Genomic DNA, 144,179 nt, shown 5'->3' with positions numbered 1-144,179 from the left:
GGAAAAGCACTTTGAATATACCCAGCTACAGACTAAGATTTACAAAACAGAATAGTCCTTAATACCAAATTAACCAGAATTCTAAAGAATTGTGAAGCAATCTGTTCCACCATTATAAGCTAAATGGACACATTAGCAATACATTCACAAAAAATGTTACCTTTAGCTAAGCAATTAGTTAAGTTATAATTTAACATACTAAGTGAAGCTAAAAACACAATCCCACTCAGTTTTCCCAGCATCAGCAAAAAAAGGTATGTTTTGTAATCACAAAATGTAAATCAATTACCTATTTCAAACCAAGATGAACCTCTTATTGAGGACTGCTACAACACTTAATATCAATACATAATTTGTACAGATGTAGAAAGTATAAAAACCCTGTAAGGGTAGGGCTTTCTTTTCTCTGCAAGTTCCATGTACTATTAATACATTTTAAACATTTTTTAAATGCAAAATGCACACAAAAGTGTAGCAATCCTCAAGGCAATCCTAAAATCCTTTGAAATCCATACAGTTTATCAGTCAAAACATTTAAAAAATTCAATTCAAACTCAATTCAAGATGCTGTCATTTTCCACTCTATAAATCAATATCAAGCTCCTTCATGGATCTTTCTGGGTCTCATTTAAACTGACTACACATCTAATTGAGAGAATGCAGGTTTAGGCTTTACTAACCTACATTTTTGAATCAAAGAATTTTAGTTGTCCAGATCTAAAACTACAAAATCGGTAGAATGCAAAGATTATAGAATTACGTTTTCAGAAGTAAACCTGAATTTGAGAAGTGTTTTTAACCCAGTATTGCATAATCTCCCCTTCATGTGTATTGAGGACATGAGACTAATTCAATCTACAAGATTTAGTAAAATATTTCTTAAAGGATTAAGTAAATAGATACATAAAATGTTGCTGTTGTACCATTTTATATAAGGTTTAAATCCTTACACTTGCATAGCAACCCTGAAACCTGATCAAGATGAGAAATAACCAGAGCAAAGGTACAGCTCTTCAGCCAAGACCGTTACTGTCAAGTGGTGGTGAGAGTGGGATACACAACTAAAGGATGGGAGTTTCCTTCAAAGGCTCAATCTCAAAATAATTTAATAAGTCTGAATAAGTCCAACTAATGCAAGAACTCAATCATAAAGCAGATGGGGGGGGCAGCTTTCTGACTATTAGAAAGCCCTCAAAATACTCAGGTATGACTTAATAGTATGAGGTGTTCATGTTCGTGGCCAAGTTATAATAATAAAATAAGCTATTTTATATAGCACCTTTAAAAGGTGGCTTCTCAAAACGCTTTAGTCAAGTTCAAAAATAGCTAAATATATATTGCCCACTTATGCATTACAGTTCATATCAAATTGTGCCGTATGCCATTTATGCGTGGACAACTTACTAAATGTGTTCAATGAACTGCTTCTCATAAAAACCTCTCAACTTTTTAAGTGTATAGACAAATGTCCGTTGTCACACTGATATTGCCAGTACTGAGGATATAAATATGATCTTTAGGGTGCCAAATGCACGGGGAATCAGGCATAACCTTAGTACTGGCATAGCAGCCTTCCGACAATGCAGCACCTAAGAGGATCAGGGACCCTAAGTATTTGTGTATCTGCCATCCCAACCCATCCTGGAATGCCAGAGATAAACAATGGGTCAACTTGGGAAGAAACGTCAATGGTGGAACATCACTTCCCAACTGATGAATCCACCAGGTTCTGTACAATAAGTCATCTGGTGAATGAATCAATGTACAACTCCATAGATATTGCTCAGGATCTATCATTACATGGCTTATGACAGACATCCATGTAACGTAGAGCAGTTGCTGTAAAGTAATTCTATTCTCAATGCTGTTAAGAATGAAGGAGAGATCTTCTGTACACCAGCAAGAACATAAGATGATCCCAAACCAATCTTCATAGTATGTGATTGCAATGTTGTCCGACTTAAAGCATTCAAGGATCATCACTACTTATTTTATGTACCAGGTGTCACAAACACGATCCTCATATCACAGAGGATGACAAAAGTCCAATAATGGCAACTAATGACAATGCAGGAGATCCAGGTCACTCTCCCTCTAAAACGGGCAACACACAAGGCATTTGCTTCGTGCAATGAAGAACTCCTGTTGAAACTGTCACCGTGTCTCCTGGCACACATGCCAGGCTTATCCACCATGTGCTATCACAAAATTACTCCATAAAATCATGCTCACGAAAAGTCACAAAACCATTAATTTCTGCTGCTATGAATCTAACGTATATGTAGACATTCCAAGTTACTATGCATAACTTTCCATGTTAAGCTTTATACTGATTAACCCTTTTAAAAAACTCTTTTGTTGAAAATTCAAAGGTCTTTCAAGCTTGAGTGATACATTTAAATATGGTTTACACTGCAAGTGTGTTGGTGGATAGAGAATAGTCTTCCAAGTATCCCATCATTTAAAAGTACATTTCATCTGAAGGGAAATGACAAGCATCTGAATTGAGATTCTATCTTCAATAATAATCTTTAACGCAAATTTCAGGAAAAAAAAAACTTACCAGGGTGTCTTGAGGATCTCATTTTCAAGTTTTCCCCAATAGAAATTACTTCATAGATGTACTGCTGAACTCTGTAAATAGAGATTTAATTAATATGTAATTTTAAACAATGTTTAAGGCTAATATAGGAAAAATGTATGTTTAAGGCTCATATAGGAAAACTTTACTCAGTCCCATAGATGAATAGGCAAGGACCAGTTCAACAAGTTTAACCATACATGTTGTAAACTTTAATTTTTTTAAAACAATTTCATTTTCAGGCAATTCTAAATAGAGAACAAAGCAGTACATTCATACTGCAGTTCATTTCCCGTATACACAAAGTAACCACATTTGGAACACTAGATGTTTTATTCCACATATTTTACAGAAAGGTCTCCAGATAATTTGTTCACCTTAGCCCCACCCAAATCTGGTCACATGACTTATATTTCCATATTCAGACTGCTGTTTCATTAAATATTCAACTCAGAACAGCTCCCCTAACCTCTGAGTCAGTGATAGCAGCAGTCAGATCTACTGGGTCTTATCACAGCTAATAAAAAAGGGAACAGGTCACTTATGTTTGTCATATTTGTTAAGTTCAAACGTATACCTGTACAATATTTAGACAAAGCGGAAGCTCTTTCAGAGTGAATGATTAATACAGTTCACATTTACAGAAAAACACAACCAACGTCTTTAAATTTCCAAGACTAGAAATGTGGAAAGATCACCCTAAATTCTATTTTATGTTCTGTCTGAGATATGCATTTTACATTTACAAACAGAAATGCACAGTATGGCCTTATTATGTTCAGCTATATTGAAAACATATGTCCTTGATTAAGTGCACTGAAGCAAGATATCTTTGGCATACAGAGGGGACAAAATAGAAACCCCAGAGTAAATGAAGGACACCAAGTAGACTGAAAGCAGGGACCTCCACATAGGTGTGATTTACATGATAAACAAATAACCCAGTATGCTTAGTCATGTAGAAAAATGCTGGTCAGTTCTGGCTAACTATAATTATGGTTAGCACCGTTCTCTACAAGTGAACAGGAGCATGTGGCTCCAACCTTAAAGAACTCCATAGTCATGAGTGCTTGGTTCCAATAGTAAAGGGTACTAGTGGTTCCATAATGTTGTAAGGTGCATTTTCCTGTCATGATTTGGTACACTTATTCTCTTAGAAGACAAGGTCAATGATAATTGCTACCAAGAAATCATCTTCACTCCACATTGTAGCATTTACTTCCTGCTGGAAGGGATATCATCCAGGACAACATGTGGCCACCCAATGGTTTGATGCGCATGGCATTGATATTACCAATGTTATGGCCTTCTCAGTCATGAGATATGAACCCAATCAAGCATTTGTGGGAAACTCCAGAATTACACTTGAGAGAGTATTTTTCACTTTCATCTACCAGGCATGAGCTGATTTCTCATATAAGAATGGTGCCACATCCCTTCTGCTTTATTCCTGAAGCTAACAAGTCTCCACACCATGGCACACAAAGGTCTTCCTGGCCTCACACAGTGGCCCAAGACTATGTTTTTGTCCACTGCTTCTATGTTGTCATGAAGAAAATGAGATCATAGCAGAACAGATCATCAGAAATGTACTGATACTGATGGTAAGACCTAGGTTAAACAAAAAGATAAACCAGTTTCCCCCCATAGGAAATCTCACACCCAGCAACAGACGGTAGCTTTTTGTTCCTTAAAGAGCTTCTGCTTCCACCCAACTATGGTAAATCAGCCATAGTATTCTGGGTTTATAGTTTCCAATTAGAAGATCAACTGTAATTTGTTTTACCTTGACTTCAGACTTAATTCTGGGGTCTTCAAAGTAACTTTTCAATGTTTTGTACCAAATTCAAGGCACCATATTATTAAGTCTTACCAAGATGTGGTTATTAGAATGCTCCTAAAGCAGTGGTAAAGATCTTGACACTGAATTAACAATTCTGTATTCAGAAGTTGAAATAATTCTGGGATTTTATATCAAGAAGAATTTCAAGCTAAAAGTTCACTTGCATAATGGAATAAAATGTAACAGTATATGCATACATATTAAACCAAAGCTTAAATTACTTTTACAGCAGTGATCTTTTTAAAGAGTCATCCTTTCTCATTTTTAAATTATTTCTAAAAAGAGTTAGTGTTGTACCCTCAATAAAACTTAAAATCTCAGCTGGCTCACTTCTATTTTGCCAGTACATGCCTTTTTTTAATCAGTTCACAAAACATGTCTTTTTGTTACTGTTAGAAATGCATCTCAACCAATTAAGTAAATTCCTTGCTAGATATCATATAAGAAACAATCCGTGTTCTGAAAATGTGAATTACTTTAAGAAAAAGTACAAACTAAAATCTACACCCCCTTCAAATATTTTAATTTTTCTCCTCCTACAGAATCAGAGCCGCTTAAAATAGAAATTAAGGCTTACGTAGGAAAAGATCAGTGTCTCCAGAACACCTTATTGTGATTTTTCTGTCATAGTGAAAATTTAGAGTTGCAGTACTGGCTAAAGTAACTGATCCCCTTAAATGACTTGCATTCACTCTTATAATGACAAATAAAAATTACTTCCGGTGATGTAAAGCATAAGCTTGTTTATGTATACATGTGTACTTCTAAGTGATGTTATGGACTCAGTAAGAATGAATTTGTATCATCCTATATATTCCTTAGAGACAGAATACTTACATTATGTACATTATTTTTATGTTCCTTCATAACATGAGATCTGGTGCAACTCAGCTGATGGTCCTGAAAAAGTAAAGAAACATTCAGATGCAATCCCATCAAAATTCTAAAATTGTGAAGGACATTTCAATCATCTGTAGGAAACCATTAAAAACCAGATTAAAAATGCTTTACAGCACATCCTACTGGTAACTCCATGTTAAAACAAATGTAGTCCTTTCAAGGTATGAGCAGATCTAATTTACTAAAGATGGAAAACGAATACCAAAATGTCTCTTGCCATTAGCAAGACTGAAAACAATGTAGTTTCAGACGTATAAGCTTACCTACATCACTACCATCATCTTCATCTGGTTCAGTCTCCTCCATGAAGATCAGCTTCAACCTAGGAAAAAAAAAATGATTGTATTACACGTCACGCTTGTAACACATGACGATGCACACCCAGCAAAATACTGAAGAATCTGCTTCTGTATCTGTCCCAACACAAATTTCACAAATTGACCTGGTGTCTTACCTACTACAGCACATTTAAAAAGGGGGATATTAAATGATCTCCAAAGGTTGAATTTCCCCCACTGACAAATAATCACAAGCAAGGTTATAAAAAAAGAGGAGCCCTTCAATTCATTTGGAGAAACCTCCACCAACAAATAAGAAACGTCTAGCAACATCCCCCTTTGTGGTTCAGATACATTTTATATTAGCAAGCAGCTCCAGTAGGCAGAACAAGATTCCCCAAACAGGTTGGTTTCCACTTTGGGATTAATCTCTGAGACCAACACCCCCAAAATTACATTGCAGATACCCCCCACAGCTCTGGAAATAAAATTTGGCGAAAACAAAAGGGAAAATGGGAACAAAGTGATACCCTTGACGCTTCGAGACAAGATTCAGTAACAAAATATTAAAACTGTCTACAGAAAAACAATTGTGTATTTTACATTAGCAGTAGGGGGGCCAAATTATCAATATTAAAATGGAAAATCCATTGAAAAAAACGCTGGGTCATCCATAGAGCACATGGGTCCTTAAAAGGTGTAAACTATGGGAAACCAAGGCTATAACTATTCTGTTTATATTAAGGCACTGCTGCTTTAAATATAATTGGGCATATTTTCACAAACATTAACTGGAGAGAAACTGGAGGAGCACAAGACTGCTTTAGAACCTAACCTGCCCAGAGGCTAAAACTGTACCTTGGGTTTTAAATCCAAACAAGTTTTAACTCCTTATAGTTGGCTGAAACTACACATAGTCAAAATAGTGTCTGCCTATGAAACACGACGATCCTTTCAAAACATCTTTTTAGTCTTAATAGTGCTTATTGAAGGAATTCCCCATGCACTAAGCAAAGAGTTTTTTTGAAATTCCAAATACTAAACTGCAGAAAAAATAGCAAATTCCATCAAGTAGCTTAAATTCATATTTCAAAGCACTTTGACTTCTACTTTACAGTTTAACAATGGCAGCCCAAATTGGCTATTCGATAACAAAACCATTTAATTTTGTCATGATAAGATTTTAAAGTACGCAGCAAACTTCGTGATAATCTAATTTAAGTTTATTACCATGTGTACCCTTCTCTATCACCTTTTTTGTAAAACCAAATTTGACATCGGACGAACTTAAGTTTTTTTCTATATACAGTAAATATACCACACTGTGCCATCAAGAGTTAAAAGCCAACACCCACAATTTCTCACTTAAATAAGAAATAAATGTACTTTAAACATACATGACTTGACAGAAAACGTGTCATCCAAATCTCATAACTAAAACGAGAATACTAAAACATAACTCCTCAGTAAGAGATTTTACAGATATTTATTACAGAAAAATCCAAATTTGCAACTTCCAATATTTAATAAAATAAAAACTGGAGACCCTTTTAAAAGCAATGTTTTCTGGACACATTTCATAGAACGACTACTCCTGTATGTAAATCGAACTGCGTTTTTTTAAAAAAAGAAAGGACAGTTTAAACAGATAATATATGGAGAAAATGTTAACAAGAAAAAAAATCCCTACAAACCACAATGATTATAACTCTAACTCAAAGATCACTAAAAGTTCGTGCAAACCAAGCTTTTTGGCTTCGATTCGGAACGTTTTATGCTTTGTTTTTCGAAATTCACGCCTGACAAGGACATTTTGTTGTCTCAAGGACAAAGCACATTAAAAATGCGTAGGTCCTAAAAACTGCACAATTTCCATTCTCAACGACAGACTAGAGGTCTTCCAGGTTTCGGAGCTTCGAAAAAAAACTCACTGCCTTTTCTTCCCCGTCATTCGGCACTCAAAAAAGTGCCGTTACACCCCGTAAAAGACGCCTTAAATTCCTGCTTTCCTGGTCTTGGCTGGAGCCCCACCATAGCCATTTTTACCCTAGACCGTGGCACCATCTCTGTTTTCCACCATATTGTCACATCTCTGAACGCTCGCCTGGTTGCGCCCAAACCGCCGGTTATTTTTTTAAAATCCTTACCCTAACTCGGCTGAAACATTTTCTCCCGGCTCCCTCTGTGCTCTGCGGTGATTTTCGCCCCGCTGGGTCTACCGGTTTGGGGGGTCATGTCTGCTCCTGTCCCTGCCAGATCTTCGCCTCCCTGCCATTTTGTGCTATGGGTGTGTGTATGTGAGCCTGCCTGTTACGTCCGTCCTTCTCCCTGCCTCTGCTCGCTCTGTTATTCTCCCCAACATGGGCTGCCCTCCTCTTTAATGTAACCGAGCACAACTTCCTCTACAGCAGACGAGCCTGCTGGGTAGGAGAAACGAACACCCCCCTCGCCATCGCCCTGTGGATTGGCTGACACACGCAGGGAGCGTCATCGGGCTTTGCGTTTTTATTTTTCGGGGGATTAAAAAAAAAAAAACCCCGACAACTGCCGAAGAAGATTACAGTAACTTGTGTTGTTGTCGGGGTTTTTTTTGTGTTTATTTTTCGTTTTATTTTTTGTTCCTGTAAAAACGTTCACTCGCAACGATCTGTTCGCCGAGTGAACCAGCGAGGCTGTGACGGTTGAAAAACGCGGCCTCCTCCCCCCCCCACCTTTCTTCTCTGTTCTTGCGCCTCTTAAAATGATTCCTTACAGCAAAGTGATTTTATTAGTTGTGTAAGCCTGATATGTATAAAAAAGGGGCTACGCTCTTGAAATGGGATATTCAGAGTTTAGCACTGTATCCTTCACCGGGGAAAATCATACAGACGTTAAAACGCTAACAGCCTCTCAGGTCACTACAGGAGTATTGGAGTATTTTTAAAAATTACACCATTCGTAGCGAAAAGTACCTACTGTTTACTCACTACACACAGCCGCCCCCCCTCCCTCCCGGTCTTTGTAATGTAGGTTTTCAGTGAAGTCTTTATGGCTCTGACAGCGATTGATAGTTGCACGCTCTTCAATTATTGGCTAATGATATTTTTTCCTTGACCAAGCACCTATTTAAAGACCGTAAACGCTGCAGAATGTAACTCTGGCTTAGACAGCTTGTTGTCTAAAACATGAAATAACAGTATTCCGGGGAAGCTCTATAGAAAAGGCCTTTTAGCATTTGTCAATTTACAGTACAAATTAAGAAAAAACATCCGCAGAAACTACAAAGTAGCTAAGGTTCGGTGGTTGTTACAGAAAGATCACTTATCCTAAAGAGCAATTGCAATTGTCTAGTTTCTGTAAAGGGCAAAATGTGTTAAGTGTTTATAATAATGTGTTTATTTTTATGCACACAAAATTGTGCCTAGCTCCAAGGAAGTGTCTGATTCTTTTACATAAAGAAGTGGTATAACAACCTATACATTTTCTTTTAAAAAAATAATTCAGCCGAAATTGGCACTTGTGTTTCTTTCTTCGCCTGAACAAAGAATATCCAGTCCTGCTGGAATTTCAGTAAGACTCAATTACTCATAGAAGTGTTAAACCTACAGGTAAAAAAACACAAAGAGACACAAAGATTGTCTCCTCAAAACTTAAAAAGGAAAACGTTTTATCTTCTTGGTATGCTTTCAGGTTGATATCCAGGTAACAAGATATAGGACTGTATAGCTCATAATGCTGCAAACAACTGGAATAAAACAGCAAGTAAATTAAACCCAGAATGTTTAAAAATATTTTTTTTTCCTTTCTTTACTAAAGATCTTGACCGTTTACGAATGTCATATTTCTTTTATGCACACACATTGCCTGCCCTCCCTGTAGACTTTGTGTTACTTTGTCTTTGCACATTTTCAGAGCACAGTGTGCCATTTGACTGTGACGGCACATTTACTGTAGGTCCTGGCTTCTACAGTATGTCTTTTGTATAGTCAGGAAACTAAAGTCAGCACGTGGTACCAAGCTGTAACCAAACTGGTTTAAAAGAACTTGTTAAAAAAACATGACGAAAATATGAACCATCTTAAACAAACACAAGAAATTCCTTTCAGCTGAATCTCAAATAGTGATGGGAAAAATTCCTCCTCCTAGTAAGCTTCAATACTCAGTTTAATTTAATGGAGGATCTTTCTAAGCAGACATCTGATCGTCTGATGTCTGCCTCTCAAAGGTAACTGAAATATTTCTGCTGAAAAAACAACTGTCCCTCTAGTAACCTACAAATGATATGTTTTAATCAACAATTTGTATTCATTAGTCCCTGACTATAGTCTATACCGGGTCCCTTTATGTAAGTTTCCTATAATATTACATCAGTAACAGTACATCACATGTAGTGCAAACTGTTAGGGATCGCAATGTTTCCTGTGAATGTTGTATTTTATCCTCACCACTGCTAATGGTGGTATTCAGCTTCTGCTTCCCTAAACCCTCACACCCTTGTTTGGAGAGCAGATTTCTTTTCAAGCACATCCCCCACCATGGGTAAATGTAACACTGCAGAGTTTTTTTTTTCTGCTTCTCCTCCCCTGCAAGTGACCAATAAGCTTCAAGCAAACATCTTTCTTCCTGTTCTCCTGAAACAGAGAGCTGCAGAGACCAGCCACAGCCTAGCAACAACGAGTAGCCAGTGAGAGCCTAGCCGACTATCTTAGGTGCATGTTCTCACACTGAATAGCACCAGGAAGTACCAAACTTGATCTTTTAGAGTATTGAAACAATTTATTATTGACATGATTCAATAAATGATATATTACAGCATGTGTAAATTAAAAAAAAAATATTCAACTGCTATGGAAGTTGTCGCTTTTACTTAGGATGTTGACAGTTTTAAAAATTAATACTTTTCATCCAGAACAGTAAAAAGTACCCTTGGTTCCATGCAATCGGCTGTTCCAACACCAGGGGAAACATTTCTGTGAGTCGGTTCTCCTTTCACTGTTCCCAAGGTCACTCTGTAATTGGCAATGGCTCAATATTCACTGCAATAAAATCCAATTAAGATTCACCTTTTAGTGATATTCAATTGAATATATTAGTTATACATATTTAGAAGCTGGACAAAGCTTTCACCACATACCATGTTCTTCTGATGAGCAAAGAAATGGTGTTAAATGGAGGCTGCTCTAATTCTGCAAGACTACTCTCATGCTTTTCTTGAGATTTTTTAATCCTTGTGAAATGTTTTCCACATTTTCACAGACTACAAGCTTGGCTATGAGTCTACATCCTTTGATGTTTGTCAACAACTTGCATTTATTGTGTTTGTATATCTACTGAACAAAAAACACAAGGCTGCAAGCATTTGAGCTGGAAATGTTTAGTCTTTTACGTAATGACGTCAGAATGTCAAGAGCCGCATGCAAACACGCAAACGCTCCTAACATTGTCACGAACACTCTTCACCATAAACGTCCACGCACCAATTAACAGCACACACTTTCCTATTTAAACGCTCACTCTACACTAGGCCCTTGCTCACTATTGAGGTCTCCTCGCCGAGCTATACTTGCCTTCCAATTCCTAACGACTTGGATATTCTCTTCTGTTCCTACTGGTGTTCGCCTTCAAGAAACCGTTCTTGACCACGATTCTGTCTCTTGTTTTGGATTTGTATTGCAGGCTGAATCTTAACAACATCCTGACCAGACGTGTCTGGAGACAGCTATGCATAGGGTCCAGCCAGCCCCTGCCTGCATCGCCTGACACAGTACTACCTCACCCGTCCACTATGAGAAAGTCTTTGAACCCTGGTAAGACTTGTGGCATCACAGGTCCTGTCCTGGAACACAGGGTACAAAGCAGAACTACACACTCGACAGGATGCCCACTTGTTGCTGTATGCTTCCTTTAAAGGTTGGAGGAAATCAGAGCTCCTGGAGAAATCCCCCACAAACATGGTGAGAACATACAGACTCCAGGAAGAAGGACCCTCACCCTGGAATCATATCCAAGATAGCTATGAGGCAGCAGCCTCATTACCACAAAGCCACCTTGCTACCAGTCATTTCTTCTCAGGTCCTTGCAGAGAGGCACATCTCAGCATGTGTACAACATTTTAGGGATATTATGTTGAAAACAGATTTCAGAGAGCAAGGTCTACAAATTCTACACTTCAATTAGTAAGAACATCTTGTAGGTCGTTCTCTAGTGTTGACCTTCAAGCAAAGCCTTTTGTCTTAGGACAGTTAATGCCCTTGCATAGGCCATGGAAAACCAAGCAAGATGAGTATTTCCTGCACTAACAGGGAATTTTCCTTGGCTGCACAAGTCATGGTTTCACTCGGTGTCCAGGATGTCATTCTAATACTGTACCTCTGAGCCCCACTTAAAACAAAGAGATCTGTGTGACCCTTGAGACAAACTCCTGCCCAAGCTGTGACCAAGTCTCCACCTTAATAATCCTATTACCCAACAATGTGGTCAGCTTAATTGGGTCTTTTCTATATACTCAGAGCACGTATCAGCAGCATTTGCTGTTACTGTATATATCTCATTGCAAGTCTTTGTTCCACCTGATTTTTATACATTCAGGCTATTTTCGGTAGTTGGGTCAATCAGGTAGTTAAGGGTCAATTATCTAATTAAGGTTTTGTTTAGATCAATGTTTTGCAAAGGCACAGGCCTGGAGGTGTCTGGACACCTGAAGAAGGCTCCACAGCCGAAACGTTGCGTTTTCTTTCTTCTTTTTTTCAGCATGGAATAAACCTATTGCTTGTTCCTATAAAGTGATATGTTTCTTTTGATGGTCAGCATATTCAAACTTACAGTCATTTAAATGTGACATTTCTAGTATTGTCTCCATTAGTTAAAGTTGCAAGAAAAAGTTTGTGAACCCTTTGGAATTACCTGGATTACTGCATTATTTACTCATAAAAATGTGGTCTGATCTTCACCTAAATCACCATAATAGACAAACACAATCTCCTTAAACTAATAACACATCGTTTAAATATTCACAGTCCAGGCTGGAAAAAGTATGTAAACTCTTGTATTTAGTAACTGGTAGAACCTCTTTTATCAGCAATAACCTCCACCAAATGTTTCCTGACGAGACTTTCACAACAGTTAGGAGGAAGTTTAGACCATTCCTCCTTACAAAACTGTTTCAGTTAATTGATATTTCTGGGATTCCTTGCGTGAACAGCTCTCTTCAGGTCATGCCACAGCATCTCAATTGGGTTGAGGTCTGGACTCTGACTTGGCCATTCCAGAACATGACATTTCTTCTGTTTAAGCCATTCTGTTGTTGATTTACTCCTGTGTTTCGGGCCATTGTCTTGTTGCATCACCCAACTTCTATTAGGCTTCAGGTGACGGACCGCTACCCTGACATTCTCCTGTCAAATTACTTGATACAATTTTAAATTTATTGTTCCCTCTATGATAGTAAGCTGTCCAGGCCTTGAGGCAGCAAAGCAGCCCCAAACCATGATGCTCCCTCCACCATGTTTCTTGGTTGGGATGAGGTTTTGGTGTTGGAGTGCAGTGCTTTTTTTCCTCCAAACATAGCTTTGCTCATTTCTGCCAAAGAGTTCAACTTTTGTCTCATCTGTCCACAGAACATTGTTCTAGCAGTGTTGTGGAACATCCAGGTGGCCTTTTGCAACTTGAGAGGTGCAGCAATGTTTTTTATGGAGAGCAGTGGTTTCCTCTGTGGTGTACTTCCATTAATACCATTCTTGTTCAGTGTTTTTCTTCTAGTGGACACATGAACCGAGACTTTGGCAAGTTCAAGAGATTCCTACAGGTCCTTTGCTGTTACCCTAGGGTTCTTTTTCACCTCCTTCAGCATTGCAGGCTGCGCTCTTGCCCTGATCTTTGCAGGAAGCCCACTCCTAGGGAGAGTGGCAACAGTACTGAATTTCCTCCATTTGTAGACAATTTCTCTTACTGTGGATTGATGAACACCCAGGCCTTTTCCAGCTTTATGCATCTCTACAATTCTTTTTCTTAGTTCCTCTGATATTTATTTTGATCAGGGCATGCTTCACATGAACATCTCTTTCATGAGAAGAGCAGACTCTGTCAGTAACCAACCTTTGTGTGCCATTTTTATAGGGCAGGGCACCTCCAACCCACACCTCCAATCTCATCTCATTGATTGGTACACCTGACTCCAATTTGCTTTTGTAGAAGTCATTAGCCTAGAGGTTCACATACGTTTTTCAACCTAGACTGTGAATGTTCAAATAATGAGTTCAGTACTGACAAGACGAAGTACAATTGTTTGTGTGTTATTAGTTTAAGCAGATTGTGTTTGTCTATTATTGTGACTTAGTTGAAGATCAGACCACATTTTTCTGAGTAATTAATGCAGAAATCCAGGTAATTGCAAAGGGCTCACAAACTTTTTCTTGCAACTGTATATTGTTTCTGTCACTGTATTACCAGATCAAACACATACATATAAGATAAGATAAGATACCTCTGAGGCATGAGTTTTAAGCTTTTTTTCTTCTTGCCTTTCCACTCTCTGTAATGCTGCCTGCATACCAGCTTTGGTATCTAAGCAACTGTAACAGGATCAGGTCTGAGCTCTGTCCCATGGTGCCTCACTGTCACAATAACTATTCCTGCCACGTAGGCAGGAGAGCTTGATGGAAAATTACTGCACACTTTACTTTTAAAGGGAAAGAACACCTTATGATAATTGTTGTTTTTTTTATCTGTAAAACACTACTTTAAAAATAAAAGAAAAGCAAAAGATAAGATAAGATCACTTTATTGGCCATATACAATTTCTTGTATTAAGAATTTGTCTTTTCGCATACCCCAACTTGCTCTCCATGAGATACACATGGAGACAGGGAGAGAAGCTTGGGGTCAGAGCGCCCATGTGCCCAAATGACTGCTAAGGAATCACATACACATTGTCAGAGTTTAGTGTTTACAGTAAGATGTTTTACCTTAATACCTGGAAGCTCATTTGAAAGCATTATTTTATTACTTTTTAATATTACTCTCCATTAAAAAAACTGCTGCCAAACTGCAGTCTCTAATAATAATAATAATAATAATAATAATAATAATAATAATAATAATAATTTAATTATACAATCTAAAATATTTTTGTGGATATTTTCAGGATATTTTCTTCAACTTAATCATTTTATGTTATATCATGTGATTTTATAGGCAATAATTAATCTATCTCAACAGGAGTAAAATTGAATGAAGGATTCAATAACAGGACTGCATGAGTTTTGTTGCCTGTTACATAGAAAGTATATATTTGTGAAATATCTAAATTATTTATGTATAATACAGATAATTAATTTAAAAGGATCTTGCTTTTCCTTGGACTGTGGGCATTCTTTTGAAAACAAAAACAGCAATAACATCACTTCACGCAGCATATCTGCAGACAGGCAAAAATCATCTCAAATACATTCTTTCTTCATAACATTGGAACGCTGAAAAAAGCAATTCATTGTGTCTTTCACCTCACACAAAAATCCAAACGATCTGCTTTAGTTGTCTGTGAGCTTTCATGAAACCAGCAGATGCAATTTTTTTAAATATCTGACTGATAACAAATCAACAGTTGCCAAGGTAACAGGTCTTGCATTGATAAGAGGATTTTATTATCTGTATTATAGGATATGGTACACTGGCCACAAAAAGAAAATAACTACATTTTTTGGCAGATAAACAGGTAAATAAATGTTGTATCTTTAAAGTAAACACATACTGTATATGTATAATAAGTCTTGTATCATACAGTAACTGTCAGAAATGTGTTTCGTTGTACAGCAATACAATTTAGCACAATACAGGTAGTTGAGATAAAGCTATTCATGTACAATTCATCGAATTAGTTTTTTTTAGTTTGCAACAAATAAATAAGAAGTTTGCTAAGTGGTAAAGTCAGTATCAAGGACTATTTCAGGCACAGGTACAAAATAAGCTAAGAAATACAGCATTATTCTGATTCCACTGTATCATTCAAATAGTGTGTGGAGTAGTCATTTGTCTTGAAAAAAGAAATATAATGGCATTTTCTGTTTTGCAAAACAATTTCCATTAGTAATTACAAAGATAGTGTGTATTTTTCTCGCCTGTGGCTTAAAACGTATTGTGGCTTTATGTTTACATGTGGTTATGTCTGGTACAGCACACCCTCAACTTATTTCCTGGAACAAGTTCTGTGAGATTTATTCTGCTTTCTGAGCTGTGTTTTCAAATGACTATTTTTAGAAAGCAGGATAAAAAAGGAGATAAACCCAGCATTCAGATCTTTATCAGCTTTACAGATAATGCCCTGTAAAATTAGAACAAATTGTCCATGAAAAAGAATAGAAACTAGTAACAGAATAGAAAGTGTAACAGTTATGTAAGTTACTTTTACGTAAGTACAGTACATAACATCATGAACAATCTCAGTTGCTTATGCTATCCCTGCTTAAAATGACTAGGTGTTGTGTGTGTAGCATTTATATGTTGATATCTACATTTCAATCAAAAAGGATAATGTCACATCTTAAATTGTTCTTTTAGGTTATGAGAGAAATGAACACAGAAGGCACAAACTGGAGGTAAAACACGCTGTAATAAAAAAAAACTTTGAGATAAAATGAAAAACAAAATCTAAAAAGTCTAAAATTCCTTATTCTGTTTACAGTTGTACCTTCCTGTTTATCTTGGCAAAGTTTTTACATATTTAGTTCATGAATAATCCCATAAATCAGAGAAGGTTTAGAATTAGGTTTATAACTGGAATAACACCAAAAAGAAGTTTACTCTTTATTAAGTTCTGCTTCATTTTCTGAGCGAGGTTAAGGCAAGTGTATGTATGCATTGCAGGTGTCTGCTCTGAAAATGCCACTTACTGAGATTACATCAACATTCTTTTCAAATTGTATACATCATACTGTGCAAACTGAGGTTTACAGTTACTGCAGAGGTAAAGTTAGGTTAACTGCTCCATCTAGTGGTGTTATCGGAATACAAACATTTTTTGCATTGAGATCCATCCCTGAAAATGTCTGTTAGAGGCTTAAAATCAATTATAAAGGCTGTGACAATTGATGATTTGATGGAAAAGAAGAATAGAAAATGTGAATTATCGAATGAAACAACATAAGAAATCCTTCAGAAATACAACTGTTTCAGAAAAACGTATTTTCTTGATAATGAACTAAGAAGTCATAGATATATACTGTATTACACCAAAACAATAGGCCTGTTGTGGTCTATCCAAATATAATGGTCATTAATACTTAACTAAAGAAAACATAATAATGTTTTTGATTTATGCATGCTCAGGAAAGTATTATGGTAACTGTATACAGTAACATACAGTTTACAGTAACATCCACAGTTCTATCTAGTTTATTATTACTTAGTTGTAGCCAGCAGTATTATCACCCTGCAACTCCTTGATGCTCAGCAGGTGTGAGCCTGGGCAGTATCTGGATGGGAGACTCCTGGGAAAACTAAGGTTGGTGCTGGAAGAGGTGTTAGTGGGACCAGTAGGGGGTGCTCACCCTATGGTCTGTGAGTCCTAAAGCCCTAGTATAGTAATGGGGACACTATACTGTTGGATGAGATGTTAAACTGAGGTCCTGACTAATTTGCTATCCAAATTTGCTCCTGGCCTTTACCAATCATGGCCTCCTAATAATCCCCATCTATAAACTGGCTTCTGTTCTGTTCTTCTTTCCCACTGAGAGCTGGTATGTGGGGAGAGTACTGGAGCACTATGGCTGCTGTCAAATCATCCAGGTGGAGCTATATACTGTGGAGGTGGAGGGGATCCCCATTACCTATAAAGTGCTTTGAGTGGAGTGTCTGAAAAAGCGCTATATAAGTATAATGAATTATTATCTATTATTAGTTAAATATAGATAACAACTACTTAAAACTACTGATTTTCCTTACCTGAAAAAGGACAGATTATACATAAAACATTTATCCACATTTGTTTTCATATGTTTTTAAAATGTTTTTAAAAATTAACCAGCTTTTTAGGTCAAATGAAAATGATAGGTTCTACGGAATTACGTCTTATATAACGCTGTGACCTGGCTTTTGTCCTTTAATTGGGGAATCCATGTTTTAAAGAACAGAAGAAGAAATAAGCTATTAAAATAAACTATATAACTATTGACTGCACAGTTATCACTGGGTCATGCTTCCTCTTGATATTCTAAACTTATAATAAACAGATTTATTATATGGGGTTTTGGTGTTTCATCTTTCTTTTTAGAGTTAAAACTGGTCAAATGAATTTTTCTGCTTTTCTGCTAGCAGTTTATGTTACAAACGCTTATCTAGTTTCTGAAGGGAGTAGTGATATAACCTTTCTTGTTCTTTAATCACCTACTTATCACTTACCCTGTTATATGCTTTATGCACTTATCTTTGCTGTTCCTCTGTTTTACTGTATTATTTTGATGGCTGCCTTTGAAAGTGAAGATAGTTCCGGTTTTTAAGTTTATACCAATACATTTTAAAATGACACAAACAAATCCTACTGTCCCATGAAACACCACAAATTTGTTAATAAAAACTCCTCAGTGGAAGAGAATTATTTTTTTCACTAGAGGAACATCTCAGTTTTGTCACAATAAACATTTAAGAGTCGAGACACATAATGTAGAACAGCAATTAACAAAAAAAGCAAGAAAGAAATTCAGAAACACAATTAGGAATATTTACAACATCCTTGGGCCTATATGAAATGAGATGGATTTTAAAAGATGGGTTCCATTTATATTCATATGTATGCATCAAAATATAGATATATCCTTTATATGACAACTTACAGCAAGGTATACATTCAAAGGACAAAATATTAAAAGGTCCCCAGTCAAAAGGGACATCTGTCTCATATACTGTACTATGAACAATAAGCAGCTGGATTGAGACAGAAACCCATCAGATTTCAGTCCTGTTACAAACGTGTTAGTATGTCTGATACATACAATTTCAATCTTGTGTTATTGAAATGTTTCTGTTAGTATGGAACAATCTACTGATCAAAATTGTTGAAGCTGATAACTAGCCATTTATGGAAAGAAGAGATGGTATATAAGATCCTTGGATCAATGAGCTGCTCACTCTGCTTGATAGACTAAATGGCCTCCTTTCAGACCCACAGTAAAACCTTGGAGGCTGGGTTGCAAACATTTCGATTTATAAGAACAGTTGAAACTGAGAGGAGGTCATTCAGTGCTTCCTTGTCTGTTTAGTAGCTCATACCTTTGGTAATACCTTTCAGAACAAGATGGATGAGGCCACATGAAAACAAGATTCTGAGACTCCTGTGGCGATGTTCATTCCAGCAATGCTGCTGCTACTAATGATGATGATGGAGCAGGTGAATTATATTTTAGAATGCAAATCAAATTTACTTTGAAACGAATTCCAGTGCGTTCAGGATGACACATTTACGGATTACCAGTAGAAAGGACATTTGACATTATCAGTAAATTACAAACAGAAATTGATTAATTCTGATGAAATAGAGGAAGACGTCCCTTTAATCTTGAGAAATAAGCAGCAACACTCCGTGTTTTTCAAAAAACGTTCCGCGCTGGTTGAGCGTTAGACTACAATAAAGCGGCTGATTTAATTAACAAAACAATCAAGAAAACTGTCGACTAGATCGCCGTGCAGCACTGAAGCTCATTCTTCAACGTGCCCCCGAGTCCACTCTCAACCTTCTGTAGTCTTCCCCTTGGTTATTCACATTTCTTTCTGAAAGGCCAGGGGGGGTCTTTATCAGGCGCAGTTAAGAATGTTAAATTTGACATTCCCAACACTAGAAGCCGTGCTTCACACTAAACACCGCACATATCCCTATGCCAACAGTGAAGAGATTAGTTAAAGTGACCTAGGCGGGGGCGGAGGAGCTTCCTCAAGCTGTCACAGGCTGGGAGTCCAATATAAAAGAGACGCCTTTTGTGGTGGCCGCCAAATAGCTGATTGCAACGTCGGTGACAAACTCTTCCGGGTTTGGGTAATCCACGTTTCCTCCTATTAACACCCATTCCCAATAAAACAACTAGGAAGGACTTGCCTGCGGAATCGTGTCATGCGAGCCAGCAAAAATCGCTGCAGCGAGATTTCAGGGACAACAATTATCAGATGAGCTGCGGAGCCCGAGGATGAAAACGAAATGACGGTCCTCTCTCGATATAAGCCTGCATCTTTCGAGGGGTATACTGAGCTGCAGCTTGCAAGGGAATTTCATGAATGACAACTGCGTGTGAGAGGGGAGCGGGCATTTTATTTGAACTAGTAAGTCGGCGGAGGCGCATTTCCATCCTATAACTGAAGACGCCAAGCAAGGACACAAATAGAAAGTTCAGGGATCTGAGGATTGGGAGACAGAGCCTCGGTTCCTCTAGTCCCTAAAAAGAGGGGTGTGCTGTGTAAGGCAGCATGTCTCGGTTGCATGTGGTGTGCACCTTTCTGCTTGCGGTTGCGTGTGGGGTGTCAGCGGTGCTGCCCGCCCTGTCGTCGCCCACAGCGCCGCAGAATTCATCCACAGCCCCCATCCAGAATGTCATCAACAGCACGGACTCGGGGTTGACCATACAGTCCCGCGTCTCGTCTATCCTGAAGGATCTTCCCAAGCTGAAAAATATTGTCATTTTCGTTTGTGGTTTCACGGTGTTCCTCATCGCTTGCTTGGTTATCAAAGTGTTCAGGTAAGTCGCAGTAGGGATCAAACTTGATTTTTTTGATGAAGTCTGCAGGTATTTTTTCCATATGTACCCCCATCTTCATTTGCATGACTTAAACTGTTTTGAAGGAGCTAAAATAACAGCTGTGCCTGCAACATGCATTGGTGCCTTTTAATAACGCAAACGTCTGACAATTTCTCAAAGTGCTTCTGTTTCCATGACTTCGCTTTTAAAACAGTAGTGCCGCAGGAGTCTACACCACCACTATACACAGGGGAAAGGCACAGAAACCCGATTGCTTGAGGTTAATGCTCTTTGGACAGCTGTGACGGCACCAGAAATGCATTAATCTTTGCTTTTAACCTCTGTTGAACGCTGCCTCTTTTCAGCAGCGCCAGCTATTTTAAATGTACATGACGAAAACGTGTTGCTACCTCATTGAAAGGCAAGTCATGGTCCATGGTTTTTAACTCCAGTAGGATTCATTTACATTCTTGCCTCCAAAACGCAGCATCACCATTATACCACTCCTCTGTGTATTTCAAGCCTGCGTTGCTTCCTTCAGTAATGTCGTAGCACACGTCTCCTTGTGTTGTGAAGTTTTTTAAAAAAATGTTTTTATTATCTTTACCATACCAAAAGAGCGGGGCGGAAGATCAGGAAGACGAGAAAGTACGACATCATCACCACTCCGGCTGAGCGGGTGGAAATGGCTCCGCTAAACGAGGAGAACGACGAGGATGAAGATTCTACGCTCTTTGATGTGAAATACAGGTATGTTAATTGCCGGGGCAGCTCCAAACATTGTTCTGTTTGTGTGTGTGTGTAGGAAACTTTTAATCAATAGCTCCCTCCCAGCAAAGCAAAATCTTAACTTTATACAATTCTTTTTTTTAATTGGTGAGTATGGCGGAAAAAAGCCATTGTTTTCTGCAAGAGCAAAGTTCTATGAAGTTGCAGCCAACGCAGATAACACCCCTGCAGGAAATGAAGGAACAGACTCATACCATCTGATGTGGTTATTATGCAAATCTTGCGTGCTGATCAAGAATTTCAGAACCAGAACTGAAGCTATAGTACTTTCCTAAGTAGTTAATATGAAACCTTTATTTTGGTTACCTTTTAATTTGAAGTGACTTTTTTTTTTTCTTCAGTGGAAAATGAAAGCACAACTGAAATGTTATCGTTTGACTTGCAGAGACTGCTAAGTTATACATTTCCATCCAGATGTTGTTAAATTGCACTCTATGATGGTAAATGTGTAAAAAAAAAAAATCCTGGCCTTATGTGCTGTAATAATTACAGAGAAAAAAGAAACCACAGTGAAAATATCTTTATGAAGTGGTTAGAACTGTGGATGGATATCATAGTTTGTTTCACAACTTTAGACCATATTTAGAACCTTCCAAATCCAATGTTGGTCATATATTTTAGAAGTAAATGATTGTGCTGAAAAGATTTTGGGGGAAAAAAAGTGCGTTATCTGGCGGTTTTAATATTGATAGTGAAGAGGTGGTCATAAGCACATAATCAGTATAAGAACCGATGATCCTCTAAACACATATGACGCTGTGTGCATACTTCTTGAAAGTCTGTTCTGTAAAGCCAAATGGATATCTGCCTTAGTCTGTCTTTTTATATATACAGTAGGCTTTTATAATATTGATCTAAGTAATGCGGATCAGTATTTCCCCTACTTGTATTCAAGGTCCAGGTGTAGTAAAGAGTTATAAAGTTCCCCTAGTATTCCCTGGGTATATTACTCTTTAGAAAGGGAAAAAATGAAGTTAAACCAAGGATGTCACTGGGGAAGCAGGAATGCGCTGCTCCAGGCTTCTGTGATTAAGGCCTTATTGTGGGGTACAACCACACACGTTGTTCTTGCTGTAAATATGAAACAGAAGAAGTCCAGTGTTGTAGTAAAACTTGTTTTGAGGCTGGATGCCATGTGCGGTTCTGATATAATAAGTGAAAAACACAGTAAGCTTAATTTAGAACACGATGCCTAAACATACATCTTTAACTGGTCAGAACGACGAGTGGCAGAATGTGGGTGGTCTTGTTAGGCTGCTGAACTATGTAAAATTGTTAACGACTTAATTCTGTTTCAGTCATTAACCCTTGGCAATGCCTTTGACGCTACTGTTCATCTGCAGTGGTTATATCAGCGATGTTGAATATGGTGCAGGTCACCACCATTCCAGTTTGTTCACTTCTCTGTTCAGAATACATTACAAGAACTCGTTATCCGAGTCATAGAGTAAATATTCCACCCTGAGCAAATTGTGCTGAAGGGGAAACAAAATGCTAAGTTTTGCCAAGTCTGTGCCTTTTGCCTTTCACACTCTATAGAAACCTGTCAATTTAGTGCCTCAGTTGGAAATAGTGCTTGCCACAGCAATCAAGTGAATCTTTTACTTGCTCCAGAATGGTGAGCCTTTTTCAAGGCAGTGATAACTTGCTATATCTCCAGAAACCAATTTGATAAGCTCTGTGACCTGATTCTACTTGTAACCCCTGAAACACCACTCTCTGATCTCTGATTCGGTCCCCTTTTTTTATAGAAGCGGGACCTCATTCCACCAGAAATTATTAGAGAATTCAGCCATTTAATCTTGTTTGCTGGAGTTCTGCTGCTTTTGTGAAATAGTTTGATGAGCAAACTGGTATCCGTGTACTCCGTTATTGCATGTAATGTTAACTTCTGAAGAGTTCTAATGGGACTAGTTTGTTTTTGTAAGTAATCCTCATTCCTGAAGCAGTTAAAGTAGTGTTTCAGTAAGTGTTAGGAGCAGGCAACTCCCTTCCTCCCCTCCAATTGTTCATCGAGTCTGACACAGGCTGGCTTCCTGTTTACCTGACATTTCTTCCATTCCTTCCTATGTCAGAAGCCAGGCTCCATTCCTTTTCCTGTTTAATGAGCTAAGCAAGACTTTATCTAAGAAAAGCTTTGAAAGTTTTCAGTTCTTCTCTTAACTGGAATGAAAGAAATGTGCGAGGGAACTTCAAACTTTTGGAAATAAGATGGAATGAATGATTTTTTCCTCAGATTTCCAGTTGCCCAATTTGAGGTTAATATTTATCAGTTTTAAATCCTAGCAGAAACTTAAATCGCCAGGTTTGGATGGGGGAAATTAGGGGAGTTTTATTCAAGTGCCTAGGCTCTTGTATGAATAGAAACTTTTGCTTATTTCCTGTTGTCTGTCCCAAAAAAACAGTGAGTGTGCCAGTTTAATTGAATCTCATTGCTTTCTTCTTCAGGTGAAGACTGTTCCCCCTTCAGACTGAAGCTTCAGCACTGAGGCACTCTGCTGTGGCTGCAGGTCCCAGAAGGAGCGTGTGCGTGTGCGTGTGCGTGTGCGTGTGCGTGTGCGTGTGCGTGTGCGTGTGCGTGTGCGTGTGCGTGTGCGTGTGCGTGTGCGTGTGCGTGTGCGTGTGCGTGTGCGGCTTTGACTTCCGTAACCTCAAATCTCAGAAGAGTGAAGTGACCCAGCATGAAAGATGGTTTGCTCTGCAACGTCAAACCAGTCCTCCATTCATCAGAATGCTTTAATAGGTTATGGGATAACCTTTTTCTGACAGATGCTGTTAATGAAAACTGATGTTACAAGCCGGAGTGTATTTAAATGCTGTATTTGGTTCTCGGGAAGAACAAGGATGGGAAAGAATTGCATAACTGAAATGGCCATTAGTCTTTATTACATGTTAATGGTCTTTTTAGTGCACCAGTTCTTTCCTTGAGAAAAATAGCTCTCCCATGGTTAGGGCTTCTGTAATGACAGCAAAAGCAAAACCATGTTCAATAACACTAAAATAAAGTGGTGAGCAGCTTTATCCAATCTGTAACATGATAGTCGCTTTGGTGATTTGATTATCTTGTACCACAGAACTAAAAGAAAGCTGCACTTTACAAGATGAATTCCATCATATCCTCAAACGAGGGTGATCTGTTTTCCAAATGGTTTGCCCAAGCGAACCCTCAGATGTGGTATTGTATTAACACTCAGATTGCTAACAGCAGAGCAAAATGTTGAGTTTGAACAGGTTTGCCTGCTGCTTGTGCAATTTAAGGCTGTCAGAATTTGGCTCTGAACGTCAATAATGATAAAGAAGACTTACAGATAAACTTAGGCTGCAGTACAGAGTTTGACTTTGCTGAGCCCTTCACGCAAGTTGACTTAGATAAACATGTTAGTAATAATTCCCAGAGCACATTCCTGGAATATTCTTGAACTAACTGAAAATTATTTGAAATGCTGTCCAAAAGTGGCCCATAAACTACACAGCAGGAATTTCAGTTTTGCTTTTCTTAAATTCCCTTAGGCACGTACTTAAGTGGTGCCAATTAATATGCCCTCTTTTTCTGTGCTGGAAGCATCACAAGCACCACTGTCTGCATGCAGACCCCTTGAAGACCTAGAGTTTAGTGTAGTAATCAAAAGCTACAAATCGGTAAGATTTCAGCCATTTCATGTTTTTCATTCCAGGGTTATTGATACTGTGTGGTCCAACAGAACTGGATTTGTACTGATCTGACTTTCACCCACAACAGCATTCAGAGATTTTTCAGATATTTCACAAAACTATTAGTCACACTAGTTTAGTACGGGCGAGTGCCGCTTGTCTTGTATGGTTTTGGGTAGTCAGTGGAGGTTCGCTAAGGTGTTGAAGACGCCGAAGACCCTGCGTTTCGGGTTTTCTTTTGTAGTCAGGTTAGATTTCCCTTGCCTTCCTAGCCAGCTCCATTTTATTTATTTTTTTTCTTTGGCACCACTCTAGTTCCCTACCCCTGTGTGTTATTGTGTCTTATTACATACCAGACACTTATTCACCTTAATATCATCACTTTTGCAGCGACCCTTGTTATCACACTTCCTAGTCCTTCACCAGAACCCACGTGCATCCAGAAGTTATCCTAAATCTGTCCTAGGGGGGTATGATTCTCGCTTTGGGGTGCAAGAGGTCCTGGGTTCAAATCCCAGACGAGCCCCCAATAATGTTATGGCCCCAAGTGTCTAGGGGTAAAGGGGTGTAACATTTAGGATAATTTTTGGAAGCAGGTGGGTTCTGGTGAGGGACTAGGAAGTGTGATAACAAGGGTGGGTTGAATAAGTGACTGGTAAGACACGATAACACCCAGGAGTAGGGAACTAGAGTGGTGCCAAAGAAAATAAAACAACAAATAAAATGGACCTGTCTAGGAAAGTAAGGGAAAGCTAATCTGACTACGAAAGAAAACCCGAAACACACAGTCTTCGGCGTCTTCAACACCTTAGCTAACCTCCACTGACTACCTAAAACCATACAAGACCAATGCCACTCACCCGTACTAAACTAGTGTGACTAATACAAAGTCAACTAAGTGTGTAGGATGTACCCAATAACCTAAACTAACCTTATACACAGAAGTTCACACAAAAATAAGTGAACTAGGAATACAAATAAGGGAAAACTAGAGTAATCAACAGGAACAGGGTACAAAAGAACACAAAAATTGAACATGTAACACGTTAGTACTACATGTACTAAAAGAACACAAAAATTGAACATGTAACACGTTAGGGCAAGGTTATGGCAAAAAAAAAGGATAAACACACAAACAAAAGTATAAAGAAACTAACAGAAACCAACAAAACAACAAAGCCGAAGCTATACGAAAACACACACGCAAAGCAAAACAACAAACCAAAGCTAAAGCAAAAGCAAAGTCAAACAAAAGGCCTCTTCCTTCTGAGGGCTTCTATGATATATAGTAAATAAGATAAGTTCTGATTGGCTGAGAAGCTGATTGAAGATGATGTCATACTGAACAGTGGTGTAATGGTGGGCCAATGGGGGAGGGAGAACAATCAAAGGTCAGCAGTGTGGAACATAACAACAAACACACATAGACCACACACTGGGATGTAACAGTTACACCCCTTTACCCCTAGACACTTGGGGTTTTAACAATAGTATAGATGGATAGCATATGTCCCTTCAATTGACAGCTATAGGACTGGAAGACGTGCAATGTAAAAAAATATCAGGAACTAGCTTAAGTATTAAGAACCTACTTTTAGCCTGACCCCTGTCTCATGGTTTTTGTGTTCCAATTAAACTCTAAATAGAGAAAAAAATAATAATTAGTTCAATCAAGCCCTCTGACAATGATCCTGCCAAAGACAATCAAAAAGGTCTGATTAAAGCCATTCATGAAGTGTTAGTCTGGAATTCAAGACCTCTGCTGGAATGAAAACCAGAAGGCAAGTCGAAACTAAATCAGTCTTGTAGAGTTAGTCGTTTCCAGATATTTTATGTCTACTGTACATTAAGAATGATAAAAATATTTAAAGTAGAGGTATAGTTTTTTTAATAGACATATATACAAGTGTGGTCAATGTTACGGATGACAATGTTAAATGTTGTGATTTAAATGTGATTTATGATCTCCAGCTATTCTGTTGTATAGAATATGATTTGCTTACTAACCACTAATACTGCATATAAAGTGTTTGGCAATGCAGTTGCTCCTTTGTGCTGGGCACTGTTGAGTGTCACTGTTCTATTTGTGGGATTCTCCCATTGTGCTGCTACGGGGGTTGGTGTTTAAAAAGAGTTTTGCATAATAACTGACATTTTGGTGTGTAAGTAAAGTAGGGAAATGACACTTCATGTTGTATGTAAAGTCTTGGACAAAAATGCACTCCATTGCATAATTTGTGTGATACAAATGGATGGAAACTCTCTGTTCTTGCATTAATATTGATTGCCATGCCTTTTCCGATATGGAATTTCCCACAAATGTGCTTTATTGGATTATTTAAAATCCAATAAAACATTGTGTTAGAGACGATCTCCTGAGGTCCACATGTTTCAGGAAACTTCAGCACATACAGGAACAGATTTAAGTGAAACTTTGACCACTCCGTCAGTAAATTCTGGACCCTGTTCTATGTGTTGCGTTGCTGTTGGGCAGAAGGATGGTCTCTCTTACGGAGAGAAAAAAAATGTAACTGAATACCAGTGTTAGTAACCTAAAAATCAGCAGCTGAGGAAAAGTTGTCATTTAATCTTGGCCATCATGGCCAGAGACAGAAAACCATACCAAATGTATTCATGAACTGAGACGAGATTTTCAAATGTACTAATGCTCACAAATGCAGTTCTACAGAAGTATGTCTGGGATAATCTTCCTTCACAGCACAGAAGAAATAACGGGAATGCATGAAGGGGGTCATAGAATGAAGTTCTTCAATCACCAAGTAAATTGTGAAGGAAGTCTAGCTTTCTTTATTGAGACTAGTGTGCTACCTTTTTTTTTTGTCGCTGTGTTCAAGGTGAATGTGAAGGTGCACCTGTCGCACTCCCACAGGCCCGAGGTAAAGAATTGCTGTATCTGTACACAAGCCTATGTGGTTCTTTTCAATAATTAGCTAATGTGCTCGGTTACTAAAACACATCTGCTCGTCAGTGACGCAACGCAGCACCTCTGTTTATCTCCAGACTCGTGGCTGTATTATACTGATGTATTATGACTGTCGATGACCTTGTGTACTGAGGTTTAATACAGCGCGCTTACTTTTGTCAGGACCATAACACCTGTCTTTGGATTTAGATGCAGAGATCTTCCTAATTCAGATGCAGAGATCTAGTCCTTTGCACTTTTTCCATTGCTCTGTGGAAGCGTTTTTTGTATTGCTATAAAAAATAGAGGCTCTGGTGAGTGAGTCGGCAGTCGGCTAACTAGACTAGAAGGATATATTGTAAGAAAATATTTACTATAGTAGATTGGCAAGCTTTGAAGAAATTAATGTCGTTATATTGTACCGATGTTCCAGTGTGACACGTAGTCAAAAAGTGTTTTGCAGATTCCGGTATTTTTTTGTCTTGCCAACGAAATATGGACAGTGTCATGTTTTGCTGTTTGATCTGAAATGTGTACATGAAAACAGTTCCAAACTTTTGTAAAAATTAAGGTAAAGACTTTGTGTTGGGGAAGGGGGTGTTGACCTGTGGCTTTAATTATTTGTAGTCCTGAAACTACATGTCTAAACATCATTCTACTGTCTTACATGTGAGAATTAAAGATGTACATTTCAAGCACTGTAACCATTGCTGTTCCAAGTTGTTTTTTTAAAACATTTCTTCAGAGTGCAAAAGTAATTTTAACTATCAATAAAAATGTTGTTTTTTATTGTTAGTTAAAACTTTAGAAAAGCTGCTCAAACAAAATTGAAAAAGATTAGTTTTGAATTAAATAGTTCACTTATAATCCTTGTCTGTAAATTTGTTTTTTTTTCCTGGGCTGTAAATATCCTCCTTCAGGTACAGGAGTTTAATGTCACAGATGTTGCTTTTTATCAGTGTTCACCTCTGGCTATTATTTGTCATGTGTTTTTTTTACTTATCCGTTCTTGTCTTTGGAACTTTTCCATTAGCCGTGAGGCTGATTTAATTTCTAACTAGGTGAGCATGGCCTTACAGCCAGGTGAACGTTCTATGCCTTAATGGCCTTTCAGGTTGGATGGATTAAATTGCTTGGTACAGTGTGGGGGGGTTATAGTTTTGAACTCCTTGCGAGAGAGTCAGTTAGGAGTTAGAGGCAACATCTAGCTGTTTTAATATGAAGATAGTCTCTGTCACCGGCATGGCCTTGGGGATTAAGACAATATCCTGAGTGTTTTAGGGCAATAGGGCTTAGTGTGCTAGTTAGGCACCTTCATGGATCGTTTCTAGGGTAACTCACAGGTGCTCTTAAACTGGGGACATTGAAAATGTTTTCAAAACTGATTTCCTTTCACATGCTGAGAACGAAGGTTGCAACATGACCTTACCTTATGTATATAGATGGATATCTTGTTACCTATATTATGTTTTAGTGCCACAGTTAGGTGACAATCCAAATCAGATATGCAGTTGTTTACTTCATTTTGTTCTGCGAAATTTGTTGCTCAGAAATACCTCACTGTGGATTGCCTTGTGTTTCGCAGACTCAGGGTTTAACTAAAGCATGTCTACTGGAACTCTGCCAATAACAAAGGCACTTACTGTATATCTTCATAAAATTGTTGGAGGTGTTTTATGGAATATCTGACTATGCTAAATTAATTTATAAATACCTAGAGATGGAAATGCCTGTCTTTTTAAATAGTTATATCAGGGAGCATGTTCTGAGTGTTGTTGCATTCATCTGATTTCTGATGCAGTCTGAAGGATGTAGAAAATTGATGATGATGCAGTTCATCATCGATTTTTTTTCTTTTTTTTTCCCTTCAGATGTTTCCATTTAAAAAATGCCATGGAAAATTAGGAGTTAGAGCAGCACAGGTGAAGGAAATCTTGGTAGCTGACGTCCCTCCTGAAGTAGCAGTACAGTAGAAACTCCATTAAACACAAGACATGTATTGTTAGCATACAGTATGCTTTTGTAAGATTAGTGCTGAAAGAAATCTTCTAATACAGTACCTGTATATGGATGTTGCTGTTTGCATACGTCTTTGTCTAAGAATATATCAAATTGGAGGACTTCATTTTTCACCTTGAATGTTAGAATACGTTTCGAACAAGATTTTGAAATAATTTAATACCTAAGATTTATTCCTGGTATTGTTTTCTCCATACTACTCTGGTTTCAGTTTTGTTTTGTTTTCTTTTGTTAAAACCTAGGATAGCATCTGGATTACAAGACCTAAATTATATTTGGTTGTTAAAAATAAAACTACTGTATTAATTCCATCAGCTCCAAACACATTATGGAGATAAATGTCATTATGGAAAGTATTTCCATCAACTTTTTATTACTTATTACAGTTTTATCTTCTGTTGCACTTTCTGGAAAAATCGGTATTCTGTTTCTTTGAAATACTCATGGCTGATAAGATTTTTTTTATTGGAGGTGCTCAAAAGTCCATTGATAACATAAAACAATTTTTAAAGAAATGCAGACTATCATAAGTGTAAAATTGCAAAGCGATGAAAATACAATTTCTTTATTTTCTGAAAACAGTGTGAAAATATTAATAAAAGATGGCACCAAACAAACATAAAACTAACAAACTGGAATGCACATTAAAATTTATGTTTAAAATAACTGAAGTATTTTAAGTTTGGTTTAAGAAATTTATACAATACAGTTAATATATTTGTGAAGCTATTTTTCTTTCAAAGGTTTCTGTACTAAATGTATTGTTTTATGCAGTGTTAATTTATTGTTCAGCCAAGTTCTGTCATTTGGGAAAAAAATGTGATTTTGTTTAGCTTCTAGTGTGCACTTCTGTCATTAGTTTGAAATACCAGTGCTTCAGTATAATGCTTAACTGAAAGCAGAACAGAATATAAAGTCTGTTGTACAGTAAATGAACAGTGCAGACAGGTCAGCTAATGGCCTTGTGATAGTTAATTTTAATATGAACATAGTTGATTTGTTTCCTTAGTTGACTAATATTTTATTTTAAACTAAATCTATGTCAGACATGGCAATCGATATTAATGTAGTATGTGTTGGTTTAGACTTTCACTGTTTGAGCAACACCCCAAATGGGATACCTGCTGTCAAACCACTGCCTTTTTTGATCATCTTAAAATGACTCTTTCCTTCTTTGAACGCCTCATTGCTTTTATCTCTTGCCTTACCCTGTGATCTTGTCTTTATTTGTACTGTCTTTTGACTATTTTTGAATGGCGCGTTCTAGTTCCTATGATTAAACTTCCCTCTCTGTGAGGTATCAATAAATTATTTTGACCAAATGATCAAAATCTTTTTCTATTTCATGTCTCTGTTTTACTTTCAGCATGGCCACGTAATTTATTCCCAAGAGCTGATTCATCTTCTTTTCCCTTTGCTTTCTCAATGAAATTCCAAGTAGATGTTCAAAATCTCTCCTTTAAGTACTTCAGGATACAGTAATTTAAGTACCTCTTATACAAGTAACAAAGAACATGAAAGTCCCCTCTAATTTTCTCATTTCTGGTGTAATTTGTGAGGAAAATGTTATTGTGAGCGAAGTTAATTCAAGGAGCCCTTATCCATCACTGAGTTTACAGACACTATTTAAAGTTTTCTAGCTCTTTAAAACATCAGCACCTGAAGAGCTGGAACCGGTTTTCCAATTGAGCCAATAATGCTGATACAGGTTAAGCTGATACAGGTTGTTATAAGCTGTGTTGGTATGCTCCATTACAAGGACTGGGGATCCCTGGTTTAACTATAGTAAAGCTTCAGAACTGGATGGATGTGCAATCGAAACTTTAGTTAACTTTCTTCTCCTTAAACTGCCTGTACTCAATATGTTTAAATACATTTACAGAATAGTACTACTATTCCTAACAAATAGTCAAGAACAAAATAAAAACATTGCTGTATATAGTTATTTTTAACTATATTCAGTTAATATAGTGGTGGTCATAGAGGTGTAAAGTCCGAATTTCTGTACAATAATTTGGTGATGAAGAAAGGGTTGTGCTCTGAATGGTTAATAGTGGTTGGAGTGCAAGTCAGCCAGCGATGCCTGCTCTCTCTCGTTTTCTGTAGTAATTGTGCCATCATCTAAGGTCTCATTGCTGGATTGTTGCATGGTTTGTTCCAATCAGTGGATCACAAATCTCTTATTTTTCTATGCAGGAGACTGTGTGACTGAAACCCAGAATCCCCAGACTAGTGGGGGCGATTGACATTTTGGGCACTTTCCAACAATACAAGATCCATTTCGCTAAATAAGTCTGTTAGGCCAACAGATTTTTCCCAGGTTAACCCTCTTTTTATCCTGAAGGTATAACATATTTCAGGATGTGGTGCCTGGGGAATCTTTGCAGGGATAAGTTGTTGCCCAATAATTAATAGTGCCAAAAAAGCTTTAGAAAGATGACCTGCCTACATCCATCCCTTACGGCAAGGGCAGGAGTAAATTGCAATGAAAATACTGCCCTGAATTCTATATGCCTTTCTTATGATATTAATGTCACTTTTGAGCAAAGATCTAAAAAAAGATATTTTAGTTGTGATTTATTTTAATGAGGCTAAAAAAACTGTCATAACATCTTCCCAAATACGGCACAGAGATATAACAGCATGCATAACCTTTGACATTTATTTCTGCAAATGACATTACAGTCACACAGTAATTTGTAACAGTTCATAACGAGACACCGTTTCAGCTGAAAGCTAAGAGCAGGCGGAGAAGTCATGTGAAAATGATGGAAGACACCATTAAGGACTTGGGAGCTGAGGAGAATTTTCTGCAGGTGCAGCTCGGTAACTGTGGTCCTGTGATGTTTGTGTGAAACGTTGTTATATGGTTTTTGTTGCTATATATTTCATGCTGTTTATTTTATTCTTAGTGTGTAGATTGGTTATATTGTGTGGTGGGGCAGTGGTTAGCTGAGCTGTTTTACAGTGGTCCTGGGTTCAATTCCAGATATGGGGTGCTAGAATGCTTTTATATAGTATAGCTATATATATATAAGCTATATAAGGACACACATAGCTTATAGTCCTATATATAAAAGGCATGGTATATAGCTGTGTGGAGTTTGCATGTTCTTCCCCTGTTCGCATGGGTTTTCTCTATTTGCTCTGGTTTCCAAAGACAAACAGACAGGCGGGTTAAACGCCTTCTGGGAAAATTGGCCCTCGGTGAGAAAATTTCCCTTTAAGAGTTGCAAGATCACAGCACTGACTGCCGTGCCACCGCATAATCATATTTTTTTTACAAAACTCTTAGCATATTAAAACATTCTGACAGCAGGAATATCTTGCTTCCTAAGTAGGGCTCGTCTCTGAGCTGTAACCTCAATGGGTTTTTTTGGGGGCTTAATGTGGTTTAGCAATCTTGGTCACAATGAGTTTCTATTTTTAACTAACACACAGACTCACATTTAAAGATAACCCACTAATTATTCAGGACAGCTTCTTGACGCCAGCAGTCAGTCCATTCGCTATTTTTAACCAAAACTGAGAGCATTAGAACAACACACAAAGGTATAAAAGCCACTGTGAAAATAACATCACATGGTTTGGTGCTCCACATGTTGATATTTAATACAGTCTCCTGGTGTGTTTAGTGAAGGTCTGACATTTTTGCTCTAATGCATGTTAATCACATATTTTTTCAATGCACAAATATGGTATCTTTAGGGTAAGTATTCATAACTACCCCATTATTAATATACTAAGGACTAAGAGTCAATGTTTAGGAGCAGGCCTATGTATTGGTTAAAACATAATCATAATTTTAAAACAGCGTAAAGCAACTGAATAACAGTTTTTGATTGTGCTTTAATAAGATAAAGAATGAGATTCAACATATTCTTTTAAGAAACAAAATGATTCTTTTAAAATGAACAAGACAAAGAATGTTCTTTAATGACCAGAAAACCAGAGGATTCTATTTATGAAGAACCATTCTTTTCCTTTCTGAAAACATTTCACTGGGCAACATCAGGACGTCGTCCACGGCAATCACCAGGTTAGCTTAATATTGAATCAATTCTTAGGTCATTAGAACACAAATCAAAATTAAGTTCTATACAATACTAAAAATAAATACAAAGACATAATGACAGGTACAGTATGGCTGCATTGCAATGTGCTTTATGTGTGTATTTGTGAGCATTTAAAAACAAGAACAGATGGCAGTTCCTTACACAAATCTTCCCAGCAATGTAGTTGAAGCCAATACCTTGGCTTGTTTCAAGAAAAGACTGAATGAGATACTTAGATCAATTAGCTAGTAACTAGCAAAAAGCCTAGTTGGGCTGAACGGCCTACTCTTGTTTGTTGTTTTTATGTGCAGTACGCACTCCACATACATACTGTATTTACTGTGCATACAGTACACGTGTACATCCATCTATTTTCTAACCACTCCATCCAATTCAGGGTCGCAGGGGAGCCAAAGCCTATCGGTACAACACTGACCATATATTTGAATAATTTCTTAACAGCATTAACAAGCCATATAACACATACAAATACAAGCCTTTTGCATGTCTCTTCTAGTTTTGTATCCAAGGCTTAATAAAAGACCGTGGACAGGATCTGTTAACAACGGAGATGTTTTTGGCTATTTCTTTGCATATGGCTTTCTATGTCTGGGTGTTTCCAGTATTTGTCTTTATCACCCCATGACAAACACGTTATTGTTCTTGAATTGACAGAGCCACTCCTAGCTATATGCAAATTATAATGCTTTGCAAGCAAGCGAAGAGCACATCTTTCCATGAGTCTCACCTTAAACTTATCTTGCCTTTATAAGACTAAAACTGTGAAATGAATTTGCCATTTTACATAAGTAGGGCAAATGCCTGTAGGCACCGTGAAAGATTACTCATATAACAGAAGGTTGTCAGCAAAGCCTGTGTTATATTTTCAGAAAAGAAAACAACACTGAGCTTTTTGGGCTCCTTATTTTATTGCAGTGAAAGCTCTCATACACTTTTGAGCTGGAGTCCTGTAATGAGGAAAAACTGACTGTCTCTTGTGACCCCGCTATCTCACTGTATGAATAACCAAACACTGGTAATTCGGGAGCCAAGAAGAGACAATTATTAAAATATCACCAGATGTTAATTAAACTGCAAACCAATTAAAACAAATAAAAAGTTGTCAATTAGCCAAGAAAAGTCTGTACACACACTGTGTAGTGAGGTGTGGTGGGGTGAAATAGCTCAGCCAAGTCCACTGAGACCTCTTAGGCAGGACTGAAACAACAGATTAAGAGGGATATCCTCTCTACAATGCACATTCACCAGCTTCAGGAAACACGGCATATCTGGGCAGCAGCTGAGAAAATCAGATTGGTAAGAATGGAAAGTAGGAAAGAAATGAAGCAGACACAAACACAGCAGCAACTTCTAGCTGAGCATATGTATCATGCAGGGTCTGAAGCAGATGGTCATGAAGAAGACTAGTACGCATGCTTTTGGGGAAAATGGGACTGTTTCTGCTGTGTTTAAGGTGTTTTGTTTAATATGGCAGGGTGTGTAAACTGTTCTTAATCAACAGCTGGAGGATTGCAGCAGTACTTTCTAAAGGGACCAATTATGCTGGAAATATTCTCTTAAAAAAGTAATAAAATCAATGCAGTTTTGACCACAATATGAGCAAAATGTATGGAACAAGTAGTTAGCTGAGCTCAAGACTGCTCTGTTTTGTTCGAGCACTGCCATCTTCTGGATAATAGTGTGTTCTGCAAGTGAGAAAAGGACAATAGAAATTGCCTGAAAAAGGAGGTAGAATATGGGATATTTAACAAAATAGAATAATTATTTTTGTTATACCCACCTGATTTAGAATCATCAATAGTTTTTCATGTCTCAGCTTGCTACTGCCAAGCCCACAAGCACACATGGGCGAGAATCGGACTCCTCTCACCAACAGCACCACAAGACTGCAAGTCAAGGATGGGCACAGGGGTTGCTGTGATCCAGAAAGCTCTGGCCCACAAATCACACCCTACACTCTGCAGTGCATGAACAATTGTGCTAAAATTGCAGGAATCCTGGTTACAATCAGCTAGTGATATGTCCTAGGCTCAAACCCGGGCTCAGCCAAGCTCTGGTTGGGAGGCTGAATACTGCACGTTTTCATGTTAGAAACTGAAGACATGAAAGATAACTTGATAGACAGGAATACCAGGCTACTGTGTGATACATTTTATGTGGTACATTTTATTTCCAAAGGGAATGAACATAGATGCTCCAGTACATTTTACTACATTTATATTAGTAAGAAGAAACAGACTGGAAAAAAACAAAACATCTTTTTGTGCCATATGACTGCATATATGCTCCAGAAAACATTACCTTGCTACATATTACATAACCTTAATAATCTGCCAAGCTCAATTCCAAAGTACATTAAAGGGGAACTGCAGTCCCAGTGTCTCCGACCAGTTATTAAATCTTGGTAACAAATTCTTTGATGATACAGAAAAAGTTGACAAATTCTGAACTAAGCACAACTTAGTTTGTAAAAGTACTGTAAGTCATCATGTTGTCGCAAACCCCTGGTCTTGCCATGGGTGAGAGCAAGAGTTCCCACTAATTGCGACATTAAGCAGCCCTTCCTACTCACTAGTCACTACAAATGACACATGTACTACAATGTACGAGCGAATAAGCACAGGTTGTGCAGGTTGTGACATTTCACCACAGAAATGTTCAAACATGATCTGCATGCAGAGTTAATAAGCAAGTAGTATTTGTCGACAAAAACAGCTCAAAGTCGAGAGCAATATTTCTATTAGATTAAAAGCAGTGGATTCACAAGCCTGCTTGTTTACAGTGTAATAGGGCCGCTTCATCTCACCTGAAGTCTTGTTGCCGCATTCTGAATCACAGAATATGTCGCTGCACACACCTGGAAATTTGATCTATTTTGTGATGTAAATTGGAGCTTTTACATGTCACTGTGTATGTTTTACCTTCACTCATCACTTTGCACTCATCAATGCCGATTCTTTCGAACCCTCCGAGATATAAAAATGGCATTGCAGTTCCTCTTTAATTATCAATACATTTCAGTTCTCTCCCTGGCTTATCAAATCAAACCTCTTATTTTTGTCATTGATGTAAATGCGAAATGCCGGAGCTGCTCACCTGATTTTATGATTCCCTGACACTCAAGATCGTTTGTTCTTTTCTTTAGCACTTTCCTTAGAACACAGGTGCTCCAAATTATTTCCCAGAATAAAATGATGCCCTGTCAGTAGGTTGCTCGAGTGCATTTATTAAGTTGAGTAGCAGTGCAAGAACAGAGACAAACAATGCGTGGGTAGTCTGCCCATGGTCAATTAGGGAAATGGGAACAGGTGTGCAGAACCCTTCTACGTGCTCCCACTCAAGCTGCCTGTCCTGCTTTTCAAGTCCAAAAGATTCATTTTCAGCTCTAGCTCGTTGGGCAAACAGAAGAGGAGACACTGGTTCGGTTTGTTTCTTTTAAACAATACCGCCTGAATAAATAATTATAAGAGAAAAAATCCTTAAAACAAATCTATAGAGAATCAAATCTGCCTTCCTTCCAATGACTGCAGCCTGCTCCCTGTTGCAAGTCATGCCAGGCAAACGCTGCAGGAAATAGTCCTTGACCTAAGGTGGGGCCACACTTGTCCAGTCCATTCTTGCCCAGGTGGTGGGAATTAGTTATAAAGTTGGACTGAAAAGGGCCTGAGCCTTATTCCTTAATTCATATTCCTTATACTCATGCAAAACCTCTCCCAACATTCAGGCAGCTCTGCTGGTTGAGAAAAATAACACAACTACAGCGCCTGGGTTTGTACTAAGTATGAATGCTCCTTTCTGAATGATCTTGCAAAATGCTTGTGCTGTTCGCACATAGTGGTTCCGTTCTTTATTGTATTTCTTCCTCCGTTGGTGGTACACGCCAGGTATACGTTTATGTACACACCCCTGGCAAGGTGCCCTTTCCCAGCTTAGTTTCAGGTGTTATTTATGGAATTCTCATCCCGCTTCGTGCTGACGCTATGATCTTGCGTTACATTCCCCAGTGTGCAGCTTCAGCGCGCCCTGGCTGTGCAGTCTCTTCAAGGCTCTGAATTCCACAGGCATGGAGTGGGGGCTGGACTGGGCCCTGTATTCGTAAGTCAGGCTGTCGTAGTAGTGATACTTCACTGGGAGCCCATTGGGGCCCAGAGAGAAGGGCCAGAATCCGTACAGATGGATCTCCTCGCAGAAGCGCGTGGCCAGTGTGTACATCAGAAGACCGGTTGTGGGCCTTTTAATGGGAACTTTATTTGTTAGCCAGTACCTGTAAAGAAAATGTAAATAATATAACATGAGGACTCAAAAGCAAAATGACCTTTTAGCTGTCCTTATTTTGATTATTCTTATTTTTGCAATGTATTTTTAAGATGCCAGCAGAATATAACTTCCTTTGCAGCATACAAACGAGGTCTTTAAATAAACGGCAAAAAAACCTCAAGTTTATGAAGATGTATCACAGGACATTCTGTTTTGGAAATTATGAAACCTCTTAGTTTGCTTGTTTTCTTAATCATTTGTTGACCTTTTGCTTGGTATCATTGCTGGGACAAATATGTCATTAATCTCTGAATTTCCCAAACAGAATGACTTCCCTAGTAAAATAAAAGAATAATACAATCATTAACTATTCACCAAAGGGCTTTCGGTGAACACACTGAGGATGTGGCAGAGCCACCTGTGAGTTGAACCACAACCTTACAGTCCTTCGTCCAGAGCCCTAACCATGCTGCTGCCTGCTAATGTCCACCAATATCACATTCTTCTAAGCTCCAGTCCACCTAATCCTCATCATATTTGCTGTTCAAAATAAAAAAAGGCTCATCTTCAACTGTCTCATTCCTGGTCTAAACTGCACAACCTCCTTGCCTGCCAGCGAAAGCAGCCCTGCAGTGACGACAGCACTCCAGTATCCCAATCGCTTGGCGCATTCTCGCTATGTAACATCCCCAAGGGAAACTGGCAGAAATGAGGTGCCCTAAATAACAAAGTGTAGTCGGATGTAACGGGATCTCAGCACATGCTCTATCACAAAGGTTCCCATTCTCAACCACAGCACAATCACAGGCAAGAAGAGTTGCTCAAATCCACTTGCCCTCCCTTGCCCCCTGAACCGTCTGTACAAACACTGCAATCAGAAGACCGAAATGTGGAAACAGAAATGTGTTTAATTACTGAACTCCTGCTCTACCTACAAGCCCTGTAGGTGCCATTTCAAATTAGGCAACAGATTATGCAGACATTAATAGAACCTTAGCCAGCAGCCATATCACTCTGCAACTCACAACTGGCAGCCCACTGGAGCTCAGCAGGTGTGAGCCTGGCCAGTACCTGGATGGGAGACCTCCTGGGAAAAACTAAGGTTGCTGCTGGAAAAGGTGTTAGTGGGGCCAGCAGGGGGTGCTCACCCTGCAGTCAGTGTGGGTCCTAATGCCCCAGTATAGTGACAGGGACACTATACTGTAAACAGGCGCCGTCTTTCGGATGAAACGTAAAACCTAGGTCCTGACTCTCTGTGGTCATTAAAAATCCCAGGGTGTTTCTCAAAAAGAATAGGGGTGTAACCCCGGTGTCTTGGCCAAATTTCCCATTGGCCCTTACCAATCAGGGCCTCCTAATAATCCCCATCTATGAATTGGATTCATAACTCTGCTCTCCTCCCCACTAATAGCTGGTGTGTGGTGAGCGTTCTGGCGCACTATGGGTACTGTCGCATCATCCAGGTGGATGCTGCACATTGGTGGTGGTGGAGGGGAGTCCCCATTAGTGGAGTGTCCAGAAAAGCGCTATATAAGTGTAAGCAATTAATTAATTCATTCATTCATAGTTCCATGACCAAAAGCCACAAAAATTCCCATTACTAGCAGAGAGCGGACAGTGTACTGCATTGTTATTCACTCCTGTTCCTGGAGAACCATCATGTCTTCTGGCTTTTATCATATCCTGAACTTGACTTATGTGAATCAGTCGATCACTTAATTGTATTGTATTCACTGCTTCCACTTTGTTTGACTCTTTTAGGATTGTACATTACCTATAAATTTACTACAGACACTGGTGTACCGATCTAGTGGGACACCTCACAGCCTCAGTAATACTGAAAGTCCCTTGAAATTACTGTAATTTTTAGTTCTGGAGTCTTTTCATGTAAGATGAGCATGACAGACCTTGCTTTATCCTTATTTTGTAAGACCTACAGTATAGGACTTCCATGACTGCTACCAAACCCTGCCAATCTGCAAGCCGTTTTTATAACACACCAATAATTAAACCCCATCTGGGAATGGGGACACCAATCCTTCAGCATTCGCATCATTAACAAGCTAACACCCTATGAGCCTATTTACAATAGAGGCCTTTTGGAAGCATGTAGTGGCTGATTATCTGTTACACTGCAGTCACTTTATCTACTGGTCTGCCACAGTTTTAAACATATCATTTCCATGGTGAATGATGTCAAGCAAAACCATGGCAGACAAGAACTCATTTTCAATTTACCTAATGCAAATCAAGAACTTTTTTACAGCATATTCAGTGTACATCTGAGTTCAGCTTAAAAAATTAAAATAGTGTTTTTTCCCAATTCCTTTAAGGCAGTGGTGTCCAATCCTGGGGGTTTTCATTTCTTTCTACTTTCATTAGATACTTGAAGCCTTAATTGATCCAAGAAGTTGCTTCGTTGGAATATTTGTATTTTGTTTCTAATCCCAAATCAGGGATTTTATTTCACTTACAAAATGCAATGGTTAAAACTCCGACATATTCAGGATCTGGGAACAAACAGTTCACATTAATCCTGTTATTCAGTCAATGAAGGTTTTGATGGTGTAACTGAGGGCTCGACTGGAAAAACCTGCAGCTGTGGGGGTCACCGGGACCAGGACTGGGACCCACTGCCTTAAGACAATAACATCCAGGGAGCAGGGAGTCTTGTCGCAGATCTGGGTTCATCCCAACCAGTCGTCTTTTTAGATTTTGTCTCAATGCACACCAAGTGGAAGGGCATTAAAAACCGAGGAAAGAGGCACTTTTCACACAAAGGGTCATGGGGTTAGGGAACAAGCTACTCAGTCATGCTGCCGAAGCTGAACCCCGACTGATTCGAAGAAACAGCTGGAATGGATCCAGTGTTTGCGGCCTATCTTACTGCCCAGGAGGGCCTCCTTACCCTCTGACAGCGTGCAGTAGCCTCAGCGAGGGGAAGGCCGTGCGCACGTTGATGCCGTGCCTGAGAATGAGCTCGCTGGCCCATTGCACGCGCTCCTCGCCCCCTTTGGCCATGAAGGCGGGGATCCAGAGCACGCTGCCGTTGAGCGAGCTCAGGCGCTCCAGGAAGCGCTCCCTCCAGTGCGAGCTGGCCAGGTCCTGGAAGGCGCGCTGCACAACCGAGGGGTTCATGGTGACCAGGCTGGTCCGCCGGCCCACGTCGGCACGGTACTCCTCCACTGGAGCCAGGTTACACCTGAGACGGCAGCAGCCAGAGGCCCTGTATCAGCACTGACCATTAACATCAAGGCCTAGAAAAAATCCTATACAGACAGCCATTCACCCCCTTTTTGCTATAGTCTGCTTACTCTCTAGAACAGGGAAAGCAATGCTTGAGGCTTCTATTTCATTGCAGGAGTTTGATCAAACCAGCACTTTATCTGCAATTGCAGGCTTGAGTACACAAAGTAGCTAATTCACTTGGGTAACTTAGCTACTTAACAAACAGTAATTACTACGCTTAATACATTAGAGCATAACCTCATTTCAAGGGGTACAGTAAGTGTAGTCAATATGTATATCTCTAGCTGGAACTGACTCTGCTTAGAAAAAACAACAGACACCTAAGTACAATTCTGCCACACTCTTCGGACAAGGGAAACCTTAAAACACAAAAGTAACGGCATTCATTGCACAGATTGGGCTTGCTGTATCCATCTCGTTATGACTGAAGCTCTAAAATCAGAGGACCAGCCACAGAGGATCTGTGCAGTTAAGTTTCTTTTTCTTTCCCGCTGGTAACCCATCAAAAGCTGAATCTATGCTGCGATTCCACTCTACAGATCTACAGCCATCAGTGCAGCGGAGGGGTGGAGGCTCCAGCAGTGAATGTAAATACCGTCTAAGAGAGAGAAGAGAAAGCTTTTGCCCTAATGTATTTCCAAATCCCTTGGCGCTCCGTATCGCACTTCCATTCTCAGCGCCCACCCTCCTTCTCCCAGCAGAACGCACACCCTAAGCTGCTACTTTGTGCACTAAGTGCATCTGGCAGAGGTTTCCCAGCCTGCTCAGTGTGAACGTGCCAACAGCACGGATGTGTGACAGGCAGGTTAACACATTGATCTGAAGGGATAGGTCTACCAGAGAGAGACAGACAGTGGAGCAATGATACAAAACATAGAAGTATCAGCAGAACTGCAACATAAGTCCCTCCAGGACAGAGGGGAGCATTACAGCCCATGTGGAAAGGCACAGTCCCAGTAGGAAAGATTTACTGTCTTCAATAGCGAGTGCCTTATTTACAGTGCCTTTCTTCGCTCTTATTCAAGGGAACAAATTATTTTTCTATATTATTATTTCATAATATTCTACAAATTATTTTATAAACTATGATCATTTTATGTTTCAGAAGAGCATTTTAAAAAGACAGACATTGTTCATTTCAAGTCATTTAAGGCAAAAGATCAGACTGAATACCAGGGATACCCAGAGGTGAGTGCTTTTATGCTCTAGGAGAACTGTAGTCTGATTAATCAAAAAAAAGATTTCCAACATGCCACACAAAACAGGTCGAGTTTACCTGATGACAAAGTCATGGGAGTCAATCTCAGCTCCACAGCGGCTCTTCAGCAAGATTCCAGAATTGCCCACAATAGCGCACTGCCTGTAGTGCTGCTTCTTCATTGGGGACACTTTTGGGATGAGCTGGTACAGGGTCTCAGAGACATTCATAGTGCTCTCTCGGTCAAATATATAATGGATCGTATCTCCAGGCTTCAGATTGCCTTTCAGCACTGAAATATCCTTTTCTGCATCCAGAAATTTCAAGATGCTCTTTCTTTAAAGAAAAGCAAAAGCAAACCAAGCACACAAATCAACATAATTGCCAAAATCTGCTTCTAGTTTTTTGGAATTACAAGTTAACAGAGACCTGGTAATGGAGCAAGAAAAACTATCCTATTCTAAAGCTTTTCAGTGTTAGATTGAAATTACTTTTATAAAAGAAATAAGAGAACTTTGCTTTGGTTCAAAGAAAGCTGAAAAATTACTCTAATCAATTGCTTTGGTGCTTGTTTCAATCGTTTGCTGAAACAAGCAATATAGAGGGTAAAAATACAAAGTTCTGTAATCTTGGGTGTTTGAAGGATAAATTCAGTTTCATCCATTGGCTTTCCTGAGTATGTATTTCAGATTACACACATTCAAAGAATTTAGCACAGCAGAAGAAGAATGCATGAAACAAAACCTTTCTCCAATGATTGTTATATTCCAGCCATAGACATGTTCTGTAATTAATCAGTCTCTGTACCTGATAATGTTTGAAAGGCTTCTGTTGAATCTCCAATCAGAAGATGGAGACTCAATGCTGTTGTTGATGCCTCTTCCGAGATCCCCAACCACAGCTGGAAGAGTAGGCCCTGGTTCTGTAGCTCCATTTCTACATTCATGGAGAAATAACAGGAAAAGGCATCAGTGCCCATTCTCCACGAGAACAAAGTGATCTACAGCCATTTTCACAGGACATGAGCTTCACACACCAAGGAGCTTGATCTACAAATGCCTGGGGAAACATCTCAGTAGGATTCTCTCTTGGATATCGCCAGTCCTGGATATGAGTCGAGGCTATCTGATCGGTTTGGGCAGATGTTATACCTCTGACTTAAGTACATAATTGAGCTTTTATTTGAATGGTAATGGAATGAATGAGTAGGGTCAAAGGAACTGACACAACGACACAGCCAAAACTCATGTGGGCTTCTCGAGTAAATGGAAAGCATAATGGAAACTCTCTGAACAAAGCAGTCGCTCTGGAATGCCAAGCTTGACTTCACTGAAGTCAATGCTAACCAGCAGAATCTTAACCTCTTGTCTGCCTGCTCCACTGGGCCCTTCAGACATCAGGTGTCACTTTCTTACGCAGGAAAATCTGAAATCCTTACTGTCTCAATGTTTACTTGGTGAAGTCTCAGATGAAGTCTGCCGTTATTTTTTTCCCTCATTCCTAACTCTATGAGTGAGCATGAAAGGATTAAGGAGGAGGCTGATGCGCAGGCAAACTCTTCTTCAGAAAATCTATTGAATCCTTAACATTCTCAGAAATTAGATCAAATTAATACTCACTTATCAGTTACGTGACCGATAAGGTATGACAAGGAAACAGTGTCCTATTTGATAAAAAACATGACTTTCTTTTCTCATACATTACCAAAAATGTTTTTTTTTCCTCTGTGGGTTCCACAGGCAGAGCTGATGTACTGAAATCTCCACGGAATACAGTGATGTTTTTATATATAAGCGTTTAATGATTTATTTTAATTAGATAGGCATCATTTGATAAATCAGACATCATTTCAGACCTTAGAGGTTTCTAATGTTTCTATGGAAACCGACAGACTAATTAGTTTCTATTAGAGACTTTTTTGCCTAGGGTCAAATCCAGAATAGCACTTAATAAGAATTCCATGACATTCTGCTAAAAATGCACAATACCCAGTGTAATTTCAAACATCACTAAATGTGAGCTCACAGGGGGTCCTGAAAGATTAAATGAAATAATTGTTTGACGCAGCCGAAGGGAAAAAAAGTCTGCAGAAAATATGACTGTGAAAGTAATGAGATACTGTTAATACACAAACAAGCTTGAAATAGCCAACTAACCTGCTGGATTGACTCTCAGAACTGTGGAAGGATAATTTCCAAGCACCCTCATGATTCCTGTAACAAAACATAAATAATGAGCGCAATATATTTATACACAGTAAGGAAGCAGGTATGCCATTAAGAAAAAACATACTAAGGGAATCTTAATTGACAAAACAGAATTTTAATTTGGTTGTGGGCTTGGAAAAAAAGCTCTGGGAAAATCAAAAAGTATGAGAACAAATATGCTCCTACTGGTAGTGCAGATCAACCTGCTGTGTGCCTTGTGTTAACTTTGCTGCTTGTTTGGCTCATTACAAAGCCTGAGGAACACTTGTAAAGGGAGTCCCATCTCAAAGAAAGCAAATAAGTTTCACAATAGGCAAAATTAAGAACTACTGTAGGTTGCAAATTGATGTTTAAAGCCTGATTTATGTAACGGAATGTATTCGATTGATTTATGCTACGACAAACTGATAGTGGCACATTGTTATAAGCCCTCAGAAGATTATGCAGTTAATGACTGAAAACACATTTTTAGAAGGTGCTTTGTGACCAAGTTCTTTCGCCGTGTCTTCTGAAAATCATACCATAAGTGCTTATTTCTCATTACTCAGAAATATCATTATGTAAGTGACACTCTTCCCTCTGTACCAGATTTTCCAATTTTCTGTTCCCTAACATGGAGACTGTGGACAATGTGCTAGAGGGTTTTGCTGTTAGTTGGATCCTAAGATTCTGAGAACTTAGTCATTAATGCTCCTAAGGTGTTGTTAAACCTACTGTCCAGGCTATATTCCACTTTGGGACTGTGCATTCTGGATTCCCTATAATTCCACCTTACTATAACTGGTGAAGCAACTTTGTACTCCTCCACCTTAAGTTCTGTGTGGTGGTGCTGCTGGCACATAATGGCTATTTTGCATCAGCCAGGTGTGTGCTTGACTTCAGTCGTGGATGAGGGGGTCTTCTCCTTTAGGTGAAGCTCTTAAGGTTCCTTAAGGACGAAAAGTGCCATGTAAGTGCAGGAAATTGCTATTTATCCTTATTATATTTCTACTGTGTTTGTGATGTTGTTTGAAAAGTATTACGATTGATGATGTGATTTCAAACACATGTAGTTTAAGTAGATAGCATATATAATATTCTTTGCATATGTGATATATATTTAACGCACACCAGCAAACAACATATGCAGATGTTTTTAGATGAACATTTATCTTGTCACAGTGAACAGTAAAAGATCTAAAAATATCACAACTCCAGGGACAGTGGAGGTCTGTGTAGAACTACGTAACTATAATACGCATCTGTTCCTTTCCCCCAGGTTCCTTAAATGTGCTACCATATAAAAAGAAAAACTGAACAACACCCATCTCCTCCTAGAAATGATCAGTTGAAGTAGGATCTATATCTATATTGCATCTATCCAGCACTACAATGTTAGCACTGAACCATATTGTAGAAGTCATTAGAATGATTGCTTAGATCTGGTAACTTAGGCCAAAATCTCAAAATACAGCAAACAAAGGTGACCTGTACCAACAGCTGCAACAATAAATTCCCTGCTGCAAGTTTTAAAGGAGGAAAATAAACAGAGGAAGCCATAAACAAGGAAAACGTTAAAAGTGTCACGTCAACTGTCAGGTTAAAGTGTGAAGTACTGTAGTAACTTTTGTTTCTCAGTCCGTACTATATATAAGAGCTGGGAAACCCTTGCAGTTTGTCTGTTCTGCAGGGCAGACCCAGCGCACATTGCTGTTCTTATTGAGCTCAATAAAACTGAATCTGCACAAGACTGTGTCCTGCTCCTCTGATGAAGAATGTCCCACAACAAAGTGGTGTTTGGATGCCAAGTGAAGTTAAATTGGCTACAGCATTATATAAAAGGCATTACAAGTTTAGAAAAAATCACATAAGAAAACTGAAATCACAGTGAGGCTTAATCATAGCTGCTCAGGCTAAGGTCACTGAAACAGTTCAAACAATGTGGTAGTAAACCTGAATTACGATCGGGGACTTTCAGCCAATCCTCTAATTAGGTTTATTTCACTCTAATCCCCAAAATTTCGGCACTGTGAAAAAAACAACTGTATTTATTCAGGAGGTGTATCTAGAGATCCAAATTAAAAAGATTTGGATTTCAAAAGTCACATGTTCTCAAAAACATTTCTTCAAATCTACCAGTGATTTATGGCTAATCTTGCCTTCATCACGGTGTAATGTCATTTTCACAATGTACCTGTGGCAATGCCATTAAATTAACTATTAGGATTTTATGTAATAATATCAACTAAGACTAAAATAAATATTCAGTTCCACTAAAGTATAGATTGTATTCCCTATATCATTTTATCACATATAAAGATACATGAAATACAACCTCACGAAGCCTGACAATTGAAATGTTAAATATTCATAGAGTCCTTCAGCTGTTAAGACACGATTCAATTTGCCAAGTGGTTTTTTTAGCTTTTCATGGTGATATAAAGATCTATGTGCCTTTTCTATATTGTTTTTTTCACCCATTCTAATCCCTATTCTTTCTTCAAAGTAATGTTCTTTTGTCAGCTCTGAGATGTCAGTAGATTTTTTCTCATTTTTTTAAGGCATTTTTTTCATTTTTGCTGTTTGATTTTGTCAGAGAAGGTCTTTGTACAGCTGCTGCTGCTACTGTCTATTTTTTTGTGGGGAAGAGGAAGAATTTTAACTACAGAGCTGGAAGGTGTCTTCAGTAACCCATGGCTACCTACTGCCTCTGAGCTACGCTTTATTTAAAGCCACAGATCAAAGATGCCCCCCCTCCTCCCCTCACAGACACCTTCGGAGAGAAGAGCTGAGCTGATGAACAAACACAACACCCCAGAGTGAAGAATAAACACCACCTTACACTTGCTGTTCAACAGCAGGCTGTGGAGTGCCTGTCCTCTGTTTTAGCAAGCTTTCAGATGTAAAGGATTGCACTGATTTATCCCTCTCTACCTAAGTAGCTCTTGCTCTTAAAGGAAAGGATAGATGTGAGACACGCTCCTTTGTTGGACATGTAATACTTACAACAGTTAGCCACTGAATGGCGTTGTGTGGACTGCAGAAAGCTTGCTCAAATCTTTGCATATTCAGCGTCCTGAACAAGTGGTCCAGTGGCTAAGGTGTAAAAAACTTTTTATCAAGCTTGCTGAACCTCTCTGGCTCAAGTCCCTATGGCATCTGAGTGACATTTATAATTATGATGACGTCACCAACTGTTTCCTACTGTGGTAATTATACTAGTATAAGGGATCTCGACTGTCTTCTGGACTGCCTCCGGTTAGTAAAGTTCGGTAACAGATTATCAAACACTGGGAACTCTGGTGCTTCAAAACGAAGTGCCTTCGCTCTGCCGCTATATTGCCTTGTAAAAAGGGCTGTGTTTCTACCACAGTAGTGCAGGTTTCCCGTAGTATACGAATGAGTGAACGCCGCCAAAATGTACGCAAGATCATTTTCCATGAAGCAGTTATGCAATTGCATAGCTCTCAAGTCTCAAGTCGCATTGGGAACAGATCAGACCTTGGCCTGAACATCTCACGCATTTGCATCTAGTCAAGGCTGATTTAAAAAAATGAAGTAATGAACGACAAATCGTGAAATTGTTGAAGACTCGCGATTGCGTTAATTAACCAATGTGTTTTTGTAGATTAAAAGAATAAACCACCTGTACAAATAGCACATCATCACAATTTTCGAAGGAAAATCTCGTGCATTCATCTCTGTAGGGTTTCGGACTCTTCAGAGCTATGCGCGTATTCGATGTAGAAACAAACGAAGGATTTGCTTACATCAGAGTCATAAGGTGACAAATACCGCGTCTCTTCCTCGCTTGCTTTTGCGAAAGTTGCTGAAAAATATTATTTCAAAATAATAAAAAGAGAATGGAAGCCACTTAATTTCCAAAGCTAAAAAATACGGATTGCCTCAATGAGTGCAAGATAATAAACAACACCTGAACAGCAAAAAGAACAAAAGATGACTTGATTCAAAAGACAATAGTAAAGCGTTTGCATCACAAAGCTCTTCCTCGGACAGCATCGTGGATAGAAATGCAAGTAGGGAGCTGCGTCAGCATGACAGGCTGCAAAGACACAAGTAAAGGTTTATTCCACGCTGAAAGGTAGAGGAAAGAGACACAACACCGGTAGAAGGCTCCACAGCCGAAACTTTGCGTGTTTTATTTTCCTTTCAGCATGGAATAAACCGGAAAAAAGAAGAAAAGAAACACAGCGTTTCGGCCGTGGAGCCTTCTTCGGGTGTGAACAACCCTACTTGAACGAATACTGTTTAGTTCCAACAACAAACATAGTGCAAGCTAGAACAGTGATCTAGCTTTCAGATAGCTTGGGGGTGGGAGGCTACCACCCAGCCTAAGAGTTTTCCTGCAGTAAACTCTGCAAAGGCTCAGTAAAGACCTTAGACTGTGTTAATGATACCATCTTGAGTACCAAGTAGAATCTGACTTTACTGTACAACTGGCATTCGTAATACCACATGGAGCTCACAGCGCATGTACCACCTTACAGAGGGCTCTTCATGAGAATCATCCCATCACATTTCTTGTAATGTCTGCAGTATACATGCACCCAGTTTCCTACCATGTTTTGGGGGCTGTTCGGTCATTGCCGCATTTCGGAAACACGTACAGTAGCTAATGTGCTGTCTGATTTATTAGAGTGCAAGCTGAGCAGAGACATGATCCCTGTCTTTCCACTTAATGATGATTCACAGAGAGGTTTTTAATGCGATGCGAAGGAAACCTTAACTGCCAAAAAAATTGTTCTCATACTCTGAGCTAAACCTGTTATGGGCACATTATGTTGCTAATTCTGTTTATGGGCGTAGTTACCCTTAAGTTTTCAGCTCTGAAAGGGGTGCTCTGGTCAACAGTATTAGACACAGATGGCGCCGGATTGAATGGTACAGGTTCACCTACATTAGAGACCTGAGATCTGCTGTCTGCTTTCCTCGCCTAGAGCATTGATTCATCCGTTAACAGCAAATGTACTTTTACTTTGTGTGCATGAGCTCCCTATCATTCCTAGTGTGTCGTTGTTTTCATGTTATCTGTTACTTCTTCTATAAATATTCAACTGTTGATCACAAAGAAAAATTAAATAGGCTGAGTGTACACGTTGAAAAACAAAATAATTGTTTGCTGACAACAAAAGGTGTATGCTCTTTTTCAGACGGCTAAATCATTTTGGTGTGCACCAGTGCATTAAGAGTAAGTTTTAACAGGCCAGTATTGAGAGAATACCCCTGTTCTCCATTACAACATGCTATAGTTATACATTACTAAATGATGGATATCACTTACAGAAAATTTCAAGTCCCTCTCTAATGGTCCCATCTCCTGTCACATCGCATTGTGAACTGCTATACTTCAGATCAAGCAAGTCACCTGTTTCAGCATTTACCATCTGGCAAGTGTTAGGCATCAATCAAAGTAAACACTGGTCATTTCAAACACGTTTTTATTTTTCCGCCATGCACAGTTATTGCTTAGCAAAGGTTTGAAATGTGCAGTGTGCAAGGCAAACCCTGAGTATGAGCTCCAAGGTATATTCCCAGCAAATTCCTGGAGCTCCGATGAAGCTAAAATCCTCCATGTGCATCAAGTCAGCAATCTCCTCCTTCCAAGCACCATTTCTCACATCAGTTGAGGTGCTACTGTATGAACTGAGGCTATTGCCACAACTACTGTAGCATGATCAATTTTTTTGACCTGACATAACAGAAGCACTTGAGGATAGAGTAGTAGCCCCAGATGCATTGTGCTGGTTTTCTAGAGCTAGGACAGCTAGAAACGAACTAGGAGGTGAGGAAACTTTTATCTTTCACATTGAATGAGGCTGCTCTGTGACTCGTGTTTTAGGCTCTCAGTGATGGAGACAGGAGCTCATCTTACATCACCATCCCAAGGGCAGGGGTGTGAAAGCATTGTGCCAACAGCTAAGTTTAGTATGACAAACAATAAAAATCGACTACTGAGAAAGACTGGTCTATTTCAGCAATGACGACAGACCCTCCAACCCAGACGGTAAGATCCTGGAACAATTAATTCCTGCCCCATTAGATTTTGGAGTGGAATAGATCCAGGTTTAACACCGGCAAACTGGTGAACCTCGAAACAAAACGGGAAAGAAACAGCATCTGCCAAAGCACCGGTAATTTCAAAACTGCTGACAAAACTGACGCGTTTAATGCAGTGATGATGATCGCTCTGGTATATTTACTATGTCAATCACAAAACACCCAATGCACTAAATCGCCCAGAAAGCGAGGTACAGTCCATTACAGAACTGAGACCGGAACAGTTGGATCTAAAAAGCTCTGAAAGCAAGCGCATGCAACTGAAGGTAATAACTGAGATGAGCTAGGGGTGGTATCCAGAGATCGCTGAAGCTGCATCGAAACCACCTGCTTCACACGCCCAAATCCCTTTCGAAGCGATGTACAGCGCTTTCACGGGGATAACGGCGCTCCCCAGATGCGTCTCCTTTCCGTAACTGCGGGACTTCCTGCTGCCAACTCACTCCACACTGCCGGGGAGCTGGGCTGTTCGAGCATCTTTAGGGCTGGAGCCCTTTTCAATAAGAGCTCTTAACATTCTCATATGAAAGGGGAAAACGTCGACAGAACAACCCGAGCGAAATAACTCATGCTCATAATGGATGAATGCTGTTCTGGGAAAAAGGTTATAGTTACACCAACAGTAATACCGCCTTCTAAAATAAAATGAGTACCAATTGATACAAACATCTCTGTTGAAAATGGTAAAGCTTAAATATTTTCCAATGTTTCAGATCAAAGTATGAAGTATTTTGAATAAAGTTCTCCTTCTTAAAGGGCTTAGACCTGTTTCAGTAAATGAACGGCCACCCAATGAAGTCAGACAACTACTTTAGGTTTGGCTTGGTGGAGGTCTCACGCAAGGGTTTGCAAATCTGAAGGCGTCTCCTTAACACCCAGTGAGGCGTTACATGAAAAAAATACAGTATTAAACATACTTACCCGATTTCCTCTTCGACTTCAGAGATGTCTGCTAGGATAAGGAAGAAGGCAAGAAGCGTTACAATCCCAAATATCAGTGACCGAAATTCAAAAGTCATGACGGAATGAGGCACATTGCTTAAAATAAAAACTATATGAATGCGAGAGGTAATGTCATTCTGGGAAGCCAAGAGAAAAAAAAAATCAATCTACTTCTTCGTGGGGTAGGTCATTGGTCCAGGTTTGTGCCTGTACAGATTCTGCTATAGTCTCGACACAAAAGCGATCCGTTTCAGGGCTAACTCCCATCAGTCTGACAGCGCAACCCTCCGTCTCCCTCCCTCTCTGTCTCTCTTTCCCTCCCTCCCTCGGAGCTGTGTAACACCGCTTCACTGACACCCCAGCTCCACAAACTTTCACTGCAACTGCTAGGAAAAAAACACATCGGGGCATCGAGCAATAAAGACAGAAAAGCAGCTGCACATATCTAAATATTAAAGAGACAGGACCTTTTAGAGGAAGACCGTCGCAGTACCACATTCATTCAACGGACAGGTAATTTGCTGAACAGATCTTTTTTTTCCCCAAATCATTTTATGCCTAATTAAAATAATCTCATAAGAAAGCGTGTTAAAATTCACGCCTCGGCTCTGTTCCTTGCCCCCTTCGTCGGGAATTAAATTCTGCTTTAAATTATTCAATGCCAGCAGCGACCATGTGTTGTCAAGTTACTGCTTGTTAAATTGACACTTAGCACGGATCCGCTCAAAGCGCTGCTTGTGTGCACTGGAGAGCCGTATGGGAATATCAAAAGTGTTTTTTTTTATGAAAACAATTAAGACGTGTCACTCATAGGCACAGCACCGGCCAGCACTAACAGACTGAAATAAACAGACCATTTGTTCCGTTGTGTCACACTTTGCTTATGCAATGTTGGGATTCATTAAGAAGGAATGAGCATTCAATTAGACCGACATCCAGTAAATAATTGACTGCTGCACTGATTGTTTATAGTTACACCATTTCTTTGAGGCAGATATTACATTCCTAGTACCCTAAGATATTGTCAGTCTTTGAACACAAAGCCCTCAGTGCAGTAACAGTCCGGCGGAACTCGAAATAGGAAGGTTAAAGAAAAGGATTTCTTTTTAAGGTCGCCTTTATTGATTCAAAACATCACACCTAATCCTGGCCTTTTGCTGTCCAGCGTGCTGATCATTAGAACAACAGAAAGTTGAATTGAAATGTGTCACTGATACATCCACCCATCTGCTTTATCACACACGCAGCACCAGGCAGGACCACGATATGACACAGTCAATTAGAACAGCTTAACCACACAGATTAACCTATGTGGCACGTTCGTGGAGATGGGGAGAAGCCTGAACTCAGAGGAGACCCATGCTGGCTCAGAAAGAACATGCAGCCTCCACACAGAAGGTGCACCAGACCAGACTCAGGATGCTAGAGGTGCATGGAAGCAGTGTCAGGTCACCGTTCCACCCAGTTTAATATGATCTCACTTCGCTACGTGAATGCAGCAACCCCACAGCACACTTTAGAAGTAAACTTACAAGGGCTGAATAGAACTGGAACTGGTTGCACATAAATTGTCATTCCCCCCCTTTGATGAGAAAGTTCTCCGTTGATGTGATGGCGAACTGCCAGTTCAGCTTCCTTCCAGCTCCGTCCACAGACGGCTGAGGTTTGCTTGCCAGGATTCTTGGGTTATTGTCTGGAAACAGAGCGTGTCTGTGTGTCTGAGGAAAGACGATTCTGTCAGAGGTTTAGCTTAGGTGGGTAGGTCATCGGAATGTAGATGTTTAAATGGCCAGTTTTCTCCGCATGTTGATTCCGCTTGCTGGTGGCATGTTTGATTTTTTTTAGCTTGTCAGCTTACTGAACAAAGTGTGGGCAAGTGAGAATTTAGAAAGAAACGGCTCGGTGAAGTGTGTCAGCGAGAATCAAAATACTCCTGTAAGTTATGAAATAATATCTGGAAAACTGGTGTTGACGAAGACGTTCAACCTTCTGGGAATATGTACACACATTTATGAAAACGTTACTTACATAATAATGTATAATAAGTTATATAAATGAGAAAAAAAAACAAACTTTAGTCTACTTAGGAGAAAGAGAAGAAATAAAAAGGAGAACAGAATATAACTGTAGTTCAAAGAGTATAATTTGAGTCAGGGGATGTAACGTCAGAACACACTAGAAAGAACTCATTTCGAGTACTGTGCACAATTTTTGTTAGTGCTGCTCTGGGCAGAAAAGTGAGACCAGATGCATTCTGGGGCTTATGGGAATGGAATGCTTTTAGCCTTGAACACAGAGGACTACAAGTGGGCCTGACTCAAGTATTATAATCCTTTAAGGCATGGACCAAGTCAACCCAATGGGCTCCTTGAACACCAAGACGTCAGTTCGGGTTTAGGGCTATATTTGTTGTGCTGCAGGGCTGCAGAAGGAAGACATTTAGTGTTGGCCCAGGCGAAAAAGCCGAAGGAACAAGACTTACCAGTATTCTAGTTTCATATATACCCTGATTTTGACTGATTCAGAAAATAGCTTGTAGAAATGGAAATAAGCGAGCAAATTTCTATAATATATTCCGTAATTCTTGCCCAAGAGACCTTTTATCCAGGGCTGACAAGGACTCTTTCTGTCTCTTATTAACGGTAGAGACATACATGTACTGTACCTTCAGACAAATTACAATATGAACTCAATATTGTCATATTTAAGAAATTTTAGAATTAGTTTAGAATAAGAAACTCTAGAATTAGTTAAAAAAATGAAATTGTGTTCTCAATGCTTAATGCCTCCCCTCCTTCTCTTTAGTCTCCCGATTTTGCAGTTCAGTCCCAATGACCTAGAAACTTGCAGGGGGAAAGGGACCTTCAGCTGCAATCGCTGCAATCTCTCAGGCTGAGCAAGGCAGATGTCACAGCTGTACCTCCTGTGGCAGGTTTTCAGTTCGAGATTGAAACAAAATCTGTCAGGCTGATGGCAGTTTACTTAAGTAAAGGAAACTTTAATGGCTGCAAAACTACTTTTAAAATAATGGACAAAAGGGTCTATGCTTTTTTGTTTATTTTTTTAACGTTAGCTTTTGTAAACACACCATATGCACCTTCATGCTGAACTACATTAGAGATCATTAATAAACTGTACAGATTATCTTCTCTTGATTTCTCCTATAATGTTCCTTGAACTAAGCAGTTTAACTGGTTTAAAGACACATGCATGACAATATTTAAAATAAAAAGGCTTCATATTCTACCAGCTACAGAGATGAAATATTCAGTTTTTGCTTCTGCATTGATTCAAACTGCCATGAAACTGAAAACCCATATAAGCACCATTCAACACAGAAGAAATGTGCATGATAATATTCACTGCCATTTCTCCTTTTGTTTCATACAAAAGGGGAAATTTCAGTGTACAGACCTACACTTTCTTGTTTAAGAAATTCACAACAAACGTGTCCTTTACATAACTAACAATAACCATCTGAAATGTGAAGAAAACAGCAGGCGATTTTAGAGCAGTTTAGCGTGTAGGTCAAGGCACATACTGTCTGTAGGAAATAAAAGCATTAATTCACAGAGCAATTTAGAGAAAGAAAGAGAGAAATACATAGAATCTAGACAAAATTCCAAACCAACAACCACATTTCCACACTGACCCGCAAATCCCAGAAGCCCCGGGAAGCCCTCCTGGTAAAGAGGGCTGTGGGCTCCTCCCCTCTTTCTTAATCTTCTTTCACAATTAAGCTGTGTCTTCTGGGAGCTCCCTCAACTCGTGAGCGCTGCGTGTATCTTGAGTTTGAAGTACCAGCCCTTCATCTCTGAGTTAAAAGAAGCCACAGCCTAAGCCTTAGGTTTCTCTGGGATTAAAGGCATGGATTAGCATGCACATTAAATATTTCTTTTCTTATGTGAACTATCAGATGCTAAGACATCCATGGAGAGGCGATTAAAAATGAGAATATTTTATAGGGAAAAACTCTGTTTTTTTTAATTGGTTAAACTGCTCCTTTGCTTTGAATATACTGGGGCTCTACTTTAACAAATAGCAACTAAATGAGCTATATGGAACACTTGACTAATTAATTAACTAATTTGGTGTTATAACTCCTAACTGGAGTCCAATACTTTGTTCATTGCTCATCTGTCTGTCTGTTATTAATTGAATCTGGTGTTATGAGGGATACATGAAATATCTTTATCATCATAGACATTTGACAGCCTTCCTGAGCTTCCTAGTCTTTCATTGTGCTTGTTGCTAGATGTCAAACAGTGTACAAATCATATGTAAAAATCTGACACAAGCAGCTCTTGGGGAAGTTGTGAGGTTATTGGGTGCAGAGCTGCTGTCTTCTTTTTCTTTGATAATCAGTGAATTCCTTTCATTCCAGTGTAGTAGAAACATCACTGATTCCACATTAAGGCTTTTGTTTTCAAACCCCACAAAAACTGGGATTGCTTCTTCTACTTTTGTTCTAAATTTATCCAGGACTATAACATAAGCTGCTGGTATTTTTACAGAAAGACCACTTCCACTGCTATTTCCATTCACTTGCCAACCTCTTTCAGCGGACTCGGTGGAGTACTTGCTCCATATAGTGTAATTTTGACAGATATCCAGCAGATGGCAGTGCATCGTGTTTAGAATTCCAGTCCTCAGCAGCAGGCATGGATTCTTAATTGACAGCTTAGTGGGCTCAGCCACAAGATGTAGAAACAGCAGATGGCCCTTAGGATGCCCTGCCATGAAATATTCAACTAGGTAGGTAGCGAAATAGATCATTCCTGTCCCTGTGAAATTAAATGCATATGCTTGTGCTGTGTGAAGCAAGACACCATTGAATGTCAAGTGCATGTTTTGAATGTTGTTGTTTTTCTTTTTTTAATTTCTCAAAAAGTAAAGTGAACGTATCCATTCCTTCACACACACTATAGATTTCTTTCTACAGTGAGCAAGAAAGTATGTATTTGACATTTTCAGATTCAGGGTTTCTGCGCACAGCACATTGTGGGGCTGCTGAACAGGTCTGGCTTTGTAGGCTATTCACACTAATGGTGTTGTCCCATCCGCAGACTGTACGCACGGTGGCACAGCAGGGGTATACTGAAGCATGGAATAGTATTCAGGTACATTACTGAAGAAAAATTCCTACTTCACTTCATACCATAATTCAACCCACACCTATCAACTTCTGAACAAGCATGAACAAAATGCAATTTTCCAGGGATATATAAAAAGTTTCTATATTTGGAGTGTCACATATGACACCAGCTGTATAAAAGAAGCAGTTGGCACCAGTTGTATAAAAGAAGGATATTTGCTGATTTAGGAACTGTAATAAATACTGTTTGTTGAGCTATATTTATTAGTCAGTACACTCTCTTCCATGTTTTTTGTGCAGTTATTTTGCTGAATAAAAAACCTTGAGATACAAATCTGCAAGTTTATAAACGTTTGGTTAACTGGTTGTGTCCTTTTCCTGAGAAAACATTATACGTAATTCCAGAGTGAAAGAGTGAGATTTAATTCAATCCCGGTGTTGGGTTGAGAGGAGAATAATAGTATCTCCACTTCTCTTGTTCTCTCCTTGAAAAGGACCAGGGTAGACGTACTGTAGTAGGATGCTAAAGTGAATTTCTCATGCTTTTCCTCTTCACTGCAAATCCTTGATTAAAAGTGTGTGAGTTTGCTACAATCAGATAGAGATTAGTAGTGTCAAATACTATCTTCCCTTGAAAACGCACAAGGCTTTTGTACTCCATATCTCTGACACGGTCTAGTAATACTTTGGGCAATCTGTCTGATTTCCCAGTGTGAGAAAAAAAAAGTATCCCGAGAGAAAAACAGAAACTGAAAGTGTAGAACTAATATGTGTATTTTATCTGCACTCTTGATTATCAACATACAGTTAACCAAAATTATGGATATGACAAGTACTGTGTTAAAAAGCAGAACAGCTTTTGATATCATGCGCTTCATGACAACAACACACATCATTGACACTATAAAGGAAAAAGTAATAGGTTTATTCCATGCTGAAAAAAAGAAGAAAGAGAACACAACGTTTCGGCCGTGGAGCCTTCTTCAGACGTTTTCTATTGACACTTTGTTTGTTGCGAACAGGAGTCGAGAAACACCATCATAAACAAAAGGCAATTGTTTGGATAACAGTCTCATAACTCAAACTCTTTCAATGCTAATTAATGTACTCCAAAGCTGCAGAGTACTCTTTGTCTAGAATTTTAATTTGCATGGGCAAGCCTGTGTTTAATTGGTACACTTAACAGAGGGCTATTGGCATGCAAGAACAGATGTCTCTCGTATAGGTGTTAATAAATCAAGTGGCAAACATCTGTTTTGAACCTCTTTATTGTGTTTTTTTCCAATGGCAAATGGCCAAAGCTTGGGTTTTATTCCCTTCTTTATGGGCATTTTTTGTGGAAGTAAAATGCCATCATTTTTGATATGTTGGCAATGAGTGCAGAATATTCTTATTATTTGTTTTGGCTTTTAGTCCCACAGAGAAACCACAAGAGAAAACTTTTCTCGCCAGATATTTTTCAGTGGCTGCTTTGGGAGTTGTGGTTGTTGACTGCCATGATTAAGCCCTTCCTCTCTTCCCTCCTTTTTTAATTAAACCCATAAAAATTTAACGACCTCTCAAAATTATTTATCTGCTGTCCAAGGACAAAGAAGTAATCCTGAAATCAGTTAATTCTTGTAGAGGCATTTATTTATTTAAAGACTTGACAGGACCTCCTGTACACCTAGAGACCTCAGGCACTTATTTGACAAATTCACAGATCAAGAGCTCCAAAGAGTTCATCCGTTATAGAAATAACTATCTGAAGTTAGTTAACTCAAAAAAGAATACATGGTACAGTCTGTTTGGTTGAACTTCGGAATAATACTGAAAGTGCTAATATAGGAAGTACTAAACATTTTTATTTAATTTAATTCATAAAGTAATTGGTAAAGATTACAGCTGAACTACTATGAACATCAACTGTTATAATGTTTACTTCATAAAGCAAATTTCCTAAAAAACTATAATAAAAGCTTGGGAAAAGAAAAGGACAAATCATTATATGATAGAAAATGATATAAAATATAGAGTTCTATACCATATAGAATTATAGAACTATACAATTGCTATTTTAAAAACAGTACATTTTAAGGCAAATTTTGAAAACACAGAATACCTGATTTCATAGAGAAAAATGTTCCACAGCCTAATCACTTAGCAGAAAAAGACTCTGTCAGCACAGCTTGTAATACATGTTCACATGCAATCTGACGTTAATCAAGCACTGATACTTTTTTTATGGATGCAACTTTTTTTTTCCAAATCTGAACTCTCACAAAACGGAGGTTATGTTGAGTGGGTCTCCTTATGAACTCCACAGAGAACATACATTTATCTTTCCCAGCCTTGATGATGGTAAAACAGCACTTTCTGGTGTAACCACAGCTTCTTTACATGTCACAATACGTTTAGAACTGAGCAGATCAGATCTGATCTAAGACATTAACTAAAACTAAAACACATTGCTCCTGCTTTAGGTTCCTTGTACAGTACCATCTCCCTGTGGATTTCAGAATGCAGCCCAAAATATTCACCTGCTCACCTTCAGTGACTCAGATTGTTATCTCTATATACACCAGCATGTTGTGTGTGTTCTTTGGACTTTTTTAAGTTACCAAACCAAGGCTCTGAACCTCAGGAAACTGTTCTTTCTGTTCTGATGCTGTTTCTCCCGAGCTGTGAAATATTCTCTCAGCCCATTTAAGATCTTGCAAGTCAGCCAGCACTTCTTGTTTTAAAAAAGGGCCTGTATATGCCCCAGTTTGCAAGGAGCATAGTTGTCTAACCTGTTTTTTTGCTCTTGTTTGACTTGAGAGAACTACAGACCTCCCTCACACACAGAGCCTCTGTGATATAGGTGTCACCCAGCTGGTCGTTGTGGGTGTATGCAGCCACTATCGTGGTACAGTACATCAGTATCCTTAACTCTTTTTTGAAGACAGCAAAAAAGATCAATTCTTGTTCATTTCTTAAACAGCTTGGCATGCTGTTTATACAGTAGGTGTAAAAGAAGCTGGGCTTTTGTCAGTCAAACAACCAATATGCTCATTTTTTCAATCCAGATGTCTCAACAAGTACCACACTTATTACTGTACTTAGCTGGGATCTGCTGTCAGGCAAAGGATGAATTTAGTGTCTAGTGACCAAGCCAAGTCATGCAGATGTCCAGCTGCCCAGAGCTGGACAGCAACAAGCTCAAGACCACCCATAGTGATCCAGCCAGAGCCTGAATCAGCTCCACATGGAGCATCAGGACCTAGACAGGACTGAGCCTGGCGATCCCCAGGGTGAAGACTAAACCATACGATTTCCCTACAGATACATCAACAGGAAAGCCCAACATGCAACACTTTGTCAATCAGAGAATCGCCTTGCCTCCTGGTATAACTGATAATGAGCATGTTACCGCCTTTCTACAGACAATGGTTTTACGAACTATAGGGCATTCCCATACTGGGAGGATGCATAGTTAAGGGGTTTCATTTAACAAGTTCCCTGCAACATGTACGGCATCTGTCAGTTTCCATCAGGTTATGTTAGCAAGCAGCTCATGACACATCATGGAGATGTGTGTGCTGTCTCTCCACACTTGACAGGAAGTCATTTTTGCGTCAACCAAGATCTAACAGACATATCACAACAAGAACTACCTTTTGCTTGTTTTTTAATGTTATGCCGGGGAAAGAAAGATTTGTACTTTGCAACTGTTTTTTTTCTTTTAGAATAGAATTATTAACCTCTTCCTCACCTGCCGAGCAAAACTGCATGTCTGAGAGAGGCACAGAAATAAATGTAACACTCACTCCAATAAAAGGAATGAAAATAGTTTTTAATTTATTTTACAGCAAACATACAACATCACATATTTTTTTCCTAAAATGATATATTCTGAAAAAAGATGAAATAAAAAATAAAGAATGCAAGAAGAAGCATATACAACATATAAAATATCTCTATTTGTACGTTGTGAAAAAATGTATATATTTCCTTAACATTTTTTTAAAATTAAGTGCCATTTAAGCCCCAGGTGCTTTAATTGTCACCACATGCATTGGATTCTGTAAACTCTAGATCATCAACATTCAGTGGGAAGTTTACGTCTGTTGCTGCAGTGTTTACAGCTTCACTTAATTCAAACAGAGCTACCTATTGATTTCAAAGGGAGTACACCTTCAGTTTGGAGACAGAGGAGTTTCCAATGAAGTCTACTGGAATTCCAATACTACTCCAGCAGTCCTGTGTATGAAGCTTCAATGTCTCCCTAAACCATACATCTTCGTCATCCTCACACCTTACTCAATGAACTTGTGATGAGCAACAGGGAATATCAAAGCAATTTCCATCACAAGCCTGATCTGCTTTGTAACTAGGTGAGATTAAAGCACTGCACAGTTCTCTCTCTTCTTAGATAGTTTGAAACCTGGAAGTACAGAATACCTACATCTTTCGAGCAAAGTAAAAACAAAAACATTTGAGGTTGTATTTTTTCTTTGTAATGCATTAGGACTGTTGCATGAAGGCTGAATGTGCTTGCCGGCACCCTAATACCGTATGAAAATAGCCCTTGTAAGTTAAAAGAAAATGAAGTCACTGTGATGATATGAAATACCTTGACTAGAAAATGGAATAGCAGCAGTGACTGTAATTCAGAAAGCAACACTGAACCAGACAGATATCTGCTTTTGGTACCAGCCTCATTTGCAAGAAACTAGGAGTCTGTTCTAGGAGTTTTTGGCAATTATAATAAAAGTGACTTGAAAACCGAATTAAAGTTTTCAGGTACACCTTAAAATGCAGGTACACAAACGACCACAGTTTATGCTGTAGTTACCTATATAAAAAATGTATATACACATATCTGTAATCTTCAGTGATTTCAGTCATCTCTAGAAAGTGTAGAATTTGTACTTAGATTTTAAAACACGAGCACCAGTGCAATTTTTCTCTGAAATAACTTGCAAATGAGGCAACCAGATTTTCTATCCTTGTAACAGTATCGCAAACTGGAAAAGAGAATCCTAAGGTCATTCAGCCTGTGATAAAAAACCTACATGTTGACTTCTCCTAACCTGTACTGTTATAAAATATTCATAGGTACACCATTCACTGATAAAACCTCAGAAATGTTCAGTTAGTAAAGCTTTGTGGAATTCTTATGATAATCTGTGCACATTAAAAATTGTTGAGTGGAATATTTCTGCTTAACTAATGGAGAATACAATCCCTTTTATCTTCCTCAGACCCAGATCGAAATAAAAATAAAATACAAAATCATCAGCTATGTGAAAAACAAAATATTTGTATAATTTTGGCACTTCTATGGCAGAGAAAAATATACAAGCAGAAATTCTGAGAAGACAAGGGATATAATTTGTATATATACAGGAAGTAGCAAAAACATAAAGTTTTCCCCAAAAAAACAGATAAAGGGGTTTTACTGGGTCTTTGGAGAAAAAAACAACAACTTTTATCTGTGTTCACACATGGAATGGAATTATGGAACTTCAATAGATCAGTAGACCTAAGACACAATGTTGCAGTACAGTAATGGAAAGAGGCTGCCATATTAAAAGCCTCTTATCATACAATGTTACTCATGAGATGAGGACAGGCGTCTTGGCCTGGACTGCATGCTACATTTTTGCTCAATTGCTAGGCAGGGAAAGGAGAATGGGGCATGTGGTGATATATAGTTTAAGGTTTCTTTGAACCTCATCTTATCTTATTTGTTCTAAACTAAACCCGTTTATAATAACCCACAAAATCATTCCAGTGGGAGAAAGTTAATGGGGCACAGAATTATGCATGCAGGTCATGTCCGAATATTTTTGAGCTCCCCCCCCCCAGTGCAAAGCTCTGGCAGGAACAGAAGAGACACACAGCCACTGCCAGTTTTTATTTTTAAATCATTTTTTTGTTCATTTTTTTGTGAGTTTATTTTTTCTTCCCTTTTCGTTCCCAAATCTCCAAAGATACCAGATCTGCTGGCGCAAAAAGGACATTTATTTTAATTGTAATAGCACAGGGTTTGCTGTAAAATGTCACTGTACTAGAAATTATGAAATTATATGGATTTTTAAGTCCATAATACCCAGAACAAGCAGGGGCTTTACCAAAGTAAAATGTGCTAACTCTAGATAAAGCTTCCTACAGTACACAGGGCTATGCAACGCTCATTTCATCAAATTTAATGCAAAACCAAATATGTTACTGGAAATATGTCTGGAAATTAATAGTCATATTATAATCAGTCTTTAAGCCCTGTCAGCAATGGCTCTTTTTATTGTTTTTACAATTTTAACAATTTTAAAAATCATAGGTCCTTCCCTATAAAACATAGAACTGTAAGTAAAAAAGTACATCTGCAATAAATTTTTCTACTTTTACTGACCTTAGAATCTTCAAGGTTGGTGCCGGAATGAATAATTTGCATTTAACTTTGAAACTGCATTTTAAGAGAACAGTAAAAGCACTTTCCTCTGATAAGCAACATTAATTTGAGGTCGCAAAATGTAAAATAAAAGATTCTGAGCTGATTGACATTTCATACACCTTTCACAGAAAATGGCAGGTTTTTGTATTTATTCATTCTCTCTGTTGCTATAATGTCTGAAACAGATCGGGTGCTGTTAGTTGTGACCACATTCTTTTGCATGTGGCTATCAACAATTATCAAGAATTACTGTGTATGAAAAAATAATATGTAGATTTGTACTTGGGGAATGTATTGTTAAGTCTGAAATGATCTCAGATTTAAGATTTTTTGGCAAGGCAGCACTTGTTAACAAACCTGACTTATTAGATGCACAAATGGGTAACATCCAAAAACAGGTGAAGGACAGAAATGTCCACAAACCACAAGAGTATGTTATGTGTTTAATATCACAGCAATGGGGCCTTTGAAAATAGGTGACTCTATGCTGCATCATCAAATATGTCAATGAAATGCAATAGGCCTCAGCGCACTGAGCGAGTTTCAGACATGACCCGACCTCCATCTGAAATCCAGGCAGAGTAAAACGCCCCTGCTGTGGAGAACCTATATTTTTGGCGGAGTTATCTGTTGTCTAAAGAGCAACACTGTGCACGTTCAGAGCCCACAAGCACCAGGAATGGAAACTGACAGGTGTAGGGAGAGCTGCATTTGTCACAGTAACAGGAGCATGATCCCTGATCTCTCTTCAGGGCCTCAGGTAAAACTGGAGCCCATTTGATCTGACAAGAGATTGGGAAGATTCATATAGGATTTTGGCAAATATCTCTTTCCCCATGAAGCTGGTCACTTGCAATGTTGGGCCTGCAGTTTCCTGTTTCCTGGCAATTAAGCAATTCATCTTCCAACATGCTGAGAGGTCACTGTTAAAATGTGGCAGTAAAACAATTATTTCCCACCGATTTTGTCACTGAAACATCTACTGTATGTTGTGAAAATAAAGCAATCCCAGTTACTGTTCTCCGCATTATTGTAACTGGCATCTTTTTAGTATTTATAGACAGAGAAAACTGTTAATTTGACATAAAGGTGGCACCTCATCTCCTCACTGGCTACATTAAAGTACCTCCATCTTATATCATAGTAAAAGAAGCACAGTTCCTCAGCATCTTTGTATTTTAAAGGGGATTTTTTACAGAAAGTGCCACATTATTCCTTTTAGATATGTCCTTCCCTTTTTGGTTAGGTGAATTTATTTTAGATCCATTTAAATAGAAAATGGCGAGTACAGTATTGATTTAGACATCATTAAGTACTGCTATATTATTATTATTATTATTATTATTATTATTATTATTATTATTATTATTAGAAGCCATCTGTGTCACAGGGTACAGACACATTGGTTGTTAAATGCAGGTGAGCCGGTCAGCCCTAAGATAAGTGATAGACACCACAGATAAATTATATGTTCCAGAAGAGAAGCTCACTGAAGTACAATTTCCAGAAGAATAAATAAAGAAATACCAGCTGAAGCTTAAGAAAGCAGTGGGGTCAGATAATAGACCATAGTTGATAACAAAATTTGGTACAGACACATACACTAGGTTTGCTGTAACAATCTGAGCTATGGACTCGTTCCTGGCCTGAACTGAAATCTGTAACCCAAGCAACCATATCTAACTGGGATACGCTTTGTTAAGATGCCCTTTGGTACTTTCTGATTACAAATGACATGATTTGGATAGTTCTGAAAACATCAAAAACAGAAGCTGTGCAACTGCACAAACAGATCTTCTTCTGATGGAGTGGGAATATTAGGTAGGGGCTGGGGCACTGGAGCTCAGGCCAGGAACGAGTCCATAGCTCAGATTGTTCCAGCAAACCTAGTGTATGTGTCTGTACCAAATCTGAATCAGAAAATAGGTAACTGAAATCTCTGTAAATGTGGCAGCCGAATAAAACTATAGTAAATATTTGCGTAAATTCTAATCATGTTAGATAAAATAATCTGATGTAAAATAAATGCAAATAGAAAAACTTCACAGTGTAAGCCTTCAGAAAAGCATAACAGAAAGACTGTCGCTTTCTGTATGGTTAAAGAACAGCCGTGGCATGGAACCATAAATTCAATCTGTGGAAATGCAGACATTTGAGCAATTCTACAACAGAACTTACTTCGGAATCTATATAGTTAAAGTGGCACCTTTGAAGTTCTTCAGAACGGTGAATTAGAAAGAAGAAAGAACAGGTTCCACAGGGAACCACACGTTTGCAGAATGAGATGTATAAAAAAATCAAAACCTGCTAAAGGCAGAAACCATTAATCCCAAGGTCCTTGATGACACACTGAGGGGCTGGAGAGAATAATCACAGTTTTCATCTTGTTAAACTGATGGATAAAACATTGTAAAATCCTACAAAATGTGCAAAACATGTTAGGAAGGATCATCATCAAAAGGTGCCTGCCTCAATATCTCAATATGATGGGGGTAAGCACAGTGGTAACTTGTGTTTTGTACGAGGGGGGTTTCTGTATTAACTGGAATGTGCATGAAAGGCTATCTTTCGTCTGAGTTGAAGATTTGACCTGCCTCACAGACCCTCCTGCAATGGAGAAGTAACATACTGAAGAACGTGAAGTCACTGCTGATCGTAATTTGACACCCTGCCATTACAAAAATGCAAGTTCAAGCAATTAAATGAAACCTAGCTAAAATATTTGTTTTTTATTTTGGTCTCCTTCCTTTTAAGTGGACACAGGAGAAGCTGACTGTACAAAAATGAGTCTGAAATGAACGAAAAAGACAAAAATCAACTAAAAGTAGAATTGGGTCTTATATGTTCCATAATAATTGCCTTATAAACATTAAGAAATGTGGCTTCAGCAAAAAATAAAATTGAAAACTGTAACCCAAACAGATTTATTTTACAGCAGTAATTAAAAAATATTTTATTTGCTGGATAAAATAATTTAAATATTTCTGTAGCACAAACTTGAAAGTATACTGTTTGTAATAGGATGAACAATAATCTCTCTTTACTTAAAAAGGTAAAATCTTTCACAAATAAAAAAAACATTGGTGTATGTGATATCAAGCTTAAAACCCATATTTAAATACAATATAATTAAGGTTCATAGCCTGCTATTACATTAGTTGTGTAACAGCAATTTATTAACCTCATGTAAACCATTGACCTCTTAACTGGTTGTCTAAGGTTGTGATGTACAGTTTTTCTCTTCTTCATTAACTACAATCCCCACTTGCTTGAGAATACCATGGCTGCAGCTCTTTAAAACTGCTACTTCCTTTCTCGATACATTTGCTGGTTTTATTTTTCCAGCAGAAATACTATAGTTTCTTTGATATTTCTGATATTTCTTACAGTTTGAGCAATGTGTAAATATCTCATTAAAAGAGACCTGAGCAACAACAAAGTGAATAAAGCAGCCGGTAAATTAGAAAATAGATAAATGTGTTCTGTATTATATAAAATGTGTTTTAAAGGAAATAAAGAAGTTTAAATCACCTAGTTAGTGAATTTCATTTGGAACATTTTTGGCATTTATGTCCCCAGTTCTTCCTAGGTTCTTCAGAATGTGAAATTTGCTAAGTGATTAATCTATGTGGCTTTGTTTTATTTGAATTTTAACATCTTAAAATTAAAATAAAACAAACCTCCCAGATCTCGTTTGCTCTCCGGAACCCTTTTAGAAACGTGTTTCAAAAGTGTTTTCAATGAAAAATAAAAAATACCTGTTACTGCATAGGCTGAAGCATAACATATAGCAAAATAAACATTGTGCTCCATGAAGTAAAAGCAACAATTCTGGGCAGAAATGTAGCTAAAGCTGGAGTAGTTTTTCTCCTATGAGCTGCAGATGTTCAGTTTCAACAGCAGCAGATACCACTGACCTCTCAGAATACACATTTTTGTGAGTGGATTAATGCTGATCCTTTTTACTGTGTTTCCTGCACGATCAACATTAGACTTGAAGTTTACAAAGCAAGATTCCATGACTCTTAGCTTTAACTTCTGAGTAGTAAACAACTACCCATGTGCAAGTACAAAAACAAAAACCAGTAGAGTATGTAATAAGAACAAAACCAAAAAAAATTTGACATTTTTTTTAGTGAAAAGTTTGGATAATGAAGAAAACTGTTCTTTTTTTTTCTGTGAGCAACACAGAGCCATCAGGGTAGATGGTTCAACACCAACAAGACTGAGGACGCAGCCTGTCAGTGCTCAGTAAGAGGTGACAACTGGAACATCTGGTTCCTGAAAACCATCTGCACTGATGTCATCCTTGTGGAGATCAAATCGAACATGGAATGGACCCTTAACCTGTGACCTTGGATTTGTGGCAAAGAATAGCAACTGTTTTCTAGGGCCTGAATAGGACTTAAAATAGACTTTTTTTCTTTTTTTTAAAAAAAAAGAAAGGTGATCTGTCCAAAGACTGGTGTATTGGATTTTGTTCCGTTTTCCTCGTTGTTATGGTGTCTGTTTAGAGCCCAAGCTATAACACAGACTCCATATTTTCACACCACTCGTGGTCTTCCAGGTTGTATATAAACTTTGTCCTGCTGGCTGGGTTCTGACTGATTTCTCTGCCCAGGTTGTCCAAGGTGAGGGTGGAGGCAAACAGTTCGCCGGTGGTGAGGCCACCCTCGTTGTTCTTAATGTATCTTTTGTAGTTTTTCCGCAAGCACTGCCAGGTGGTGGTGTAAAGAATGAACGCCACAGACTTGAGAGCAATGGCGATGCTGACGTACAAGTAGCGGTAGGCCACGTTGTCGTACAGTAGGCAGGCACCTCGCTCCCCACACACAGTGCTCCAGAACAGACAGGTGGAGTCAATTCCAGCACCGAAGATCAGAGGGGGAGGGATGAATCCTGCGAATGAAGCAGAACACAGAAATATTCTGAGCTGTAAGCCCTAAGAGCTGACTGGACATAAACCCTGGTTCCAGATGTAGACAATGTTGTCTATCCTTGAACTTGGTACTTTGCCCAGATGATTACAGTTGAGTACCTGAAGTGCTCCACTCAACCCGGCATGGGCTGGGAGGGTCAACCTGCGATTAACTCATTAGCGCTGCAAACATTGGGACCACAAAAGTAGGCAGATTTCTGTTCAAATAGGACTGTTCTGTTTTTTTCAATGCGAGAGAAGGCATTTTTGACATGATTTTTGGAAATGCCGAATGTCAGCATCACTCAAACCACAGCCTATGTCCCAGGTGAGGGAGAGATGAAGATGAACAGTTGCCCACCTGTGTGCAAGCCCATAGCACAGACAGGTGGGCTAAGGTCTTGGATGAAGAACTGATGCTGCCCTCATTGATTAATTTACAAACTGACCTAGCTGGTCACAGATAAGGTTCACTGTTGTGCTGGAAATCCTATTTGACTCAGCCAGACTAAACTGCTCAGAACCTGGGACACTAGACTCTAAGATGGCAGCCTTGAAAAAGGCAAGACAACAGGATCCCAACACTTAGCTTTACAGATACTGTTCATGAACTATTATAATTAATGTAACATCTTCATTGCCTGGAAGGGGGGCATCTATAGGGTTGGGACCCCTGGAGGTTAATATTCCCCCACTGGGAGGTTTTGTTTTAACTTCCTCTATGTCCATACAGTTAACTGCTACTATGCAATACTGTGGCAAGCTGTTGCACAGTGAAGAAAAATCCATTAACTGATTGATTGATACTGTCTCTGCCACTTCCTGAAAGCTTCCAACCAGTGGCAACTAGGTGTTATTATTGACAATTGGTGACTTGGGAGCCCCTTTTAACTGATTTCACTCATCTGTCACACACAAAAAGCCAGAGAGTGTTGGCTGCCATCTCTGCTGCAAGGCAATTATTTAAAAAAAGATGTGTATTTCGCCCTACAGAGGAAGACAAGCAGGTGGATAGGCCCAGGTGTAAATACTGGACACAAAAGGAAGACAGAACCCTTTAGATCGGATGCAGGAAACTCGATTTTCTTGTTTTCCATTGACTGTGGATGGGTGCAGTCAGACAATGGCAATGCAGCGTTTGACCGCTGGAAATTCTTTCTTACCCAGAAGCCTCAGCAGGAGGAAAAGAACTCCCAGAGCGTATGACTTCAGCTCTGGACTCACCGCCCTGTGTGTGAAAAAAAAGAAGAAAGCGCAAAAAAATAATAATTTTCGGATTGGAATGTAATTAACGTGCTTTTATACTCTCAGAAAATATAGTCATTGCTTGCAGAAATGCTCCAGTCTGCCTAGGGTCCAAAATCTAATTACAACAGCCTGATATAATTTTGGAGAGAATGGCCTTTTTAGGTAAATACAAAGTGGCAGTGGAATAGTGATAGTGCTAATTCCTCAGGTACTGTTTGCAGGGGAGATGTTTAAATGTATTAAAGGTTAAAGGATCTGAGCTAACCATGAGCTCATTTGGGCTCATTTTGAAACATTTGCATAGAAGTGTTTAAACCCAGAGCAAGAGAGTCTGAGGCAGAAAAAGGAATTGCTGAGTTTGCAAACCATTCTAATCTTTAAACAATGTGTTCAGGAATGCACTAACCTGATCATGTTTTTTTTATTATAATACAAATTTTATCAATATTAGCAGATGGAAAAAACTAATAAATTTACTGAGAGGCATTAAAACCGACTCAGTCAGTGTTGGAACCAATAAATCTGTGGCATTTTTATGTAAACCAATGATATACACAGTGGCCAATATTTTGTGAAACCTACAAGCCTCCTGTTTTATGATCTGTAAAAGTATATACATACAAACACATGGTGTGAGATATTTTAAGCAATGTTATTTTTGAGCAAGTCAGCACAGAGGTAAATGGAGTCAAAGGTTCATTAGTTATATTGCTACTCTCCTTCTGCACCCCAGTCTGTGTAAGACTCAGAAACACATCATATCCAAAATGAGCCAAACAATAGGACCTTTATCAATTTTCCTCTGAAAAAATTATCTTACAATTGCCAGTGAATTAGTACATTGAGGAACCATAAAGTTATTTAATAAACTGTACTGACTATAAGTCCCAAAGAACAAATAAATTAGCAGTCATATACACATACAGTATACTTAAAATTTTTTTAACATCCTGTGCTATCACCTATGCCAAGTGACATTGCCTCTGCATTTGTTCATCTGCACAGCTGTCAGATGAGGTCCTTTGCCCACTGAGACACATTTTTTACAAACATAAACAATCCGTGAAGACTCTCTGTAAGCATGAATGAACTGGTGCCCCTCAGTGGCAAAATAAGGTATTTTACCAGAAACTGCCTTTTCAGGACCCACTATGCTATACAATTCAACTGCCCAAGCATGTTCACAGCTTTCAAAGGAATACACACAGTACTTGTTTTACTGTAAAACAGGACTGTCCTTAAGCAAATGCAGTGAGTTCAGAAACAAATTGTATTCTTAGGAACAGGCAAGGCCCTGTGCTTAATAAAATACATGGTGGAAGCTGTCATCATTAGATTTCAGGAGAATTCAAAGACTCTTTAGTCCCTAGAGAACCTCTAAAGTGAGTCTAAGACTTGATAAAAACCATAGTGTGAAGTCATGCCTTGGGATGCACTACTTGATGAAAATGGGAAAAGACTGAGGTCTAGTGGAGGTTACATGGCAATCAATAAAAACACTTGCCGGAGAGGGTTCAAAGGAACACAGCTCCCGATGAGCGTGATAAAGGACACCGGCGAGCACACACCGTGGAAAAGACAGCGCTCACAGACAAGCAGCAGCAGGCCACTGGATGGTGCCCGGTGAGTGTGACAATGTGAAACGGAGCGAAAAAGCACCTGTAATCAGCGAGTGTGTGTGCGCAGTCAGGATGGTGAGAGTATAGCAGTGAGGCACTGATGGGTTTCAAGCGGAGTGCGTTACCTGATGAGGATGATGACCGAGGGGGTTTGGGCCATGGCGCCAATCATACTGCAGGCACAAATCACACACAGGAAGATTAGAAAGGCCTCTTGGCAGCCGGGGCTGGGACACTTCCCAGGAACGGCTGTTGCGTTGTCAGCCCTGTCTGCAGAAATGCAGGAGCATCCCGTGAGGTTCTGAAAGAAGAGAAGGTAACCAAGAAAATGACCAAAACAGCTTTCGATTCTTTATTTTGACCAATTATGTAATTGAGAGCAAATTCTCCTTGACAACGGTGCTCTTTAGATCCTTTTATGAAGCATCATGGGAACAACTGGGGAAAAGTACCCTGCAAAATATAACAGCATCCAGGATTTGAACCCAGAACCCTCCAACTGGGAGACAAGGACCTTAACCACTTTCATATACAGCTGCCCCCCCTTACAAACACTACACTGTCCCTAACGAAGGGGAGCATGAAATTGCAGACTGGGTGAAAATGGATAACTATCCGAAGAAAGAAAAGTAAAGTCGAAAAAAGAAATATAATTTTGTGCCTTCTCTTTCTTTGTGAGCATCTCATGATTTGTTTCACCTTTAAATTTAAACACCACAGCACTGCCAATAGAACACCCAATACTATTCAGCTGAGAAGACAAGGTAGAAAGAAGGTTAAGGGCTCTCAGAGCATCACTCAGCGTCATTCAGCATCTCAGGCTGACAGATCATACATCTGAGAATCTTATTTTCTTTTCATATAAAAGTACAACAATATTAAGCACATAATTCAGAACGCATACCGCTTCAGCTTGAAAACACCAATACCAACTGTGAAAGGTGAAGTTTATGTCCTTTTTTTTGCTGAATCATGACAAATCGAAACTGATTCGGTAGGATCAAGGTCACAGACTTAGGTTGTCTTCTGTATTTCTTTATAAGACAATTACAGAACGCCGCTCTAAAAGTTTATATCCGCTTATGATTTTAGATCCCTTTTAATCTTTCAAGACTCACAATGTTTACTGTTTTTGTGACACTTTCTGCCCTCAATTGTCACTGACTGATGCAGAGAGAGAAGCCTTCATCATCGCTCCAGATTAGATAACTCTGAAACCTGGCTCTTTGGAGCTTCCATAGCTGTCTTCAGATATTGACAGAATGTGCAAAATCAAAATTCTCGTATTTTCACAAAGAAATCAAGCCCGTAGGTGCACTTTGCATATTCTAGCCCAACTATGTTTATAATAAAATTCACAATTGAATAATGGAGCCATTACAGATCTCCGCAAGTCCTGACCCCTTGTACACTCGACACAATGATGCAGCACAGCAAGACCAAGATAATAATAATTAATAATAATTGCTTACACTTATATAGTGCTTTTCTGGACACTCCAGTCAAAGCGCTTTACAGGTAATGGGAACTCCCCTCCAACACCTGGATGATGCCAGAATGCTCACCACACATCAGCTATCAGTGGGGAGGAGAGCAGAGTAATGAAGCCAATTCATAGATGGGGATTTTTAGGAGGCCATGATTGGTAAGGGCCAATGGGAAATTTGGCCAGGACGCCGGTGGTTACACCCCTACTCTTTTCAAGAAACGCCCTCGGTTTAACGTCTCATCCGAAGGACGGCGCCTGTTTACCGTATAGTGTCCCCGTCACTATGCTGGGGCATAAGGACCCACATAGACCGCAGGGTGAGCGCCCCCTGCTGGCCAAACTAACACCTCTTCCAGCAGCAAACTTAGTTTTTCCCAGGAGGTCTCCCATCCAGGTACTGACCAGGCTCACACCTGCTTAGCTTCAGTGGGTTGCCAGTTGTGAGTTGCAGGGTGATATGGCTGCTGGCTATGACTGAGGAAGGCAGAATGAATATACTCACAGATCTGGAGCAGCCAGCAAAACAGGATGACAGATAGGTGACACCATTGGACCCACACACTGGGCTGATTGAATCTGTGTGACAGTTGCAGTTTGCAATGCACGAGGAAACTGGTTTCATATCAGCCTGTAGTGTTCTGGAAAGAAATTATGGTTTACACAGTGCCACATGGTTAACGCTATCTACCTGTGCTTCACTGAGGCAATATGCTGAAAGTAATTCTTAGTTTCAACCTATTAAACACATCAATACATCGACTGGACTGAAAATGTCTTTCTTTTCTTTTATAAATGAGAGTGTTACGGGTTTAATATTTTATTTGAGAAAGCCTGAGTGGTTTGTCCTCTGTACTCTTCAGTCTGCAGCTTCAAGAGCTGTGTCTGCCTCAGTTAGGTACATCTTGAATTTCTGTGGGACATACATTTATGTACTCTGTAGTTTTAGAAATTTGCATATCCAGTTTTCAGGGCAGAGAGAAACTGTTGTTCTTGAGTCATTAAACTACATCACTTGACTATGTATAGACAGTAAATTACTGAACTTATGTAGGGTGAGCAAAAAAAAAAACAATGCTAGAGCTAGAAACTAAAAATACTCTTTCTTTTAGATCTGTAAACCCTTTGTCTCCATGACAGGAAAGCCTGACTGTAAACTATCTTTCTGATAGTTTTGTTGGTTGGTAGCAAGCTGGGTTGTAGTATGCCAGTTTGTTGCATGTTGGCGTACATTCGAACAACTGTCTATCTTCTACAGTGGGCCCTCCTGCTGGTCTGACATATTGAATTCAGCCACAGAGTGATCCTGGGTTCTCGGGAGGGATTCGGCCAGTGCTTACTCGTTGCCATAAGCGACGGTCACCCCGGCAACAGGACCTGTGTCACAGCCCAGGAAGAGGAAGGAGACATAGCAGGCAGTGGAGACCAGATTGACGAGCATGGCCATGCGGATAGCTCCCAGCGCAGACAAATTCAGCTTCTTCACCAGCAGTCCGCCCAGAAAGATCCCCAAACATGCGCACGGGATAGCGGTCATACCTGCCAAGTTAAACCGCAAAGATAAAAGATAAATCTTTATCAGCCTTAAAGCACTTTGAATCAATACAAAACATCAACAAATCTAAACTGTAAATGTAATACAGACAGAATCAACAAACATGAAAGAACAGGTTTTGAATAAAGACTATACGCACACAATAAATTAAAAACAATTACAGAAAATGAAATGCTAAAGCACTGTAGGTTAAACTGTACATTTTCAGTCCTGTTTTAAATGAAATAGCTTTCCTGAGAAATTGAACCAAACAGTTGCTTCACTTAAGGGAGATCAAGATGATCAGTATACCAAATGAGTGATTTTTTGTTGTGTTGAAATAGAAAAAATATCTGGCATCCTGCTTAAAGACAGTAAGACAGTATCTGTGTCCAAGTCTAGGTTAACAGATCATTTACATAGGTGCCATTCATGCCACTGAAATCCTTTAAAGTGAAAAGCAGCACCTTAAAGTTACTTAAAACCACAGAAGAAGCTAGAGCAAAGATACTAACACCTATCGCAGGGGTGATATGTTCTTGTGTAAATACACTGAAAACAAGGCAAGATAAATCTTTCACGTGGGAAAACAACTTTTCCAAAAATGGAGATTAAACAGAGTTAAATTGTCTGCCGTTTCCACCTTTTTATGTCTCATTCGATACCAGATACATTCTTCAGCTGTTCGGCAGTTGTCCCTGCCCAGTGGTCTGGCACAAGGGCCACTTACCCAGCAGCTGATTGGCTGACGAAGTTGTGAGGTTGAACTGCTGCTCCAGGTACTTCCCCAGGAAAGCAGCGAAGCCCGCGACCACGGCGATTTCCATACAGGCCGCCAGAACAATGCAGGTGAACACAGGGTTGGACAGCAGGTGCTTTGTCACTTTCGGAATCACTGGAGATTGAGAAGGAAGGAAGGGGTGAGACCAGAGTCATCAGTCCACTGTAGTGCGACACTGCGGCCCTTCAAACATCAGCAAGATCAGCTGTCTTAGTCTCCGGGGCTTCTGCCAAAAACACCCCCCAACAACCACCCTTCTTTAAAAGTATTTGCAGTCTCCTCCAGCAGCAATTTTATTCTTGACTCTCACCACTCTGGGATGTTATCGGTATACTTAATGCATTAACCACTCCTGCACGGAGGCCTTTGAAATCCTTCATTTACCCTCGTGTTTCAATGAAATGGCTTGTTGCCTACCCAAGTTGTGTCACATCCATCTCATGTTACAACATCTCCTTGCAAGGTGGTCTTCATTACACTTGTATATTCTCTTATGCTGCCTTCCATACTTTGCTTTAAAACTTTCAAAACAGGAGAGTCCAATATTTAAAATGTATTAAAGCAAACAAGAATGACAGCCCTTACTGCATCCTTATGTTCAGTGTGGAGGATACCAATACTCATTTTTATTTTGACAGAAAATAATTTGGTTTCCTATTCAGATAAACTATAGATTCATAGTGACTTTAGCCCCACAATGCAAAATAATAACATACGTAATAATAACAACGTAATGATGGAATAATCTTTAAATTTCCTGTAAAAAACTTAATTTGGTTTTGGGAAAAACTGAATACTACAACTAATAAAAATTCTACTTCTGCTAGTACTGATGGTAATATCTTGTATTTAAATACTGTAGCTCAATAAATCCCAATGGATCTCAAAGCATTTGACATATTGGGGGGGACCATGCTATCTTCCATTTCAGCAACCATTCTGCGCTGGCCTACACAGATCAGGTGGTCAGAGGAATTACTTCGATAATCGAATCAAAGGTAAATCTCAATTAAGGTCAGGCCAGATTACGTAAACCTCAAATGGAATTTAGCTGGGACACCAGGATTTTTAATGCCCAGGTCATCAGGACCATGGTTTAACATCTCCAAACCACAGCCTTTCCTACAGCACAGACTTCCTGGCCACCATGCTGGGGCATTGGTTTGAAAATCCTGCTCAATAGGTAAGATTGCCACCAACTGGCCCAGCAAAACTGTTTACGGCTACAAATTCTAAATCAGTAACATCCCAGACCAAGTCTTGACTGGCTTCTGAGATCTGACAAAATCAGGCTCTTAGGTGGCAATGCTACTTAATAATCAACCGAGTGCAGTCAGTTTTCCTAGGCAATTCACTGACTTTGAATCCCCAGTCAAAAGCATATGCCAGTGGTTTCCGAACTTTTTTAGTTCACAGCACACCTGCATTTTGAATTTTAAAAGAATCAATCAATTACAGTTATGTTGAACTGAAACAAGCTTATTTCAGTGAAACAAATTAATTAAACTTCAATTTTCCGACAAGGATTTCCATGTGAACTGGGAGAACAATTGTTTAAGATTTGCTTCAGTGCTGGAAGGAGTGAAGCAAAGCTCCTGTTCCACACTTTCTAAACTGGAGCTCCTCCGTTTCCACGGCCCACCTAAGAGATCCTTCCACATCACGCAGTTTGAGTAGCACAGCTGTGAGTCCGCACGGGAAATTGAGACTGGCGTCAACTGAAATGCTGGAGGCCGTGCAGCTGCTGCCTGAAGTGGTGTGCAGCAGGCAGAGCACTGTATGGGAAAATGACAATTATGGGATGTCCCCGACAAGAGGAAAATCAGACCACGACGTGCGCTCTGTGACTGCCCAAACTGCGTGTGGCATACAGCGCACGGATGCCTTTCTAAATGAACAACCACTCTGCTCGCACTGGTCGATACGGGAGAGGCAGCTAGCTGCCACCATGTTGACACGCGCACACTGCCCGCCTGGCGCCCTGACCTCGCAGCTGCTGGCAGCACGAGGGGCTGCTGTCGGGCTCCTGGGTGTGGCGCAGGACCCCGTTGCTGGGCTTGGGCCTCTCGTAGTCCCGGGGCAGGCTGTCGGGCAGCATGGTCTGTTCGCTCTCGTCCCTGCCGTCCCCCTCCTGCCCCGCCAGCGACTGGGGGAACCCGAACATCAGGAGGGCCGAGAAGAAGAGTAAGGCACCGCACAGCAGGAAGCCCCCCCACCAGGCTCCGATCCAGCGGGGGTCATCAGGGGTGATGTCCAGCTTACCTGTGGGAGGAAGGGGGGGAGAGGGGCGCCTTGAACTGGGGGGCCCATGGAAGACACCGCTTGTATTGTATTATTAGCTGGGTCTACAGCTCAGAAGTACTTCTCAAGGATGGAACAGGAGGTACAGCAGGCCTCATTCAGGAGACCAGACTGGCCACGCACTTCATCTGTGTCAGATCCATGGTCAGGCTTTGCTCCTTCTCACGCCGTTGCCAGAGCTTGCGAAAGAAATTCTTTTTTTATTTGAAAAAACATGAAAAAGTTTCCCCTGCGTGACATCAGAACATTCATGTGTTACATCTCCTACATGGTAATCGAGGTCAGCTGAAGTCAAAGGTCAGATTGGAGTCGGAGCTTCTGTTCGCTCCACAATCAAGCCAAATGCTGTCATGGAGATGACCTCTGACTCAGTGACCTGCTGGTAAATGAGTGAACCATCTCACATCTACCACCATCCACAAGGGCAGGCCGGCCCCTGAGACACAGTTTCCTGCAGCAGGAGGCACCGGCCAGAGCACCAGTCATCTGAGATGAACAGCAACTCACTGGTGTCAATGAAGACCGCGTCCACGTAGATCTTGGTGCAGAGGGACCCCAGGATGAAGCCACAGGCTGGTCCAAACACCAGGGTTGAAAACAGGATACCTACAAAGAAAGAGAAAATAATAATAATAATATTAGGAGAACAATAATACACCTGTATCGACTGTACATATACTAAGTAGCAAGTTTTGGAATGTGTACTTACAAAATGTACATTTTCTCCCAGTCCAGTAACAAAGATAGAAGCTAGCAGCCCAGTACATTTTTCTCACTTTTAATTTAAAAGCAGAAACCAATTAAAGCTTGTACACCTGCGCAGATACAGGCAGAAGAGAAGGACTTCTCTACAAAGTGCTGAGGAAGTCATTGCAGCCCATCATGAGAGCTGGTTACACTGAACGAGGAGTGCATGATAGCTGTGATTTTTGTTTTGAGGTACACTGCGAATGCTGCGAAGAGACTTGAGCTGAACAAACGGATATGTGCTGCTGGATCAACCTTGTTGGGAAACGTGCGGGAAACCAATAGCCTGTGACTTAGGAGCTTATATGCAACAAGGGATGCTACAGGACCTCACAGAAGTCTATACTTCACTGTCAGTGCTGCAGTGTCCTATCGATTCCCTGCCCTTTAACTATGTTTCTAGAGCCCTTGTTATTCCTCCGTGATGAAGTACTCTGCAAATAAACTGCACACAGCTTGTCACGCAGCTTTTGCAAAAACGTAGATAGTAACATTTTAAAAGGCACTATCGCTGAATAATTCATTGTGCCTCCAGCCGGCAGTAAATATCGCTGTCATATTTAGTGCACTGCTGCCATCTCGTGTTCTGCGATGATTAAAATCACACTTTTCCAGACAGGTGCAAGACATCCAGCTCCACCCAGGCCCAATTCTCAAGGAGAACAGAGACACCCGCTGACTCAAGAAACAATCTAGCTCCCAGAAAAATCACAGTGCCAGATACAATAACAGCACGAGTTTAAATAAAGGATAATTTATTACCGCACTCTGTACAAGCCAAATAAATATGTTCTAGAATGCAGCAGATATTCTAAAATATGTATCAGTGTTCTCCATTGGCTGCCCATTTTCAGCTGGCTTGAAAATGACACCAGGAATACATGCCCTACAGGAAACACCTGCTGTACCGGAACATTGCACTGACATGTAGTGTGGTTTTCTGAATACATATGTGAAAAAGGAAGAGGAATTCTAATATTACACAAGTCAGAATCTAGTCATAATTTACTTTATTATTCCACAAGAGTTGACATTCCCTAAACATCTATGGTTTCTCTCACAAGGCAATATCTCTTCAGGTATCACAAGGCTCTTCAATATCTTAAGGATGAATTATAGCAAGGCTATTAAGATTTGCAGTGCATACTGCCAACCACACGAGGGCGCATTCTGAACAGTAAATCCTGCACTACCAGAGAAGGCTACCATCTGCACCAGCTCTGATTAAGAATACAAAAGGAATTCGATCATTATTAGCATAATCATGAGGTTCATCAACCCCTTATTTACTTATCACTTGGGCAAGACTTTGTCCTTCTACTGGAAGCGAAACAGGGAACCAGGAATGATCAGCTGAATTGTTGAGCTGTTACTTAACCTAGTAAAGGTTTAAAGTGGAATACCACAGGAAAAGCATCTGAAAGTGCAGCAAAATACAGTAAAGAATGGAGAGGTAAGGTAAAGCCTAAAAATACTCCCAGCAGTTCTGAGTAATGCAAAATACGATATAGACATGGTAAAACTGGAGACATCACACAGACTTAAACTCTCTGAAGGGCAGCTACATTTGTCAGTAAGTGTGATGAAAGATGCTCCTAATTAAGCAGCTCGGAGTTTGACTGGGGCTTACAGTCCTGAAACTAGGTTAGTCATGTTGAAGGCCAGGCTCACAAGCACTTACACTAGCTCAAAGCCAAAGGAAATAGCCACAGCGTACTGAGATCTGCTGCGCCTTCCACGGCAAACATGAAGGCGAAGTGCTCTGCCTGTCTGGACATCATCTTACCCAGAAAACATCAATACAGACGGCAATTACTCATTATACAGGAGAAGAATTTATAGCGGAAATACAAGTATGGGACCCACATTCTGAAACAAAGTTACTGGACAATGAATCAATTGTAATGGATATTAACAGATATTATTCATTAATGTTTTTTTTTTAATTAGGCTTAGTAAATTGCATTGTACTGTGCATTCATTCTGTCATTCTAGGAGTTATGTTCACTGCGCTGTGGTTATATGCTGAAACAAATCAATGTCTTGGTCATTTAAACCTTGGGAACAACACAAAAACGAGAAGTTTCTTTATCAGTCATTTATTGGTGCCCTCCAGTCCAATCCACTCTAACTGCTTTCAATGTTTGACTACCACCTTGTTTGCAGCAGGTGTCTCACGGACACAAGGCTCGCGCCACACGGGTTTGATCCTTCTCGCTCTTTCCCCCTGCTTCTGTGAACAAGTCGGCGCCGGGTGGGGAACAGCATTTGTATCAGACAAATAGATTACAATCTATACGAGAGCCTAGAGTGGGTGAGTACTGCAGGGGGGCCCGGCCCTGCTGCCAGAGGGCTCTTGGTCTCCTTGAAGACGCAGCACCTTAAGTGCCGGGAGTAGCTAATTAATTAGGCCAATTATGAGCTGAATTAGGTCATTAAGATCTGAGCTGGAATGAAAACCAGTGGACACACTGGCCTTTCAGGATCAGGACAAAGGACCCCTGCAGTACTGTGAAGCCTAACACTGATCAGTTTGCGATTCAAATTCCACTCTGCTTCTTCATGAAGAAAAGACTAAAGACTAAACATTTTCTAAGGGCTTGGTGTAGCCTCTTCGTCCCTGTGTTGACATGACTCTTTCTGAAGAAGAGGTAACTAACTTTAGTTGGGAGACACAGCTGTGGCTGAAGAGAAACTGGATTACAAGACAATTGTTTTTAACAAGATGGCGGACAGTATTGGCTCAAATCTGCTCTAAGTCTTATTGGCAGTCGGATCCCTTAGCAGGCAAGCAAAATTTTCATATTTTGTTTGCGATCAGCATTTTTATTGAATTGATCAGATCGATGAACAAAAACTAACAAGAACAAATATCAACACCGCAATCAACAATACAGTGCAATTATAGTCACGCTCTTTTATCCAAAGCTCATGTCATACTAGTTTATAAGTTTATAAACAAACCTGTTTTGTGACACAACCTGTTAGACTTGTCTCAGTGTCTTCATCCTCTGCTATGTTAACCGACATCAGGGTCTGACTCACAAGAAGGGGTAAACCTGTCTGAGATTTAATCTACGGGCTTCCTTCAGAACACCATGCATATGGGGAGGGCAATCCAGGAGTGAATAAGGCAAATGATGTACATGATAGCGCTGTGAAACACATCTCAAACATGCCAAACATCTCCAGCACTGTAGTCCCTCAACGGCACACATCTAGAAAGTAATTTGACCTTCAGTAATGGATTTTGCTTTTTTTTTATTTTCAGTGACAGTAAAACCACGTCGCAAGATAAACCAGCATTTCTAAGCAATGTTTACTCGTTTTCATTTGAACCACAGCAATTTAAATAAAAGACTGCAGTACAATGCATGCTTCTATAATTTTAGGGTAACAATACTGTACCTGTGCCCCCATTGGCCTTTGTTTTTTAAAGTTAATATCAACACTGTAATCTTTAACTAAAGAAACTGGCAACATAGATAAATCTGAAACCTACATCTTGAGCACAGCAAATAATATACTCTCTATTTATACATCCTAACTACTGTGGTGTTGATTTGTAAATGGAACCACTTAAATGTAAAAAATATGGCTGAATCATTTTGTCTGAGCAATTAAACTTACATACAGTAAAGTAAAGTGTAAAGTGTTCACCAAAAGTTTTGACATGATTGCACAAGAAACAAGATTCTTTGTAGCAGTGTCACTGAGCTGAGGGCTCAGGAGTGGGTTGGGAAGGGAATTCCTTTGACTCGCAAATCAGCAGCCCTAGACGGCCTCTTCTGTAAACCTACATCTGTTTGTACTAATAGCTCCTTGAATCTTTTATTCTGGGAGCTCTTTCAGCGCACTCTCCTCCATTCATAGTGAAACAGCTTACGGCTGTTCCCCCCATACAGACACAAACTCCACTTTTAGGTTGTTTCCTGACCCGTTTACAAATCAAACGGATTATGAGTGTTTGAAGAGAGCTTTTGATACGCGCTGAAAGGCACAAAATGGATCTCAACAGCCAGGGCATCAGTTCCTGGGCCGAGCAGCTCTGTGCCAGCTGCTCACCCCTTCAGACAGCCACCAACCTTCTCCGTATTTGAGAAGAAGAAAATGCCTGTGTGGTTTTTGCTTTTTTTCTGGCACTCTTTAAAAGATGTCTGTCACTTGTGGTAGCATTTCTGCCTACGACAACAGCTCATTACCAAGTCCTGTAGATTTATTGCTGGTTGTGAAACCTAAACTTTCGTTGTCTAATGAAAGGATACCCAACTGCATGCACATGTGAAATACAAACACTGACCTGCTCTTCTTCCTTCTGGCACTTAGTATAAGTACTTATATGCTACCAGTGTAGACCAGTGTTTTCTGGGTATAATTGTCCATTCTACTTGTTTTCATTTTGACAACACTTTGAAAACATGAATATACACTCCATGTATAAACACAAGGATTATATTTATGTATAGATTTTTTTTTATATTAGAAAAAAAATTATATTTAGAAAATATACAGATAACTGTATGTCTTAACACAATTACACTGCATGGTGGTGCAATGCTGGTATTGATAGGTTTATAATATAGTACTATTGAAATGAGAGTTCAAGCAGGCACAAATTCTAATGTACCAAAGCACAGAGAGCTGACACATGAGTACAGCATGAATTTAAGATCGCCAAGCAGTCACTTTCATGTCAGCACATTTCCACAACTGGAAAGAGTGGCATAGAAATGTTAAGCAGTTTTGTCCCACAAAATTAGTGTGGGAAGCATTTTTCGAGACACTGCAGAAGCCACCTCCCCCCAAAAAAACAACCTCTAGAAGAATATGGCACAATACTGGGAAACACTCACAGAATGTTTGGTGAGGGATACATTAAATAAAAACAGGGCAGGGCAGTGAAATCGGAATCTCTGTGACAGTGCAGGGAGACAGAAAGCCCACATGCTGGAGGTTACAAGTCTCACGTTGGCATTGCTCTGTTTTCTGAGACAGGAGATGACGAGAGAGATGAGCTGAGGACGCTTCAGTGGTGATTGTGGCAGATGTTGTTCACCCGCCCAAAGCAGCTAATTAACGAGGAAGCATGGAAAAAATGACTCACTTTGGTGCTTGTTACTCTGCCCAGGATCAAAGCAGTTGTGACTGTAAGTATGAACAATACAAACCCACTAATTTCTTTTTTGCTTCCTTATATAGATGGCAGGTTCTGAGGCTAAACGTTTTCAATAATCGTTGCCACAATCATCACAACGATGGGTCAACATTTTATTAGAGAGATAAGGACTGCCCTCAAAGCCTAATGTTTTGCACATGTCTCCCTTGGAATATAGTTTCACAGTTGCTAGGATATCCAACATCATTGCTTTGGGAAATTGGGAGAAAATGTCTTATCATAAAGTTTGAAATATCTCTGATGCGCTCCAGGAAAAACATGCAAGTTCAAAGGTCTGTAACACATCTTGGTCAGTAACACATCTTCTCTGAATGCAGATTAGGTATGAAGCATGATGGTCAGAAAATGTTAAGGAAACCCAGGTGAAACAATAAAGTATGTTAAAATAAAAAATAAAAAGATCTTGTAGGAGATTTATTTTTTATATTGACATCAGGAAGTTGTAAAGTTGTGTATAGTATATCTTCTTTATGTAGAGCCTATCCTATGCCCACAGGTTTAAGCAAGTTACTTCCAAAAAGCACTGCAAAAATGCTGAAAACAATGTGGAATCAAGGCACAGCATTCAACTTGTTTAAAATAGAGCAAATGACTTCATGCTTCATACATTAACTGACCTCAGCTATTCCAACAAACCAGACAGCTTAATTACAGTGCGAACAACACCTAGCGCAGTAAGAAGTGGCTTATGAGTTAATGGTGCTGACTCTAAGGATTCCTAAAATATTTTATAATTCTATATGCATTTGATGTAGTAACTACTATTGGCTACACCCAAGTGATACAGAAGTGCACCAAGGTCAACCATAGCACAATTATTTTCTGAAAGTCAGCCAATACTCTTTTCTAGGCAGGTTGTTATAAGTTTTCAGGATTTTCACAAGAAGAAAAAAAACAGCTGCATAGTTTCCATCTTGCATACATTTTTCTACATGCCAGTTGCATAATAAATATGTGCTGCATTGTCGGTACATCTTGGGTGTGTTTCCTTAGAGACAGCACTGTTGACTGCTCATAGCAACAACACCACAGTCTTTCTCCTCTCCGGAAACCTCAGAAAAGAAGAGAAGAACGAACTGTCACCTTACAGGGGAATCACAACACCAAGCCCAAAAATAAAAAAATAAAACCTTTCATCAGACGGCTCAGTATAGTTTGAAACGCAGGCTTTGACTCAGTAAAATGTTCACAACTTAGTTTAGCATAAACCTTTGGTTAGTAAGAATGATTTTACATTCAAAGATATCACATCTGGGTGGGGGATCTATGATGTGAAAGAAGCACCTTGTTTCGAAGAATACAAAGGTTAAGAATGAAAACATGTATGTGTCTCATGTTAAAACAGTGATATATCTATTATTTGAGTAGAGTGCAAAATGTGGTTCACTTTTTCTTAGCCCAAATAAACCCATCCACACCAAAAAATATGTTGAAGTGAAATAAAGAAGTATTACTTTCATTTTGTGATTCTGACATCTGCACCCATAAACTTTTAACACTACTTTTAAGAACTGAAGTCAACTTTGCTTAAAGCCAAAGGCTTTGAAAGTGATCCTGCAAAGTCGCACGGAAACCCACAATCTTCTGCAGACCCTGTGTCCATGAGGAGGAAGGAATAAAACATACTGTTACTGGCTGGTCGACGTTTGAAAAACAAGGTGTAATAAAGAGAAAAAGAATTCGACTTGTCGTTCTGTAAAAAACACAGATCTGAAGGACGCCGGATGGATTGCAAACCGGAGGAGGGAGGAGGCAATCTGAGCCAGTCTGCTCGACTGGGGGCTGATTGCAATCCAGTGCACGGCCCTTATCCCACATGAAGGACCTCAGAGTGTGAGCTTCAGAAATATGGTGGGGCTTTTCTATTTGCCTCCACATTCTTTCTGAGGAAAGTATTCGCAGATTTAAAGGTCTTATGTGTACCGTAAGAAGTGCATTACACCTCCAGTTACTGTAAGGGCATACACATCCATCAGCTGCAGAACATCAAAAGTAGAAAAGGGAATCAGCCAAATATGGACAAGGCAGCAGCCATCTAGACCAGCGATGCAACTATGACTGGACCAAACAGGACAGCACTGTCTGGGCTAACGTGCTCCTGTCAATCAGAAATCTGGCAACTCAAAGTCATTCACTAGTTATTCTTTTGTATTTGATTTTATAATGTCCATGTAAAACTGAATAAGGACTCTATAGCACATGGAACAGCTGTCTGTATTTAGAATACCACTTCTTTGCTAACTTGCCAGTAGATTAGTAAAATCTGTCACTGGTAGAATAATTAACTATTTACTGTACATTGAACTATAATGTGGTAACAGACTGTTTATGATTTTGAAGGCCTCTGATGGGCAGATTTACTGGTTAGATTTATTTCAGCAATGCCCTGCAAACACTGCAGTCCAGGCATGGCAAGTTGTGATGTTTACTAAAACCTTCAGGTAAAATAGCAGTGATATTGCCTGATTTTACCCGATATCCATTGCTATTGAAATATATAAATATTGTAGCTTGTGTGTAAGCAATTTTTTACTTCCTTTATTTCTAAAGTGTACGTTTGCAGGTTTTTTACATCTTCTCAAATTATGTGCGCCACAGAACTCATGCAGCGCATCAAACAGGGAATACTTAAACTAAATTGCACAGTCGTAACCCAAACAGAAAGAAATCTCATGCAAATGAAGACATGCAAAAATAAACATTCAAAGGGAAGTAGAACATAAAAATAACCCCATGTTTTTGCTAGTATTGCGAAGGGCACCTCCTTCTCCAAAAGAGTATCCAATAAAAACCCAGAACGCCTTCTGTCACTCTGAATTGATGGTTTTTGCCATCAGTTGGCTGTGGGGTGTACAGTAATGAAATATAAAAACCCCAAGGAGTGGCTAGGCCTCATTAATCTGGGAGGTTTTTATAGAGCTCCTTTGTACCCACGGAGTGAGCAAATTAGGAATTTATGACTGAACTGCCTCCCTTTTTTGCCGTGAGCATTCTGTATGGAAGGATGGATTGCATGCTGTAGCATGTCACTTGGCCATATCAAAAATTAGCTAAGACTGCGCAAAGTGGAGATGATGCCCGCAATCTGTTATTTTAACAAGCTCTTAATGAGTATCTCCTTGTAGTGCTCTACAAAATAAATAAAGAAAGCTATGATGCTCAGATTAGCAGCGGTGGCCTCAGAAGAAAATTGCCCGGGCCGCGGGGCTGGTTTCAGAACTGGTGCATCTATTGTGGCTCTGAAGGGCAAACCACACTCTGTGCCAGAATGCTCCCTGAGCTTTATTCATCCTGCGGTCTGCTTTCTGGCCAGGACGGGTTCCACAGGAAGAAAAAACCAAACCCCAAAACAACCACAGCATTCCCAGGAGACAGCTAATGAATAAGAAATGCTCTACGACTGGAGATTTCTCTTCATTCAGTGCAGTTAGTATATCCACCTTTGGTCTACCAGAAATGTTTCCAAGAGTCATGTATGAACAACGCTTTAGAATCAAGGAGGAACCCCTAGCTAACCTCTAGTGGAGAGTATTTTTAAAGCTCTCTCTCCACATGACAGTCTGCACAAGGGACTGAGGAGCTACAGCAGGTTCCTTATTCAAACCTCACGGTAGTAGAGGAGTAATACAATTTCTTGTATGAGGAATGTGTCTTTTCACATACCCCAGCTTGCTCTCCATGAGAGACAGGGAGAGAAGCTTGGGGTCAGAGCACAGGGTCAGCCATTTATACAGCACCCCTGGAGCAGCTGGGGTTAAGGGCCTTGCTTAGGGGCCCAACGGAGTAGGATTCCTCTGCCGGCCGCGGGATTTGAACCGGCAACCTTCCAGCCACAGGTGCCTGAGCCACAGAGCCACCGCCCCATGTACAATGGAATTCTTGTGAAATAACAAATGGATTTCATTTAACACCAATGATCACTGTTTACACAATTGTTGTTCTTAATGAAGATGCTGTCTTTTTACTGGACAATGCAATAATCTCATAAGAAACAGACATCTGGTTATGCAACCTTGAATATTTTGACCAACAGCGCAGGTTTGTACTTTTAAGGATATTCGAGAAAAATGAGTTTGGACAGTATTGACAGAAAATCTTTTTGTAACAGGCCCCATCATAAAGAAATGAGAGATCATTTCACAGTTGACTGCACTCAAGGTGCATGTTTCAAGGTGCATGAACACTGGGGGTTACAGTGTGCCTATTTTCGAGGCATCTATTTTGCTGTAAAAAGCAATGCAATACTTATTATGTTGAATTATCATTACATTCAAAGAGGAAATCAAGAGAAGCCACATTAAAAATAAATAATAATAAATAAAATAAAAATGTTCTAAACTAAGGAATAATCATGGGTAACTAAAAGCCATGGATGATTTTTCATCATCATATAAATACAATATTTCCGATGACATAAGAGAGCTTTACTTTTTAAAAGCCTGCTGGATTGCAATGCCATAAACAAAAAGTTGAGGGTTTCAATACTGGAGTACATGTCTCTGCACAACATAAACACACAGCTTGCCCTGGTTAGCATAAGGATATCTTTTTCTTATCAAAGCAAGTCTAGCTCTAGGCATTAATTCAATTACAATTAATTACGCTAATGTGTGTTTTATCTTTTGCACATTATTTACGTTACTTTTATTTCTATCACAGCAAAAATAAAAGCTAAGTGGCACTACTAGTAATTACTGTATCTGCAATATTCCCTTTAATTGCTTTGAAATGTTTTTTTTTCCCTATTCTTTTCCAACAGCTCTATTACAGGAGAGATACGAAACAAACTCATTTGTTCCCGGTGTATTTCACTAAAGCATTTAAGCAGTCTGTGAATTATACTGTGTGTTGAACATCTCTGCTGTAATTTAATCTTGCACCCATGCTCTGTTGTCTTTGTCTGCTAGTAATTTGGTTAGGTATCTGCAGAATAGAATCCCCTCTATCCTGCCTATTACTCCGCTCTGTAAGTGGTATTAATTAACCCAGAGGTCCATGCGTACCCTACTGTATTGTGGACAAAAGGAGATTGCAGTGCCTTCAAGTGCATGTGTGTCATTTGTTCAGTTGCACCTAATTACTACGGAAACAGATCTGCAAATGGAGGGGTCTGGGTGCACATGACTCGATAGCTGCCTGTTCAAACTCCCAGCCAGCAGTTCTAAATCAGCCCTGCCTTACGCCTGCCCTGTTTTCTGTTTGTGTATGATTCAAAAATAAAGATGATTATATTCCCAATCTAATAAACAGCGACTAACATGAGTACCGGGGAGCCTGAATCAGTAAGTTATTTAATACTTTCCAAAGAATAAAAAAGAAACACTTGACAATGATGTCTTTTCTAGGTTTATCAAATGCTCCTTTATCCTAACAAGTGCTGATCTAGAGAATGATCTAATCTAAGGCACAGCTTGTGAACACTTCCTCGACTCTATAGAAGTTTTTAAAATGGTAAAATAGTACTCACAGCCTTCTATGAAATTCTAATTGGGACCAATAGTGTTAACACAAATTTGCTTGAATTACAAATGTTTTAGTGGGATTTTGTAACTATTTACAGTATACGTTTACTCATGAATAGAAACTGTATTTTTCCACAGAATCCCATCTAATATGGAAGTTTTCTATTCCCATTAATAACTTTCTATTCCCTATTACATTAACATGGTAGTGCCTTTTTTCCACAGTGAAATATTTCACAGAAATCCTGTTCCATTGGGGGGCGAGGTACAGTACATAATTTCAAAATGTACAGCTCCCATTATGGAAGAGCCCACTTTACCTTAAGAAAAAAAGGAACAAGATTTTTGCACTTTTCTCCTGTATGAATTGGTGGCTTGTGTATGTGAAACATTAAAAAACTGAACTGAACACGGTGTGATATTGCAACTTGTAAAATATTTATTTTTTCTACACCTCCTGTGAAAACAATTTTACATACAGCACTTGATATTTCAGTGAAAGTGATGCTTTTTGAAATGATTAAAAAGCCCTTGGGAGAAGGGAAATGGGACGTTAAACACCCTGATATTGCTTTCACTGCAAGAATACCTTTTGCCTTCTGTAATGTGTGTTCTGTGAAGTACAGACTTGGGTCTCTTTTACAGGCATTGCCAGTTAATGGATCTTTTTCTAATAGACTTTTCTCTAATAATATGAGTGCAAAACTAGGTCACTCTTGCCAGTAGCATCAAATCAAGACTGCAACACTTTATGTTGCTCATAAAAAGACATTGAGAGTCATACCTGTGTTGTTATTCTGACCATCAATAAGTTGACCATAAATAAAACTGGAAATCTCAGTGTTCCAGGGTTTTCCTTTTTTTGTAATATATGAAAAGCATACGTGCAGAGTTATATATGAAAAACATTCATACCTAGACAGAGTTGTGTAACACTTATACTATACTTTTTGACATGAAAGGCATTACTTGTATCAACAGGAACATCTCTCCCACCCTTCAGTTGAATTTAACTCCTCCTCCTCCGTTTCCTTGCTTGCTTTCAGTCTCTTCTTCTCTTTGATTCCCCACTGTCCCTCAGTGCCTCTGAGGCTCTGGACTCATAACTGGAAGGCTGTGGGTTCAACTCCCAGATGAGCCACTGCTGTTGTACACTTGAGCTCGGTACTTCAATCTGAATGAGTCAGTAGAAGTGCCTAGCTGTACAAAAAGGTAGAAAATGTAAGTCACTTTGGATAAAAGCATCAACCTAATAAAAAAATATATAAACAAAGATGATATCCCCAGTTCTCTATCTGTCAGGAAGCTCCCAGTCCAAGGCCACACTGCAAAAAGGCAGAGAAGTCTCCATGGAAAGTCCAGCCAATTGAAGTCCAGTCTTTGAAACACCTGGGAAATCAAATCCCCATAAAGATCTCATCTTGCAGATATGAGACCAGTAACACGTCATGTCCAAATGGCAAGAGGGACTCTGCTACTGATGCAAAGTTACAGGTCAAAGGTTACTGTTTGGAGAACATCCGTTCATCAAGGAAAGATGAGGGATTTATTAAGTTCTGTGTGCTATTAATATACCGTTTACCAACATACCAATTGCTTCAGTTACAAGTGGAGAATGATGCTTTAAATCTAAACTCTACACACTGTATTTTTTTAAAAGGTTCCTTGATAAAATCTGTTTCACCAGCTGCTTCTAAATCAGCAGCAAAGTTTGAGACTATAGACTTGTCCCCACATTCACCAGAAGAGAATCTCACTTTAAAGGACATTATTGACAATTCTGCAGCAACGTGCTCTATTAAAAAAAGGGGGTGAGAGAGACATTTTAGAGAAGTAAAATACTTGTGAAGTGAGGCAACACGTGGCTGAGCTAGTAGGAAATGACACAGCTCATACACAGAAAGAATGGGGACGTAGTGAGCTGCCAGGTGTTTCCATGGCATTTGAACAGAAATGTATGAAGCAGACTGCGATAGCAGTAAGAAAAGTATAGGAGTTTGTCTGATGTTCAAACACACACTCTCACGGATTGACAGCCATGACTGAATCACACGAATGATGGAAACAAATCAGAATGGCACTGAGGGATGGGACTGAATCACGCCACACACACTGTACCTCTACGTCACATTAAATCAGCAAATTACATTCTGACGAAATGCAAACGTAGTAAAACACTCAGGAGGATCTAACCTTAAGACTCTTTTACAGAGAAAATAAAGCGATAAAATGAAAGTGATGCGCACTGAGCCCAAGTCAACTTCCATACAGTAGTTTCTTTTCACTGTACGCCAAGCAAGACACACTGAAAAGGAGAAGTATCCCATCTGACAGATTATTAAATGAACCTGACAGCTCTGCAGAGCAAGGAAAGGGGAATCAGGGGCTTGCGATCCTGGAAGAGTGGGTCAGAGAGATGTTAGCTTACAGCACGCAGGGCGCTGGAAAAGCCATATTTTTCAAAAATGTCACAAGCAATGAACTCTGTTTCTGCCTAGTGCATGTGCAGTTCAGTTTACCCAAGGAGGTCACTTTGTGCCCAAAAAGTATTTTTGGCACGCAAGTACCTTGCACATAAAATGAAGTGGAATGAGTTTAAGCAATTATTTTGCAATGTATACATTACAGCGGGTTGCTAGGGGATTGATGATTGATACAAGTCTGGAAATCAACGCGGAACCCTAAAGAGTGAGCAAGATCTGTCTTCTTAAAAGTAATTCTGAGGACGCAGATGGGTCACAGAGGAAAATTCATCCCGCTGTTTCTCACAGTTACATCTCATTTTGATGATGGATGAGAGCTTTATAGTGGCCAGAGAGCTCCTACACCTTAACCACTGCTGACTCGGTGAACTCTAAGCCAAGAGAAACAAGGCTGCCTGTGTGCTGACCTGTGCTCTTGTTTAAAAAGCATTAAATCACACCAATCCTTAATTTATGCCCTCAGAGCACAGTCAGGACAAGAATCTAAACTGCACAGGTCTGTTAGGGAAGTACTGATTACCGAGTGGAAAGCTCGTAAATCAAAAAATACAGAAACAGATCTACAGTATGTAGCTTATTATTGCACCATGTGCTTTGTCATGGAAAATTAATAAAATAACGATTATAATCAACTGAATTAATACTATATAATCAATGATTAAAATTAGACATTAGTATAAAAAGGTTTCAAATTATGTTTTAAAAAACAATTTAAACACATGGGCAGACTAAAGACTTCTGAAGGCAGGAAGCAATATTACAGCGGACCCAGGCTCTCATCATAGGTAGTTTAGACCTTGACTCAATGAAAAGGTTTGTACTGTACTTTATAGGTTGACCTCTTTCAGTCCTGAATAGTTGTGGAAGGTGTGGAAGAAGGGGGTGGTGGCAGTAGAGATTGTTCACAACTTTTTTATTTGGTATTGTTCCAAAAAAATGCAATTAAAACTCCCTTTTGGAAAAATGGCCACATATGTAAAATAACAACTTTGCTCACTTTGTTTAAAGAACTGGAAAACCAATAGGACTCATAGCACCTTTTAAATATCTTTTAAAGGTGAAGGTTTAATCATGTTTTAAAAGCACAAAGACATACAGCACATTTTGGTATGACAGTGTCAGTAGTAAAAGACTGGTACAGAGACATCGAAGGTCTTTCTGAGCTGTGGTGCACAATCTTGGGAAAAAAAAACGTTATTACAGTATTGTAAGAGGATGGAGTGCAAAGGAATCTTAATGCCAAGGAGGCTGGGGACATGCACTGTTTTGCAGCCGAGCACTGTGTCAGATTTCAAGGCAAACAGGAACTGTTTCTTGGTTGGAATGCAGGAAACCGTGACTTCACCACGCAGCGCTCGCGTTTCGGCAATTCATTTTGCCCCAGTTGTGGAGAAAGTGAAGCCCGGAGCTGCGGCAGCCGCGGGATCAGCCCACTCCGGCTCTCTCGGAGGGCGGGGGAGAGCCCTGTATTCCCAAATCCAATGGAAGTCTTTCACTGCAGCGGACACCGAGGCTAGGCCGAGCAAACTGGATCACTTTAATGGGAAGGATTTGTGATGGCCAGCATTGTCATCAGTGTCCGAGCCCGTTTCCGGCTGCTGGGTGGGCATTAAACTGACAGAGCAGCAGCGAGCTCATCAGCAATCGATTTCCAATTGTATTCTAAACAAGTGCCTTTAAATCAACCACACGCATGGCCTTTTGCCAATATCATCCAGTGTAAAAAGGATCCCCCCCCCCTCAGAGAGCCAGTTCGTCAGTTTCAAACGTGCTACTGTCCCTGCAAAGAACACGTCTGTTTTCAAGGCCGACAGAAAGGCAGGCACAGTCAAAAAGAGCACTGGGGACAGCTGAAGTCCTGGTTTATTTCATTGTGAAGAAAATATCATTCTTGCCACGTTACTGTCTAGTTCCACCAACATATTTGTAATGTCTCAGCTAGTTCAAGTGAACAAAATGGTTTGGAAATGACCATGCAGTGCTTTACATCTGCACTATTTCAGAAAGTCTCCTTTAAGTATTATCACACAGCCATCAGATAACATAAAAAACAACTCCTACATACTCTTCTTTTCTGCAGGTTAAGAGCACATGCACTTGAAAATGGGCAAGCTGCTCTCAGGCCGGCAGCTGAGCACATTTCATTTTCAGTGGGGTTTTTGGAAGCTTGTTGGCTCCAAAATAGAGTAAAATAGAGTATTTTTTTATTATTTTTTTGGCTGGAATTTTTATTTGCATCTTATAGAGAAATGAGATCAGGTTTTGCTCCTAAACATGAAAAAGTGACAAAGTAACACTGTGGTACGCTTTGGAAGACGATAGCAGACTGAATATTTGATATCGCAAAAAAGATAAATTAACTGTATTCCATCTACTTGGCAGGCTATGACATTTTATTAGGATCACTAGGTAATTAACAGTCTGTTTCCAATGCTGGCTGCAGTGATTCACTATTCTTTTGACCTAAATAGCAGACCCAGGCAATGACATGGATGCAGCTCTTCATTCAAAACTGTCCTTTGCCATTTGGATTAAGATCTGCTCAGCACTCGGAGGCAGATTTCGTGCCAAATATTCTTCACGCACAACCTGGGCTTGCAGAACTTTCAGTGGCTGCCGGTCTTGCACATAAAAAGTCATGTTCAGTAAGTGTTTATCATAATGATGGATGATAGAATTGAGCATATAACAAGCACTGTGATACACTGCTATTCATTCTCAGTATTAATCTATTGACAGATAGAATATTAAACTGCCAAGTGTAACATTATGCAAATCTGTCTGTGGACTGCACACTTGGGGTTTGGTGAAGAGTCTTATGTCTTGTGGACAGTATTTGTATGGATTATCTTGCCATTTAGGGTCACCTTTATATAACTCATTAAGAATATGAATTCTTATGTACCGTACAAAGCTCTCAGGGGCTTGGCGTAGTGCCTTAAAATATTATCTTGAGAACAATTTTTATGACAAGCGAGTTTGGAAAATCACAATACAAAGGTTTATGCTGTCATTACACACACACTTTACGATAATTCATATAATGTCCAACATTTCTTGCACAGATTGTGATTCATTATAAGGGTTAAACCAGAAAAGATGACAACCATTTGCTATATTTGCCAAAACGCCCATTCTTGTTGTTGACTTCTATTTTCAAGCCCTTTAGTGCAGAGCTAATAATTGTAGTTTGCGGTTTGTGTCCATTACTACGGCTCAGTACTGGAGCTCCATAAATTCATGCACTAGAGACTAGAGAAAGGGGGCAGAAAACAGCAGACCATCAGGACATTTACAATACGGTACAATACAAGCTTTGGCAATGTAGACATCTGTAATACCAGCTCGTAAAGGGAAAAATAAAACCAGGTCAAGACATGAATCAATAATTACCACTGCTTACTACAAGCATGAGTCACCTTCGTATTTGGATTCTATTTCTCAGACTCATTGGAACATCCCTGTCAGTCAGTTTATGCTCTATGCTTACACAGAAGCTTGTCGATTAATTCATTGTTGCTGTATGTGCAATATTATAAACAGCCCAGTCCAGTGTTGATGATGCCTGGAGCACCTAGAGAAAAGCTGACAGAATGGAGAGAGGAATGAAGTATGGTAACATAATTTAGTAAAAAAACAAATCCTAGGAAAGGCTCATCAGTAACTAAGGTGTCACTGCTCAGTAGTCTAAAAGACAATATTGAAGGAAAGATTACAAAAAGTAAAGAAGAAATTATGTGACTGAGTGCTGACTAATTTTACCACTCTGGAATATCTGTTAAAACACTCACAAATAAAAAGGTCTGGCTGTGACTTACATGGATTTGTCTTTAAAAATTGCATAGTGAAGAATAAGAAAATCTCTGTGGTATTTTAAGAAGAGTGTTTTTGATAACCTGATAAACCCTGTTCTAACAGACAGCATTCGGCCCTGACACGATTTTACAAAACGAAGATGGATGAAGTTGAGGAAGACAGAAAAGAAATAAATGAAAGAGGTGGTAAGCAGTTTACATGATTTACAAGTAGCTTTTAACTAAATCGTTTCACAATCAAGCTTCTGGCTGTTTGGTTTATTGACTGCAGGAAAAATATCCTGCTTTCAGGCATTGTTGCTGAGGGTGGCTTTTCTAAGGTTCAGGTACAGTTGTACTTCCCTATGATTAGAGAGAAACACAACAGCAGGACCAGACACTACCATCTTATTCATTCATTACTACTTTCATCCTTAAAATCTAGTGTATTTACATTTTTGCAAAGCTAGTTTCTTTATAAATGATCTAAGCAGGAGCCCAATTGGATGTGAAGCTTTCTTTCTATGAACACACTCCCTCCTGTGGCCCAGGCCAGAGCAAGAACAGGCGAGGCTGTGAAACCCATAGTCTCAAGTAAACTGGGAATACAAGATCGCCGTAGTTTTGTTCACAGCTGCGTATTAATTTAATCTTCCTTAACGCAATGCATTGAGCCTAATAAATGTCATCCTTAGAATGCTTCCTGAAACCTTTTTTCCACCTCTTAACAAATTTGCAATTTAAGATGTTTAACAGGGAGGTACATTTTTGGAAGGTAGTAGTGTTTGTATCTAGTACCAAACGGAAAAAGAATGACATTTTCTGGGTACAAGCAGACATGAAAATTAGATTGGTGTTAGAGAGCTGGGTTTGAGTCATTCTAAATGAAAAAAAGGTCTGAATGTCACTGGGTGTATTCTGCTTCCCCACTCTGAAGCAGCAGGGCCAGATGGTGACTTGAAGCTGAGGAGGTGAAAGTGAGAGATGCCAGGCTTTTTCTGCAGATATTTTCTTGAGAAAGTACAAGAAAATAAAATCAAAAAGGCAACACAAGGAAAAACACTTCTGTTTTAGTGAGAATGTTGCACAAGCCAAAATAAATTAGGCTGTAGCCATCTTGCCAAAAGCTGTTGAGCAAAAGAGAGAATATTGAGTACTGTTAATATTGAATACTGAGTCCACCATTTCTATCAGGCCTAAAACGTGTTTCTTTGGGCTCGTCAACAGAGGAGGAATGGTTCAGTGCAGCTGCTACATACTCACTTGTTGAGATAAAGTGGGTGAACTTCCTTGACAGAGCTATGATATACTGTAGCCACACCTTCTTACACTTAGAAATAGGGCAGGTTTTGTGTGTGTATACTTGCCCCAGACAATGATGAGTCACATCAAAACCACAGCTGTAGCCATAACCAGAGAGGATTTGAAAATGTATATAATATCCCACAGATGGCTCCGTCTCACATTACAGCAAAGAGTTTACAACATAAAAACTCTGCAAACAAGAGGGGGCCATTCAGTCCTTCCAGCTTGCTTAAATTTTACAAGCTAATTGCATTGTAAATCTCATCCAGTTGATTATTGAAAGAAACTATGGTAGTGGTTTTAACAACATGTCCAGATGGATTGTTCCATACTCCCACAAACCTTTGCATTCATAAAATCCTTCTTTTCTCAGTTTTAAATATATATCAATGTCCACTTTACTGACTTTATCAATGGCTCTGAGGATTTTGAATACTTGAATCATGTCCCTTCTTAGGTTTCTCTGTTCTGTGTGACACACTACAAGAATTAGTTATTTTAATGTAGATCATGCCAAGAAACCTACTTGCTTTTCCATTGACTGATACCAGAACAACATTTTATTTGTACTCCACCAAATTTGTACACATTATTCTAAATGAAGTCTAACGCATAATACAACCACTTAATACCCCTTAAACTCATAATATAGACCCTTAATTAAAATTCTATACTCTTCACTCAATATGTTTTAACATTCTCTATGTCTTTCGATTACTGGTGTCACACCGTGCCAGAAAGGTGAAAACGATATGATTTTCTTTTTGTATTTGCAGATAAAAAGACCAGGAACCACTTGGAAAGCCCAGAATTTGCTTTTTAAAGGCTATTTTTATCAATGAGGTTTCAGATTCCTTGTCCTGTCCTTCTGCAAAAGCTCTAGGTCAAGGTCAAGGACATTAATCTAGAATTGCAGGCTTACTAAGTCCTCTGTTTTTTTTTCCATTAAATTATTTTAATGTACTTTCAAAACATTGTGAGTTTATAAGCTGCAAAAGAAAATGGATGTATATGGTACATCCTCTGGTTAATGTTACAGACCTCACAAACCTTAAAAAGCAACCTTTACCCCTACCAAGTCTCTGCTGAGAAACTGAAGACATTTCCCAGAACACAGCTCATGATTTGTAATTATTTAAGTAATGTTAGCTTGCAGCGGTGCACGGTGATAATGATAGCCTTTTCTTAAATGCCAAGCGCATAAACGGATTTGGCGTGTTTGCAAACACAGCGAGGACCGATGTGTGATGGGAGCAGCCCTGGGAAGAGTCTCCTGGATCGCCCGTTCTGTTTTGAAAGATGAGAAGGAAGAAGGCAAACAAAGCACCTGGCAACTAGCTCTACTGCCCCTGTCCTGCGTCAAGGGTGAGGACACTACTACCCTGTGGCTGCCCTGCATTGCATTCAAGGTTAGTACAAACAATTCCAGATGAGAAGCTCATTTTTGTTGCTGGCACCTAATTGATGAAAGGGTCTCGTCCAGTTGTGTCTTGACGGGAATCTGCTTCAACCGTGTTGCCTATTACCTTAAGTATTTAAGGTTTCCCATTAGAGCCATCATGCTCATGGGATTATCACAAGAATCAACTGTCGGTCACAAAAGAAAGCAGGTTAGACTTGCTGTGTGACACACAGAAATATGGGGTGGCAGAGGGTAATGGGTGAGCTGCACTCATTACTGGCAGGTTGTGGGTTCAAGTCTCAAGTCTCCACTGCACACATGGCTGCTGTACCTGGAGTGAGGTACTTTACCCCAGTTGCTCCAGTTTATATCATAAACAGGGACCAGCACTGCTGGGAATAATCCCTGCGATGGGCTTGCTCTCCAAGGCTCCTCTAGTTTCATCCTCTTCAGAGCACAGAAAGCAGGATGAGCTCTGGACCGATGAGCCACTCCGGCATGGACAACACTCTTATATTTTAAAAAGCAATATAACCCACCACATTTCTTAAAATCGCTCTATGTCTATATGATAGAAATCCATTACATTTTAGAAATGAAATGATACAGTACTGACAATTCCTTTGATTTCTCATTTTCCGAAGAAGAGAAGCAGGAAAACTAGACACTGGCTTTTACAAAAGAAGACAAGAACCCAGCAGAGTCCCTGGCAGGGAAGGGACTCGGAGACGGAAGACCCAGGGATTGATGCACCTGAGGCAAGTTTCCGAACTCGGCCGCCTAGTGCTCGAGTGCACCCAGCTGCACAACAGCTGGAACACGAGGTAGCAGGGAGACGATCTCCAGACTGCAGCTGGCGACTCGTCCAGCAGGTGGCTTGTGATGATTGTTAGGGATGGAGAGCCAAATGCATGTTTCCAAAGGACTGCAGCAGGATGCCTTCACAAAGCCCAAGAATTGGATCCTGTTGGAAAAGGACTTCCTCTGGTACATGATAACTCCCTCTTGATTTAATTATATCCTGAAGAGAGAGAAGTTGTTCTGAATCACTTGGAAAGGCCACACACTTTAATTCAGGTCCCAGAGAGTGGGAGAGTGAGAATAATCTGTCTAATACTCTACATTCAGTAATCAAACAGCACTTGCTACAGCTGTGAAAATCCTCAAAATGCACAAGCTTTCTGTGGAGAGGGCTGGGGCATATGACAGTGGGGTGATACGCTGTTTTATAAAATGATGTGCTGACCACATTATTTTCCTTCGGTGTAAGCGCAGTACAACCAAACCTTTAAAAGCAAAAGATTTACTGTAGTTTGCTAGTTAACTGTAGTACTAGTGTAAGTAATGCTATGGGTCTATTTAAAGACTGTCTGGAGGGGTGGGGGAAGCAGGATTAAGTAATGTAATTACTGTATTCAGGTTTAGTCAGCATTACTGTTATTTGAAGATCAGGTATAGAGCACTAATCAGTCATGTGATTCTGATTAGGATTACAATCTATTATTTTCATAGAGTATTCATTAGAGATTTATTGTTATATAGTTTGGAGAAACATATCTATGCAGTTAATAATATGGGGGAGAAGCAACACTCCTTGTAACTAATGTAACTAACTAGCTTATATGGTGATCATGCTTAGTAATAAACCATCATACAGTAGTTTAAGGAACTGAAGAAATACAGCTGTGAGCAGAAATGTCCCACTGTTTTAAAAAAAGCTGCCACTTTCAACTGATATTTATTGTGAATCATAATTACTGCCCTCCAAGACTGGGCTGTGCCCATTTGATTAAGCTATATTTTTCCTCCTCTCTCCTCATCAACCCCTTATACCGAGACAAAATGCTGAACTTGCTACTAGATAACCCTCAGCAAGTGTAGGGCAACTGCTTACAGGCCACTCAAAGAGTGCCAGGGATTTGTATTAAAAAGGCCCAGCTAATGACTTAGAAGCTCTTGGCAAGCTGAACTGTGCAGGTCCTGACTTCATTAAATACAGAATGTTTGTACATACAGTACATATACTAATGTAGAATATGTTATTAATATACTGGAACTAGAAGGAACTTATCACTGTGAACAACATAATCAGAAATCTATCATAAGGAAAATAAAAAATATTGCAGCCAGTGCACTAACCTTTTATTTAACAGATATGACACAGGTAAATGCAAGATGCTGATTAATATTGTCATCATCAGGGTTGATCAACAAGGGGTCTTCTATGAAAGTGACAGGACAGTGGCACGGCTCAAAGCCATACAAGCTGTTCATCTGTTTTGCACCTGGTTGCAGATGCTGGCATGAGGAATTCTGTTCCATTTGTCTTGTATGAGCCTAGAAGCGCTAGATTCTACACATTGTCCCTGCTCATCCCCCACATGTTCAATGGGCCTCAAGTCTGGCAAGAAGGTCATCCATGAAAAAAGTCACACTCTCATCTCCCATGAAAGATGTACATTTTCCTGCTGGAATGTGCAAAGTCTCTTGAGTGTATCACAGCCATTTATGAACCTAAATTAATCAAAATGTTCCTAAAGACATTTAAGAAACACCCAAAAGCTGTGTAATACGGTTTTACGAATACAAACATATACATACCTATACAAAAATACAGCAATAGGTTTACTTTCATACTCAGTGTTCATACCTTTGTACTTGCAGTTACTTTTAAGCCATGATCCCTACTCATGGTTCTGGAGAGCTGCAGCTCTGCAGGTGTTACAGGGAACTCATGCTCTTCAAAACTCTTCCCAAGAATCTCTTCTGAATCCTGGACGGTAAGGAAAATCTGGTGGGATGCTTCAGGATCAAAAGTGAGAGAAGAACTGAGAGAGGTGTGGGGGTCTGGAACAATATTTTCAGCCTTTCGATAAGAAACTTGGATCCATAATCTATTAACACACTAATGAGCAAGATGAGACTTTTTATGTTCTTCTGAATAAAGACTTGGAAGTACTTGGTCAAAACTGTGATCAAATAAGCCAAAAACTGATCCAATAAAATCATAAAAAGGTCAAATAAAATGAAAACCAGAAGACTCCAGATCTAGAAGTAAGGACCACTCTTCTAAAGGTACCTGTTAGAGTGTATGAGAGATATCACAGGGTGGAAAGGCCAGATTGCCTTCAAGTATTAATGCTATGGGTTCCCCCATTTTACCCTCCAGTACTTTAAAGTGTAAAAATTAATCAATACAACTGAGCTTTAGCTTTCTGATGCAGCAGCTGCCTTTCCATTTACAACAGACTCTGTGAAGTGGGTGAGGTGAGTGGAATAATATCTAAGAGGGCACAGATATATATATATATATTTCATAATACCCGGATAATGCTTTTATACCAAGCGACATATAGTTGCATGCATTGTCAAGTTTTTCTGGAGTCATTCGGGTGATGTGCCTAAATTCTGATGTGTTATTATCAGCTGTAGCAGTATGTTTAGGCATTTTACATACAAATCTGCACTAGAAAACTACATGAACCACATCTCATACCTATTTGTTAATCTATGAAAACCTGTTCATGTTAAAAACAAGCAATGACAAACTCGATATCCTTCAAAAGAGAACTCTCTCAGAATGCAACAGATATAACCACATATATTACAACTTCAACCACACGGCAGTTAAGTCAAAGTTTAAGTCAGCACTTTGGTTAAAGAACCAGACCAAACTGAGCATCATAAGCATGGGGACACTTAAGATAATACAAAGAGCCTAGCTTGACTGCATGAGTCATCTGGTCCTGTATGAGACTTCTTTTATGATTTGTCTCAGCTGCTTGCAATAAAGAAGAGGCAGGTACAGAAACATGTAAGATCAACAAATCTCCAGGGCCTTCAATTCTTCAAAGGAACAGGCAAAGCTGACCCTGGAACTTCTTCAGAATCAACAGAAACCCAAACTAGAGGACACACATGGAAATTATAGGATTTATTTAAAACAGAATAAGCAGCAATTCTTTACTCAGAGGGCTGTGAGAATATGGAACAAGGTGCCCAGACATGTGGTCAAAGCCGATGCCATCTATTCTTGCAAAAAACAGGTGGGTGTTGCCCTGTGTGATGATCTTACCTATTGTAACCTGCACGTTGTTGATTTTCACTGTGTTTTTCATCACAGCCGAATGGGATCTGTCAGCTGCTAAAAACCAAACAGGCTAGAGGCCTCCTTATTTGCATGCATTCAGATGATCTTCCAGCGGCACCTGGATTAATTTAATCTGACGCAGTAACTTCATCCATCACTTCGGAGGAGGGAGAACCACTGTGTGTGTGCTGCCTCTTAACAAGTACGGCCCCAGAGAAAGGAAAGAACGAGAGATATTAGCATGCCCTGGGAGGGACCACACAACTAAATCTGATAGTAAAACCATGTGGGTGAAGAAAAACAGCCAGACGTTTAACACGCGATTCCCTGGCAACTGCTTGCTGATGCTTTTTATGGTAATTCACTGTGCAGCATTTTTTATATGCTGTACACACACTAAAAAAATCCCCTTTTTAATCAGCATTGGCTCAGGCTGACCCAGATTGCCTTTAAAGGCTACACTGTGACACAGTGTATGACAGCCATGTGGATTGGGCACTGACACAACAGTGGAGAGAGAGGAGGTCAGTATCCTATACAGAGTGACAGCCCTCTGTAAACACTGTGGCCTCCCAATCCTCTCTCTCTTCCCCTGACCCTTCTCACAGTCAGCTCCAGCTCTGCGCTGTGACACTGCTTCTTTTCTTTTTCTCCTCCTGCCTTGCTCGTTCAGAGGACTGTTAGATGGGCTGAGTGGGGGGCCGTGTGGCATAAGAGGCTGCTGCAGCGCGCTGGGTCACAGGTTCTCTTGGGCTATCTGTCTGTTATCTAACTCTGACCCACTTCCACAAGAACTGGGACTGACCCATTTAAGGCTGCCTAAATGCAACTGCTGCATTTTGGTTCACGTTAACAATATGAAAGCTAGTGTTGCTGCCTTAATATGTCACATATAAGATGAACATTCGACACTGCACACTGTAATTTGATAACACCCAGCCTCCACAGAATCACCAACCACTCTCTTTCGATTGGCTGACTCAGTCATCCAAGTCAGCTTCTGTTAATCTTATAACTATACAAACTCAAGGCAACAGCAATATCCATTAGAGTGGTATATCAAACTGCATGATACAACATAAATCCTAATCCACTGACACAGCAAATGGAAATTAAAACACAAGATGCAGGATGGAGAGCCATTGCACATGAGAACAGCAAGTGTGATCTGATCTTCTATACAAAGAGGTGTCAAGTGGCACAATGCTGGTGAAAACAGCTTGTGAGCTGCAAGGCAAAGAGGAGAGATCCTAGTATGTGCAAGTGCAATCTGAATAGACATTACATTTTACAACTTGTCATATATTGAGAAATGGAAAGGGTTATGGGAGTCTGGAAAAAGCTGCCCAGTTATGTTGTTGAAGTTGATACCCTGGCTTCTTTGAAGAAATGGCTGGATGAGATCCTGGGATCAATTAGCTACTATCGTGTGGGTCAGATGAGCCGAAAGACCTCCTTGTATTTGTAACCTTCCTCACATTGCTGTGGTCTTATAAATGGGGCTTACTCTCGTTCTTTCTCTCAGGAATCCTGCTCCTGCTGCGTTGTGTGTTATGTTCTGCAAGAGCCCAGTGCCACAGTCCATGTGGTCCTGTGTTTCTGTTTGCTGTTGCCTGGGCAAAATGTAAATTCACAGGAAATTAAACCCGCGTCAACATGGTAACACTTACTGTTCCTTTCATTTAGAAAATGACAGGGAAGAGAACTTTGGGCTCTGCACTACAGGAGATATTCCTGCGCCTTTTTTATAGGCAATCATTTACATGCTTTTCCGAGAACAATAGAAGTTTACAGTGGTAGATAAAGACCAGCTGTTTACTGTAAATGTAGAATCACACTTTCCAGGGTGACAGCATAGATGCATTACTATAAAGTTTAGATTTAACAAAGAACGGAGTTCAGATTTAAATAGTAGTTTTATCTTAACTCAGATTTAAAGTAACGTGAAAGGTAATACTACAGTTTACCACTTATACTGCCACATTTGCAGTAGTATAAGTTTAGGATATTTGCCCCAAACATCCCTAACATGCATTGTAAAGAGACAGTAACTTTTATTAACGAATGTACTTTCAGCAGAGGAGACACCATCACCTTTTCTCCATGCCTGACCTCAAGGCTTTGAGGAAACCTAAGGTTCTATATCCCTCTGTCTGGTGCAAACACACATTAATCTGTGGAGCAGGCAGTTTCTCTGTCTTACTGCAGGTATAGCGCTAATGAGATTAAAAACTAAAGATAGCGCTGCTCAGACTTCTTTGTTAAATGAAGAACAGCATTACCTTGATGGAACAGTGTAAACAATGGAGGCCCAGTCAGGTATCACTATAGTAACAGAAACACCTGTGAGTCTACATGCGCTCCTGCCCTGTTTTTAAGTTCTGTCCCTCATTAAACTCATCCAGTTTTCAGTACACTGATTCTACAAATTATAAACATTTTATGGACTTTTCTCTTCCACAAATGTGTGCTCCCTGAGCAGGAGTCATCTGTCCACTCTATGCTGAATAAATGCGAGCCGGACAAGAGGTTAATCCAAAGCAACAGGGGGATGACCATTCCCTCCCAAGGTTAGTGTTTCAGACAGAAATGAGGTTTTCCCTGAGATAAGAAGATGGTGGATTAGAAGGGGATTATCTGTACTGACCTGGCTCTCTCCCTTTCTAGGTGCCCGAGCTTCGCCTATAGCTCCCCACTACAAAGAGAAGCACCGCAGATCAATAGTGGCTACAGCCAGCCACATGGGTCTCTCCTCAGCCCATCCCAATACCCTCACACAGCCAACAGCTGCTCTCTGAGTTCATACACACAGTATGCAGTAAGGATAAAGTATAAAGTATGACAACAGTTCTTCCCCAGACTCTTTACAGTGCTTTTTTTTAAATGTCTTCTTCACAACTCCACTAAGAAAAAAAAGGAAAAGCCCCAAAAAGTTTCAGGATTTGTAAAACCGTTTAAAAATTGAAATCTCTTAAAAATACCTTATTTACTGCCATGAACAAAATATCTCTTTGGGGGCATTTTTTTCACTCTGCACACATCTTCCACTCTAAAAAGACTGAGATCTTCAACCTGATATTCACACAGATCTGCTGTAATTAAGGATTGCTTGATGTCTTTAAATGCAAACAGGAACCTCCTCTTTTTGTCCTGATGGGCATTTTAAAACAAAATAAAAAATAAACTGGTTTTGATTTTTTGCCCAGAGTCCTGGTTTTCTTGGATGTCAAGCAGACCTGGTAAACGTCACACATTCATCAGTGGTTTTGTCATTTTTAACTACCATGCATCTCTTCACGAGTGCGGACAGGAGGACATAGCTGAGCTGCTGGGGCAACAGGGATGTTTCTCCTGCTGCTCTTGCCAAAGTGCAATGAGTCTCCCTGCAGTTTGTGCTGGTTTTCTTTGCGTTTAATTTTACAATTTGAGACAAGACTCAAAGCACCAGGCTCGTTGGTGTAATGACAGCATATCAATCTTAATGTGGTGTCTTCTCTGGCATCCGGTCCTGGTGCTCCACACAGGAAAGCCACATTTTCATGTCACACAGAGGTTAAACTGTACCTAGCTACAATTTATGTGCGAGGGGACACAAGTCCTAAGCCACAGAGATGAAAACTGAAATTGCTGCTGAAAGAAACAGAAATCAGGTGGACGTTTGTGCCTGGGTGATGAGAAATAAAATTCTCCTGAGCGCTATCGTCCTGTCTTGCAAACTTGCAGCATGCCCGGTTCAGTTGCAAGGGGCCGAAGTGTTGGCTCTCCAACTGGAGAGTATTTCAGTCCTCATGTTGGCGCCAGACCCTCGGCACGCCTCACCCCTGGTGCAGTTGTGTGTGCGGGCTACTTCGGTGTGTACACAAGTGTAACGTGACTCTCCGCTAAGGCAGGGCCGAGGGAACTCCTGCAGGCTTGCTTGGGATGAGCTTTCGTTAAACGTCTTACAGGTAGGAAGTTGAGGCCTAACACCCCCAAAATCGCTTCAGGTTTGCAAATAATTCACCACACCCCCACTACTGAACTACAACCGAGAATAAGGAACTCTGTGAAATTCTAACTCTATGTTGGTAGTGGAAAAAAATGTAAAGGAAAACTCTGGGGTAATTTTGTTTTTCAGCCTGTGGTCCATATTTGTGGTACACAAAAAGATAATCTACCCATGTCATACCCTGTCTTGACTGGATTCCCTTTCCAGTTCTTTGTCCTTTCTCATGCCTGTGTGGCACAGTGGCTACAGTGCTCCACCCTGGGGCCAGCTCAGCTTGTATAACAGACCACTACTCCATCGGTTTGTGCTCCAGGTGCTTCAGCACGAAGGCCCCAGGATGTGATACAAACCCTTCACAAAACTAATCTGGTGCTGCTGTTGCCAGCGGTGCCAGGATTTGAGTTAGTCTATCCTCAGTGTACAACACAGAGGAGGCAGGTTTGTGTGGACAACACAAATTTATATAACACTGACCGACTGATGACAGCTAAGTACAACAGTCCAGCTTATAATCACTTGTAATCCTCGTCAGTCTGTGGGTGGCTGCATGGGTTGGAGGGGGGAACGGGACATCAGTAAATGCCGTTTCTTTTTGAACAAAAGCCATCAATGTAGCGTACACCGCTCACATAAAGCTTATCACTGGGACAAAAAACCCATTTAAAGTCTAATCCTTCAAGACGACGTTACATGCATGGACTGATTTTTAGTATGGGAGCTTATGTAAACAGGCCCAAGTGAAACTCCATCTCTGATTTGAAATACTGCATCTGGAGGCTTGTCAAATCTCTTTGGGATTTCCACGGAGGCATCAGCAAGGCTAGCATGAGCCTATATTATTCTAATCTGTAACACAAAAGCTGATACTTCTGTTGATGGTTAGCTCAAGTCTTGTGGGCCTAATTCATAAAAAATAAAACAAAATAAGTTCTTAAAACACTCTATAATTCTATCCAATTTTTAATTGATAAAATGAGTACATTAATGTCTCAAGCTTGATTTCCAGGTGGTCAATGTGTGTCTATAAACAGTACTGTATGTCTCTCTATATATATATACTTACAAATGTACAGTATATTAAATTCATTCAGATGTTACCAAAACCTGTGACTGGCATAAAGAGTACTTGTTCTGATCTCACAGGGCAATATGGAAACAATGCTCTTCAGAATAGTCATACCAGTGGAATGGAAATTTCAGAAAAAGAACAGTTTAGTCAGATATGCAATGTATATCAGTGATATTCAGTGATATCCCTTCTGTGCTGGATTCAGGGACAAGCTTAGGTTTCTTCAGGAGATCTTTATGACTGGAACACAACACAAACCCCTGGTCATATGTGAGTGTTTGTCTGTACAGAGCTCAGAACAGAATGGAAGAGAGAAGAGATAGAAACTATTGTTTGTATAGAAACATCTTTTTTAAAAAACAACAGGAGAAGCTATGATACCAAAGACCATCTCTAACAGTAGACTTAAAGTCTGAATAATTTCTCATGAACCTGTTTTTGTTTCGTGTTCTGAGTCACGGACATCTGGAATATCTCCTGAACAAAAAAATCTGTATATTTTAGCCTGGCGTTGCCAATCTTTCACTACCATGTATAATGTCCTTTTGAATTTCACATCAAGATTTTTTTATACGAGACTCTTTTTTGTTTTCTTATTATTGTGACTGCTGTGACTGTATGAACGCAACCAATTATGCCTTCTCTGGCACTGAAAACAGTGCCTATGTATATTTTAGCAACCCATAATCTTAATATATGGGGTTCTGTAGCCTTGCTGCCCAATCCCCTGGGCAGAGCCAGAATTAGACATGGACTAAAAGGTCACAGTGCAGAAGGAATGGAGTTCCTGTTGATCAGATCTCTCCTAGTTGCTTGGCTGAAGCTAACAGAACACCCATATCTAGACAGTAGAAGGCGGAGCCTGATTGAAGGGTGTTTCTGCAGTGAGAATCATTCCATTGACTCTTAGGCATATTTTTGGATGAGGCTGAAAAAAACCTTGAACTGGTTTTACCAACTTTGGGACCGTGTGCTATCAGCAACCATAGGAAGATGGGGGAAAAAGGGTTTCTAACCTTTCTTGTCTTTCTTGTTTAACATAAATTTTTTAAAAATGTAGTTTTGAATGCTTAGCATCAACCTACTGTACTTACGCTGCTGCTGTAGGATCTATAGACATGTGAGAAGATTAGTCACCCCACCCCTTTCTCTATTCCTCATTCCTGCCTTGGGCTGTTCCCTGCAGTCAGGCTGCTGTGTGGAATGCTGGGACAGCTAGAGCAGTCTCTCCCAAATTAAAACTGTCTTTTGTTACTGTTGTAAGCTCTAGTCCTATCAGAGCTCCAGGGACCCTGTTCTATAAATGAATACTCCCAGGCATTCAGCGAAATTGTGCTTTTTCCTTTCTTTTTTGCAAAACTGTAAAAAGGAGAAAGGATCCAAATGTTCTGAAGAAAGTAAATTGCACTATTGGCCAGCCAGAAACAAACATCTTCACTCGACATAATTGCCAAGCTAAAAATACGTTTTTTGTGTGAAGTTCACGGCTCTACGCTTGGAGCAGCTGGCCCAACACCTTTCAAGCCCAGCCAAAGGAGCATTTATTCAAACTATTTCTCTCTGGATCTTCTGAGAATGGATTCCATGTCAATATACCGCCTCTTGCAGGATGCTAGTGAGTTAAGCACACCTGGGGCCAAGTGTTAGTATGCGATTACTCTGTTTTATGGAAAGGAACTAAAACAATTTTGATTAAACATTTCTAAATCTCTATAACATTGTTCTACCAAATTAATTAATACAGTCTTGTAACATGGGAGCGATCCAATGTTTTCACTTCTTCCGCTTGGCCACACTGTGTCTCGAGTGTCTTCCTCCGCTGTGCAGGCGAGAATACCAGCTGGACCCACCTCCAGTTACTTATTCTCTTTAGCTTTTTCTCTGCTTTTTTCTTCCCTTTCTTCTTTTTTCCCTGCTTTACTGTAACACCACAGCCCTCTGGACCTGCTCCACTCTAACAAGAGGTGTTAGTGCTGGAATGCCTACTGAATATTCATAATACCCGGCACATTGATCAACAGAAATCACCTCCCTGTCTCTCGGAGAGGACAGAGCAATAAATCGCCTAAGCACAGACTCCCAATCTTTTTAGTTTTTAATGAAATATGTTAAAATATTGCATTTCTTCCTTCTGCCCTGTGGGCAGTCATTGGCCCCTGCTGCTGTTCTCCTCCTCTGGGGAATTTGGCTCGTATTCATAAAGCTTTATCTGCACACACTTTTCAAAAAGGGAGAAAAAACTCACAGGTTCCAAAACCATAAAGTACCATTGGATCTGCCTACAGGACCTCTTACATTGTGAAAGGAGATATTTTTTGCCCCCTTTTACAGCTTCTTTGTTCTGTTTTCTTATTGCTGAAAAACAAACCAGTAATTTTGTTATGATAGCTTAACACTTTAGGAATAGGACCACGTCTGTAAGGCTGAGGACGGGGAAGAGGGAAGCAGAAGTTGTAACAGGTTTTTATCAAATTTAGTAATATCCTGATTGCTGTCAGACTTGAAATCCTAAGTGTAAAATTGCCTTTCGTCCCGTTAATTTATATCTGTATAATCCTGGTTAGCGAGGACGTTTTTTCTCTACTACAGTCATGTAACTAACCATATGTCCAAGATTTTCTCTCATTAAAACATACCCCTATTTGAGCAAAGGAACCTCAAGTCTCCACTGGAGTCATGACAGGAACATTACAAAACCTCTATGAGGTTCACTTCAGCTAATGAATGCCTCCGTCACCTTGGCAGAGGTAATTTAAGCTGTATTTTCAAATGTCTGACAATGCAAGGTGACATTTCTCTGGCTTAAGAGCAATAATGAGCAAAATTCAGCAACTCTCCTGCCTGATTATTTTCATCTGCTTTAGTGATATTGCTGGTCACAGTTTCGTGATTTTAATAACTCAGGCAGGCAGACTATGGGAATTTTATTTTTCCCTTTTTTAAAAAGTCTATCTATTACAGTATGTCTTCACTTTTATTCACAGCTCACAAATGATGCAAGTTGTACTGACAGCTTTAACAATACTCTGACGCACACAATTATGGAAAACATGCATTGCACAGAAGAATTCGTCAAACTTGAATTTGAGCTGACTTGAATATGACTGTTTCATTATTACAATGATAAATTACTGCAACTAATTGATTGGAACCATGTTCCCCAGCAGTTATAAAACACTAATGATTTAAAGACACATCCTAATTCTGTATTTAGACTATGACCTTTGAGAACTACAACTGTCTTCTGCGGCTCTAATGTTTTAAATTACAATACATTAAAACTGGGTGCACTCTTGCAAAGTCATCAATTGTATTTCCATCAATATCAGGTGCACTTTCTCTACTACATTCTGCTGAAACACTTGATGAACAAAGTCTGCATCAGCATCCTGTAGAGTTACAGACTGCTACTTACTGTAGGAGACCTGTAACCTAAACATAAATGAGCCACCGACAGTATAACAGCATGTACTTAAAAGGCACAAGAAGCCAAAACTATTTTTCCAGTGCAAACCTGTCTGATCCATCCAAAATAAAAACATGCACGTTTAGAAACTCATTCTCACAAGGGTTGACAATCAATTCAGAGATTAATTAGAACTAGTGCAGAACAACGATAAGGAAAGACCTTCACATAGAGCTCTTCACCCCACTGCCCTCAGGCAAGAGATACAAGAGCGTACGGACACTTACCACTAGATTTTTTAATAGTTTCTACCCACAAGCAGTGTGACTGGCGAACACATTTGGCCATGCCCCTTGGATCACACCTACACCATCTACCTCATTGTAATTTTATTTATTGCACATCTGCAGTTTTTGTTTACATGTCTGCATTCGAAATGTTTACTTGTTTACTTGTACATTGTCTACTGTTTGTTTGTATATTATCATGATGTACTGTCTGCACTTTGTGTGTTTTACACTTGTTTTAACAATTGAGATACCTTCTGTAAATAACAATTTCATTGTACCAGTACAGGTACCAGTTACATATGGCAATAAAGTTCAAGTTCGAGGTCTTAAAATTACATTTACAGTAGCTTGATTTCAAACATCCCTCTGAATATCTGCAGCAACATTAAAGCTGAATATGTCTTTTTCAAGGTGTCATTTTTGGTGAAATGGCAATAAACTTATAAAGATGCACCTCAGCTGAAAAGCAGGTAAGGCTGGCAGCTGTGCCAAAGCTTTCTTTGATGTGCTGAAGAAAGGGCACATTTAAGTCGATTCTGCAGAGCAATGGTTTTCCAAAACAGGCACCTCAGCAAAGCTTTGAATAAACCCACATTTCGCTTTATTAAGACAACAGCAGAGCATGGTTTTGAAATGAGAGAGCTTAAATGTATTGTCAACATGAACAGGTGCCATTCAGACAGATTTCTAAGTTTTATTAGATTTCAACTGTGGCCCAAAATGAGAAAATGTTCCCAGAAAAGAAATTCATGTATATTATGTTTTTAGACTTCTACAAATACTCACACACATTTGTTCATTTCTAGCTTAAATCATACCTGTGAATTGTTTTCATTGAAGTAGTTCCCAGTGCTCCAGCCTTGTCATTAGGTAAGTGACAGGGGGATTCACTTTCTGTGGCTAAATGCTATGAAGTAACCAATGACATCCCAGGCATGTATTTGACATTGTATTTTTTCATTACTGCAGAATTTGAAATGGGATATACTGTAAAGACTAAATTCAGAATTACAGTAATATGAATGATTTTCAGCCAGATGATTCAATATTGTTTGTAGAAGAGTAGCATCACAGATTGAACAGACTCTTTAGGTAATGTTTACTCCTGGTTACTACAACAACAGGATGATATGTGTCATGTGACATCCTTTCAATCTCTTCAGCTTTTATTGGAGGTCAGACTGACTTCAGCCTCCAACATCTGCACTTGACTGGGAGTCTAACAGCATAGCCCGTGATTAATCATTATAAATAATCCTCTTCCACGCCTGGTACCAGCTAAAGCATTCACATAACTATCCTGAAAGCTATTTCTCAATTATTGCTTAGTTCAAAGTGTTAATTAAAATTCCTAGACATCTATAGCCATTAACTGCAGTTTAAATGTAACCAAAAAACTGTACACAGTAGAATATGTCTAAAAGCTTTAGTGACCCCTTAGAGGTTAATGACCAGTTGAGATTTAGAGGAAATGATCTGGGATTTTTTTTCTCTCATTACATGTTGGCAGTATATTGAATTGCATGTATGCTACATCATTTTTCTTAATGCTGTTCATTGTTTTATATCTTATTCTCAATGTTTAGGGTAACATGTTTAAAGAGATCTGCAGAAAGCTGACAAATCTTCACATTCACAGGTCTGTCTTGAATAACTGAATAATGCAAGGAAATAAAACATAACCCATCAAAACACATTGTTGAGTTTTAATGCCTAGGCTTTAACTGTTTAAGTTTTAATGTCTCCCCAGCACGTTTTATTTTACATACTGCTTATTCTCCGCACTAGGGTAGCTGGTAACCTCCGTAGTGAAACCTGGAGGATATATGGGAGTTCACCTTCATTGCCACACGTTGCTGGGCAATATTTTGTCTCCTTAACTTCTTGAACAATGGTCTCCATTTATCCAAGCTGATAACACGTGAATCACATGTCTACAGCATGGGGATCAGGAGGATCAGCTGGGCACGTGGCCTCATTCAGCGGCGCTCGGCTCTCAGCTCGCTTGCTCCCAGGTCCTGCGCTGGCTCACCCCAACGTTACACTGTCGCCCACACACGCCTCTGCAGCGCTGCTCTGGCCTGACAGCGTGGGATCAACAGGAGAGTTTCCTGCGGCAGAGAGTGAACATCATCGCTGGGCATGCGCCGCCTCTCACATGTTTTACACAGACAAATATGTGCAAGGTGGCATTTCTGAATGGAGGAAGAGACTGGGTTGTGATTTATATACCTAAGATCGCAAAACCCAGCACATCTAAAAACACTAGAATGGGCAGGAAATGATTGTCTCTTTCACTGGAAATGGTCTTTCAGAGTATTGCACACCAAACTATTTCCTCAGTTGAAATGCTGAACCATAATGACATGCAGGTCCAAAAACGAATCTTTTGAATGTCGTAACATGCTATTTATTGACATCCATTACCTCTGATCACGTCTTTCACAAAAAAGGACAAACTATGCTTTTAGTTAAACGAACCTCTTGCAAAACACAACATCATTTGTGCAACCCGCAGTTTTTAGCTAGATAAAGGAGAATTACCTCATAACAGTAAATGTCTTCAACAACAGCATCGGTAGAAAACATTGTATAAAGGAATTCTGCCAAAATGCAATACATGAGCTGTGATACAAGATCACAGCATGGAAAGTGGGCAGTGGCAACTGTTAATGCTTTCAGGTTGTCTAACAAGCTGTTGCTGTGAGTCAACTGGTCATTTTGACTAATATTCACAGAGAACTGGGTTAGAGTCTGCCAATGCCGGATCGCGGAAAATCAGACGACTGCAACTTTGTCACGAGAATTATTCCATAGACAGCTGGTTCTCATTTAAAGAGAATCAGTCATTGAAGCATACCCAACACTGAGCATAATAAGGAATATAACCAGGATTATCAAAAATGCTGCTTGCTAGGAGACAGATACTTACTGTATGATCAAGGTTTCACCAGGCTCCTGTATCTCCTATTTGCAGTCCATTTTAATCATAGTATCCTTTTTTAAAGCTATCAGACAAGTTTCTTCAAAGCCATCAAACATGATGATAAAGCTTTGTGCCTTGATCTTTTGGGTTTCTTTTCAAAAATGTATTCACGACCCTTTGTGTGTCCTGCCTGCTGTCTGAATATGATGAATATGTCATTAAATTAGTAAAGGTAAGGACCATTGAGCTGCAACATCTGTGTTTTTGTCCTCTAACCACCCAGAAGCTTTAGTACATGGAAGCTGAAGTTCTTTGTTCAGTATCCCATTATATAGGGAAGCCTCTAGTTCCTGTTAAATATTAGCAACAGAATCTGTAAGGATAACAGCAATCTCATTATCTGATAAAAGGCAGAAAGGTGGCACTCTGTGAAGCAGTGACCAATTATTTTCACAGAGGCCTTTTCTTGTCACCTTGAAAACACAAGGCACCGATGAGAACAGAGATGGCAGGAATCTTTGCAGTTCTGAAAGACAAAGTTGAACAGCTGATGTGCTGTTTTTTACACAGCTGGGATCCATCCCCTCAAATAGATAATTCTGTATTCTGTATAAAGGAGATGTGATTATCAGATAAGTGATGCAAATCACAATGAGACAGCCACCCATTAACTAAGGCTTTAAAAAAACAGCCACAGCCAAAAGCACATTGTGTATCAATGAGCTCTGAAAGTACATTTTGTATTATAAATGTAGAACCATATGGATGAAAAACAACTTTTAGGGTATGTGATAAAAGTTAGGATTATGTTGAATGTACCTATCTCTTGTTTAAAGATTAAAAAGATTGACAGTCCTACTTCGAATGTACCTCCCCCCCTTTCCCCCTGACAGATTCAGACACTTATGTGATCTATTTGGCAGAATGAGGAGTCTATTTGTAGAATGAATGACATTGCAGCCACAAGGGAGAATATTTTTAAATTCAGATCTTAACCTTCTGTGGAAACTCCATTTAGAACAGCAGGAAATTTGCTGTCATCATGCACCTCATAAAGAAAAGGCAGTTTTATCTGGACTCCTTCACACCTTATCAACAGGTGTCAAAAACAAATGCAATCTGAGGTGTTTGTAGATGCTGTACAGCAGTCAGTAACTGGCAGCAAAAGTGAGTACTAGGAAGGTAGCTGTGTTTATTCACTGTTTATACATATCTGTCTAAGTTTGAGCCTAATTATTATGGTCAGAATAAAGGGAACTTGTGGATATATTTAAACCTTTGAAAGCATATTTAAAAACTAAGGAATGTTTGTAACATATTGTAAGAACTTTTAATAAGACCTAAAACAGATATATTTATATTGAAATATATTTTAGGACCACATTAAAATTTGTATTTGTGGAAAAAACACCAAAGATTACTGTAAAGATTTATAAACATATCTTGAAAATATCTTTCATTACACTTTCAGATGCATTTGAATAAATCTCTCGATATTTACAATTGTGCAAAAAACAAATACTATATATGAGGTGTACTGTATTACAATTGATGGTTCTTCATATTTCTTCTCTGTATGGATCTTTACCTTGGCTGTAGGGAGAAGAAGCAGTGCTGTGGGTAACTGGTTGTAACTGGTTGTGGGCCAGCTGGGAGAGGACAGAGGATGGGAGTACTCAAATTAGAAAAAAGATAAACAGATAATCTGCAGCCTCTTCTGCACATTTTCTTTAACCTCTTCAGCCTCCTAAACAAGGTCTTCGGTGCATACTGTAGGCAGAGCAGCCTGTGGACTGTGGCAGCCATCTCATAGCAACAGACAGTCGCAAGACCCTTCTGCATCACTACAAAGTATTTTAGCATTAACCTGAAGGCAACACAGGTGGTTTGTCCTGCAACTCGTTATCAACAGAAGGCTGAGCTCGGTGTCCCTGTCGTCTGTAGCCAGGGGCTCCCTAGGAGATGGGAGTGCAGACAGTGGCAGACAGAGGACCCGAGGAGGTTAACAAAACAAAGAGCCATGCAATGCGAGGCAGAGCCTGATTTGCATGATGCTCAGGTACAACCTTCACAGAGCCCCGGGTTCCCCAGCCACCGGATCACAGCCCAGTGTCTGCCCTGAGGGAAGAGCTGCTTTTGACAGGGACTGCGTGCTTTATTTAGGAGAGCAGATCAGACTATTATACCCCAAAGCCACTTAAGAAAGGTGGCTACTGAGGAGGTAACATCCTGATCTTACTCTGCTTTCGTGTCACCTGCTTTACCCACTTAAAATCGGAAATGCAGTCAATCTTTAGGATGAAAGTTACCATGTACAGTAAATAAAGGCAATTATTATTATCTTGTCATTCTTTAATAGCAGATTGGATTTTTATCCAGCACCTTTTCACCTCTGAAACATAAAGGTGTTGATTTCCCAATCTTACATTAAAAAAAGCCACACTCAGACAGGTTTTGCTTTAATTCACTTTACATTTACTGAAGATTCGCTGGCAGCTGCCTTCGACGGTGTTCACCTTTCAAGAACTGTAAGTAAATCAGTAAATCAAATCAGGCTTCAGAGAAAAGTCCTAAATGATCCATAACTGTGCTCCCATCCTTTGAAGATCCTTGAAAATGTCATTACTGGGGAATTGCAGAACCATGGAGGTCACCAGAGCCTCTAACAGCCTCCAGGGACAGCTGAGCTCCACCTTTTGAAAATTCATCCCTCCGTCAGTCACAAATACTTTTGTCTGGGTGACAAATAGATGTAAACATAGCTGCTGTTTGCTAACCTTACTAATCCTCAATCAGTCCCTGGTGCCTGATCTCTATTATCAAACCAGTGAACTACAGCTTCATCCGACACAGTGATGGCGGTCTGGCACTCCCCTGACTGGTGCAGTGGCCATAAAAGCCCATCAGATAAAGCAGTGACACGGCTCGCTCTGGAACCACAGAGCCTGCAGCCTGCTCCTCTCCTACAGTCACCACCACTCCTTGCACTTCCACCATCTCCTCAGGGCTCGGTGCTGCTCCTTATGCTGCTAAAAGGACAAAGAGAAGCCAACTGCTCTGTCACAGAAGACTTTCAGCCCCTCTTGACATCACAGTGATGTTGGAAAATGCCGTCGCACTTTTTCCCCTTTAAGCATTTCAATGCTTAAAACATTAAAGGCTTTTTTTGGTGAAATTGCTCACTGTTCTATGTCTTATGCCTTTTTTTGTCTTCTCTGATTGCACTATAATTTTTTAATCGGACAGTAAAAGCTCAGCCAGCACATTTTACAGGAAAGCAATGAGATTGTTACCAGAATTAAATGATTACAACATTTATTCACTTTAGTTGTAAATAAATATATTTAAATTAATTATAACCCATTGGCTATGTAGTTAAATTTTGCATTTGATAAGGAAGCAAGGTAAAGGTTATTTGTTTTACTTATGTCATAAGATGTTTATTCAACTTTATGGTAGAAAGGAGGGCATTAATCATCAGAAGCATAAGATGTTTCAGCATTTATGTTTTAAGGTCTTCTCCATTGTAAAAGGTCTGACAACAACACAATGGTCTTCTTTAATCTCAGTGACATTAATATCAATAACATTAAGCTTAGATGCTCTGTAGGTGCAGGTATTAATATGTGTATACAGTATGTGTGTTATAAGTTGATTTATGCCTGACTAAAGCTAGTAAAATTCACCTGCTGCCTTTACAGATTAAATTTATATCCAAGATTACACTCTTTCAACTAGACATGACAGATATCACCTCCTCTACTGTGCTAACAAATGTGTGTGTGTTCCATGTAGCAGAATCCCACGATCACAAATATGTCAGACTGGCACACTCTAATCTTATCATATAGTATGATTTACAGGTAACATAATCATGATAAAAAAGGTTTTAGGATTCTCCTTGTGGTGTGTGTGTGTGTGTGGGGGGGGATTAAATAATATATGGCTTGCCTGAAATACAGGAATCACCACACACTAAAACGCTAATAGGAAGAAAACATATGACAGGACCATTGGTTCAACAGAACAGGAGAAATGAACAGTAAGCAGACATGACTGAATTTCCAAAAGTTGCAGAAAGGTTAAAAGCTTACCTCAGTGCCTATTCAGAGACAATCTACTGCCATTTAAGGCACTTTCATAAAGTGCTTTGAATGCATTGTTATAATAATTGATGCCAAGGCAGCAGATGGGCAAAAAGGCTGTTATTCATTGCAAGCAGTCGGAGAAGTAAAAAGTGACTTTTCTCTGCTTTTTTTATAGTGTGCGGACACTATACCATACTGTATGTACACGAACACCACAGTCTCCTTTTCCACTCTCCGTTAGACCCTTTCTCCTCCTTGTCTTTCAGTCAAATGTAATAATAGTAATAATAGTAGCAATAATAACAGACTAAGAGATAAAACATTAAAACACATATTGATCTGTGTTCCACCAGTACAGCTCAAGGGAACAGCAGCAGTGGCTGGACGGGACCAGCTTCTGATATTGCTCTTATTTCACACAGTGGAACTACTGCATGTAATATAGCAGACCCCTTGTGCACACACGTGCTTTAATGTGATCCAAAGAAGCAGAAGTCTTGGACCACAGCACAAACACAGTAAAGCACACAATAAACAAAAATTAAATTAAACATGGTAAACTATGTGTCAGCAAGCTTGTGAAATGCTATACCACAATGTTTATTTACATATCACAATCCTGTGGATCTTTTATAAGGCTCCATGGACTAGTGGTCCTTTCAAAGTCTTCTCAGACATCTCTTGTGTGTGTGTCCTGTACTGTTCATCCAGTGCAATGTGCATTGTGGCAAATTAACATTGGAAAAGCTTCAGGAAATTCTATTTGTATGCAAAGGAACTGTATATAGTTTCATCTCTATCACAGTTAACGTCAATGACTTCATCCCAATGCATTTGACCATGTTCATCAAAATTCAGGTCATTAGGACTGCTTCTTTATTGACCACGTTCAGCAATGGCCCAATCACCACTTTAACCTCAGTCAATACCAGTTACCGGGCAATCATGAATCTGCACCAGCTGATACAAAACTGCCTTTCTACGGCTGCAATGCTGTGTGCACCTGAAGTATCAACATATACTTTCTAGCGTGCCGTTAAAACTAGTGCTTTAGCAAGGCAAACATCGATAGTGCTGACGGCAAAGTACTCCAAATTGCAAAGGCCAGATTTGAGTAACTGTTGACTATGACGAGACCAACAGCAAAAATGTGGAACTTGAACAATATCTTATTCTCTTCTGAATACTTACTCTATATTCGCTCACTGGTCCTGTACACGCAGGACCAAAGAAAGCAGACATGATGCCCACCATTACCACAGCTTCCTTTTACAGTCCCATACAAAGCTACTATATTGGAATGCGTACCTTGCAAGTTATTAACTTTGGCATCAGATTTGGCTTCCTTCCTAACGAGGCGACAACCTCTTCTCCTTCTGCGCGAACCCGCGACCGTGCTCGGATTGGGTCGGTCCACTCACCTATATAAAGCGAGGAGTCTTTCCTCCGCACGTGGTCGTCGATGTAGGACACCCCTAGCGGCTGCACCGGCGTGGCTCCGATCCCCAGGAGGACCTGCGCCCCGATCAGCAGCAGATACATCATGTTGGTGTTAGTCCTGTTCCCGCAGATAAAGCCCGAGTCCGGCCTCCCCTCGGCCGAGGAGTTGGAGCACACGTCCCTGCCCTCCTCCCCGCGCCAGAACTCCCCCGCTTCGTACTCGTACTGGTGGGTGAGGAACTCGGGCAGCGCCGACAGCAGCGCCCCCAGCGCCATGACGATGCCCCCGCAGCCGATCAGCCGCGGCCGGTGCCCCTTCGCCCCGAAGTAGCTGACGAAGAGGATGAGCGCCAGGTTGCCGATCTCGAAGCTGCTGGCGATCACGCCCACGTCGGTGCTCTGCAGGTTGAACCGGCGCTCCAGCGTGGTCAGAACGCTCACCTGCAACACAGCGGGACGTCAGGGAGCGGCAGCCTCCTCCAGACCCATCACACGCCCAACCATCCCGGCCTCTTCTTTGGAAGCAAGTTACTATATTATTAAACATGACTTCACAAGCATTGGGTAAAGCCAATAATAATAATAATAATAAACTATATTTTATATAGCACCTCTAAAGGTGGCTTCTCAAAGAGGTTTACAGAATGACAACAACAATACATAAAAAGAATACACAAGATAAAACACATTACAATATACAGAGGAGACCGTGGATGGTGGTACTAGGAAAAGCAGAGGGGTGAAGCAGAAACGGAACCGATTAATCCCGAAACTACTGGAAAAAATGTATGACACCACCTGTTTCTAAGATTTCCGAGGTTTTTCTGTGTTGTGCTCTTATATTGTTTTATTCCAGTCTCCCCTCTCCAAAATAAAACAGAAGCATTTCATTAGAGAAACAAATTGTGAGAGAAAAGTCAAGCTTTTAGTCAACCTAAACTGGAGAACCCAAAATTAGGACAATGAGTATAGAAATTCTTAATGCACATGGGGACAGTAGAGGGTGGGTTTATATAAAAGGAGGTTATATAGGTGATGTAACTGGGGCACGATGAAAGTGAATGTGAGTTTTGTTAACCAAACTTCCAATTCAATGCACTGACATGCTTTGCTATGCCAGACTGAGGTGTCCTTCTGGTCCACAAGACCTTCAGCCATACAGACAAAAGATGGAGATGGTTCAACAACGCACGGATAAAAGCCATGTTTCGACTTAAACAAGGACTTAAAAAGGGCTTTACATGCTTGGACTTGGAAGTGATTCCAATAGCACAATCCTCTGAAGCATGACAGAAAGAAAAAATAAATTTGGCTGCAGTCATCGCTGGCAGGCTGCTGGAAATCAACATATTCAAATCAGATGGATGGGAAAGAGATCTAATAAGAATCATGATGCAAACCAGGCCTGTGCCTAACCTCTTGGGAGGGTGGTACTGTACATCAGAATGAGGTTTAAATGGAGCCATGTGGCATCTCCAAATTTGTATGCCGGCACAACAAGATATAGGTCAATACTTCTATTTCATTGTGCAGTTGGAAGTACAGCCTAAGAATTCTGTTGCTTAGGCAGATCAGAGGAAACACTAAATAACACATGCAAGTTGATCAGAACAGCATACAGTATGTGCATGAGGTTTAGTAACACTGTTCAGAACAGATCTGTGCAGCAGATCTATGCAGAGCAATGACTCTCAAAGTCCTCTAGAGCTTCAGTCCAGCATATTTCAAGGAAAAAGTTTAAGCAACAAAATCAGAAATGTATTCAAATTATACAATTTAGAACTCAAAAACTACCAAAAACATACTCATAAATGGCTCATCATTATCACAAACCCATACACATCTTGGGGTTTTGAAATAGATTTCTTGTAGTATTCTGCTATGTTTCAATTCTAAATAGAAATAAGCCACATTGAAAAATGCCGAAGCATCTCATGCCTTTTTTGGAAGACGGCAAGGAAAATATGGGTTGTTAAAAGTTAGACTCTTGATAGTGCTTCTTTCCCGTTAGTCTAGTATCTTGTAATGGCTTTCAGATGCTTGTCGTTACAGTGACTCCGCCAGGACTTTGTTCCTGTGGAGAACCTGAGTGGCCAGAGGAAGAAGAAACTTATTTTCTTGACTTTATTTAAAGCTGTTTCTCTGATGCTGAGAAGGACAGGAGCACGGCAGAGCTGAAAAGCACACTGTTCTGTGCAGCATCTCCTCTTGGACTGGAAAATGTTTAATGGGATTAATAAACTGTGTTATTCTGACAGACAGCAGGCCTATGTTAGGAAATACAGATGTCGGAAAAACTGCAAAATTGCAGATCGTTTTCTGTTCCTGTTTATGATTGCTTATTTAACACTGTGAACTCAAACATGCACAATGTCTTCAGACCTTCCCAGTATCAATGAAAGTGAAGAATGCTTTCCTAGCCTGATAAATGCAATAAAACCATTATTTTTGCAGAAACACCTGCTATCAACAAAAAGTTGCCTTGTAATCAACTTTCATGAACCACTTAATTTTTGAATGAAAGTACTGCAAAACAATACATACAGTATGTGTAGAATCTTAAAACGATACTCTGATCTACAATAATGTAGTCTACAGCATGAAGGGTTAAAAATAATAGAATGGTAAAATATCCTGTCTTTCAACCCAAAGAAAAATACAAGAAGCCTTAAAGAGTCCTTCCAAGCAAAATTCTACTTGAATCTATGGCCTAAGGTACTATTGCATGTGCTGTTTGACAAAAGTATACATTAAAGAACAGATGAGCTTGTAACACACACTTGAAAGTCAGTGCATATTAACATAAATATCAATTTTTGAGAACAGGTTTTATCAAAGTTTACTGCCCCGGATTTAGTCCACTGTGTAACAGAACATAAATGGAAGTTGTCCAATTTCAGTAAAAAAAGTGTTCTTTAACTTGTTCTCTTGAGATACATAATGTATTTTTAATATGCTTAGATGTCTTTAAAGCACTAAACACATCTACTGTGAGGTTTTCATCAGTGCTGCAGGAGCAGAATAAATATAGTACTATCTTCTTACGATTAATATGGAAGATTGCCTGGGGTCCAGGGCATATGCACACCTTGTTTTGTTGTCAGCCACTGTGCTTTAAAACGCCCCCATATTTGCAGTATCAAAGACAATGACAAATTGCCCCATGTCACAGTGCTGACGGAGCTCCACCCGGGATGTCACACAAGACACCCCCTTCCCCCAGAATCCAGAAACAAGAACACACCAACAACTGAAAAGGGAAGAAACACCTTAAAACGTGACGCAAAAAAAAAAATCTTCTTTTCTTTTGATGACTACACTTTTCAGTGTTAGTTTAAATGCAGCTCATCCAAATAACCTTTAACTACACGTGCAAACCTTTTGCACTGAAAAGTGTACATTGTGTAATCTGGGCGGGTTCACTCCTGATGTCGTGATGTGTACAGTTCAGTGTCGAGCAGGCCTTTCTAGGTGCCAGGCGCGTCCAGCATGTTGTTAGAAAGACCTTGATGAACCTGGCCCAGCATACTCATTTTGCTGCATTGGCGCATGTTTTCGTACTGCAGGAATTTTGGTCCATGTCCAGCTTCCAACAATGTGAGAGTCCAGCTCCCTTTGTCTTAGCCGGTGACATGGAGCTAGCAGAACTGCAACAGCGCATTAGCTTTGCTTCTTACCAGCTGTGCTGCATTGGTAGTTCAGCTCATTCTGATTGCACACAGGCCGTCAAGTTTAGGGTGGCAATGGAGCCCCAAATTCCCTTGACTATTTCCTTATTTGTTTGGCACAGGGGTACATTTTCTTTCTTCAGACTTAAAAATAAAAATAGATCATTAGCGTTAAGACACCCCAACGTTCAAGGCTGTGTCTTTACAAAATCGACATGTTACTTATAGTGTACCTTGTCTGTCCAGTCTGTTCTTTCGGTCAGAAGAGGCAGCTTTAGTGCAAAGCAGGGGAGGGGCTGCAGTTGTGGGCTTCCAGACAGACTTGCTGTTCAAAAGCTTTCACATGGATTTTATGGGACTTTCATGTTCTAAACCAAAACAGTTCAGAAGGATTTAGCTTGTGCTAAAAATATGCGGGCTTGTAATGTCTGGGAACCAACTGAAGAGCTACATCCCAACCATCTACGTCCTTATACCATTCTTTAGCCTCTATTTTTAAATGATCTTTTTCCAGAAAAAAAATCTTGTTCGGTTTCCAGATCATTTCCCAACACTAGCATCACCTCTGCACCATCATTTTTCTTTTGACTTTCCATAAGAAACATTGAAATACATGGTTTTAAGAAGGAACAGGCAGTGTGGCCACGGTTCAGACAGTTTTTCTAAATATCATTTAGACAGGGGGGCTGAAACAGTTTAAAAAGCCAGCACTGCAATTCAGTCTGCAATGTCAGTCTCGGAAAAAGACAGAGAACAGACTCAGGATACAATCTGCTCTAAGGTTCCAGGAATCATCCCATTATATTTCTTTTTCTTTCCATTTCCATTTATAGTTGCAGACTAATGTACCCTAACATCCACAATCACTCTGTTTTAATAAACTTTCAACCATTAGCTATGTTAGCATTGCTATGAGAAGCAGTGTGAAGCATATCCCATTCCAAGCTTGGAAACTAAGACAATCTACATTAATATCTTCTCATATATCAATGCAAAATATACAAATATTGGAAACTGAACACCTAAGAACCAGACACCACAGCAAAACCCAGTAGTATAAACTCAGATTCTGTAACGTTCTATAAAATATGTGCTTCTGTCTTATTTAATAGGTTATGACACAATATACTACTGTTCAACTTCCTTTTTGCAAACAAAACCAAACAGAATGACAGTAGTATGCTCTTTTTGCACTGCTATAGTCCATTCTCACAGCATCATGGGAGTACAGCACTTCATGTCCTTGTCAGCGCCAAGGGTAGTGCTTCAGTAGTCTCATGACATCATTGTCTACAGGCTCATGAGTGCAGAAAAAAATAATAACTCACAGTGACTGACCTTAGTTTAGATTTCTTAAAACTAAACTACCTGCATACCCTGTTCAGACATGTCTGAAATGTTTTTAATTTATACAAAAGGTAATTTGTGGGATTAAATCAGCAAGTAAAGCCATTATTATTATTATTATTATTATTATTAGCCATCAGAAATGAACCTTCATTGAATCGGTGAATTCTAATCTTTATTCCAATATTTAGTTGTGTCAATGTTTGATTTTTTTTTCAAATGTTACTGCAGATTACTAATGCAGCATTCGAACAATTCTCTTCGCTAAATTATTAAACCACTTGAAATGGGTTTGGGTAATGTTCTGTAGAGACCGGCAAAGATAACAAATTGAACAAAGGTCTTCTCCTTGAATTTTTTTCGGTTTTATTATATACCTACCCAGTTTGGAATTGTCAATCATTTTAAAGACTGTCAGAGCTGCTCATGACTTCACGTGCTACAGTCCCCAAAGGGCCTTGCAGGAGAGTTAGCAGGGATTCGAAAAGCAGCACACCTGCCGCTGCCCCCTTGTCAGAGTGACAAGAGTTATTGTTTTACTGAAAGCTAAAAGGACCAGGCCTCATGAATGCCTACCGTTACCATGGCAGCACTCAGCCAATCACGCAAGACTTCTTGGGGAATTCTGGTCATGGCAGGCTAGTCACATGACCCAGCATCTTGTCCAAAGAACTTAACCAATTGCCTTAACTGGATGAGCCACTTAATGAAGTCTATGTTATGAAGAGGTTTGATGGACATTTTTCATCAATATGCAAATAGTAGCTGTAATGTTCTGGCAGAAACAAAATTCTGGCCTTTTATCTGGCTTTGAAATAGTAAAATTCACATGGCAAACTGTTTACCAGTGTTGAAGCCAGTCCATATGTGTGGACCTAAAGTCATAACAAATGCAAGTAAATTTAAAAAAACTAAAATAAATCATTAAACACGAGGGATCGTGAAAGACGCCCTCAGTGGGCCACCTTGAGGAGGCCTAGCAATTTTTCTCCACCCTGTTTTCTCCTGAGCAACTCTCCTTGGCACAGACAGTCAATCTCAGCTCGGACACACATCAGCCCAGAGCCGGGATGTGGCTGCACACCAGGCCTGGGATGTGGAAGGGGCTGGGGCACATCACCATCTGCTTCAGTTCTCAGAACCTGTGCCAACAACTGCAACCTGTCGCTGGCATCTCTGTGATGCCCGGCATTGCAAATCAGCTCCAGCTACCTTCTCAAGATACCAGACTGTTGACTGCCTGCTTTGTAGTTGCGTGACCAGTAATGTAATGAGGACTGAGTATAGTACAGGGTGTTTTAGCTGAGGTATGCCCGCCTGGCTCCCTTAGAACAATAGAGGAAGGGGGTGAGGGGGTCGATACCATTAACACTGTACAGTATCTTCGCTTGACAGATTTCATTGACACTACCCAAGGCCCAAGAAAGTCAAAACACCTCAAAATCTGTTGCTGTGCGATGCCACGTGCTTACAGGAACTTCCAGAGTTTTGATTGTGTTTGGGTTCTGTCCTATTGTAGACACAGGTGGCTTCACAAATTCTAAACAAAATAACACCCTTCACAACACTCCTTCGAGCTGAAGAGTGAAACATTCCACTGAGGAATGAAATATGACTGTCGTTAAATGTAGGCCCACAGATCACCTCTGGTCCACAGATCACATTCTTGAGCTCCTTTAGCTCTTGACTTTCATTAAATCCTTCTTTAAATTCTACACCTTACGTAATCCTAGCCCATCACATTAAATGAGCTGTTACAGCAGTATACCTCTAAATCGCGTACTGCTTTATAGAATGCTCCGAAAGATTTGTCTTTCACCGTAAAGTCTGGTAACAAGAAACTGAACAAACTTAGCAAGTCTAGGTTACCCAAGTCTGCTTACTGGCTAATCTTTGCCCTCCAAACTACATCATCTGCTTTAAATGTATAGTACAATATCAACCTCACCTACTGTTTAACAGCATTGTACTTATAGCTGCCAGTACTTTATTGAAGCAGAACACAGAATGTCATCCAAGTGCTTATCCAGCAAGTGGTCATAAGTGCTGAGCGAAAGACCACTTTGCCTTTGCACCAGTGTTGATGACGTGGTTGAAACCTGCTTAATGAATTATAGACTTGGAATGCTCTCATTTCAAAGTGCCTTAAACATCAGCTTGTGAAGTTAATTAAAAATTATCTCTGACCAAAACAACACACTTGGAACCCTTGCTTACTTTATATACTGTATGTGCCAGGACCCACAACATACCTTCACATATTTCTGCTAAAAGGCACTCATGTTCGTTTCACAGACGACTGTAGAGATTAACCCTATTTAGTGACCCTCGGTATCTGAATTATCCTAACCTGTTGCTCCAAACAAGGTAGTAACTGTCTACTCTGTTCTTCCTTGGGAGCTGTAACAGAGGACGTGCATGCTACGATAAATTTCATACTCAAAAGACAGCACATGACAAGGACACTTGCTTTCAGGATGCTGTAGTATGACAAGGGACACTGGGGAAGAGACAGGATGAGTGTGTGCTTGTCTGTGTACAGGTCTCTCCTTGCATCGCAGGTGGTGAAACATTTTAGACAGAAGAAACCACACCACACTTTTGTCACTGACCACAAAAAACTACACAACCGACCCAAAGCTTGAGTCAATTCACTGCTCTAGCATATGAGAGCAATTATCTCCTCCTAATGTGCAATAACCACTACAATTTGTTTTACCAAATTAAATTTTATGACAAACAATAACATTTTAGAGCTGCGCATTTGGGCTGTGTATTTTTGTGGGAACTATTGATTACTTCTTGTTAAAAAAAAAAGACTCTTTGGTCTAAAATAGTAGAATTGGCACCACTGAACTACAGTTCTGTTGTTAATTTTGAGGTACCCTGCACAGAGCACATACACCAGAAGATATATTTCTTGTAAACTTAACTAGAGAACTGTGTTAGATACTGATGCAAGAGCACAAAGCTAGGATACTAATTTCTCCTTTTTAGACGTAAAGAATAATCCACCACAATACAGATTACTGTTTAATGAAATCAAGTTAGATCACTATTAATGCAAGTTTATCTTCGACCGCCTTTTCTCTTTCTAAAATGACACTTAATTCAATACAGGCATTTCACAGACTCTGAGGACTATGAAGTCTTGAAAGCAATGATACAGGCAAGTGATTTTGTTCCTGTGGCAGACTGCCAAACTAAATAAAGCTACATAAGTAACCAGTCTGAAATGCTGTATTAAACTAAAGTGAGATATTGTCTGCAATCATGCTACAATATTTCTTACTGTAATGCACAAGTCAATTTAGTGAAGCATTAGAAGTGAAAATCTTGCAGGAAGTGTTTTTAGCTGTCCTTCTCAGAATGCCAACGAATAACCAGGTTTAACACAGTAAATTACCTGTTTTGTACATGGGCTGACATACCAATAGTTACCCAGGAGACTCAGTAAGTAGCAATTTAACAAAGAAAGCTGTGGAGCTACACTGGATGTAAGAAAATACCCCGCAGTCAATTCAAAATACAATTTGAAAAATAATTTTTGCTTTGTTTTAAGATTTTATCTGCATAGGTAAATTTATTTCGGGGAGGGTTTTCAAGCCATAAATGCTGTTAGGTGTTTTCAAGAGGAAACTACGGACCTGTAGTAATTGCTGTGCATTGTGTTTTGTGCTGTTGAATTGTTATTGCATGGTTTCACTCTTATAAAGACACGACACTACCTCTATGCATCAAAACAGCAGAAAAGAGTTTGGCACCTAACTCACTTCAGATTCCACAAGGGGTGTAGGCTTAATATTTATTATCCCAGATACCTGAGTAACATCAGTGGACATATAAACAAACAGGCTGAATAATCAGCAGCACTGGAACATTTTTGGTAGTTGAGGCTGCGTGAGTTGTATTTTTTGAATGGATGCAGCTGTTGAGTACTATTCACATTTCACTATATAAGCTGATGACTATAAAAGCTACTGTATAAAGGCTGCCTTATATTTGAAATACAAACCACAGTCTCATTAATTCCCATAGGTTTTCTAGGATCCTCAAAACCGTGGCCTATTGTTGATCTAGAAACCTGTAGCCCTCCTGGTCAACACTGAGCCTAACACGTAAAGATTTACTGATACTTAATGTGCAGTCGCCATGTCTGCATTGTGCGCCCAAAACAATGAAGCAGAAAATAATGTGATTTGAAACACTATGGCTCGCCTTCCATCTACCTCACATCTCATTTTTTACCCAGCATGCTTCAGGAGACTTTGCCGCTATTGTTGTAGGATTGTAGCATGATGGGACGGTAAGTCCTTTTCCAAGCTGACTCTTACTGCAATCATGGGTTTTTATCTCGCCCTTCTACCACCTATGGCACATCTGACCCCAGTGGCTCCGCTTTAAAATCACGCCAGCTTGTGAATGAAGTGGATCCCAGAGGATTGAAGGAAAAAGTAGAAGATAAGAACTGTTATAAATGTCGGGAGGCCATCCGGCCAACACAGCCCGTTTGGCTTTTGGTGGCTAATTGATCCAAGGATCTCATCCAAGCTGTTTCCTGAAAGAAGCCAAGGTGTCAGGTTCAACAACACGGCTGGGTAGGTTCCATACTCTTACATCCCTTTGGATAAAGATTTGCCTCCTGTTCTGGGTTTTAAATGTCCTTCCCCATGCTGCAGATTCCACTTGCGCCTCCTGGCTCGAGTTTTACTGTTCATTCTGAAGACGTCCACTGGGTTGAGCCTTTGAGGATTATCAGGTCCCCTCCGAATCTTCCCTGTTCTGCACTAAGAAAGCTCAGCTCTTCAGTCTGTTCCTTTCATTCCTGACTTGCATCTTGTTGCTCTTCTCCAGATGGACTCCAGGGCAGCAACATCTTCTCTATAACACGGCGACCAAACCTGCACACAATATTCTGAAGGAGGCCTTGTTTGAGTCTTATAAAAAGTAAACATAACATCGCTTGATTTAAATTCTGTGCTTTTAACTATGTATTGTGTATCATTTTGTTTGGCATTGCTATTGCTTTCCTCCCATTGTCTGGGGCAGAGAGCAGGGACTGCCATGAAGGTTCTCACAAGGTCACTGGGTTCCCCGCAGAGCTCTCCCAGGTTCAGGGAATGCAAACCGGGCGGGTGTTATTTGAATGGGAGAAACAGGCTGACCCACATGCAGGCTCAGGTTGGCTAGCCTTAGGTGTCTATTGAGTAGGCAAGCGCAGGAACTCTGAAGGACCTGAATTTGCAAAACAAACCTTAATCCTTGTATACGTTCAAGTGGGTAGCTACGTCAGCATGCAGAGGCTGCAAAGGAACAAGTAAAGGCTTATTCCATGGTTTATTCTTAAGGTGTCGTCTGAAGAAGACTCCACAGCCGAAATTTTTATTTATTTATTTTTCTTTTCAGCGTGGAATAAACCTTTACTTGTTCCTTAGTCCTTGTATTACACTCTCTCTGTATTAGTCATCTGTGGAAAGAAGATCTAACTGTTTCACAAAATGCCAAATAAATCATCCCACCTGTCCAGGTTATCACATCTCTGAGAAAGTGTTCGCAAATTTCCCAGGATACAGAAAAACAATGTCCCAGCCGCACAGACGACTAGAGAAGAACATAAGAAGAGAAGAAGAGGCCATTCAAGTTTGACAAGGTAGGGGCAGGTATGAGGCCGATGTTTAGTTATTTATCATGTGTGAAATATAGGCTTACAGCCCTACATTTCAACATTTCTTCTTAAACCACCGAGAAAATTCCCAGGCAGAAAACCACCAAGATGCCCAGACAAGTCCCTTGCTGATACTGGTGGCAGAAACAGAAGGCTGAAAGTTTCCATTAACAGAAAGCTGGGAGCTGGGAAATAAACATGAGGTATAAATGCAATGCTAGTCTGCACTGTTCAAACACCCCAGCCCGTCTCTTTCCGCATTATTCATGCTGCACGATATTCATAGTTTAATGACACAGTGCGGAAGAATGATGGCAATGTCAGGCCTGAAGCTGTTGGCTCCAGAGATGAGTCAGTGTGGGGGGACTGGAGGGAACCTGTACTGTAATTCTGCTTTACAGTAAATGTTCAGAGACTCACAATGAGACCTTCATTAGCTAGGAATCATTTCTTTCAAGAAAAGCTAATATGTGTGTGGTTATGTTGTTTGTATAGTATATACGGTGCACACAAAAGCTGTTCCTTTCCTCTGGGGAAAAGTCTGCACAGATTTTGCCTGTAAATGCAGAGGCTACCGCTGTCTAGCGACATTTAAGGACTTGTAGAGGAATTTCACCTTCAATTAAATGACAGAAATAAATTCTAGAGGTTGCTGGCTGTTTTTAATGAATCTGACAAACTCTAAAAGGGATGGAAAGCCAGATTTCTAAAACCTATTACATGCAAGAATATTATTGAAATGAAAGTCTAGGAAGACCTCTGAAATTATATCCATGTTTATGCAGAAGAGAAAAACTCAGAACAACAATGTCAACACGTCTTGCTGTTCTGCTTTTAAGTAGTGTTTTCCAGTGCATCTAATTTCAACATATCATGATTTATTTCATCAACAACATGCATTTCCGCAACCACATGATTTAAAAACTCTAATACTTTTTAAACCAGAACGACAAAATAAGAACTCCTTCTGTCATATATTATGTTTGCAACCGAACAGACGCAGGCAGCCAGATGTGTCTTATGATTATAAATGATCAGTTCGGCTGTTCTCAGTGCCTGGCATGTTCCAAAACAGAGACAAGCAAAGACCATGACAGCAAAACAGAACTTTTAAAAAAAATGCTCCTAAATTTACTGTCTGAGAAGTACCCATCTCGAAGGCTACTAATACTCGTGCTAGCTGAACTCATTTACTTTACAATATCGCAGTGCTTGTCTTCAGGCAGACCATAAGGGCTGCTGAAAATGTAAAAAAGTGCCACACTGTACATGAATACAAAAAATACTGAACCAAGGGCAATTTTTGAAAGTAAATTTAAACTCAAATGTTCAAATACTCTGAGCACAGACAATTATTAGCTACTCAACAATGATCTCATGTTTTCTATATCAGGCACAGACAACTTGAATCATATTGAAATATGCAAAGGAGAACCCAGAAGTTGGAGAACTAAAAAGAAAGAAGACAAAACACAAAGACTGGGCTGTGGAGCCTTAATCAGGTGTTTTTTCTTTATTAATTTTTGGCTTTGGTCTTGTTTCTTTGCAGCTCGTACGCCACATACAGTAGCTCCCCACTCGAGCCTCTGTAAACGGAGGCGATCAAGTCATTTTGCAAACACACGAACGAATCCTCTCTTAAATGTACACCTGCAAGTAGCGCTGAGGGGTATTTCTGAATGTCCTTGAAAACCATGCATGTTTCACGCTCAGAATATTTGCCTCTAGAATCTGTGAAAACCTGCTAATGTTTGAATGACAGAGGCAAGTGAGTCACGCACTGTCACCCAGAAAACAGGGCAAGATCACAAGCCTTCATGAATTTATCAAGTGTCTGGCTTTTCAGTCACGACGGCGACCTCTATCGAAGGAGTTCTCCACCTATCAGGTCACCAATCCACCACACACATGGGGTCCAGGGTTGTACTTTGCTACTCCGTATCATTGGTCTCACTCTTGAGAGAAACACCCAAACAAGATCTGCCTAGCTGCCTCTCAGAGGATACTCTGAGCAAGAAATTCAATTCACCAGCTGTGAGGTGAGGAAAGAAAAAAAATAAAATAAAAAGCAGCACAGAGACAAAATCAGTGTCTTTATCAGAATGGCCTAGAAGTTAAAGCAAACAGATCTTAACATCTCCTTCGAAAGCTGGAGGACTGCAAACTGAAGAAAGTAAAAAAAATGTGGTTGTTCTGTCTTCCACTCAAAAGTCAGTTTCTTAGCATCAAATCTCTTTTCCCATAGTTTAGAGGTTGTGTGGTGTGGTGGCACAGAACAACTGATGCTTTTTGCTCCAAAGGTGGCCAGTGCCTTTCAGCTAAGGATCACTGATTTCCCCAGGGAGCTGCAGGGATATTACTTGATCTATGTAGCAGCGATTAAAGACGCAACTGTACCCTGCGCCAACATCAAGGCGCATTCTGATACTGGAAATGTTGGAGAAACACGACGACTTTTTTTGGCTGTCATCTTGTCTTTAAAGGCTGCAAATTCATTCATGCCTTCGCTTGTTCATAAGAAAATCACTGTGGCGGACAAGTCTTTTCCTCTCATACCATGAAACAAGCTCTAGGCCTCAAGCCACTACAATGTACTGTATCATTAAACTATTATAACGTAGAGATAATGTTTTTAGAGCTACTTCTCTGGGCCATTTTATTTTGTTTCACTTTTTAAAGTGCTAATGAAACCACACAACCCATGAGTTCAGTAACCCGTAACAACAGCTTCGACTGTCGGGGAAAAGTTACAGTAGCTGACTTTTATGTTCGATTGAGGACTCTTTTCTCAGCAATCTCAGCTAAGAGCCTATAGTGTTTGTAATATATCGGCATTTCACTCGTTCTAGGACAGAAACAGGCATGCAGGATGGCTCTTTTGGGTCCAAATTGAAACCCAATAACCTACATTCAGAAATTAATGCAGGAGCACATCCCACACGGTCTCTCTTCTCCGAGGCAGCAGGCAGCAATTAGGCGGTACAGTGATAACAACTGAATAGTTTTTCATGTCGGTTTTATATTAATGTTACAAAAAGTGTCCATGAAAACATTTAGGTAGAAGGCCAACACCTAAATCCATGAGATCATTAGAAAATCATCTTAGCAGATACTATAGGGTCTGTAGAAGTATATGAAACACAAACGTTAATAACATTTTCATTACCTGGAAGTTAATATACAGTAAGGTATCTACAGAAATGAACAGTAATAATGTAGTCTCCCAATAACCCTTTTTAAATAGCGTTATAATCTATACGTATCCTATATTAAGCTTGAATGCAATTCCTAAGTTTTCTTCAACCTTGCTTACGAGTTACATCATTGTCTTTAGTAATGATAAAGGCTGTACGGATTTTTCGTTTCCCACAACTCAATTAAAATAAGAGGTTAATCAATTTGTTAGTCCCCCGTTCTGCCCTGAACAGTAAGTGTCCGCGTCTGAGATATGGGAAGTCTGAATGTGTAAGAACAACAAAAATCGATTTTAAGGGAATCTGTTTTTGATCTAATTGATCAGGACAGCATGCCGAGTGCTAACAGTCACCTGTGCGTCCTTTCGACATCCTCCGCAGTTCCGTCCACGGAGTTGCCAGTGTTCAATACGGCGAACACTTCGCAAGCTCTGGAGCACCCCATACGTGTGGAGAGCAGGCTAAACACAAGATACTATACACATCCTGCTACAGACAAGCGTAGGTACATTTCTCAAAAAGCTCCCAACAAGAACGTAGGATGCCAGCATTATCCAACGTACTGTAAAGAATTTCACTTGCATATTGTCATATCGCTAATGGAGACGCACTCTTCATCCAAATCCAAGCTCAGCGCATACTGCGTATACAGTTGAACTCCTGGATGGCTTAATACGGAAAACAGATTCAAATACAACTGAAAAGAGACGAGTAACCTTTACACCTTCACACAGTGCCTGTTAAAAACCTATTCTCTCGATGCGCAGTTCCCACTAGCGTACATTATTAAGTGTCGCTCGACAGTGGTTGCAGCCTCACCATCGTCCTACTGTGCCGGTACACAACGTAAATGGAGCTCAAGTTTACATTTTGCCCAAATGGCAAGATAAAAAAACGCAAGGAAAGACTGCGGCAGAAAGAGAAGATAAATTAATCAAACCGGTATTTTATAAGAGGAAAGGGAATCAAGCAGGTTTTGAAATGAAGGTCTGCATATACAGTTATACTGTACGATTATGCAAAAGGCGTACTTACCAGGTAAGCGCCAACTGTACCCTGCGCCAACATCAAGGCGCATTCCGATACTAGGAATATCTTTATGTTGGAGAAACACGACGACTTTTTCTGGCTGTCATCTCGTTGAATGTCCCCGGCGCTACGATCAGCGGACCTCTGTTTTTTCACCTGCATCCTTCGCAGCGTGTAGTAACCTCACTTAGTTTGTAGTCTTTTCAGCGAGGGTCGCAGACACAGATAATGCCTGATATCGGATATAAACGCATACAGACACAGAAAGACGCCGGTTCCGTATTTGCTCTGCGCTGTCTCCAGTTTCTGTCCCCCCCACCCACCCCCCAGCCTTTTCTACTACACTCTGTGTATTACAGTCGCAGAGGCTGTAATTTCACAGCCTCCAGAACACGGTCCTTACTGCACATTGCCACCTCGACGATAAACTGGAAGGCACGCAGGAACACACGAACTCCCCAGTTGGTTTCTTGCGGATTTGAGAGAGTGAAGGACGCCGGCTTCCCTGACTCGCACGAGCATGTTTTAAGAGCCGACCCGATCCAAAAACAGAAAGGCCAGAGCGTTTAACCCGGGGCGGATATTCAGCAGCAGCCTCGCACGCCGCCTGTATTCAAGGCTTGCATGACATTTTCTTCGCCTGCGTGTGCCTTGTGTGTGTGTACAGTATCCCCCCCTGACGGCGCGGTCGGTGCCGCCTCCTCTCGCCGAGCTCGGACAGTGCAGTGGCGCTGTGTCGCGCGCGTCAAATTCCCAGCAGCGCAGCTCTTCCAGAAAGCTGCTCTGGTCACGGCCAACAGCGGATCAAGTGTTGTTATATAGCAGGACTTTCAACGTTCTAAATAAAGTTTTAAGAATAAATATAAAATGCATGCGCATAACCCCTAAAAAGACCAGTAACTGACATATCATTACATGAAAACAGATATACGACAATATACTTATGTATGTAAAATGTATTGAATATTACCGCTGTTGCGTGTCTCTGAGAAATGTTTTCACTATATTCTACTTACGTCACAACATGGCTCCAGTAAGCCAAAATTCGAATTCCAAGATTATGTTCTGTCTTTGTTAAACACATATTTATTTTACAAATAAGCTGTTTCCTCAGTGATAACTACATCACCAGCTATTATTTGCTTAGCTGGCCATAGTAAGCATTCATTTATTAGTCAAACTTTTACCCATTTTTACGGCTGAGCGTTTTTACTTTGAATGAAATACCTCCCTCGAGGATACAACCACAGTGCCCCACCCGAGATGTTCACCGCTGTGCCCAATGCTATGAACGATTTTATTCCATTAGAATATCGGCTCTTAATTTAAAGAAAACACAAAACGTATGCTACGGACTAAGGCCCCCCCCACCTTCCCAAATCCCACCCCTTTCCCACTTTGTTTTGTGGCTCTCCAAGCTGCTCAAACATCATTAATAGCGAATTAGGAAGGAAATGTCTGCCCTTGAAAGACCACTTCCTAGGCCTATCCCTAAGTGAAGTCAAAATGAAATTTACGGTAACAATAAGCAGCTCCACCCGACTCAATAAGCCTGATTTTTTTTGCTTATTTTTTTTGGCTCCCTACCAGTCCCAAGTCTCGTCAACTTTGGGGCTGTTCTTTGTGGCCTGGTGATTACAGTAGTGAGCAGGGATAAGAATCATACAGCAGCTGTTCAGACTTGATACTCATGAACTTCATACTCATATTGAAACCTGAAATTATTTGCTCTTTTTTAATTCACTGCCACACATGCCCATGTTTTGAATGTAGACTAAATAACTGTTTCAAAGAAAAGAATCAGACTGCATCTATAATTATGCAATATGGTCGATTGATTGGCACATAATCATACAAGGCACACACTTAATAGGATCAGTGTAGGATCAGTTTCCAAAGGGAATCAGGTAACTGTGATGAGCTCCCCCTAGTGTCTGTCTGCAGGGGCTCTGATATACTGTAAATGATACTATCCTGCCACAAAAGATTAAATGAACTGCATTAATTCCTCATTGAGCCTTAGTCTGTGAAAATCTCCCAACAGTTTTCCATATTCTCCTGCCAGGCAATACAGCTTGAGCCTGCAAACAATTTAATGATTAATCTTGGGCTTCTGTTGCTGGAGAATGGACAAAACCTTTCTTTAAAAATAGCAAATAGGCTGCCAGAATGAGCAAGGAGATCGCTTGTGAAGCCTCACATTTTACTGTCCTGAGCAGTAAAGCACTGTGAGATGTAACTGTTCTTAGCACAATGGTCCCTGCGTATTGCTGTGTCACCCTGCTTGTTTGTACTCCTGAATCCCATATCATGCACCTCTGAACTGGAATGATTGATCGATTGACTGATCAAAGTGTTTGAGAAGGCTCCCTGGATGACCAGTGGGGTTACCTTTAGTTCATGATCATGAAGGCTTTATCTGCTTCCCACCATTGACTTTTTCCTTAAACGGTGTGTTCTACAACAAGAAACTGTCTTCTTTTTGGAAATAAGTCTATCAAATTACACATATAATCTGGTGGATTTTTCTGTGTATTCAACAGAGGTGAATTATTATATAAAGTTATAAAATTATTATATATTGTACATTTATATTTTATAAAGTATAAACAGAGGCAGAGGTAAATTATTTCTGTACAAATTGATTAACATTTTTAATGTTAATGAGTTGCTGGGAATCATAGCTATACATATTATTGTAATATGGCTAACCTGAAAATATTGTAGATAAAAAAACCCATAGTATCAGCAGGCAATTCAATGTTTATAGCCTTTAGGCACATGGCTAGCAATTCAATGCTTAAAGCCCTGATAAATCCTATTTGTTCCCTTTTTTATTATCCTGCACTACTTCACCTTCTAGTGGAAGGTTATTATCAATAACAAAAATTCTCATTGATGAGTTACAAAGATGAAAAAGCAGCCTTCCAATTATTACTGGGTAGTCAGTGAAATTCCTCCACTGACTTTCAAATTACTTTGAGTCGTTTGCAAGTATTACCATTGTTCTTGAAGGGATGCGCCCTGTGGGAACAGATCAGGAATCTGCCCTGCCATTGTAGTTAGACTGTTGTTGTGATCCCTGGGTTACGCAAACGGCTTACAGTCTTCCACACTGTGTTCTTTTCATGGTTTAGTCATTTGCTTATGGGTTTTTTCCCCGTTGTTTTCTCTCACATTCTGGACTGATTTATTCTGAAGTGATATCCTAAGGCACTGGAGTTTATGTTTAAAGTGATTCAATTTTAAGTAGTGCTATTTTACATGCCATACGATGGCATTCACTGCTGCCAGCCACTTCTTGTATGTAATGTACAAAGGAGCTGACACGGCACTAACACCACTATGAGGAGGGTCTCAGAAAGTAGACACTTTAGCTGACTATATTACTAAAGTTTTCTTTGCTGAGGTCAATTTTGTTTGAAGACAGGGGTCACTTGTTTTGGTTCAAATACGATGGCACTTCTAACAAACTGTTTAATGAAGGATAAGACTGTATTTATATTTGTCTGAAGGAGGGCAGGTGAGATAAAAAATATGAGTGAAAGAAAATGAAACACAAAATGAGGACAACTGAGTGTAAAGCTTACAAACAGGTAGAGTTTTTGCAATGAACTTTATCAACCTAAAGCATGGGGATTTTAAAAAACACACAGTGAGGTGAGACGTTGGGGATTATTTGAGAAAAGGGCAGTGCTGTGATTATGGAACACTATTGTATTGAAACACACTTGTACAAATGTTTATGTGCTGAATGCATTCTAAATCATATCTAAAATCACTATCCTCAGTATGTTCAAATATTGTACTGTATGTATTTATGTGTAAAAGAAAAATGCAAATATAGACGTACAGTAAGAGTCCACTTGGGCAGCAATACAATGAAATTGTGATCGGCAAAATTCTCTTTACAAAGTTATGCTCCTTTCATCCCCACAGCTCTATTTAGTTCTCAAGCCACACAAGGCAAGCTTGCTGAGAAAAAGGTGGGGTGGGTACTCTACGCAGTCAGCTAGTGTTTCCGAAATGGAAATTCATCATCACCCACTGTGGATCCCTGTAATTTTTAATCAAGCTGTGGCAGCTTGTTATTCTACTGTGACAGAGGCCTATATCCACAATAGGTCCTTGCTGTGTTCCATTCAGCACACAGCTAGGGGCTTCGTCGGTGAACAGAGTGAATAATGACAGGGACGAACCTCCCTCACGATAATTCAAGGTCACTGGATTGACCGATGGTGACAATTTTCCCTCATATGAGGATGTACATACGGTAAGTATGGCTCTGACTCACCACTGACCCTCCAAATTCTATTCACTTTGTAGATGAGTAGTGCTTTTAGCCTCTCTAATGAATTTTGTGATCCGTTCATATTAAACAAAATGAGAGGAAAACTGTTTGCTTTTATTAGCAGGCCTGGTATTACATAGTTAGAGCTAGCTAAATGAATTAAACTATTGTCAGCAACAGGAGTAAAAAAATGTTTACATTAATATTGGATAGTAACATACAGTAAATTTACAATGTATATATTTAATCTTGTTCTTGTTAATGTCACATGGACCAGTTTTCTGATCGCCTGCCTAATCCCATCAATTAAAATTGCTAAAAATATGATTGGATTTTGTTTAATTAAGTCCCATTCAGATTGCTTTAGGAAAAAAAGACACTCAAGACAGTATGTCATTCTACAAATTTAATTCTAAAAATTCCACTTGTCTGTGGTGCCACCAAGGACCCATGAGCTGTCCATCATCTCCATGGATCGCTGCGGAGAAGGGTGATGAAGAGCTGGTAGTCATGGAGAAAAGTAATTACTGTTTGTCAATGGGGGAGTGTTTGCCAGTGCAGGGGAGGACTGATGCGAGAATGCCAAACTTTTGTCCCTAAAATGTGTAACAGCTTGCTGTCTCTAGTATTGGGGGTTTGTGCGGGGAGGGGAGTTTGAGCTGAAACGTTTCATGCCAACATGTTTTCAGTGGGTGATTAGAAATCGTACAGTATGTGCATGTGCAGCCTATTGACAGAGATAGACATAGAATTCACCTTGCTGCTCACTATAGCTAGGAATTTCCCTCTTTTCTGACAGATGTGAACTTTAGAGTCTGCTTTTCACAGCACTGTTCAAACCAAGTGAATCAGGGAGCATTCTTGTTTATATATCCCTTCACCTCACCCTGCAGCTCTGATCCTGGGTTATCTTCTCTTGACGAGCCCGAGCATTTTCTTCTGTAGCTCATCAAGCTTCTTAGTACAGTGTATCACCAAAAATTAGACCTGGATTTTTCTGTGTCTCTTACGATGGAGGTATGCCATTGTCTGCTTCTCAGAACAGAGAGGATAACCAGCAGGTTTGGGTATATCAATGCTACACATGGAGGATCCCAAGAGTTCAGCAAGCGCGTGTTTTATTACTGACTGCAGTCAGGGAGGTTCAGTGGTGAATTGCAGGCCTCCTTCCCTGGGTTTTCATGGTTCAAGTTCTGTTCAAGTTCTGTTCAGGTTGACTCCATGTCCTTCTGATAGGATATGAGAACCAGTTCTAGTTGTAAACGTCTATGCTGCACCAGATGTTGAATATTTTACCTTTTATCTTTCCCCTTTCTTAGCAACTCCTGTCTTTATTGGTTCAAGTGAAACATCTTAGGCAGATGTTTCCTGAAAGTGCTTTTCAGTTTCATTAAGGCAGGGGATGGTATCTGCTGTAAGCTTGTCACTGTGCTTTTTTCTGCTCTGAAGTACACTTGTCTGGTTCTCATGCTGCCATTTCAAATTAAACTTGAACCATTAAAAGAAACAACCTGTATAGAATGCCCAGCGTCTTACGAAGATCACTTAAAAGATGCCTAATGGAAATGGAATTTTTTTAGGGAACACCTCCTGAGCATTTATGTCACAGGCCAGGCTAACAAAGAACTGATATACATTAGGAAATGTTTGGGTCCTTGATATCATTTTGGCAGCATCTGAATGCCTTCCCTTCATGCCAACTAGCTGTGTGTACCTTAACCCCTGTTCACTGCAGTGCATCCTTCAGTCTGCCAATCTACACCCTCAATCAATCAGATTACATTTTTGAATTCATAAATGTGCTCCCCTGAAGCCTTCACAGAAACCTTCCGTCAGTACAAATAATAATAATAATAATAATAATAATAATAATAATAATAATAATAATAATAATAATAATAATTGCTTACACTTATATACTGTAGCGCTTTTCTGGACACTCCACTCAAAGCGCTTTACAGGTAATGGGGACTCCCCTCCACCACCACCAATGTGCAGCACCCACCTGGATGAAAAGGAACAAGGAAAATAAAAAAATTCACAGATCCAACTGCAAGGCAGGATTACAGTCCTTACAGTTCAAGTACTGTAAGTACAGTCCTTACAGTGCAGTAAAGTAGAATACTGTAGATCCTGGGGTAGATGCATTTTTATGGGTGTATTGATTTCTATAGGTGAACAGGTGATCACAATTGTCTTTAAGTTTTCAGATTGATTCTTTGATATATATTTATTCAAGAAGAGACCTTTGTTACAGCTTTTATCATCCATAAAAAAAGCATGGTCATTTTTTTTTTCCATGCAGTAGGCCCTTTAGTTTCAGTAGGCCCTAGACGCAGTGCCACTGTGCCTATTGGATAATATGGGGCTGCCTCTGTGTGTGTGTTGTGAAAACTGTGAGCAGTGTCTTCCAGCTGTTACCTGTGCCTTATTCATTCAAATGCAGCTTGTTTTGGGGATTTGTTTGTAAATTACATACATGTATGTAAATATACCTTCACTACTCAACAGGGCAAGCCTGATACAAAGAGAGCTTTGATTCTTGTTCAACCACGTTTAAATAGAAAAAAATCAGACTGGTGCCTGGAATCAATGAAAACTATTGTTTAGATATTTACAGAATTTCTGGGAGGGGTGTAAGAATGAACAATGGAATGTGGGATTGCCCTAGTATGCAAACAGGAGATTTGATAGTAACACAGTGTAAAGCATATAATGTAAAACGTTTTTTTTATATATATATACAACATCCTAAAACCCTCAAGCGACAGGGGCCAATTAGTGCCATCATCTGCAATATGAGCTCATAGAATAAGAACATGTACGTCTGTCATGTAAAGTTACACATTTTTAGTGAGCCTTCTAAACTGCTTTATTCCAGGACTGAGGTCTAATAAACAGCACCTGGCCTTTTGCCAGCTGTTCAAGTTTGAAAGAATGAGAAAATCTCTGTGTCAGGTATGATTATAATTTTAATATGTGAAGGATTTCTCCACCAAAACACCACACCATCCTAAGCAAAATAATGATTTTTTTTCAGTTGTACCCAAATTGTAGAAGGACAGTGCACCTGCATTTTGATAGTAACTTTTTTGTCCTGTTTCTTTTAATTAATCCTTTAATTTCACACCAGGATCTGTTCATTAAAACTTCAAATGTGGGTTATTGAACACTAAAAATGTTAATGGTCAGACTTACAGGTTTTACTCTTGCAATTACACCTAATAAAAATGCACATGGCTCTTCAAAAATCTCTCTTAGAATTTGACTGTAAAGTATTAAATTAAACAGAACTAACCAGAAAACCTGATATCAGCAGAGGAGGTCACAGAAATATTTTCTCACTGCATTACGTAGAAGGATTCAACGTTTGCGCTCCTGATGCCTGGAATGAATTAATACAAAACCTAAAATGACACACAGAAGATCCCTTATACTGTATTTATCGTGCTTTGATGTTGTATTAATGATATTACCTGTGAAGTGGATGGAGAATTCAATTTATATTTTGCTGCAATAAATTAATCTTTGTCAGTTCACTGGCAGATCAAATGAGATATCCCAGACACCTCTCGCAATAATTAAGGAAATGATTTTCAGGTAATGGCAGGAGAGTCAGTGGACTGAACATAACAAGCTGCTGTGCTGTTTACCCTCTCAGCAGTCAAACCCACCAGAGGAGAAAGACTGGGCAACATATCTATTCCTTTTCTAGAAAAAGTCATAGTATATTTTTGAAAAAACATGGCCCACTGTTCAAAGGGTATCCATAATGCACTGATGCTTCAAACTAGGGATCCAGATCAAAGGTTGACTCCAACTCATTTTATTTTCGTACTGCAAGATGTCATAAAAGGAGAATATTAACTAATCAAGCACAGACAAAGTATAGTCAAATATAGAGATGTACATTTAAGCATGATACAAACCATGGAAAAAAGAGGCAAAGCAAACACATAGTGTAAACATAATAAAATTACTGGAAAGCTGAAAAATGCAAATTTATACCACTGAAATGTCTCATCTCCTACCTGACAATCCCCAAATTACACAGCCGGCTCCTGATGAATTATACATACCTGTACATGATGAAGACTATTTGTACTTAGAATGATATAAAATATATATAAAAGTACAGGGGTTAGCAATATAATTTTCCTTCTATGTGTTTTTGATACGTTGAGAGCTCTGCAAAAAAACAAAAAAAAAAAACAAAAACAAAAGGGAGATTGTAATTTTTATCCTTGAGAAAAAGAAACATAAAAGTGTCCCTCCAGTGTTATTCTTCTCTTGAAATTAAATTTAATTATGCAAACTAATTTTTAATCTCATGCTTATTATGCATGGACATCCTTTATGCTCAATTAAGTTTTATGAGCTATTGTTGCAGGAATTGATTATTGTGGTATCAATGAAAACTGTATGATTTAAGAACCAATTCATAAGGACAATTAGAAGTGGAAACATAACAATTAGCAATAATTAATTCAATAATAATTTAACAATGATAATAATTACTTCCATATTATTGCTTTTAATGTTTTCTTGCATTGTATTGAAGGATAAAAAATAAAACTTAGCCTTTATAAAAGTAAACATCCTTCTAAATCATCTAAAAGAAGCTTTGCAGTCATAAAGCCTGCATAGCCTTGTATGCCTAAAAACATATAAAACCCATTGTTTAAAAAGTGGAGTGGATAGTGGAGGTAGTCAGATTTTTTCCTCCCTAAAAAACAAAGTTTAATTCTGTATGTCAGCAAGATGGAAGATTCTTGCACTGTCCAAATGTCCATATGTCCCACATAAAAATACAAAAAAGGTTATAATCAAGAGGAAGTCTTCAGCCCATTGAGGCTGTTTGGTTGCTTCTACTGTAGCTTATTGATCTGCGGACTTCAGCAATTTCGTGAGACAAACCAGGGTGGCATATTCAACAACATGGATGGGTAGCTTTTTCCATACTCTCACAACACCTTGCATAAGATGTACTGTGCCTCCTGTTTTTGGATAAAAAAAAACATTTAAACATTTTTAAATGAAAACATTTAAAACTGTTTTAAATGTACTTCCACTTAGTCTCCACTTGTGCTGTCTGGTTTGTGTTTCACTGTTCTTCCTGAAGAAACCCATTGAGTTGAATTTTTCAGTGTGTTTGTGGATTTTGAATACTTGGATCAGGTGTAGTCTTCTCTACTCAAGATTAAAAGGTTCAGTTCCTTGAGCTTATCTGTGCTGGGCATTACCCTGGGCCCCAGAATATAGCTTTAGCTTTACGTTTGACTTCACCAATACAAGAGGTAGGATGCATCCTGGGAAGGCAGATTAATTGTTCATTTAATAATGAATCAACACCATTCTCACCAGAAAGTTTTGTTTATCTTTATGACATACAATATTTCACGAACGAATATTTACGAACTTGTCCAGTCATTTTTTATATGATATTTAGTTTTTTAATCTTTTTCCTGGTTTCCAGGATTTAATTGCTATTCTATACATTTGTTGTTGTTAGCGTGCAAAACCTGCAAGCTCTCCATGAAATCAGGTGCTCTCCAAAATGTCCTCCAATTAAGGAGCTACTTTAGAAACAAAGTGAAATCTCATCTGTCAGAGGTAATTGTATTGCTCCATGGAGTACACATAGGTAACAAGCTCCGCTGATAAATCAATAAACTAATCAATACATCCCAAAACTAATTTACCTTTAGTAGACAAATTAGCTTCTCAGATGAATCCATCAATCTGGATGTATAAGACATAAATCTTTAGTACACATTTCCACCTCTTTCACAAAATTTGACATTTTAGGACTAAAAATCTTTTAAATGGTGCTCAGATGTATCTTTCTTTCTGTTTAGTTTGCATTGTGGAGTCTTACCAGTGGGGCAGGTCAATAAGATAGCTAACCAGCTGGGTCTGGGACAAAAATGACTTGCTTAGCTTATAGAGTTTACCACTCTATAAGTATGTAGTGAGGTTTTGCTATTGCAAAAAATAAATACAGTCAGTATTGTACAGCAAATCGTTAGTAATTTTCTCTGGATGTAAACTGAAGGCATGAGGGTGAGTCTATTTGCTGGGGTTAAAATACCAGATTGTTGTGTTGAGGCTGGGAGATCACTTTGGTATCTGTGGAACTAAAACATCTTGGTTTGATGATAATGATTGTGTAATGCATCTTAGTGGTACAAAACGAACATGTTATTATACATAATTGGTTGTAAAATTAACTACAACAAAGGAGTTTGCAATAGCG

The 144,179-nt window shown here is 39.7% G+C and overlaps 3 protein-coding genes across 3 annotated transcripts; 1 reads left to right on the top strand and 2 right to left on the bottom strand.

Annotated features, from left to right (window-relative positions):
- The first annotated feature begins 19,543 nt into the window (after nucleotides 1–19,543).
- Nucleotides 19,544–28,362, top strand: fam174b (family with sequence similarity 174 member B). Its single transcript, XM_006628986.3, has 3 exons — nucleotides 19,544–20,295; nucleotides 20,914–21,045; nucleotides 23,533–28,362. Exons 1-3 carry the CDS (start codon nucleotides 20,027–20,029, stop codon nucleotides 23,534–23,536), a joined length of 405 nt encoding a protein of 134 aa, XP_006629049.1. The 5' UTR covers nucleotides 19,544–20,026; the 3' UTR covers nucleotides 23,537–28,362.
- A 7,537-nt stretch (nucleotides 28,363–35,899) lies between these two features.
- On the bottom strand, nucleotides 35,900–52,026 carry st8sia2 (ST8 alpha-N-acetyl-neuraminide alpha-2,8-sialyltransferase 2). Its single transcript, XM_015343397.2, has 6 exons — nucleotides 51,643–52,026; nucleotides 44,614–44,670; nucleotides 43,265–43,393; nucleotides 42,536–42,793; nucleotides 40,919–41,212; nucleotides 35,900–38,017 (listed from the first exon to the last, which is right to left on the bottom strand). Exons 1-6 carry the CDS (start codon nucleotides 51,738–51,740, stop codon nucleotides 37,732–37,734), a joined length of 1,122 nt encoding a protein of 373 aa, XP_015198883.2. The 5' UTR covers nucleotides 51,741–52,026; the 3' UTR covers nucleotides 35,900–37,731.
- Nucleotides 52,027–66,099: 14,073 nt separating this feature from the next.
- On the bottom strand, nucleotides 66,100–134,445 carry slco3a1a (solute carrier organic anion transporter family member 3A1a). The gene is made up of 10 exons (XM_006628865.3): nucleotides 133,639–134,445; nucleotides 118,711–119,170; nucleotides 77,571–77,669; nucleotides 76,749–77,024; nucleotides 74,712–74,876; nucleotides 73,788–73,986; nucleotides 72,953–73,088; nucleotides 71,087–71,262; nucleotides 69,258–69,322; nucleotides 66,100–68,075 (listed from the first exon to the last, which is right to left on the bottom strand). The coding sequence occupies exons 1-10, from the start codon at nucleotides 133,792–133,794 to the stop codon at nucleotides 67,699–67,701; spliced, it is 2,109 nt and encodes a 702-aa protein (XP_006628928.1). The 5' UTR covers nucleotides 133,795–134,445; the 3' UTR covers nucleotides 66,100–67,698.
- Nucleotides 134,446–144,179: the final 9,734 nt, after the last annotated feature.

This window comes from Lepisosteus oculatus, chromosome 5 (assembly GCF_040954835.1).
Source record: "Lepisosteus oculatus isolate fLepOcu1 chromosome 5, fLepOcu1.hap2, whole genome shotgun sequence".
Lineage (NCBI taxonomy): Eukaryota > Metazoa > Chordata > Actinopteri > Semionotiformes > Lepisosteidae > Lepisosteus > Lepisosteus oculatus.
Note: the sequence above shows the minus strand (reverse complement) of the source record. Positions and strands in the feature narration are given on the sequence as shown.

Bases quoted from the DNA above. Each gene is read 5' to 3' on its own strand.
- fam174b (XM_006628986.3), top strand. From the start codon at position 20,027: ATGTCTCGGTTGCATGTGGTGTGCACCTTTCTGCTTGCGGTTGCGTGT. The intron at 20,296-20,913 runs GTAAGTCGCAGT...CCATACCAAAAG, and splicing joins TTGGTTATCAAAGTGTTCAG to AGCGGGGCGGAAGATCAGGA.
- st8sia2 (XM_015343397.2), bottom strand. From the start codon at position 51,740: ATGACTTTTGAATTTCGGTCACTGATATTTGGGATTGTAACGCTTCTT. The intron at 44,671-51,642 runs GTAAGTATGTTT...GTTTTGTTACAG, and splicing joins GAAGTCGAAGAGGAAATCGG to GAATCATGAGGGTGCTTGGA. The intron at 43,394-44,613 runs GTTAGTTGGCTA...CCATGAATGTAG, and splicing joins TCTGAGAGTCAATCCAGCAG to AAATGGAGCTACAGAACCAG.
- slco3a1a (XM_006628865.3), bottom strand. From the start codon at position 133,794: ATGCAGGTGAAAAAACAGAGGTCCGCTGATCGTAGCGCCGGGGACATT. The intron at 119,171-133,638 runs GTAAGTACGCCT...GCTGTGTTGCAG, and splicing joins GTACAGTTGGCGCTTACCTG to GTGAGCGTTCTGACCACGCT. The intron at 74,877-76,748 runs GTCAGGGCGCCA...CTCAATCTCCAG, and splicing joins GTGCTGCCAGCAGCTGCGAG to TGATTCCGAAAGTGACAAAG.